Raw genomic sequence first — 144,179 nt, forward strand, 5'->3', positions numbered from 1 at the left:
AAAATGCAGCTATGAGGAAAGATTGGATAGGCTGGGATTGTTCTCCTTGGAACAGAGATGGCTGAGGGGAGATCTGATTGAGATGTGCAAAATTATGAGGGGCTGGGATAGAGTTGATGTGAAAGGCCTATTTACCTTAGCAGAGAGGTCAGTAACTAGGGGTATAGATTTAAAGTGATTTGTAGAAAGATTAGAGGGGAGATGAGGAAAAACATTTTCATCCAGAGGGTGGTGGGGGTCTGGAACTCACTGCCTGAAAGGGTAGTAGAAACAAAAACACTCAACTCACTTAAAAGGTGTCTGGATATGCACCTCAAGTGCCATAACCTGCAGGGCTACGGACCAAATGCTGGAAGGTGGGATTAGACTGGGTGGCTCATTTATCGGCCAGCGCAGACATGATGTGCCAAATGGCCTTTCTCTGTGCCGTAAATTTTCTATGATTCTATGATTCTGTGTAGGGCCGCAGTATTGTGAAACCATTCTCTAAGATCCTGTACATGCTGCTGGTGGACTCCTCCACTCAAGTACACTGTGATATTATCCCAACTCTGCACTAATATTTGGTCTGTGTTTGTTGTTCTTTTATAATCAGGAGCCATGAGATCTAGACTGTTCAGTCAAGAGTGTAATAACTTCCTCCTCTTTTGATCCTGCTCACATTGCTGCATGCAGCCTCCACCCCCGCTGGCTCTCTATGTCCCTAACTTCTTCTAGAGTCAATAGCTATGAATTGGTACTTGAAACAGATAGAGGAAGTGACAGTGTATTTGGTGCAGTGCGGGCAGCAGCAGATGCAGTGGGCCCTGTGCCTTCTTCCTGGAGCACATCTACAGGAGAAAGAGAGGTTAGAATGGTTTCCTGATAAGTGGAGCTTATGTCACTTCAGTAGGAGTGAAATGATGAATTACAGTTAATTTGTGTTACAATGAGAAGCAGAATGTCATTGTGAAGCTCCAGCTGATGCAGCCTCTCCTCTTTCTGCTCTATCCCTGCTATGGCCTCCCTTCCAAGAACAGAAGAAAATCAGGTGGCAAAAGGGAGGGACGAACTTAAAACAATCACTATCACTATAGAAAAAGTAATGGGAATACTAACGGGACTAAAGGTTGACAAGTCCCCTGGACCTGATAGCCTACACCCAAGGGTCTTAAAGAAAGTGGCTGCAGAGATAGTGGGCTAGATTTTGTTCTCCCCCAGGTGTCGAGTTCCGTGGTGGGGGCGGGGGCCTAATGATGACTGCGGATGAGGCCTGCCATGGACCTCGATGATGGGAGGGCCCAGTCCGATCCTCCCGGCGACGGTGAGGCTCCGTGGTGCCACCACCCCCTGCTCCCTCCGCTGGGCGACGGGACCACAACTTAAATATTCAAATGAATGAAATTATTAAATTTAAATACACTTACCTATGACCTTGAGGGTACTCCGCAATCTTTGGTGCAGCAGCCGGCACACCCGAGCCTTCAGATCCCCGTTTGGGGAAATGTGGCGCCAGACTGGTGGCGAGGGGGGAGGAAGTTAGTTTATCAGTGTTGGGGGGGGGGGGGGGTGCGGTGGGGGATGGGGTCAAATATACGTAATAGGTGTAGGGGATGGTGGGAAGGTTGAACCTTAAAGTTTGTGCAGTTTGGGGGGGAAGGTCAGGTGTAAAAGGTAAGTGTTTTGGGGTGTGGAAGGGCAAATAGTTATTGTAATTGTTATTGGAGGTGTGGGAAAGGGGCATTAGAAATGTATTTATTTAATTTTGGGGGGTAGGACTTTAAAAATTTATTTTGGGTGGCAGGGCTGGCTGCCCTTTAAAACTGGTGCCAGCGCCTGCACACAGGCAACTGAAGCCATTGCCGGGGAGGGACAGCCTGCCCCCTCCATGAGATTGGTGGGGAGGGGGTGCCGCCTCGGCTATTTAAATGAGGCTGCCACGCTTGAGATCGTGTTGGCATGCGGGCCGCCAATTTTTGAGATCGCCGCCGATCTCCGGGCTCTTAAAATACAGTCCAGTGGATGCATTCCAAAATTCCCTAGTTTCTGGAAAGGTCCCAGCGGATTGGAAAACCCCAAATGTAACAACTCTATTCAAGAAAGGAGAGAGACAGAACGCAGGAAACTATAGGCCGAATATCTGTTTTTAGAAAATGCTGGAATTCATTATTAAGGAGTTAATAGCAGGACATCTGGAAAATCACAGTACAATTATGCAGAGCCAACATAATTTTGTGAAAGGGAAATAGTGTTTGTTACGACCAGATGAGAAAGATGTCTACGGTTCCCTTTCAGCCTTCACCTGGTCTTATTGTAACAGGGTTTTATTTTTTAACACACAATGTTTTTAGCTCCCCCTTGGTGAATCCTTGTTCACCACTTTCCAATTATAAGGCAAAGAAACCAGGTTTTCTTAGGTTTAAAGAAGAAAGATTGACATTTATTAAACTTAAACTCTAATTCGGTTGACGCCTACGGATACACAATGTGCCCACGCTAGCATGCATACGCGATACACACATGCAGATAGAGACAGAAAATGAGCAGAAGAAAAATAAAGTGGAAAGATTTGAGGCAATATCTGAAGAGTTTTTGTTACGGTTCTTCGAGCTCATTGTAGACTCCTTGATTGTAGGTTGATCTTGCTTTTCATTGGGGCCCAGTATTCTTCTTAAATCTTGTTCACTGTTGGAGACTTTTCTCTCTTGGGGTTCATGTGTCTTCAGTGGGTTTGGAGTTCCATGAGAAAGAGATGGGAGCAGACAGGAGAGGTCTTCTCAGTCCAGGAGCAAACAGACACTCTGTTCAAATTGTTAGTACAATTCAGGAAAAACCCAAGTTGCCAAGCAGGTTAGTCATGTGACTAACTGGTCTGACCACGCCTTGGATTGTATGACCTTAGCAGTCTCTGGAATGCTCCTCTTACACACAATACCTGGTGATCAAGGACCATTGTGGGTTGAATGTGTCAGGGAATGGTCCTTTGTCCTTCCAAGCGCTGTCTGTTAATATGCAAATATCTTTTCCAGCCACAACTTATCTGTTTAACAAGTCCTTTCTTCACTCCAGTAACAGTTTAAAATCAATGTTTACGACTAAATGAATGTGCCTCCACACCTAGCGGAATGAAATGCGATTTGAGAAAGCACATTTCATTAAAAGGGTCAAGAGAAAATATAAGATACAGAAAAAAAACATGCATTTCTCTCATTCATTCACAAATCCTAAAATTTATTAAAATCGCCCCCTTTTTGGCATCTCAATAAACATGTGGTTCTTTTTGGGGGAAATTTCTCTTCCATTTGTCCATTTACATGGCTGCCTAGGGTCTTTGTTCCTGCTAAGGTAATTTTTTTTCAGGGAAGTCAGTAGTGGGCGGGTGTATCCTGAACTCTCTTTCAGTGCCTTGCTGAGTCTTGCAAAAGCTTTTGACCTTGGGGGATGGTGGTTCTCTTTGGTTCTGACTGTCAGGGAGGATTCTTTGTTAATCTCCCCTTTGTTGTCTGGGACACTCCTGGCTGCAGATATCTGTGCAGACTCTACTGCTCTCCCCTGTGGCACTTAGACTAGTGAGGCATCACCCTCATGATTTCTCTGCCCCCTAGAGGTCTTTATTTGTCACAGCAGGTTCCTGTAAATGCTGTTAGCAACTCTGGTGGGGTGCTTCCAGTGTCAGGAGGATGTGGGGTCTAACATTTTACATTTTTCGGTGTTGGCTGACTTGACAGTAAGGGTTTTCATCTGGGATTCCTCCTAGACTTCCTTTAACCTTCCCTCTTGGTCACTTTTTCCACTTCGCTTTCTAAAGTTTTGCCAGCCTTGTACCTGCTTGTCCCCTTTTGTTCTCAGCGGGGGTCCCTTACAGTTCACCAGCCCTCTGCTGGAGGGCCCTCCTAACAGGACTTAGGGGTGCAGGTTGCACTGTAAGTTGGGGTTTCCCTTCAACCTGGCACATGTGGCAACTCCTGCAGTACTCCACCACATCTTTCATATATTGACATGTACAGCCACTGCATTCTCGTGGACCCTTCTTAATATTTCTATCCAGTACCTCTGTGGCACCACTAACTGGTGAACGACTGTCCACACCTTGCTCTCAGGTCTATGAGGAGAACTCCATTTCCTCATCAGTACCCGATTATTTAAATAGTAGCAATCAGGGACTCCCTCTGCTTCACTTTCAGACTGGGCAGCCTGTGCTAATTCTCGCAATACTGGGTTGGCTCACTGAACCTCAGCTAGGGAAAATCCTTTTAATTCATTCCCTGGGTCTCCTAACTTTCCAAAGAAAGTCTCAGACAGACAGACCTTGTCATCTGCCTGCAATGTCAATGCAGTCTCCTTTGGGGTTCTGGTTAGATCATAGCCTGACTCATTACACATTCAGGGTAACTGCAGGGATCTGTCTCCTGCCACGGACCTGTCTCTCTGACCTCCTGCAGTCTTTCTTTCACTACTGGGGGTGGGGGGGGGGGCTACCACCTTTACCTCTGCCAGATCATTACATAGGAGCAGGTCAACCCCATCCACAGGCACACTAGGGACAATCCCTATGGTCACTGGTCCCGAAACTAGGTTGCACTCCAGGTGCACCTAGTGTACAGAGCATGCACTGCTCTCCAATACCATGCACCGCCATTCTGGTGTTCACTGCACTCTCTGGGGGAAAGGTCAGGCCTTTTCACTTTCCCTTCAGACACAAAACTCTGATAACTTTCAGGAATCCTATTAAATTTTCCTGCACTTGCAGCCATAAGCTTCCTAGGTTGCACTCTTACTGCAGTTAAAGCCACAGTTTGTTCCGCTGTGCTTTCCATCAGGTTCGCTTCTTCACTGAGCGGGTGTGCCCTGATTAACCCTACTGGTTTTCCCTTTAGTTTCCAGCAGTCAGCTTTTAAATGCCCTGCTTTATTATAATGGAAGCACACAGGTCTCCAGGTCTCACTCTTGCTCACAGCACCTTTCTTTTTGACTGGAGGAGGGCTCCCTGTGTCTCCTGCTTTTCTTTCTCTCCCACGACTGCTTGGGCTCCTATCACCTTCCCACCCTTTGTCCTTTTTGGATTTGTGGGGGTGACTAAGAAAGGTTCTCCTCTGGGTAACCAACTTATAAATTAAAGCAAATTCATTGGCCAGAACAGCCACTTGACGGGCTTTCTGAACCTCCTGCTCCTCTACATGGGTCTTAATGGAGAGTAGGAGAGAGTTTTTAAATTTTTCTAACAGAATTACTTCTCTGAGGTTCTCATTGCTGAGTTGTACTTCAAGAACCCTCAGTCACTGGTAAAACTTCTTTCAAACTCCAGATAAGTTTGATTAGCTTGCTTCTTGAGGGTTCTAAACTTTTGGCAATAGGCTTTGGGTACTAATTCATATGCCCTGAGAATAGCATTTTTGGTCAGTTCATAATTTGATGAACTCTCATCTGGCACCAAGGTAAAAACCTCATGGGCTTTTTCGGTTAGCTTGCTTTGCAGTAAAAGAGGCCAGGTCTCAGCTGGCCATTTTAGCTGCCTTGCCAGTTTCTCGAAGGACACAAAAAATGTTTCTACATCTTCCTCATTGTATTTTGGAATTAGTTGAGCTAGTTTTAACAATTCTGTATTCAGCCCTGAATTACACTCCTCACATTGGCTGTGTTTTCATTGGGGTTACCCTGTCATCCCCTAGTTACCTCAATCTGCTTCAGCTCTCTTTCTTTGCATTCTTTCTGGAAGTTTTTTTGCTCTCTCTCTGTCCTGTCTCTCTCTTTCTTTCTCCTCTCTTGCTTTCTCTTTCTCCTCTCCCTTTTTCTTCATGTACCTTCTGGAAAGCTCTTTCTTTCTCCCTCTCCTGCCTCTCCCTCTCTCTTTCCTTTTCCTCAAATTCAAGTTTCCTCTGTTCCAATTGTATCTTTGCTAACAATACACTGCCAGAGTCTGCTGCTAACCCTGTTTCTTCTTCTTCAGATTGAAGGGAAAAATGGTTGGCCGCTAGCCTTAGGAGTTCAGACATCCTAGCCTTGTATGATACAGTGATCCCACACTGCTCAGCCATTTTCCTCAAGTCCTTCATAGACAGTGCTTTTAACTTATCCCAAATTACTTCACCCTGGCTTGGGGAGTTACCAGCTTCAGTCGCAGACATGTTAGTGTTCAAGCACACAATCACAAGAAAACCTGTATTGAAATCTTGCACTTTTTTGATTGGGAACAATTTGGCTTCCCACTTTCAATTTCTCTTATTTGTCTGTGGGTAAAATCCAGGACGGTAGCCCAAATTTCTGTTATGACCAGATGAGAAAGGTATCTAGGGTTCCCTCTCAGCCTTCACCTGGTCTTACCATAACAGGGTTTTATTTTTTAACACACCGTGTTTTTAGCTCCTCCTTGGTGAATCCTTGTTCACCACTTTCCAATTATAAGGCAAAGAAACCAGCAGAAACAGGTTTTCTTAGGTTTAAAGAAGAAAGATTGACATTTATTAAATTTAAACTCTAATTCGGCCGACTCCTTTGGATACACAACGCGCCCACACTAGCATGCATCAGTGACACACACATGCAGATAGAGACAGAAAAAGAGCAGAAGAAAAATAAAGTGGAAAGATTTGAGGCAATATCTGAAGAGTTTTTGTTACGGTTCTTCGAGCTCATTGTAGACTCCTTGATTGTAGGTTGATCTTGCTTTTCATTGGGGCCCAGTATTCTTCTTAAATCTTGTTCATTGTTGGAGACTTTTCTCTCTTGGGGTTCATGTGTCTTCAGCGGGTTTTGAAGTTCCGTGAGAAAGAGATGGGAGCAGACAGGAAAGATCTTCTCAGTCCAGGAGCAAACAGACACTCTGTTCAAACTGTTTGTACAATTCAGAAAAAAACCCAAGTTGCCAAGCAGGTTAGTCATATGACTAACTGGTCTGACCACGTCTTGGATTGTATGACCTTAGCAGTCTCTGGAATGCTCCTCTTACACACAATACCTGGTGATCAAGGTCCATTGTGGGTTGAATGTGTCAGGGAATGGTCCTTTGTCCTTCCAAGCGCTGTCTGTTAATATGCAAATATCTTTTCCAGCCACGGCTGATCCTTTCTTCACTCTAGTAACAGTTTAAAATCAATGTTCATGACAAAATTAATGTGCCTCGTTCTTGGCAGGTAGGGGCCTAGCATGACATGTTTGACAAATGTATTAGAGTTCTTTGAGAATGTAACGAACGGATTGAATAAAGGGGAATTGGTAGATGTTGTGTATTTGGATTTTCAAAAGGCATTCGACGTGGTGCCACATAAAAGGTTACTATACAAGATAAGAGCTCACGGTGTTGGGGTGATATATTAGCATTGTTACGAACAGGTGAGGAGCGGTCGAAGGGCTCCCCACTTTTCCCTCTCCTTGTTTGACCGCACCAGGGTTTATTTCTTTTTAGAAGTGAATGTATTTGCCAATCCAGCGAATGTTTCACTATTTACATGCCATGATCATAAAAGAACCAATCAGACAGGTTTTCTTGAGTTTAACAAAGAAAGCGGTTAGCTTTATTGTACCTAAACCGATCTAAGTAAAATAAAATTAACTACGTTCCAACTTTCACACACACAAACACACACGTGAGGTTCACACACAAACACAAATAGGTTACAGAGTGGGGAAGGATAGATTGGTCGGATTAGAGTCGGAGCAGTGAAAAGGCGTATACCGTCTGTGGAGTTTGATGACTTGGTTATCTTCCGGATGAACTCGGTAGTCCTGAGGCTTCTGGTTTGTAGGCTTCTGGTCAGTTTATTGTCCCAAGATTGCCTTTAATTTCTTGTTAATGGGGACTGGCCAGGTGAGGCACTCCAAACTTCTCAAGTCACTGTTTTGGAGGGGACTGGCCAGACAATTCGGCTCCCTCTCAATGCAATGGAATGCAAAGGATTTTGATGCAAATTTCAGCTGCCATTTTAGCTTCCAGCAGTCACCTTTTAAAAAATTTAATTCAGGTTTCCAGCCGCTGTATTAAAATATCATCATTCAACATAGCACGTGTTCGTGACAGCATGGATAGAGGACTGGCTAACTAACAGGAAACAAAGAGTCAGGCTAAATGGGCATTTTCAGGTTGGCAAACTGTAACTAGTGGAGTGCCAGAAGGATCAACTATTTACGAGCTACATTAATGACTTGGATGTAGGCACCAACTGTATTGTCGCCAATTTTGCTGATAATACGAAAGGAAACGAAAGCAAGTGTGAGGAGGATATAAAGAGTCTGCAAAGGGATATAGATAGGTTAAGTGAGTGCACAAAAATTTGGCAGGTGGAGTATAATGCGGAAAAATATAAAGTTGTCCACTTTGGCAGCAAGAGTAGAAAAGCAGAATATTATTTAAATAGAGAGAAACTGTAGAATGCTGCAGTACAGAGGGACCTGGTTATCCTTGTACATGAATCACAAAAAGTCAGTATGCAGGTACAGCAAGTAATTAGGAAGGCAAATGGAATGTTCGCCTTTATTGCAGGGGGATGGAGTATAAAAGTAGGAAGTCTTGCTGCAACTGAACAGAGCATTGGTAAACTGCACCTAGAGTACTGTGTGCAATTTTGGTCACCTTATTTAAGGAGGGACAAACTTGCATTGGAAGCAGTTCAGAGAAGGTTCACTAGACTTATTCCTGGGTTGAGGGTTTTGTTTTATGAGGAAAGGTTGAGTAGGTTGGGCCTATACTCATTGGAATTTAGGAGATTGTGAGGTGATCTTATTGAAACGTGTAAATTCTGAGAGGTCTTGACAGGGTTGATGCTGAGAGGATGTTTCCTCTTGTGGGGGAATCTAGAACCGGGGAATGGGTCCAAATTAAGGGGTCTCACATTTAAGACGGAGATGAGGAGGAATTTCTTCTTTGAAAGGGTCTTTAGTGTTTGAAATTCTCTTTCCCAGTGAGCAGTGGAGTCTGGGTCATTAAATATGTTCAAGGCTGAATTAGACAGATTTTTGATTGAGGGAGTCAAGGGTTATGGGCGGCCGGCAGGAAAGTGGAGTTCAGGCCACGATGAGATCAGCCATGATCTTATTGAATGGTGGAGAAAGCTTGAGGGGCCAAATGGCCTACTCCTGCTCCTACTTCTTATGTTTGCCAGGTTTGGAGCAATTGATGAGCATGAGAGGTTGGAGATTCACTGCTCGGAAACACTCATAGGTCTCTTCTGTTATGGGCTGTCTGTTCCCTGGAAAAGAAAGCAAAAAGAGACAAGTTACCTTTGGTTACCAAGACACGCAATAATGTGCAGCTCCTAACATAGAGCCCATAATGATGATGCGTAAGCAAAGGGGAATTACATATCAGGTTCAGCTTTTAGTGGGATTAGAGCATAAGGATATGAATGATGGAGCATTTGCAGGTGAACGCTGAGGTTGTAAGTCACCATACTAATTCAAGGGAATTAATCACAACTAATTTAAGCACTTTAACACAGTGTGAGGAGATATGCTCAGCACAGTACATTCCTGAAATATGTAGCTGGCATCTCTTACCATCCCTGACCTGCTAGGTTCATTAAACTTCTTTCTGTGCTGAACAGCTGTGTATGGGATGGCTGAGTATGTAATCATTGCACAGACCATCTCCTTTCATTGCCAAATTATATTTCTTATGTGCAGCAAATGATGCCTGCCCCTTTAAGCTGCTGCAGACTTTAAATTGTACAGCAGCACACTATTTCCCAACCCCAGACAGAAGCATTTTCAACAGCTGGAGTTCATGCAGACCATTAAAATGAGGTTGAGTCTGGAAGTATTGTAGAGTCCATGCTCACGACAATGGTTTGAGACTTATGATTGCAAGCAATCAGAAAATCTGGCCTTTCAATTTTAAAACCAGATTTAAGTGATATTAACATTAATGTTTTTCCTTCTCTATTGTGGCCAGATACATGTCAGGAAAGTTTTTTATTTGCTTTCTTCTCCCCAGGTTGACATGTTATGACATATGGCCCCTATATGATTGGTGGCTGTTGGAATGGTGTGAATGGTACACTAGTCGACCTTTCAGTTTTCAATTCCAGCACTGGCCTGAAAGTCAAGTTCCAACTTATATTTTCACAGAAGTCGGCATACTTGTAATAAAAATAGCAACAGTAATACATGGCATGACATACATGGCACATATCCACTCCTGTGACCGCAGTGTCGACCTTTCAAAATAAGGTTTTATAAATAGAAAACCCTAATAGAGGAGGACTAATGTAAAAGAATCTCTGTCCAATTCCTCTTAATAACTAGCTGCCAAAACCATAAAGAAGCAAAGGAATCTGGACTTTTCCTGCTATTGGCTACCTTTGGGCACATTAACCAACAAAAGGAATTTTTGGGACATGTTAGATTCAAATCAGTGCACTAATCAATATGACTTGCCAAAAGGACACCTTCTAGGAAGGTTAAATCCAAGGCAATCAACAGACAGGATTAGTTCAATTCACAATCTCCCTCAAAGCCAAGGAGAGGCCGGGGAAGCAAGGAAGTGCATACAACGCATGAAGTTTTAAACAGATAAAGTGGTACTGTATAAAATAGCTTTTGTAAAGATGCTAAACCAACAAATGTTCCCTATTATGTCACATTCAACTGTTCATTTGATGAATAAAGATGACCACAATAAATTCTAATATAAAAGCAATTAGTCGTCTAGTCGTACAGACCTTGAATATTGCTGAAAATAGAGACATGTTGTTGAAGCTTTTCGTCTTACACTCATCAGGACAATCTGCAAGAATAACCAATGTAAGGGAAAGCAACAACTTATACTGCACAAGAAGAGAGTGTCGATTGGTTGGCAAGTGAACTCTGATTGGTAGAGACATTGCCCTGGAGAATGCACCAGTTTAAGGTGACTTAGGTTTTTGATGTTCATTCCTCAGGACAATGCCTGATCAATCAGAGTCAAGCTTTGTTTGAAATTTAAACTAGGCAGCTTGACTCTGATTGATCAGGGCATTGCCCTGAGGAATGAACAACAAAAAACAAATTTGGGATTTTAACAACATAGTTCGACTTACAGGTAAGTGAAGAATAGGTAAGCGGTCTATCAGATTTCTCCAAGGGTGTATTAAACCTAAGGTTGTGCCAGTTTTCATTTCCAAACATATTGATAATGCTAAAGTGAGGCACAGTCCCATGATTGAGCGAGCATTTATGCGAGATGAGATTGAACAGATTGGTAATAGGGTTACTAATTTATGCCGTGCCCTACGCTTTGCTTGGTCTGATGTGCGCAAATTTCTTTCATTTTTCGATTTGATCCGTTTCTAAATAATCCACAGTGTGCTAAGAATTACTCTGACAACCAATTGATGATTGTCAGTAGGGTTCGCAGTGTGGCGCATTTGCATGTACTGCAAGCTACATATATTAATACACAGGGCCCTGTTTTTTGCAAACAGAAAGAATATGTGCAAACATTATGCCTGTTTCAGCTGAAGCAGTAACAGCCATTCGCTGGTTCATTCCTCAGGGCAATGCCCTGACTAATCAGAGTCAAGCTGCGTGGTTTAAATTTCAAATAAAGCTTGGCAGTTAACTGTCAGTCACCATAAACTGGTGCATTCTCCATGGCAACACCTCTACCAATCAGAGTTCACTTGCCAACCAATCAGCACTCTCTTCTCATGCTGTATTAGTTGTTGTTTTCCCTTACATTGGTTATTCTTGCGGATTGTCCTGATAAGTGCAAGACAAAAAGCATCGACAACATGTCTCTATTTTCAACAATAAAAGCAATTGATAAATCACATTAAATTCATTCTTATCTCTTTAAATTCTATTCAAAAATATTAAATTAAACACTGTGAAGTGGACATCTATTATCTTGTGTTTGTGTATCCGTAAGGAATGTTCCAAAAGAATGAGGCTTGGCTTTTTGTGTGCTTCACTTCAGCACCGCACTGCACCATTAACTTTCACCTCGATTTTAAACACAAAACAGGAATTGGTCCAAAGATAGGAATGAAGAGAACAAGTGGGAGGCAGATTGTGCTAAAGGTCAGGTGCAAGGGCCAGATGGAGCAGATGGGAGACAGAGCAAAATTAAGACTATTACAATTCAGGACACAGTGCTAGGAGTGTACTGTAATAAACCACATGACTGGCCAGCCACTTGAATACAGAAGCAAAATACTGTGGATGCTGGAAATCTGAAATGAAAACAGAAAATGCTGGAAACACGCAGATCAGGCAGCATCTGTGGAGAGAGAAACAGAGTTAAGGTTTCAGGTCAATGACAGCGCTTAAAAACAGTGCAGGAACTCCAGGATCAGCAGAGCACAAGAAGAGAAAGAGAGAGAGAGAGACAGTTTAAAACAGCCTGGGGACTCTGGAACCAGCAGAGCACATCAGGAGAGGGAGAGAGAGAGAGTCTAAAAACAGTACGGGAACTCGAGGTGTGACATCACAGGAAAGTCATTAGTTGATTGGATGGTGAGTATTTTGCTATTTTGCTCATTTATTTTTCAAAACTCAGGTAATTGATAAGTAATTGAAAGCTTTTATTAGTATTAGCAAAGTTTGTAATTAGTAAGTTGATTGGCTGGTAAGTGCTTAGCTTAAGGTACAGTGTGTTAATAGCCAGCTTAGGACACTGGAGTTGGAAAAGAACTATAAATAAAAAGAACTACAACTTTAAAATGAATCCTAAAACACATACCTGTTTTATTAAGAAACGTATAACACTTAGTTGTAGATGGTACTAGCATTTAATAAGCACAGTAAATTGTTATATACATAGGAATTATTCTAAGTTAATTAAGAAAGTAATTAAAGTAAATTAACTAAATAACATAAGTAACAATGGCAGGACATGTATTGTGTTGCAGCTGTGGATGTGGGATCTCCTGCAAATAGAAATAAATAGGTACGATCTGATAGCCATTACAGGGACAAAGCTGCAAGATGATATAGATTGGGACCTAAATATTGAAGGATACATGACATTTAGGAAGGACAGGAAGCTAGGAAAAGGTGGAGGGATGGCTCTGTTAATTAATGATGGCATTAGCGCAATAGAGTGGGATGATCTAAGTTCAGGAAACCAGGATGTAGAAGTGGTTTAGGTAAAGATGAGAAATGACAAAGGCAAGAAGTCACTTGTGGGAGTGGTGTACCGGCCCCCTAACAATAACCACATGGTAGGACAGGTATAAAGGAAGAAATAATGGAACCTTGTCAGAAAGGTACAGAGATACTCATGGGGGATTTTAAGCTACATATAGATTGGAAAAATCAGATGGGCAAAGGTAGTCTAGATGAGGAGTTCATAGAATGTTTTTGGGATAGTTTCTTAGAACAGCATGCTCTGGAGCCAATCAGAGAGTAGGAAATACTAGACCTGGTATTGTGCAACGAGATAGGATTAATTCATGACCTCATAGTGAAGGCACCCCTAGGCAGCAGCGATCATAATATGATTGAATTTTATATTCAGTTTGAAGAAAAGAAGATTGGGTCTAAGACTAGTATTTTAAACATAAGTAAGGGCAATTATGAGGGCATGAAAGTAGAGCTAGCTAAAGTTAACTGGCAAAGTAGGTTAAGGGATAGCTCAACAGAGATGCAGTGGCAGGCATGCAAGGGGATATTTCAGAATACACAAAATAGATACATTCCAACAAGAAAGAAAAATTCCAAAGGGAGGACCCGCCACCATGGTTAACAAGTAACATCCCAGAAATTGCTGTAAATCAGGAAATGGAAGGGAGGGAGGAACTGAAGGAAATTACAGTCACCAGGGAAGTGGTACTGAGCAAATGGTTGGAGCTGCGGGCTGACAAGTCCCCGGGACCTGATGGACTTCATCCTAGGGTATTAAAAGAAATGGTTAGTGAGATAACTGATGCAGTGGTTTTAATTTACTAAAATTCCCTAGAGTTGGGAATTGTTCCATTACTTTGGAAAATAACCAATATAATTCCTTTATTCAAAAGGGGAGGGAGACAGAAAGCAGGAAACTACAGGCCAGTTAGCTTAACATCTGTCACGGGGAAAATGTTAGAAGCTATTATTAAAGGTGTTATAGCAGGGCACTTAGAAAAATTCAAGGTAATCAGGCAGAATCAACATGGTTTTGTGAAAGGGAAATCATGTACAAACAGCTTATTGGAGTTCTTTGAAGAAGTAGCATGTGCTGTGGATAATGGAGAACCAGTAGATGTACTGTACTTAGATTTCCAGAAGGCATTTGATAAGGTGCCACATCAAAGGTTATTGTGGAAACTAAAAGCTCCTGGTGTAGTGGGTAATTTATTGGCATGGATAGAAGATTGGCTAGCTAACAGGAAACAGAGAGTAGGCATAAATGGTTCATTTTCTGGCTCGCAAGATGTATGTTCCGCTGGAGCCTCAACTTTTTACAATTTATATAAATGATGAAGGGACCGAAGGTATGGTTGCTAAATTTGCTGATGACACAAAGATTGGTAGGATGGTAAGTTGTGAAGAGGACATAGGACTGTACAAAGGGATATAGATAGGTTAAGTCAGTGGGCAAAGATCTGGCAAATGAAGTATAATATGGGAAAATGTAAAATTATCCATTTTAGCCAGAAGAATAAAAAAAGAAGCATATTATTTAAATGGTGAGAGATTGCAGAGCTCTGAGATGCAGTGGGATCTGGGTGTCCTCGTGCATGAATCACAAATAGTATGCAGGTACAGCATGTAATTAGGAAAAGTAATAGAATGTTATTGTTTATTGCGAGGGGAATTGAATTCAAAAGTAGGGAGATTATGCTTCAGTTAGACAAGGCATTAGTGAGACCACAACTGGAGTATGGTGTACAGTATTGATTTCCTTATTTAAGGAAGGATGTAAATGCATTGGAAGCAGTTCTGAGAAGGTTTACTAGGCTAATACCTGGAATGGGCGGGTTGTCTTATGAGGAAAGATTGGACAGGCTGGGCTTGTATCCGCTGGAATTTAGAAGAGTAAGAGGCAACTTGATTGAAACATATAAGATCCTGAGGGGTCTTGACAGGGTGGATGTGGAAAGGATGTTTCCCCTTGTGGGAAAATCTAGAACGAAGTGCCACTGTTTAAAAATAAGGGGGTCGCCCATTTAAGACAGAGATGAGGTGAAATTTTTTCTCTCAGAGGGTCATGAGTCTTTGGAACTCTCTGCCTCAAAAGGCAGTGGAAGCAGAGTCTTTGAATATTTTTAAGGCAGAGGTAGATAGATTCTTGATAAGCAAGGGGATGAAAGGTTATCGGGGTAGGCGGGAATGTGGAGTTAAGGTTACAATCAGATCAGCCATGGTCTTATTGAATGGTGGAGCAGGCTTGAGGGGCCGAGTGGCCTACTCCTGCTCCTAATTCATATGTTCGTATGACCTTTTATCAGAACCATCAGCCATTTCAGCATGTCAAGTGCTTGCTAAATCCTTATAAGTGGATATAGGCTTCATTATAAAGCTTCTCGGCTGGTTCAATGTGATGTTGTCATGATCCAAGGGAGTTTTGGGTAACTTTACCACCAAATAGCCATCTCATATCTTTCTCTTAAGTTGAAAGAGAGCAGGGACAGTAGCTAATACAGGATAAAGAAGTTGCAGCATCACCTGAAATGTAGGGGTGAATTTACAGACACTCCCCCCACTTCGGGGATTGTGGCAGGGGTTGGGAGGAGGTAGTGGTGGGAAAATGCCTCCAGGAGAGGCCCGCCACGAACCTCAACGCCTGGAAGGCGTGGTCCGATATTGCCAGCAGCGGGAGCCCAATTTAAATATTTAAACAAATGTAAATGAACGAATTAAATATCTTTGCGCTCCCCCCGTCTGTCCCGGTGCGAAATTGGTACTGGCCGCTGACACTCCCGTTCCTTCGGATCCCTGTCCGGGGATCCAAGGTGGAGCACTGGTGAGGAAGGGGGAAGCAAGTAGGTTTCTTACTGCGGGGAGCGGGGGGTGGGGAACGGCATCAAAGTCATTTCATTGGTGTAGGAGATGGTGGGAAGGGGTAATATTTATGCACTTTGTTGGGGGAATGGTCAGGTGCACAAGTTAAGTGTTTTGTAATATTATGTAATATAAAGGGCTGAATTTTACCAGTCCCCTCGATGCCATGGGTTGTGGCGGGGAGGCCCATAAAATGCTGGAGGGAGCAGCCTGCCACTATCCACAGAGAAGGCCCCGCAGGATATTAGCGGCAGCGACAAGGCCTCGGTGCGGCCCACCCCTCCCACCGCCAAGCGGCGGGGCCTTCATTAAAATATTGAAACTAGCCACATTAACAAGCAAATGAACTTACCTGCTGTTGGCAGCTGTCCCATGCTGATTTTACGGACAGCTGAACTCAAATCGCATGCCTTCGACACGCTGGTGGGGGAGGGGGAGGAATAAAATTGTCAGAGCAGGGGGGTGGGGGACGGAACGGGGAAAATTATTCATTTTGGTCGTAGGGATGGTAGGAAGGGGTTGAGGGTCAAAGATACTGAACTTCGGGGGGGAAAGTTCAGAATTACAAATGGTGTATTTTTGGGGGGGGGGTGGGGGTGGGGGATAGGTCAAGTTATGTGTTTAGGGCTCAGTGTGGGGTGGGATAGGGGTATCAATGTTACAATAAATATTTATTAATTTTTCTAAGCTCACTGGCACCTTTAAATATATCCTGAAGGGCTTGAAGCTCTTTAAAAATGGCGCCAGCACCTGCACAGTGGCGCCAGACGCCGTTGCCGGGGTCGCAGCGGCCACCCCCTCTATGTCATCGGTGGCGTATGCTCCGCTCACTCCATTTAAATCAGCCCCCGCGCGTAATATCACGAGGGCTGTGTGGCGGCACTTCCATGTGGGAAGGCCCCCGCCTTCGCAGTGCGCTGATAAAATTCAACCTTAAGGGTGTATTCCACAACTGCAAATGGCATCTAATGTTCAAAGAGTTAACACAGCTATGCAGTCAAGTTTATGTACCTGTACATTATGTAGCTTTGACGGAGATCTCTTTACGATCAGCAAGAAGTATGGGATAGAAATTGAAGATTTTGCCAAAACAGGGATGTCGCAAATAAGTGCACTACTGTGTGTTCCAAGAATCATGATCATGCTAATACAAGAACAATGTGATCTAATGTTTATTTAAGTAATATAGGGAACAATTACAAAGAGAAATATGGCGTATAAATCCACATCATGGCACAAGCTAATCTCTTGCAAAAAAACTGGATAATTTTGTTCCATCCTGGGAAGTAAAACAAGCTGTAAAGGTCCTTGGGTACATACAAAATGACTTGCCCCTTACACTTTAATAGAAATAATTCTTAATAAGGTTTATGACACATCATGCATTTTTACATTCTGTGAGCTATATAGTTACAATGGATATAAAGAAATACTAATCTACAGGAGATCATAATTATGCAGGTTATGCATCATGAGCTACTTGACTAGTACTAAATATTTGCAGTATTGATGGCTACGATGACTATCACAAGGAATTCATAGAACAAGAACAAAGAACAGTACAGCACAGGAACAGGCCATTCGGCCCTCCAAGCCTGCGCCGATCTTGATGGCTGCCTAAACTAACACCTTCTGCACTTCCGGGGCCCATATCCCTCTATTCCCTTCCTATTCAGGTATTTGTCAAGATGTCTCTTAAACGTCGCTATCGTATCTTAAGAGATAGCATTGATATTCAAAGCAAAAAATGACAGCTTAATACACACACATACGGATTCAAATGAACAGGCAATTTACATAGTAAGAGACCACAATAAGAGATAATAGTTCCTAATGCCATTGCTTTTTTGTTGTTCATTTCATGGTTTAATTTTATACCAGTAGGCTACAGCTTCTTGAGGCTCGTAGAAAGATTTGATTTTCATCAGTTTCAACAGATAGATGTTTGTCAAGAAGTGACATCAAACAGCAATGGTACACAGAACGATGCTTTGTTTAGGCAACATATTTCTAATCTCATATTCATTAAACAAAATGCGTTTCTTAAATGTTTAATTATATTAGAATATATTTGAAGGTAATGGATAATGTATGTTGGGGATCATTTTAACAAGAAATATTCCCTTATCAGCATATCCTGAAAAAGGTGTTGAGGATTCTTACTAACCGGAAGAAATTCCTAGTCCTAATCTTTATTCCTGTACCTTTGGACACCATCAAATACACTGATGTGGAGAGAGAATAAAGCATTTCTAAAATTAGTTATTAAACAGACTACTTGGAAAAAGAGGCTCATCTATTGATAAGTTCAGAAGTCCTTCTTTGTTCATAGGTCGATTGCATCTATAACCACAATTTCTTCAAAAGGTTGAAGAAGATTAAAATACAACACGCTAAAATAGCCCAGATTTTCCCAATAATTTAGATTGCACTCAAAATTGTTCCAAAAAATCATAATTATTGGTGAAATTTATACTGGATTCCATTGGTATGTCAATTTACAATTTTTGTCCCCGAAAAAGGCATCAGCCCATCTTATGTGTAGGAGTTTAATGCTTTTCAAAGTAGCAACTAATGGGGTTGCAGCACATTTAACCAATATTTATAAGGGTACAGTAAAACAACCATATTCAAAAGCACCCAAATAATAATTGGAACTTGGGATCATGCTGAACATTTGTTTCTTTTAAAAAATCAGTCAATAAGAATAAAGAATCCGCTGTACTTCTACAATTTCCATTTTATATACAAAATGCCCTGGTGTCAACTCCTCAGGAGTAATTTTCACCTTCATCAATGACTGGAATCAACTGGATGAAAATTGGCAGGAGTGGGGGCAGTTCTATTACAGAGGGCCCAATCTGCTCTACCAGATTATCACCCAGCCAATGAAGGTGAAAATTATCTCGTCTTCCCCTCCCATCTCACTTTTCTCAGAAAAGTCAATGATGTCTGCGTACTTAACCAAATGAGCAATTAATACATTGAGAATTATCAGAACAACTGATCATTTTGGAGAAATTATTCACAATGTATTTGTTTTTCCCCTCACATACTACACTATTTTTGCAAAGCCTTTGGTAAGACTTTCTTAAGTAAGAAAAACCTGTTGAAAATGAAATCACTTAATGATGTTGGTAAAATACAGAGAAAGATATACAAAATGATAATAGCTTTTCCAGCATAATATCTTGGTTTTGGATTTGTTGAGAGGATAGCATCTGTGATGCTTTCAATCACTGGGCTCAAGTCCTCCTTGGCAGTAGAGATATATTTCAGGAATAGGTCTTTTGTCTCTAGCATATACTCTTCTCCATAGTCCTGTAGCAGTTCTGAAGAAATACTCTTTATGAGATGGTGGACTTGCTGTTCCCAGTATTCAAAATTATATGACGGAGCTGAAAGATAGACATGAGGATGATTAATAAAAAGTGTTCTTTTTTTGTTGGTTCACACTGTTTACAGGAAAAAAAAACACTGCCTTTTGGCAGTGCACAATGAGAAAGATCAGCTCTAGTCTTCCGCATCAATAAATCAGAAAACTACTTTTCATGATGATCACAAGTACCGATAGAAAGATCTAGCCCTGCATCTCCCCAGACTTTCTGCTACTGCGCTGCAGCGACTTGGTCAGAAGGGTGACAGAAATTCAGTTTATACATACAAGTGGGGTCCGGCTGCCCTTCTGATAAAGTACAAGGGATTTCAGGGCCAGAAGCAAGTAATGCAATGTTAGAAATGGACTAAAAAGCCCATGGATAGTTCCACAGCAGGATAGTGATAGCACTTACACAAACTTACATCTCACAAATCTGCTTGATTGGTACCACTGCCACTGGACTCAATATCCACCCCCTCAACCACTGATGCACTGTGTCTGCAGTCTGTCCCATTTGCAAGATGCACTGCATCAACTCACCAAGGAACATCACCTCCCTTCCAATGTTTCCTCTAAATTTTCTTTTCATTGGGCAGGCTACAAACTCCTCCTCAGCACTACTTTCTTGCCCATGAACAGCTTATATTTTAAAAGTTAGTTGATTTGGATCTTTCTGGGCCATTCAGCTCCGGCTCGAGTCCTGGAGCAGAGAGGTGTTGAACTTCCACAAAAGTTATGAGCAGCTTATTTATTTCAATACATCATACATTCCATATTGCTGGGCAGTCACAGCCGCGCATGCGTACACTTTAGACGAAATGTTGCTGTCTTCCCACTGGCCCCATTCTAATCATTTCCCCATCATCCTATTTTACTTCTCCTCACATGGACAATTCCACTTCTCTTTACACATTCCATTTTAACTCAACTCTCACGTTTAACTCTCTGCTCACAGGTTACATTCTTCCTCTCCTCACACACCCTATTCTCCCTCTTCCCATATCCACCCATTCTACTGCTACCCACATAGCCCACACCTGGACTTAGTTCCTCATTCCCAACACAAGAGCTCACACTTTCAGGAGAGTAGATAAAATGTAAAAGGAACAGATAGTATGCACACAACTTGAAAGTCTGGGCTTAGATCATAAACCACCTGAATAATCTATTCACCTCGCCAGATAGTGAAATGAAGCTCTCAACCTGTTCCCGCATTCAGCTAGACAGCTTCAATGGAGACAAAATCCATTGATCAACTTTCATCGCAGATAGTTTGTGCTTAACTAGCCCTGTTGGGTCATGCCCAACAGTTTTGTGATCTTTAGTTGCTTTGGATCTTTCTGGGCCATTCAGCTCCAGCTCCCGAGTCCTGGAGCATTGAGAGGTGTCGAATGGGGAGCACTCCCGAGTCTTGCTCAATTCCAGGGCTGAAAACCAGGCGCTGGCGAGCGCCATCACTTACATCCGGCACAGCCCCTCCCCTTCCTTCACAGGCCGAATGGCTGCTGGGGAATTTGCCCAGAGTATCTCTCTCTCTCTCTCAACTCTTGATTCCGGAGAACTCTCACCCTCTGAAGCTCAGTCTCTCCCAGAACTCTGAGGCCTTGCCTGTCTCCTTGTCTCCCACCCTCCCTTACGTCTGTTGCTCACTTCCTGACACACCTCTCCCAACCACCGCTTGAGCTCGCTGCTCCTCCAATCAAAGATTCCTTCTTTCCCGCGCTCGCTGCTCCTCCAATCACAGATTCCTTCTTTCCCGCGCTCGCTGCTCCTCCAATCACAGATTCCTTCTTTCCCGCGCTCGCTCCAGCCGCTCATGTGTTTGCTGTTGGGGACTGATGCTCAGCCCTGCCTCGTGCTTCCCGCCCCCAATTCCCGCTTGAATTCGCTGTTGTGAGCAGCCTGTTGATTTCAGTGTTATGTACATTCCAGATTGGTGTGAGGGAACATTGCTCCCCATCTTGTGACCTCTAGTACCAAGAAAGACGAGAGGAGAAGTGCTATGGGAACAATTATCACTAAGAAACTTTCATTTATCTCGCACACCATCCTGACTTGAATATATATATAGCTGGCTCCTTCTTCATTGCTGGGTCAGCATTCTGGAATTTCACTACCCAAAACCAAGGATGGAAGTGATCCATTACAGTAACGGCCCACCACCTCCTGAGGCCATCATGAATGGACAATAAATGCAGCCTTCCCATCAGCAACCAGGTCCAGAGAACAAAGTCATAAAAATCTCATTTATATTTCAAATTATAAAATGTGGCACATATTTACAACAGAAAATATTGAGAAATGTTTTCCTTAAAGAGGGCGGTTGGCATTAAGAAATTTAATGTACACTCAGGCATGTTTAGACAAGGATAGCCCATTGCCAAGTATCCTTTTCTTCTGGAGGCGTATGGTCCGAAATTTGATCCATAATAAAACTTCAGTTCTGCAGTCAAACATGGAAAATAAGAAATTAGTCACATTTTATTTGGCAGTTCCAAAAATATAGTAAGAGGGTGGAGCTTGGGTAGAGGGTTCAGATGAAAAGAAACATAACTACTCTCACCACTCAAAAGAGGCCAAGGGGAGCAACATCCAATTCAAATGTTGGAAGTTTTGCTCAATTAGATACAACCACAAATTCAATATAATGCAAACTAACTTTTGCTTTCAACTACGACTGGATTAGGGAATCCTCCACAATACTTTCTCTATTGACACTAGAGAGACATGCTAGTGGATACTGAATAAAAATGGTTTTAAACAACAATGGAACAGCGATGTTAATTATGTCCTATTACTCTCACTTTAGGCAGAACAATTAAAATTTGTTCCCAGTAGTCTGGAAGTACCTCAAAGGAATATTAGAATTGGAAATCAATTGTCATCCTTGTTTGGGCAGGAATGGAGGAGTAGCGTAATGAAAATTGTTGCATTAGGTCCTGTATGCTGCCAACGTATAGAGTCTAGCCAGAGAGGTACTTATACTGTACTATTTAAACAGTAATCTTTATTTCATAACCACTATATACACTCCACACTAGCCTGTGCGATGCCTTCAAAAGCCATGTTGTAACTGTTCCAGTCTCTTCCACATGATCTCTTACATCATGGTGGGCGGTATTCTTTACACTCAATAGATTCAATCTGTCAGGAGGCTTCACAACTCTCCCTGATCTTATCATCAGAGTGGAAGATTGATTGTCTTTCTCTGCTCTGTTGCATCTGGTCTTGGACAGCCTTCGTTAAGGTTTGTAGTAGTCGGTGTTTTTTGAATTTATGGTTCAACATCTGATTCGTCTAAATGTATGATTGACATCTTTTGCTGTAAAGGAATAAGATGCCTTCTATTTTTCCATATAGACCTTCGAGTTCATAGTAGATAAGATCACTGTTGATTCTCCTCTTTCTGGAGAATTCTGTATTTTGGTCTCATACCCATACTCTGACAGCTTTGGTAAGTTTCTGGTACGGTATCTTCCATTACAGTTATGGGTTTGTTTGCTTCGATATGACTGTTCTTTGTCTTGTACTCTCGAATAGTGCTCGTTTTGTAACCCTGTAAGTAATTTCTTGGGTAGAACGGGAAGTTGCATTCCAAGTTTTCTTCCCATTAAGACTTCTGATGGCGCTAATCTGCTCCGTTGTGTCCAACCTTGCTCGCAATTTTGGCAGACATAGATGCATTCTTCATCTTGCCTTTGCGCCTGATGAATTTGTTGGACTGGTTTCTGCTTGAGTTCTCTGTCCATGTAGAACTCCTTTAGGAACTTGTTGCATTTTTCTTTCTCGCTCTGGTAGTCTTTGGGCAGCATGGCGGGCTGTGCTGTGTTGTGTGGATTCTCTGGCAGAGTCCGGATTCTCCAGTGCTCAGATCGGGATGGTGGGGGGGGGCTCTTCCTCGGTCCTGGCTCAGTCTCCTTAGACCTGTGAAGAATTCCTTTGGAAAGAGACTTCTGGATTCTTGTTGCTTCACTTCTACAATGCAAGCTCTTTAACTAGAGAGTGAGAACTCCTGATTTCTTAGAACATAGTGTTTCTAATATCTACTTTCCCTTGTACTGAAGTGTTGCTTGTAACTTCCCCTTTATTTCAAGTTCAACCCCTCCTGGACCATGTAACTGAGTTTCCATTGGTTGCAGAAGGTATGTGGAAAGCCGTACACTAACAAGACTGTTACGCTTGCTCCGGTGTCAAGTTTGAAATTAGCGATATGTCTGTTGACATACGTCTGTGGACCAAAATGCTTTGATTCAGATCATTGATCTCGCCCGGAAAGTGTTTTGATTGGTCTGCTGCGGGAGGTTGTTTAACTTTGTTAACCTCTCTGTTCTTAAATACTTTTCCTTTAGAGCTTGAGGTAGTCAAGATTGTATTTTGGCACATCTTACTGAAATGCCCCATTTTTCTACAATAAAAGCATTCTGTTCTATTGGCGGGACCTTGTGGCACCAGAAGTACCCACAAGCATGAACATCGCGAGCAGAGTTTAATGGCATCTTTCACTTCCTGCCCCCAGTGTACCTTTTTTCCTGGTGTTGCTTTTTCAGCCTTCTGGTGAAGGAACTGAATAGTTGCAGGTGGTTTCCTGAACCAAAGTCTTTCTTCACCTCGTAGGATTGGTCTGTTGTTCTTCCTGTTCTCAGCTTGCCTCACCAGCTGAATAACTTTATCCAGGGTGAGGTTTTCTTAAAATGTCTAATATGGAATCGTCTGCAACACCCACAACAATACGATCTCTTATCAATTCACCTTTAAGGTCTCCATACTCACATCCCTCTGCAAGTTTGTAACGGTCATTGATAAACGAATCAACTATTTCACCCGATTTTTGGACCCTTTTGTTGAATTTTGCTGTTTCAAAAATCTTATTACTCTGTAAATTGAGATAGGAATCACAAGCTTTTAAAACTTCATTGAATTTGACAGATGTTTCATTAAAACTTTTTATTGCGATTACATCAGCTATAGCGCCAATTGAATATAACAGTGTATGCACTTGCTGTTTCAGACTGGATGATCAATTTAGAAGCTATTCTATATCTATGTTCTATATCTGAGAAGCCACGCTGTAACTGTTCGAGTCTCTCCCACATGATTTCTTACATCATGGTGGGCAGTATTCTTTACACTCAAGATTAACCCTTTCAGACCCGAATACTAAAAAAATGGTGCTATACGATCTACTGACCTGTTCCCACTAATGGCCAGACTGCTCCATTTCGCTGGGGTTCCTGAAATGGGCAGCCCAGGCATTTGGTGAACACTGGTGGGCACATCGATGGCCCATGTAAATCGGGGTCCTATGACATCAAATAGGGCCCAAGTGGAATTCTGATACACCAAAAGGGTGCAGTGAAAACTCCTCCTATTGGTACTTTCCTTTGAATGGCCCAAACAGCAACCCTTAAAGAGATCACTGCAGGTCACTCAGAGCAAAGCAAGTTTAAGGTGCAAACCAGACTTCCTGTGGGATCAGGTGGAGAATTACCTGGTGCTGGCCCCACAAAAATTGTGTCCCACAATGTGTGACCCTCAGCGGCCCTCCCTCAGAATCATGTCCCCAACTAGCTTTATCAGCTGGGTTCCAGGATGGAATCACCACTGATTCCATCAGCAATCTCCTCAAATTGAGTGGGTAGCCTACAGATGGATTGGTAATGTGGCCTGACTGTGGAATATTTAACGGACATCTCGCCCCACTGTTTGCTTGATGTCTCTCAAAACTGCCCAAGTTGAATGCTCTATTCCTTCATTATGGTTAATGTCCCAACCAATAAGATCAAGGCAAAGGAATTAGGTAAACCGATTAGGTTGATTCAATCATTGAGCGACTGGATGTTTGAGATTTCTTCATTCATCATATTTACTGACTTTTCTCTGAAATTCCTCAAGAATCGTTAATGGCTCTAATCACAGAACTGAACTGATGCAATTCCTCAAAATATCCGGGAACCTTGCAATTGTCACGGCAACATGCTTTGTGGATTACAGAAATGTAAAAATGAACAGATAAAAAAAAAAAGAGGGCTAGCAGCAGAAGATGGTCATCTAATTTGCAACACTATCCTACATTGTAAGGCCTCCGAGGTGGCAAGAACCAAGACCCAGGATGTTTAAGGGAAGTGTCTGTTCTCTTTAGCAAGAAATACACTGCTAACTACCATGTTTGAATCACTGGGTGGCTGTCATGTGACAACACCACCCCCCCCCACCCCAACCGCCACTATGGTTTTAAGCTGGTGTTTCTCTGCAGCAGATGGAGAAGCATCCAGATTCTGACACATGCAGACCCAAGTGGGAGTCCTTCTCTCCTTTCCAGCTTGCAAGCTTCAAACTCTGCCCGCTAACTGACCACCTCTGCATACTCCTGCGACAATCAGAAACCGCTTTGGAGGAAATCATCTGCATCACTGTCTCCAGGAGACCGACCAAATCAGTCATCTATCTCTCCAAAATAAAAGCCTCCAGACCACCGAATTCAGCTAGAAACCAGCCAAATCACCGAACTCCATTGACTGTATATCCTTTTATTGTATGGACTGTAACTCGACCAATCTACCCTTCCCCACTCTGTAACCTGTGTGAATGCGTGAGTGAGTGAGTGCAAAGGTTGGTTGTAAGATTTTTAGGTTACTAAACGTTACTAACCAGAGTACTAATTGTTAAAATCCAGCTGTTATAAACCAACAACTAACTTATCATAAACTAACATTTAGCTTCATTGTAACCCTTCTTTGTAGCATGGTTAAAGTGGAAAAACTTGGGAAATAAGGCATAGTATAGACAAGATGTCAAGGTAGAGGGATTCTGGGAGATTGTACTTGGTTCAGTTTAAGTACAATAAAGATAACCTCTTTCTTTGTTAAGCTCAAGAAAATCTACCCGATCGATTACTTACTTGCTTGCTATGATCATAAGAACGAAACACCAAATGAATTGGCCAGTATATCCACTTTAAAAAAAGAATTAAACCTGCTGTGGTCAAACAAGGAGAGGGAAAAGTTGGGAGCAAAGGTCTGAAATCACAAGGAGAATTGGTCCTATGACCCTCTATCAGCACACTCTGGTGTGTAGTTATTCTGAGTCAGTGTAACATAGGTTTATTTTCCTTCCCTGATTAGTTTTTTATATGCTTATAAAAACCCTGAAGAGTTAAAGGGTAGGATTGCTCAGGGGTGAAAGAGGGAGCACAAAAGGTATGGCACAGATATCAAAAATATTTTGGAAGATTTTGGAAACTTTACTCCATCATGTGCAGCATGTATCCTAACTTGAAATAAAAAGAAGAAATGCTGGAGATACTCAGCAGGTCTGGCAGCATCTGTGGCGAGAGAAGCAAAGTTGACCTTTCAGGTCAGGTTCAGATGAAAAGGTCACTGACTGAAAGGTCAACTCTGCTTCTCTCTCCACAGATGCTGCCAGACCTGCTGAGTATTTCCAGCATTTTGCTTTTATTTTAGTGTTTAATTCACTGCCACTTCTCTTCCAGGAATGCCTACCTTGAAATACTGCAAATGCTCTTCTCTCCGACAGGATTTTCGTTTGTCTCTTTTACCTTGTTCACCCTCATTGCTTTCTCTTTTACCACACCATTAACACACCCTTTCCCTTGTGTTATCTTTTGCCCCACCCCCGCTTTATTTGCTTAAAACCTATTACATTTCTAACCTTTGCCAGTTCTGAAGAAAAGTCACTGACCTGAAACGTTAACTCTGCTTCTCTCTACACAGATGCTGCCAGACCTGCTAAGTATTTCCAGCACTTCTTGTTTTTATTTCAGATTTCCAGCATCTGCAGTATTTTGTTTTTATTTTAGTCTATCCTAACTTGACCTGATTGTATGATCCCTTGGCTGGGAAAAAAAAAGTCAAAAGGGAGATAAAGACTCTGGCTACAATTCTTCACTCCTCAAGTATGCGCATTGTACCATGGCATTGAGAAGTGGCCAATGTAGAATCCTTTGCCCAAGAATAAACCAGTAACTACAGTCCAGTTAGTCTAATATTGGGGAACCAACATTTAGAATCATAATTATACGTAAAATTAACATTTAGAAATGCATGTATGAATCACATGGGTTTGTTAAAAGCCAGTAGAGTGCGACAAATTTAATAAGTATTTATTTTGCAGAAGTGACCATGGTTGGTTGGTTAAAGGAAATGCCCATGGATTCACAGGTGTTTGATAAAAAAAAGAGGCAGAGTGGATTTTCATCCTCAATGCTTTGGCATTAACCTGGTGAGGCAACTTGCATGCCTTTAACAGAACCTACCTGATTTCTATATATGAACTGGTCTGCCCTTCTGCTCCACCACCAGATGCTAATCTTTCTGCCACCGTCCCCATTAAAGCTCAACACTTCCTCAGCATGATGGTGGTGAACCTGGTCTCTTACTGCAAAACAAACTAAATGAAAAAGCCCATGAGGTCTATTCCTTGCTGCCAGATGAGAGTTCATCAAACTATGAATTGACCACAGGGCATATGAATTAGTACCCAAAGCCTACAGCGAGAAGTTTAGAACCCTCAAAAAGCAAGCCAAATCAAACTTATCTGGAGTTTGAAAGCAAGCAAGCAGCTGGCTTTTGACCAGTGGCTGAGGGCTTCAAAAATACAGCTCAGCTATGAGACTCTGAGAAGTAATCCTGTTAGAGGAATTTAAAAACTCTCTCCCATTCTCAATAAAACTTCACGTCGAGGAGCAGCGGGTTCAGGGAGCCTGACAAGCAGCCGCTCTGGCCGATGAGTTTGCTTTAATTTAGGAGTTGGTTTCCAGGGGAGAACCTTTTCTGATTGCCCCCACAAATCCGAAAAGGACAAAGGGTGGGAAGGTGCTCTCTGCCTAGGCAGTCCTGAAAGAAAAAGGAAAAGGAAAGCAGGAGACACAGGGGGCCCTCCTCCAACCAAAAAAGAAGGTGCTGTGAGCAACAGTGAGACCCGGAGACCTGTGCGCTTCCACTGTAACAAGGTAGGGCATTTAAAAGCTGACTGCTGGAAATTAAAGGGGAAACCAGTAAGGTTAATCAGGGCACACCCGCTTAGTGAAGACAAGGGCCTGATAGAAAACACGGACCGGGCATTGGCTTTAACTGCAGTAAGGGTGCAACACAGGAAGCTTACTACGGCCAGTGCAGGAAAAGTTAATAGGATTCCTGAAGGTTATCAAAGTTTTGTATCTGAAGGGAAATTAACCCCATATCCCTCAAGTGGGTCAAGTAAGCCCATAGGTGATTCTCAGGGAAACCAGATCCTTTTTACTGGGAAAAGGCCTGACCTTTCCCCAGAGAGCGCAGTGAACACCAAAATGATGGTAATGGTATTGGAGGGCAGTGTATGCCTGTACCTGTACACCAGGTGCACCTGGAGTGTGTCTTAGTTTCGGGACCAGTGACTGGAGGGATTGTCCCTAGTTTGCCTGTAGACGGGGTTGATCTCTCCTAAGTAATGATCTGGCGGGGGTGAAGGTGGTAGCCCCCCCCGCCCCCGCAAGTCATGAAAGAAAGACCGCAGGAGGTCAGAGAGACAGGGCAGTGGCAGGAGATGGTCTCCTGCAGAGTCCCTGCATGCGTAGTGGGTCAGGCTATCATCAAGCCAGCTCCCCCAGAGGAGACTGTATTGACACTGCAGGCAAATGACCATGAGGTCTGCCTGGCCGAGACGTTCTTTGGAAAGTTAGGAGACCCAGGAAATGAATTAAATGGATTTTCCCTAAGTGAGGCTCAGCGAACCGACCCAGTATTACGAGAGTTAGCATAGGCTGCCCAATCAGAAAGTGAAGCAGTGGGAGTCCCTGACTGCTACATTTTAAAGAATGAGCTACTGATAAGGAAATAGAGTTCTCCTCACAGACCTGAGGGCCAGGAGTGAACAGTAGTTCACCAGTTAGTGGTGCCACACAGAGGTACCGGGGAGAAATATTAAGAAGGGCCCACGAGACTACAGTGGCTATATGTGTCAGTATACGAAAGACCAAAACCCGCATAAGACAGCAGTTTGACTGGCTAGAGCTCCACAAAGATGTGGTGGAGTACTGCAGCAGGTGCCACATGTGCCAAGTTGAGGGGAAACCCCAACACAGTGAAACCTGCAACCCCAAGTCCTGCACCAGTGTTAGGAGAACCCTCCAGCAGAGGGCTGGTCAACTGTAAGGGATCCCTGCAGAGAGCAAAAGGGGACAGGCAGGCACATGGCTGGCTAAAGTTTAGAAAGAGAAGGGGAAAAAGTGACCCAGAGGGCAAGTTAAAGGAAGTCCAGGAAGAATCCTGGATGAAAACCCCTACCGCCCAGTCAACCAACCCCGAACAATGTGAGAAGTTAGACCCCACATCCTCCTATGTAAATGCAGACTGTAGGAGCACCCCACCAGAGTTACTAGCAGCATTTACAGGAACCTGCAGAGACAAAGAGAGACCTCTAGGGGGCAGAGAAACAGTGAGGGTGATGCCTCACGTAGTCGAAGGGTCACCAGAAAATGCAGTTAAGTCTGCAGAAATACCTGCAAAGGGGAGAGTAACAAAGACCTCTTCCCCACAGTCAGAGGAAAAGGGAGCCACCCATCCCCTGAAGCCAAAAGTTTTTGCATGAATCAGGGAGTTCAGGATGAGAACAACCCCCTACTAACTCTCCTGGAGAAAAAAAAAGGAGGAAATTGAAGCAGCCCTGGCCCCCCCAAAGGAGACCATCTTAAATGAGCTTCAAGAATGGTGAATGAATGGAAATGAATGAGAGAAATGCATGGTTTTCTATCTTTATCTTATATTTCTCTCAAACTCTGTAATGAAATGCACCATTTTCTTCAAATCGCATTTCATTCCCCTGGGTGTGGAGGTGTCAGGCAAACCCCACCTGCCAAGACTGAAGCACACATTATTTTGCCACATGAACATTAAAAACGTAAAAAATTGAAATCTCTGACTGGAAGGACATTTGCATAGTACCAGACAATATGGAAACAAAGGGAGCCATTCCCTGTTCCTCCAATACACAGAAGTGGTCAGACCAGTTTTGGTCATATGACGGTTGCAGAGTTTTTGAACTCCCAAAGGAATTGCCACAGCAGAATGACATGTGATCATGGACTGAGAAGATCTCTGCCTGTCCTGTCTGCTTGCCTTCATCACTTCCCACAGAACTGAATCTTGTGAAAACACGTGAAACTTAAAGAGAGAACAGATTGCCATGTGAACAAAGTTGTAAGATGATTACTGGGCCCAAAAAATCGCAAGACTATATCTTCAATCAAGGACTACAGCGAGCTTGAGAAACAGTAACAAGATATTGCCTCAAACTGTTCTATTTATCTTTTCTTCTGCTGTTTTCTATTCCTATCTGCATGTTTATATCGCATGTGCATGCCAGTGTGAGCGTGTTGTATATCCATAGGCATGAAGCCTATTAGAGTTTAAGGTTTTAATAAATTTCCTCTTTCTGCTTTAAATTTTTAAAAAAACCTGTTTGTGCTCATGTATTTGCCTTATCATTGGAAAGTTGTGAACAAGGATTCACAAAGGGGGAGCTCAAAACAGTGTGTTAAAAATTAAAGCCTGTTACAATAAGACCAGGTAAAGATAGCGAAAGACCCCTAGACATTGCTCAGCTGGTCATAACAGTATGCATAACAAAGCCACAAGCATCTTATACCTGGACAGGTCCAATATGTGCTCAAGGTTTAGGGTTATTCAAATGAAAAGCATTATAAAGTTATGTTTCCCAAGGAATTCCAGTCTGGCAGTTGCTCTGCTAGATGTGAGTCAGTACCAGGACTTCAAGATGCCCATTTTTCCCAATGGTAGTCACTCATTCCAAATCTTAAAAAGATAGGGTAATTTGCAAAAAAGGGGCAGGAATGCAGGCTAATTATAGCCCTATTGAAGCAAACATGTTTGGGGTGATGAGGGGGGGTGGGGTGGGGTGGGGGAGGAGGGAGGAGGGTAGAGGTTACCAGAATTCCAGAGTAGTCTTGGAATGTCATGCAAGAAAAAGGTTCGCTTTAGCTTGATCCTAGAACTATTTGTTGCTTTACTAAGGCAATCAAACAAGAGCTATTCTGAATAAAAGCAAAATACTGCGGATGCTGGAAATCTGAAATAAAAACAAGAAATGCTGGAATCACTCAGCAGGTCTGGCAGCATCTGTGGAAAGAGAAGCAGAGTTAACGTTTCGGGTCAGTGACCCTTCATCGGAACGTTAACTCTGCTTCTCTTTCCACAGATGCTGCCAGACCTGCTGAGTGATTCCAGCATTTCTTGTTTTTATTTAAGAGCTATTCTGAACTCCAGTTATGACTGTTGCTCTTTTTACACCCCTTCCATTGAACATTTCTGGGTGGACCTCATAGGACTTCCAGGCAGCCTGGCTACCCAACAGTCCTACTCCCAAATGTGATATTGCATGGTATGCCGACTTCCCCTGCCACCCTCACCCCCAAATTCTTACCCTCTCACCCAGATTATGCCAATTCCTTGCCAAAATGGGTCCAAATTTCTAGGCTCTTGCACAAAGCTGCGTATGTAATATTTTAACATTGAAAAATGATGTGGTTCAATTTGATTCAGGGAGTTGTAATGGATTGCCAATTTATGTTTCTGGATATGATAGTAAATTACACAGGATCAGGGATCAAATCTTGAACCTAGGAACATTGACTGGCGGAGCAGGCTCAGCCTATTATATCACAGTCAATCCGCACCTCAACTCCATTTAGTCGTCTTGGTTCCATAGTCCTCAATACCCTTAACCAACAAACATCTATCACTCTCGTCTTGAAAGTGGCAATTGTCCCAGAATCCACTACCCTTAGTGACTGAGAAATTTTTAAACAGAGTCAATCAGTCGTGGAGCAAAGCCAGTGTCCACTTTTTTTTTTAAAAAAGAGAAACCAAGCTAAAGGGTCAAGGTGGATAACACGATTGAAAAGAGTAAAAAAGATGCAAAAGAGGAAGTTGCCAAGAGGTGACACCAGACTTCAAAAAGCCTAATAATGTAGGAAGACAGAAAACAGAGGAAGGTAAGGGGTTCCACATTTTTGACATCCTGGGAAAGAATGAATTATAGTAGAAGACTATGTACAATGAATCCTTATAGTATCCTACTGTGATTGTTCTTACAACATGCATAAAACTCAAATCTAGGAGAGTCAGGATCAAATATTGCAGAATATTTTTAAATAAGTATGAGGAAGCATGGAGTAAGAGTTGCATTATATCTATCTAAATGTGCAGTGTGTTATCCAGGTTAATCTGTAACTAAAGGGCGTCCAATAGATTCAGTGAGTTTCTTCAGTATTTGGCTTGAGAAAGAGGACAATTGGCATTCATGCTCACTGGTAAAATATTCAGCTTACTCTGTGGGGCTCAGTGGTCCCTGCAATCCAAGCACGCTCTTCCAATTAATGCTGTATGGCACTGCAAGCTGTCAAGTGATAGGTCACAGATGTGCTTCAGCCTTCTGTTTACTTGCCTGAACAATCACTCTAATGAGCACTGAACATTCCCACAGAATAAATTACAGCAACCATTAACTTCAGTACAATTATTTATACTAGAGTTTTGCTTTGGTTGTTGAATGAAAATCATGCAGCATAGTGCCAAACAAAATAGGAACAACCTACTCCTTCCAAAAGCCCATCTTACATTGTACATTTTGCTTGTGTAAGAGCATTCTGATCCTCAACACTTTGAGCACATTTAGAAGCGTATGATACCAGATTCTAGTAAAACTAACCAACCAGTCAGATGACTCAGTATTTATTTTCACAAAGTCTCATCGCCCCTGGAACAAACTATGATAAATATGGACCCACTTCAGTCCTGTGAAAGGGGACTTGACAATTGCCTGAAGAGGATATTTCCAGTTATTGGGGGTGCATTGCTAGTTAGGTGAGCGTGAGGAATCAAACTGTGATGTTCTGGCACTCACTTGATTGCTTGTGAGGGGAGTCAGAACTTTCCCCAGAGTTTTTCACAAATATGTCACAGCTTTTCTTTTGTTTTCAGAGAAACCTTGTTGGCGGGACTGTTCATAGAATTTTGCAACACAGAAGGAGGACATTCAGGCCATGTTGGCTTTTTGAATGAGCTATTCAATCCCACTCCTCCACATTTTGCACATTATTGCCTCGCAAATATTTCCGTTTCAAGTACACTAACACCCTTTTTAAAAAAAAAAGGGACTATTGAATCTGTTTCCACCTACCTTTCAGGTAGTACATTCCAGATAATAACTTGCTGCGTAAAAAAGTTTATCCTCATCACCCTCCTAGTTCTTTTGCTAATTATATTAAATGGTGTCCTCTGGTTACTGACCTGCCTACCAGTTCGTGCAAAAAAAGGGGGAGGTGTGGTTAGGGGTCGTGCTGTGAAGGGCACATTAATCCAATGCAGTCAAGTGGTTCTGGTGGCTGGCAATTGTCCCTCAGCAGCTTCCTCTCACACAAGTCAAACTGCGACTGACATAATAAGGGTTAAGTTTTTGTATCTTTGCTACCTTTAGTGTAGCATGCTCTACTGTTAAGGGCATAATACCACTAGAAAATACTAATGGTATATTTGTCCATGATTAATAGTGCCCTGAACACTCCTCCAAAAATGGAGTGAGGTTTCTTTCAAAAAGACAATTTTGGCCCTTTGGATTATTAATGGAACTTGAGCAGCAATCCACCGCTGTAGTGAAGTCAAAGGGTGAGCATTGGTATTATCGGAGGACAACAAAGTACAACCCTATGCTGACTTTTGCCTTTATGCAAAATAATACTGACCTGTTTTATAGAATCCAGGAAGTATGGTGCAAACTTTCACTCCCCAGTGACTCAACTCCAGGCGTAAAATATTGGTGAATAAGGTAAGTGCAGCTTTCGAAGCTCCATAAGCTGCTAAATAGGGTAATGGAATCTCTCCTGGAAGGAAATGGATGGTGGAAGACTAGTTACATTTTTATTAAGTTACATGAAATAAAATGCAAAATACTGCACGTGATTCTTGATTCATGACTTAATTCAATGGATTGTGTTATTGAAATGTATTTTTGAACAGACTATGTGAAGTTATTCTACCATTGAAAAATGTCAATGCGCACATCAGTATACATGTCATCATCTTGCATACAGTAGATGGCTCATATATGGTTGTTTTAGCATTTTATATCTAGTACAGTCAGCATAGACAAGTTACGCTTGTAATATTTTTTTGAAAAGTTATCAGGGGCATAGCATGAAACCCTGCACTAACTACTGAGTTGCTGCATAAATTTTAAAATTCTACCACCAAGAAGGGGACAATATATTAAAGATGTATAAACAGTAAAGCAGTACATTGAAGAATTAACACACTGTCTAATGTAGTAGTTTATAGTATGGAGGGGAGTTTCAAAAGAGTTTCTCCTGCTCTGCCACTGTAACTTAGGAAGAAACTCAGTCAACACGTGGGAACAGGATTTCCATGAAAGTTAAAGGGGGCCGAGTGAAGCTCAGAGGATATTCATTCCCTTGGTTTCTGCCTGGATTCGCCACCTGCACGAGAGTTTGAGAACATTCTGGAGCATGCACTATGTGCCACCAAGTTCTCTTGCTGGAGTGTATCCAGCACCCAGACGTTGATCAGACCCAGTATGTAGACAAAAATGGGGGAAAGAAAAATAGAAACACAGGAAACTAAGGCCATTTCACCTAACAAGCCTTCTTTATAATAGTTTTGCTCTGTATCCCTTTGCATCTATTACATCTCTCTCAAATTGTGTTCTTGTATGTACGTTATGCATTATAGCTTACCTACTGGACTGGAAACATTTACAATTCTGCCTTTTGCTTTGCGTATCAGAGGAAGGAAGCCTTTTGTAATAGCTATTGCACCAAAGAAGTTGACTTCCATGCAGCCTCTGTAGTTAGACATGGCAGAGAGTTCAGCATCACTAATGTTGAAGCACATTCCAGCATTGTTGACCAAACCCCATAAACCTGAAAAAGAACAGTACATTACCTCCTTACTAAAGCTGATACATGGGTTCATGGGTGTGTGCAGGTCTGAAAGTAAAAAGGATAGCCACTTGAATATTTTTCACAAACTGGTTTGCAGATGGATGGAAAACCATGGGCTGTGTTCCTAATTTCCTGACATGCACTTCCTGGGATTGCCAGATCTTTGTAAATGGAGCAAAGCTTAACGATACAGGAATGATAAAGTTAACATTAAACCCAGAATGTTTTTGTTTTTGTAAATAAACCATCATTCATATTTTTTCTCTTGAAAATTCAAGGGCTAAAATGGAATCTGGTAAGTTACTGTGGCTACTCAGCCTTATTTTGGAATGTGGTCCTTACTTGTTTCATGAGTGTTGTGGGCGTTAGGGTAATAGTTATAATCCCTTCCATAACCCCATTGTAAGAAAGCAAATCTCCCTTCCGTGTCTTGTAGCAACACACTCACACTCGATCTAGTGTGTAGCACTCATGATAATACGCCGGCAGGGCCACCCCGCCAATCACATGGTGGGGACAGGCTCTGCAACGCTGGCAATTTTTATGGGGCTGCCAGACCTGCTGCTAAATTTGAATATTTAAACCTGTACCCCGCCCCCCTCCCTACAAAGTACACTGCAAATAAAATGTCAGCTCTTCCACCACTCCCCCCAAAAAGTACTTACATTGCTGACTTGACCTCCCTCCCCACAAACTGTACAAAGTGCATAGTTCACTCCTCCCCCCCCCCCCCACCCCACAAATGCAGATTTGACCCCATTCTCCACCCCCACCCCCCCCCCCCCACAACACTACACTAAAAATCTTAAGTTCTCCCCTTCTCCACCTCAGTGGCACCAGCTTTCCCTGGACGGGAAAGTAAAGGTGCGTGAGTGCTAGCTGCCGCACAGAAGATCTCGGGCAGTCAATAAGATCACAGTCGATTTGATTTAAATATATGCATGTACTTTATTTGAATATTTCAGGTCGGGTGCCATCGCCCAGTGGCAGGGGGGCCACCGCAGAGCCTTGCCACTGGGAAGATCAGGCCTAGCACTCCTGTCGTTGGGCTTTGTGGCGGGCCACTGCTGATATGATCATCTGGCTTCTCCACCCCCACCCCCTCCAGCCACGGAGCCCGACATCAGGGGCTCAACAAAATCCAGCCCAACAACTTGCATGCAAGCACGGCTCAGGGTGCTGGAACAACAATTCACTATGCTGCTCGGCTGCCCTGATCCAGCCCAATTACAATATTGTTTTTAGAAATGCTACTAACCATTTGGTCATGGCCACAATTTCAAGCAGTGACTTCTCTGAAGGCCATTATCAACATGCTGCACAGAGTAATGGATCTGCAGTCCCAACACAGTGAGTTCCTGAATTTAAATGTACCAGCACTTGCACTAAATCAAGACACTTCCTACAGGAGTAATAGGATGGGGTGGAGAATTCTGGGGCCAAGAACTCTATTAAAGTTCAAGTTAGATTTATAGGTTGTATATGCTTTGTGAATGTCAGGATAGACTGGACCCTTAACGATATTCCTTTGCATCCTGTTGCTGGACAGCAAGAAGAAATGGACAGAACTGCATCAACTAGGCAAGGCATGAATAGATCTCCAGAAAAACCTGGTTCAGCAGCTCCCTGAAGGTCATAGAAGGTAGTCACAAGTGGTCCATCGTATTCTCAAAACATTATAGTTTACAATTAGGCCATTGGATTACATCTGTCTGAACAAGAGAAAAAAGTAGTGTTATTCCACTACTTACAAAAAAGAGACTCAAAACTTCAGGGACAATGCCATGAATGTCTTATGCTTTTTTTTAAAAAGTCATTTTTCTGGTAAGAATTTGAACAACGCTTACAGATATTAACTATTCTCTCATATTGAAGAACAAACTGCAATTAGTTTTAGTTTTTAGTTTTAGAGATACAGCACTGAAACAGGCCCTTCAGCCCACCGCGTCTGTGCCGACCATCAACCACCCATTTATACTAATCCTACACTAATTCCATATTCCTACCACATCCCCACCTGTCCCTATATTTTCCCGACCACCTACCCATACTAGGGGCAATTTCTAATGGCCAATTTACCTATCAACCTGCAAGTCTTTGGCATGTGGGAGGAAACCGGAGCTAGATCTTTTCATGGGAACTACCAGTGTGGCCTTGGTCGTCTTAATTTCTCTGTTCCCCTCATTCCCTCCAACCTTTCAGCATTCCATTCTCTCATGTCCAAACCTGAGATTATCATTTAACCTGCAGACAAGAGTGGTGTTGTTGTTGTCTGGTATATGGACATCTATATTGCAGAGGCTGAACCCCAACTCTGACACGTTCTTCTAGGCCATGACCTCACACTGAACAGCAAGCCATCATTTCCAAGACTGTCACGGACATTCATCGCCTCTGGAAATCTTCCCTCCATGGCCTCCAACCCTCAGATCCCCAACAGACCACTTCTACCTCCTTCCCAAGATCCACAAACAGACATGCCCCGGCAGACCCATCATTTCAGCCTGCGCTTGCCCCAAAGAATTGATTTCTTCTGGTCTCGACTACTTTTTCTCCCCTTATCCAGTCTCTTACCACCTACATCTGCAACTCTTCTGACACCTTCCACTATTTTAAAAGTTTCCAGTTTACTGGCCCTAGCCATCTCCTTTTCAACATGGACGATTAATCCCTCTTCACCTCCATTTCCCACAGGACAGTCTGAGGGCTCTCTGCTTCTTCCTTGAATGGAGGCCCAACCAATCCTTATCCACCACCCTCCTCCATCTGGCTGAACTCATTCTCACATTGAACAACAACAACTCCTTTGACTCCACTCACTTCCTCCAAATAAAAAGCGTTGTTTTGGGAGACTGCATGGGTCCTAGCTATGCCTGCCTTTTCGTGAGATGTGTGGAATATTCTTTGTTCCAGTCCTACTCAGGGCCCCCTCCCTCACCCTTTTTCCAGTACATTGATGACTATCAGTGCTGTTTCCTATTCTCACCTTGAACTTGTCACGCACAGGTGATCTGAACTTACGAACTATTTAGTAAATCTGAAATGGACACTTTTCTTGTAAACAAAATGGAAGGCGGCGGCACAGTGGCGCAGTGGTTAGCACCGCAGCCTCACCGCTTCAGCGACCCGGGTTCAATTCTGAGTACTGCCTGTGCGGAGTTTGCAAGTTCTCCCTGTGACTGCATGGGTTTCCACCGGGTGCTCCGGTTTCCTCCCACCGCCAAAGACTTGCAGGTTGATAGGTAAATTGGCCATTATAAATTGCCCCTAGTGTAGGTAAGGGAATATAGGGACAGGTGGGGATGTGGTAGGAATATGGGATTAGTGTAGGATTAGTATAAATGGGTGGTTGATGGTCAGCACAGACTTGGTGGGCCGAAGGGCCTGTTTCAGTGCTGTATCTCTAAAAAAATAAAAATAAATAAATAAATTATTTTTAAAAAATTTTAAAAGTCAGGTGACTTTCCTTTCCTTTCCTGCCAATACACATAGAACTGAGAACCCTGATCTAATTTTAATGTCTGGACAAGTCTTGGAGAAGTCATTAAAATAGAAATGACCTTTCTGAACACATCTGAGAGAAATCATTAAAATGCAAAATGACCTTTTCTGTGGAAATGCCTGCTTCCCTCCAACTAATTGGATTAAGAGTTTGGAATCAAAAAGTTTGCAATATCATTGAGTGGGTGTTACATATATTACAGGTGTTATTTAATAAACATTTATCTTATTTATTTTTCTTTGAAACTTACAAGGAAACCTGTCATTTATGGGTCCTTGGTAATTAAAGCACTCCGGGGTTTTAAAAAAAACACGTTATTTTAAAAAAACGTGTCTGTCAGTCGAGAGATGGAAAAGGGGGGGAACCATCCCTCACCTGTCTGTAACGAACTGGAAAATTTCAATCAACTTTGCTTCCAATTTGCCCTCTTCCCTCACCTTCACATGATGCATCTCAGACTCTTCCCTTCCCCAACTTCCATTTATGGGGATCAGCTATTGACCAATATCCACAATAAGTTTGTCTACATTTCCTCCCAGTGCACCTGCAAGATCTCTAGCCCATTCTCCTAGTTTCTCTGTCTCCATTGCATCTGTTCTGAAGATTCCACCTTTCATACTAGTGCTTCCAATAGGTCTTTCTTTTCCCTCAACTATGGATCGACAGGGCCCTCAACCTTATCCATTTGATTTCTCGCACTTCCACTCTCACCCTCTCCCCTCATTCCCAAAATCACAATAGGGTTCTCCTTCTCCATCTTCCACCCCACTAGGCTCCGTATTCAACGGATCATCCCAGTTATTTCCGCCACCTTAAGTGTAATGTTGCCAAACACCTCTTGCCACCCCTACCCTTTCAGCATTCCAAAGGGACCATTCTATTCCCAACACTCTGGTCCACTCCTCGATCACCCCCAACACAGCCTCCCCAACACCGGCCCCCATTCCCTCAGCACCTTTCTGTGCAAGCACAGGAGAAGATGCAAACCTGCCAATTTACCTCCTCCCGCCCCACAGTCCAGGTCTCCTAAACACTTCTTCCGGGTCAAACAGTGATTTACTTGTACAGCTTTCAATTTAGTATACTGTATTTCACTGCTCATGACATGGTCTCCTTTACATTAGGAAGGTGAAACACAAATTGGGTGACTGCATTGTGGAACACCTCCATTCAGTTCACAAGCGTGATCGAGATTCTAGTTGCCTGTTATATTAAATTTTCTACTCCACTCCCACTCTACTTGTAGTTTGTTCTCTGCTGCCCAACCTCAAAGTTTCCACTTTAATCTGAATACCTGTTACCATGGCACTGCAGTCGTGCATAGAGTTGAAAAGTATAAAATGACTAGGATATTATTTAGTTTAATTTATTTTTGTCTAGTTAGATTTTTTTGGCTTAAAAAGGTACAGGGGTTTTACAGAAAAAATATTGGGACCAAAATTCCAAGAATAGTTTTGGAGTAAAAATAAAAAGAAGTGTAGTGCTGGCTGGCTAAGAGAACCAGAATTTTGGGCACAAATGAGATATGCCATATTCAACCCACCTGTTCTAAAATACACAGTAAATCGCAATAGAAAATGATGACGGTATGCCCATCTTTCCCACTCCCCATGGGCTGGATTTTGTTGAAGTCCCAACGTCAGTATCCGTGGCAGGGCTGGCCGGAAGATCATGCTGGCAGTGGCCTGCCACGGAGTCTGACATCAGGAGTGCCAGGACCGATCTTCACAGCAGCAGCAAGATTCCGTGGCACCCCCCTCCCCCACCACCAATCGGCAATGGGACCCAGCTTTACATATGTAAATGAAGCACACGAATAAATTTAAATAAAATTCACACCAATCTCACCTGCTGCCCGGGATCTTCCAAGCAGCGGCTGGCACTCACTCGCCATTATTTTCCCATCCAGGTAATGCTGGCGCCGAGGTGGGGAAGGGGGTACTCAGGATTTTTAGTGCAGTGGAGGTGGGGGGAGGGAGGGAACAGGATCAAATGTGCATTAATAGTGTGTGGGTGGGGAGGGGCAGGGGAAGGTCACATCATCCAGGTAAGTGTTTTGTGGGGGGGAGAAAGAGGCCAACTATCACATCTAAGTGTTATTGAGCATGTTGTATGATGCTTTAAGAGTGATGTCCCTTTAAGAACTCAGTAAGCTAATAAGCTAAGTACCAGGATGTAGTCATGTGACTCGAAGCCATCGTCTCTACTATAACATCCTAGACAAAGGTTCTGTATATAGTTTGCTCTGTACTGTATGCATTGGTTTAGCTGTAAATAAACCTAGAGATCTTCAAGGAACTGGAATCCACATACCTCATTGTATTACTTGAGTTAACACAAAAACTCATGACGGGGGTGGAGGAGGTGGGAGAGGCGGGGGGGTGGGGGTGGTAGGTGGGTATGGCTTTAAAAATGTAAAACAGTGGCAGGACTGGCTGCCCTTTTAAAAATGGCACCAGCGCTTGCCGGCATTGCAGAGCCCGCCCCCACCATGTGATTGGAGGTGGGGGTGGGGAAAGAGTGGCCCGACCGGTGTATTATCTTGAGCCGCCGTGCATGGGCCACCATTTTTTTGGCTGCCTCCGCTCCCAGTGGCAGGAGAATAAAATTCAGCCCCATGCATCATCGCCCTCTCCCAAAGTGGTCCTTGCCTGAAAATGGTAGTGTAATGAAGGCAATACCTGCTGTCCCAGAAATTCTGCCATCTGGAGCAGATTTAAGTTGAGAAGAGCATGTCTCATCAAACCAGGAAGTGGATCAATGCCACAAACTCTGTCTGAAACACCATCTTTGACTGAAGTAATTACAAAAAAGTTTTTCAGCCTTGCAACTAAAAAAAAGTTCTCCAAACTGTTTTTCAGCAAGGAAATCTTTTGCTTCCCAGAATTGCCTCACGGAAACCTTACCTCTGGGCTCACTATGGGCTTTTGCATACATATCCTTGTAAATGGAAGCAGACCAGGAGCAGGACTGAGGCAAAGAGGGAAGGCACATGAGATAAGATGGCCACTTAGTAACCTTCCATCTGAGTCTGCAGACTCTGCCACTCTCTTGATGTCTCAGAAGAGGTTTGCTTAATGAGGCAACAACTCATAACTGACCTCCAAGTATCCTTTCAAAAAGACTGGGTGCAGAACACTGAATGTCACATTATAAAGTAGTTTTACTGTGTGCATGTTTGCAGCATGCTTTATTACCATTGTGCCAACCTTGGTTCCCCTCTGTACTGATCTTACACACTGCATATGGATTTCACCCAGATCATGAGGAATTGCAGTCTGGATTTAGAATATGTACACCTCTGCAAGTTTAAATTAGCTGATCCTACAATATATGGTGAGGTCCCACCCCACTCAAGTTGTGATGGTGCTGCCATGCTGTAGGAATTACAGGTCCAAAGCCTCAAAAATGTCTTTAAATAAAATGGAGGTGTTAGCCAAACCCAAGATATCACTGTCCTTTTGTTGCAACAAAATTTTCCTGTCAATTTATGCATAAGAATATGAAAAACTTTCATGTTTCCAACAATAAACATCAAAATATTCTGGATATCATAAAATCTGGTGTACAAGTCAGTCCCATTTCATATAGTTGCAATTTTGTTAAATAATACTGAACCAGTGTTTCGGTCACTAAACCAGACTGAAGAATCTATAAAGGAGCAGCGCAGAGTCTAAACCAGTTAGAATATTGAATTCAATGTCAAACCAAGTACAGAAAGCAAAATTAGAGGAAAAGATGGCATTGGGAGCAGAGATAGAGACAGAAAAAAAGTAAAAATTACTTTTTTAGAAAAATCTCCAATAATAGAAATCTGGAGGAACGCTACTAGGTGCTTGTAAAAGTTAATTTTTAGTGCCAGAGAGGACATTTGGCAGTAATTAAGATGTAACACGCCATTAGAAATGTACTTACTGGAATGGACAAGTCCCAACTTTTTCTGGGGAGTTTAGTGCAAATATATATGCAAACCAGGTAAGTAACTTCACACTGTTCCATGCACTTGAACAGTGAGTCACTCAGCAAAATACCATTATTGCACAGCTTTTGCAGGAGCAATTTCCTGATTTGTGCATTTAACTGCATGTGCAGTTACTGGAAGTTGTTGGTAGGTTTACACATTAATAACAGTGAGAATTGTTAGCCTCACTGTTATTTCCAGTGCAAAATCCATCCCAAATTAAAGAGAGCAATAGATATTCTATTATTCTTTAAATGTTTTGAAAACCATACCAAAACCAGAATATTTGGATTAATTAAACTTATCTTACCTTTTTCACCGAGCTTCTCCTTTGTGATGTGCAAGGCTCTGTCGATATCCTCGGGTTTAGTGAGATCCATCTGAATTAAGGTAAGTTGTTCTGAGCACATCTGTAGCAGCTCCTTTGCTCCTGGCCCATTTTTATTCAACACTGTAGCAAAAACTTCAAAGCCTAGGGTGTCAAAGTGTTGAGCTATTGTCTTTCCAAAGCCCGAATCACATCCTAGAATTAGCACATTGCAGATGAATTTATTATATTTAAGAACAACAGGCAACTCACTGGTATTATAACAAGTAACCCAACTATTTGAGTAAGCTTTGGTCTCACCTGCTTGGGACAGCAGGAACTAGAATCAGTATGGAGAGAGATAAGAAATAACATGGGGCAGGAAACACTGGTGGGATTAGTTTATATGCCCCACAATGGTAGCTTTACTGTTGGACAGATTCTTTTTTAATCAAGAAATAAGGGGCTTGTTATCTTCACATAGACTGGACCAATCAAATTTGCATAGGTGGTTTGGAAGATGGGTTTGTAGAATGCTTTTGTCGCAGTTTCCTGGAATAACACATTGTGGAACCAACTCGGGATAAAGCTATTCTAGATCTAGTACTGTGCAATGAGGCAGGGTTAATTAGTCATCTCATAGTAAAAGATCCACAGGGAAAAAGTGATCATAATACAATTAAATTCCATGTTAAGCTTGAAAGTGACATACTCCAGTCCCAAACACAAAAATTAAACTGAAACAAAGCCAATTACTTGGGTATTAGGGGAGAGCTGGCTAAGGTTGATTGGGTAAACAGACTAAAAAGGTATGGTGGTAAATAAACAGTGGGAAACATTTAAATAAGCAATTCAAAATGTTCAACAAAAATACATTCCATTGAAAAACAAAAAAAACCTCAATGAACAAGATCCATTCCATGGTTTAATAAAGAAGTTGAGGATAGTATTAGATTAAAAGAAGAGGCTTATAATGTTGCAAAGAACAGTAGTAAGCCTGAGGTTTGGGAGTGTTTTAGAAGCCAGAAAAGGACCACCAAAAGTTGATTTAAAAAAAAGGGGGGGAAAAAATAAAATGAGAGTAAACTAGCCAGGAATATAAAACCAGATTGTGAGAGTTTTTACAAGCATATTGAAAGGAGGAGAGCAGCTAAAGTAAATGTTGGTCCCTTAGAGGCAGAGGCATTGAACAAATATTTTGTGTTTCCCCTCAATAGAAGACACAAATTATATACATAGGGGCTAAGAATGAGGAAATTAAGGTAATTAATATCAGCAGAGAAAAGGTATTGGAGAAACTCAAGGGACTAAAATCTGAAATTCCCAGGACCGGATGGCCTACATCCGAGGGTTCTAAAAGAGATAGCTGCAGAGATAGTGGATGCATTGATTATGGTTTTACAAAATTCCCTAGATTCCAGAACTGTTTCAGTGGATTGGAAGTTTGCAAGTGTAACATCGTTATTCAAGAAAAGGAGGGGAGAGAGAAGACAGGGACCTACAAGTCTGTTAGCCTGGCATCTGTCATTGGGAGAGTGCTGGAATCCATTAAGGAAGTATTAACAATGCACTTTAGAAAAATCATGCTTTGATCTGACAAAGTCAACAAGGTTTTATGAACGGGAAATCATGTTTGACAAATTTATTAGATTTTTGAGGATATAACTAGTAGGGTAGATAAAGGGGAACTAGTAGATGTAGTATACTTAGATATCTAAAAAGCATCCGATAAGGTGTCACACAAAAGGTTAATATCCAAGATAAGGGCTCATGCAGTTGGGGGTAATATACTAGCATGGATAAAGGATTGATTAACAGAGTCGAAGCAAAGAGTAGAGATAAAACGGGGCATTTTCAATTTGCCAGGCTGTAACTAGTGGAGTGCCGCAAGGATCGGTGCTGGTTTACAATTTGAATGAATGACTTAGACAAAGACAAAAGGGCTGAACTTTACCGACCTCCCAATGTCAGGGGTTGTGGCTGGGGGGGGGCCAGAAAATGCCTCCGGGAGAGACCCGCCACAAGCATAGACGCCAGGAAGGCCTGGCCCCACATTGCCAGCGGCAAGGCCTTGTGGCAGCCGCCCCACTGCTTGGCGACGGGAGCCCCATTTAAATAGGTTAATGAATTTATGACTTACCTGGTCCCGATGACGTCCCGCTCTGATATTGCGGTCAGTGACCGTCACTCCCACGCTGTCGGATCTCCGAGCAGTGATATAAGGCAGAACACTGGTGGGGAGGGGGGAGCAGGTAAGTTCCTCAGTGCAGGGAGTGGGGGGGGGGGGGGGGAGGGAGGAAGTGGGGTCAAACTAATTTCATTGGTCTAGGAGGTATTGGGAAGGGGTAAAGATTAAAGTTTGTGAACTTTGAGGGCGGGGGGCAGGAAAGCTGCACAGGTTATGTATTTTGGGGGAGTGGGGGGCAAGAGGACAAGGAAAGAAATGTTTCATTATGTGGGGGTGGGAGAGAGGTTGAAACTTTTATTAATTTAAAAAAAAATAAAGCCCAAGTCTCTGTTTCTTTCAAAAATCAAATTAAAAGGTAAGGGTTTGAAGCCCTTTATAAATGGCATTGGCGCCAGACACTATTGCCAGGGACAGGCCACCCGCCCCCTCCACATCATCAAGGGGGCGGTCTGCCTTGGCCATGTAAATGTGCCTCCGCGTTTAATATTGCAGCGGCTCTGCAGAGAGTGAAGCCCCGTGTGTGGGTCGCCTTTTTTTTTATAGCCGCGGCAACATAAGATCCAGGCCATAGAGTATTGTGTCTAAGTTTACTAACAATACAAAGTTAGGTGGGAATGCAAGTTGCAAGGAAGACACAAATGGGACCACAAAGGGATATATATAGGTTAAGTGAGAGGGCAACAAGGTGGCAAATGGAGTTAAATGTGGGGAAGCATAAGGTTATTTACTTTGGTAAGAATAGAAAAGCAGATTTTTTTTTTAAAAAAGGCATGCAACTTGTAAATGATAGGACTTGGGTGTACTTATACAAGGAACAAAGTTAGCATGCAGGTACAGCAAGGAATTAGGAAGGCAAATGGCAAGCTGGCCGTTATTACAAGGGGATTGGAGTACAAGAATAAATGGCCTTGCTACAATCGTACAGGGCTTTGGTGAGACCACACCTGGGGTACTGTGCACAGTTTTGATCTCCATATTTAAAGGAAGGATATGTTTTCATTGGAAATGGTACAGGAAAGGTTCACTGGATTGGTTCCCGGGATGAGAGGGTTGTCCTCTGATGAGAGGCTGAGTAAACTGGGTATGTATTCTCTGGACTTTAGAAGAATGAGAGATGATCTCATAAAAACATAAGATTCTGAGGGGGCTTGACGGGGTAAACACTGAGAGGTTGTTTTCCATAGCTGGGAATCTAGAACATGGGGCCAATCATTTAGGACTGAGAAGATGAGAAATTTCTTCACAAAATGTTGTGAATCTTTGGAATTCTCTACCCCAGAGGGTTGTGACTGCTCCATCGTTGAATATATTTAAAGGCAAGATGGACAGATTTTTGGTCTCTCAGGGAATCAAGGGATATGGGCAGGAAAGTGGAGTTGAAGCTGAAGATCAACTCTGATCGTATTGAATGGCATAACAGGCTCGCTGGGCCATTGGTCTACTCCTGCTCCTAGTTCTTATGTTTGTAACAAGGCAATGTAATAATCATGGGGGACTTCATTCTTCATATAGATTGGACAAGTCAAATTAGTAAAAGGTATTGGAGGACCAGTTCATGGAATACATTGGAGGCAGTTTCCTAGAACAGTAAGTCATGGAACCAACCAGGGAAGAGGCTGTTTTAGATCTTGTTTAGAGACAGGGTTAATTAATAATCTCATAGTAGAGGATCCCATGGGGAAGAGTGATCATAATCTGATGAATCACTGAGTGGCATACACAAATCCAAAACTAGTGTATTAAACTTAAATAAAGGTAATTAGATATGAGGGGTGAGTGGACAAAGGTAGATTTGGAAATATTAACGGTATGATGGTAGATAAGCTATAAGATATTTAAAGAAATTTTTCATAATTCTCAATGAATATACATTCCATTGAGATATAAAAACCCCACAGGAAAAATGATCCATCCATTGCTAACTGGAGGGTAAGGATAGTATTAGATTAAAAGAAGTTTATCATTTATAATTAAAAGAGTAGTAAGCCTACAGATTGGAAGAGTTTTAGAAACCAGCAAAGTATGACCAAAAACAGAGGGAGAAAATTGAATGAGAGTAAACTAACCATAAATTTAAAAACAAACAGATATGTGAAAAGGAAGCATAGCATAAGTAAATGTGGGTCCCTTACAGGCTAAGACAGGAAAGATAATGGAAAATAAGAAAATGACAGACGTTAAACAAATATTGTGTCTGTCTTCACAAAAGACACAAAGCATACCAGAAATAACAGGGTCTAATAAGACTGAGGAATATAATTAATATTGGTAAAGAAAAGGTACGGGAGAAATTATTGGGACCAAAAGGTCAACAGATCCTAGGATGGCCTACACCCTAGGGTTCAAAAAAAGAGGTAGCTGCAGAGATTTATGGATGCATTGTTTGTGATCCTCCAAAATTCTAGATTCTGGAACTGTCAAAGTGGATTGCAAGGTAGTAAATGTAACACTGCTATGCAAGAAAGGAGGGAGAGAGAAAACTGGTAACTACAGGCCAGGTAGCCTGACATCAGACCTCAGAAAATGCTGGAATCCATTATTAAGGAACAGCACATTTGGAAAGTCATAATTTGCTTAGGCAGAGTCAACATGGTTTTATGAAAATAGATTTGTCAAAATATCATTTCTCCAAGAGATTTTTTAAGAATGCAATCAGCAGGGTATACATAGGGGAACAAGTGAACATAGTGGGCTGAATTTTATTAACGCTGCGCATCGCGGCAACGCACTTTGAACTCTGTGGCCTTCTGTCACGGAAGTGCCGTCACTAAGCCCCCGTGATATTTCGCCCGGGTGATCATTTAAATGGAGGGGCGGAGCGGCCTGTCCGCCCCTGGCAATGGCATCTGGCACCACTGCGCAGGCACTATTTTTAAAGGGCTTCGGGTCCTTCGGCCTCATTAAAAATTTTTAATTCACAATGGTTAAAAATGCAGATATACATTTATTCACATTTTCAATTCCCATTATCCAATTGGCCCTCTCCCCCAGAAAAAGTTTTATTCAGGTTCTGAACTTGTCCCCCTAAACCTAATAACCTTTGACACTCAACCCCTTCCCACCATCCCCACAACCAATAGAAAAGGTTTTCCCTGTTCCCCTCACTGATAATTTCACTCCTCCCCACCAGTGACTCGCCTTGGAACACCGTATGGAGTTCTGAAGGCGCACGAGTTGTGGTCGGTGGCTGTAAAATCAGCACAGGACGGCCACCAGGACCAGGTAAGTTAATTAGCATTTGTTTTTAATTAATTTTAATACTTCGATAAAGGCGGCTGCACAGAGGCCTCACTGCTGCCGGTAAAATGCAGCGGGGCCTTCTCAGCATCGGGGGGTCATGGCGGGCTACTCCCTCAAATATTTTATGGGGCCCCTGTAAAATTCAGCCCAGTATCTTTGGATTTTCAAAAGGTATTTGATAAGATGCCACATGAAAGTTTGTCGCACAAGATAAGGGTTCATGGGGTTGGGGGCAAGATATTAGCATGGATGGAGGATTTGTAAAGGACAGAAAACAGAAGGTAAGAATAAACAGATCATTTTCAGGATGGCAGGACTTTACTAGTGGAATATTGCAAGCTGGGGCCTCAAATATTTACAATTTACGTCAAAGACTTAGATGACGGAACCAAGTGTAATGTATCCAAGTTTACAAAACTAGGTAGGAAAGTAAGTTGTGCGGAGGACAAAGAGTCTGCAAAGTGATATAAATAGGTTAAGTGGGTGAGCAAGAAGATGGCAGATGGAGTATATGGGAAAATGTGTGGTCAATCACTTTGGGGATAAGAATTGAAAAAATATTTTTTAACATGGTGGGAAACTATTAAATGTTAGTGGGATTTGGATGTCCTTGTACAAAATCAAGGATAACACGAAGATACAGCAAGCAATTAGGAAAGCAAATGGTATGTTGGCCTTTACTGCAAGAGGGTTGGAGTATAATAGTAAGGAATTATTGCTGCAATTGTAAAGGGCCATTGTGGGAACACGCCTAAGTACAGTTTCAGTCTCTGTACCCGAGGAAAGAAATACTTGCTGTAGAGGGGTGTAACAATGGTTCACTGGATTGATTCCTGGGATGAAAGAGTTGTCCTATGAGGAGAGACTGAATAGAATGGGCCTATCGTCTCTGGAGTTTAGAAGAATGGAGAAGTGATCTCATTGAACACAAGATTCTGAAAGGGCTTGACAGGACTAAGAGGCTGTTTCCCCTGAGTCTACATCTTGGGGGCATAGTCTCAGAATAAGGAGTCAGCCATTTAGGACTGATCAGGAGAAATTGCTTCACTCAGAGGGTTGTGGATCTTTGAAATTCTCAAGTAGAGAATTCTGTGGATGCTCGGTCATTGAGTATATTAAAGGCAGAGATTGATAGCTTTTTGGAATCTAAGGGAATCAAGAGATATGGGGGAGGTTCAAAAAAAAAGGTGCAATATAACATCATGTAGACGCTTTATTAAAGTATTTGCCAAATAATGAATTCAATATATAAAATTCAAAGAAAAATGCAACAAATGTTGTGTTAGAATGGTAGAGATTCTAACATTGAAAATTCCAAATGCTCTTTCCTGCAAAAAAAAAAGTGATAGACCACAGTCTCCTTAGGTGGCAGCAAAGTGGAACCAACATCCACCAGCACAATGTGAGAGAGAGCGCGAGAGAGCACAAGAATTAAACTGATCTCAAAGCACTGCCGTAAACAAGCTTAAAAATTACATCCAGGACGAGAAAGGTGCTAGTAAAGAAATATTGCTCCAGTTTTTCCACGTCCACCGTCCTCCTTAGTTAGATGGGATTAGGGAAGCTGGCTACACTCAGTTGAATCAGACAGGGAACTAGCTTTCTTTTATACCTTTCACTAACCTTTGTTCTGTCAACTTCCCTCCTGCCTAAAAATGCATCATGTGACTAAGTTTCCTCCTCAGTGCATGTACTTCAAAATGGCTTCTTTCACTGGATCTTGCCCAAAGACAATCTTGTTTGAAATTGCATCTCAGCCTTTTTCCTCTGCAATGGTTTTGCAGCAGACACAGGACATTTGGTCCAATAGGTCAACGCTTCACACGAGCCTCCTCCCACCCTACTCCATTCAACCCTTCAAATCTTTTTTTATATAACACGCCCTTAAATGAATCTATACTATTCGTCTCAATCACTCCCATATGGTAACAGATCCCACATTCTAATCAATCTCTGGTTGAAGAAATATTCCCTGTTGAATTTATTAGTGACTATCTTTCACAAGTGGAAACACTTCCTACAACTACACCATCAAACCCCTTGATAATTTTTAAGACTTGGTTTACCTTTCAGCCTTCTCTTTTCTAAAGAAAAAAGCCCCGCCTGTTCAGTCCTCCTTGATAGTGCCGGTATCATATTTGTACTTTATTTCGGAACCTTCTAATTTGCTTTTAAAATGTTTCCCCCATGCAAGAGACCAGAACTTCTTTGCAAATTTCGCATAATTTCTCAGCTCTGCTTTTCAATTCTATTCCTCTAGAAGTTAGCCCCAATATTTTGCTTTATTTTTTTTAAAAAGTGGCCTTGCATAGCTACTTTCAATAATTTGCAAATCTATACCCCGAGATTTCTTTGCTCCTCTATCCCATTGAGATTCTCATTTCCAAGGTGTATGTGGCCTCCCAATTCCTCCAACCAAAATGCACCGCCCCACTTATATTGAAATTAATTTTCCATTTACGTGCCCATTCTCAAAGCTTATTTTCCCACAATTTGTCAGTCTTCTTCTGTATTCACTATAACTCCCAATTTGGGGAGTATCAGCAAATTTTGAAGCTGCAATTCTAATTCCAGAGTCCAAAAAGTTTAAATAAATGGTGAACGAGAGCGGTTCCAGCACAGATCTCTGTTCCCACCAGTCTGACTAAATACATTTCAGCCTTGAAGGATAAAACTCACTCCTCTACAATCAATTAAATACTTATCACCCAACTTCCCGGGATGGCGGGACTGTTCTATGAAGAGAGATTGGGGAAACTGGACCTGTAATCTCTGGAGTTTTGAAGAATGAGGTGATCAATTGAAACCTACAAAATACTTAAAGGGATAGACAGGGTAGATGCAGGTAAGCTGTTTCCCCTGGTTGGGGAGTCTAGAACCAGGCGACACAATTTCAAAATAAGGGGGAAGCCACTTAGGACAGAGATGAGGAGAAATTTCTTTACTCAGAGGGTTGTGAATCTTTGGAATTCGCTGCCCCAGTGCACTGTGGAAGCTCAGTCAATGAGTATGTTTAAAGCAGAGATTGACCATACCAAATGACAAAGGGATACGGGGATAGTATGGGAAAAAGGCATTGAAGTGGATGATCAGCCATGATCGTACTGAATGGCAGAGCAGGCTCAATGGGCTGAATGGCCTACTCCTGCTCCTATGTTCACTCAAAGTTGAAACTACTGCTGGCTCTGGCTAGTCATCAATCTTATTGTTCCGAACAGGGAATTAGCTACTGTATTTGATCTTGGTGGGGTGCAGAGTGCTTCAGGGTTGCATGGAGAGTTTGCCTCCATTGAGCTAGTTTTCTGCTGCTTTAACTTCCCATGAAAATGTTTCAGCTGAGTGGGGGAAATTGGTCGGAAGACAGTAACATCTTAGATTGCTTAATATGAGGGCCAGTCATGCATTATGAATGCTGATTCAGAAGACATCTGTTGTCCACACTACCTCTCTCTCTGCTGGAGGACATTAAATGCTAAGTTTGGCAGGGTAACAAAATTACATAAAGCAACACTGGTAAGACATACAAGTATGGTGGATGGGGGTGGGAAATAGTTTTTTTAAAAATAGTTTAAGCATGTAACACAGATGGTTATATATGTAGGAGGACTTTTTAAGTAGTTCACTGCTTTTTTCCCCTACCCCAAGAAGTTAATGTTACAACACAGAGAAATGGCAGTATTGCAGTGAGGACAGACTTTTTTGTTCTCATGCAATTAGGCAGAAATCTTACAGTAATTCTCATCTTCACAATGCTTTCAATATTCATAGTTTTTTTTTGACATGAATAAAGAGATTTCCTAGAAATCCACAATTTGCAAGGTTAGCGAAGATAAAGAAAATGAAGGCAGACAAATTCTCCATGAGGAAACAGCCAATTAAATTTTTTTTTGGATTAACGCCACTTAGCTGGAGGTAACTGTAATGAGTAGATACAGTTACCATGTGCAAGAACTTTATGCCTCTCCGGTATTCCTTGCAGCCTACAAGAACATTTGCCAGATCAGTGTGGAAAGAGGTCTTCCAGCGAAAAGAGTTGTCCACAACTGAGTGTTGCAGACTGGCATATTCCAAGGTCCAGGACTATGTGCTGAGGGACGCACGAAAGCTTGGGGCAGCTGCTGCAAAGCCTCAATGGGGAAAGACCACTGTGTAAGGTTCTCCCATTAAAGTGAACGGAGGGGCTGGATCCATGGGAAACCCCTCGAGCTGTATACATCAAATATGGGTTTGCTGTAAAATGTACATGGCATGTAAAATGGAATGGAAGGGTTGTGAGGCAACTCACTCCTGTATTGAAGAAAACTGATTTCCTTTGCACTTTTTGGAATGTCAACTTGGTGCTGTTTTGTAATGTTTTTTTTTTAAAAAAACAGATTTTTATGAATAAAGTATATTTTTGGGGGGAAAAAATGTTTTAAAAAATCCACACAATCTCCCAAGCCATGAATTTCATCATATATGGTAAACAATGATAGGATGATCCCAAAATGTTGCACAAGGGGATGGGGCACCACAGGGTCAATCTGTGGTGCTTTGGCTGCAACCCCTTGCCAGCGATGTGTGCAGCCAATTGATTAATAAAATGCCTTCACCACTGGTTCCGCATTAAGAGACTTTAAAAGAAAACAGTGAAGCTATGCTGTGTGCGTGCACAGGCCTCATTGCATCAATTGGTGTCATCTTGTAGGAGATAGAGTGCTCCCACTGTGGATTCTCCGTATTGTTTTGCAGCACAGTTCTTATTTCATTGAGCACTTAAGAATAAAAAAAGACAGGAGGCTTGCAAGTCGTTCATTGGTGAAATTCACTACGTAAAGCTAGGTCGCCATGTGTGTGTGAATCTTGCATTCGACTACGGTTTTTGACTTGACAAACTGGACTGAGTGGCAGTTCCATAATATCTGCTGTTTTCCTTCAATTGCGCACTCCAATGTTGCTTGCCTCCCACTGTGGGAGAAGCAAGGAGAAGTAATCCTGGCTGCCACACAAGCCAGGTAGATCAGTGTATTGAGGAGTCATTGATATTCACTTAAAAAGCCCTTGATCACCTACATGAGTCGTCAACAATTCTCTCAATCAGTCCTGCCTTCACTACTACCATTACATATTTGCACCCAATATTCATACATCTTCTTTACCTAAAGAATCGGACAAAGAGTACATCTGCTCTGATGATGCAACCTTCCACAACAGCGCCTCGGATATGTCTTTTTTCTTCAACCGAGGATTCCTCCACACTGTGGTTGACGGGCCCTCAACTGTGTCCAACCTATTTCCCGCACTTCTGCCCTCATCCCTTCCCCTCCCTCCCTCCCAGAACTGCGAGTGTTCCCCTTGTCCTCACTTTCCACCCTAACAGCCTCCACATCCAAAGGATCATCCTCCGCCACCTCCAGCATGATGCCACCAAACGTATCTTCCCCTCCCCTCCCATCAGCATTCTGAAGGATCATTCCTTCTGCAATACCCTGGTCCACTCCTCCATTACTCCCAACACCCCGTCCCCTTCCCATGCAATCACAGGAGGTGTAAGACCTGCCCTTTTACCTCTTCTCTCCTCACCATTCAAGGCCCTAAACACCCTCTCAGGTGAGGCACTGATTTACTTGTACTTCCTTCAATTTAGTATACTATATTTGCTGCTCACAATGCAGTCTCCTCTATATTGGGGAGACCAAACACAGGTTGTGTGATCACTTTGCGGAACACCTTCACTCAGTCTGCAAGCATGCATCACCCCTGCTCTCCTGCCCACATCTGTCCTTGGCTTGCTGCAGCGTTCCAGTCAACATCAACGCAAGCTTGAGGAACAGCACCACATTTTCCAATTAGGCACTCTACAGCCTTCCGGACTGAATATAGAGTTCAATAATTTCAGAGCACGACTAGCCATTTTTAAATTACTTTTATTTTATTTTGTTTCATCAATTTTTTTTACTGGGCTTTTAAGTTTGCGCTTTTAATCAGAGCTGTTTGTTATTCGGTTATTAACACTCTCTCTGGATTAATGCTTCGTCTTTCACCACACCATTAGCACTCCCTTTGCCTTGGCTCCATAATGTCCTTGTCAGTTAATCTCTCCTACCCTCTGCCTATCATATACCTTCCCTTTTGTTCTTTCTCCCCCCACAACCCCCAACCCCACCCCCGCGTCACTTGCTTAAAACCTATTACATTTCTAACGTTTGCCAGTTCTGGTGAAAGATCACAGACCTGAGACATTAACTCTGCTTCTCTCTCCACAGATGCTGCCAGACCTGCCTAAATATTTCCAGCACTTTCTGTTTTTATTATATATAAAAAGAGTGCAACCCACTTGCCTTATTTACACATGTCTGTGCATTAGTATTTGCTTCCCTTTGATAGTATCGGGTGTATGCCATCTACTTTCTAATTCCCTGCTTCTTCCAAGTGTCCCCTCAGTGACAGAAGCAAGTGTGGTGGCATGTTACTGCACTGCAATGGGAACTGTTTTTGCCTTTGGTGAATACCTTACATATTCCGAGTCATGATATGGCCCTACCACTCTTTAAAAAAAAAAATGTGTGGATCCCAAAATGTTGTTAAGATACAGCAGTGAAACAGGCCCTTCAGCCCACCGAGTCTGTGCCAACCAACAACCACCCACTTATACTAACCCTGCAGTAATCCCACATCACCTACCTACACTAGGGGCAATTTACAATGGCCAATTTACCTATCAGCCTGCAAGTCTTTGGCTGCGGGAGGAAATCGGAGCACCCGGTGAAAACCCACGCAGTCACAGGGAGAACTTGCAAACTCCGCACAGGCAGTACCCAGAATCGAACCTGGGTTCCTGGAACTGTGAGGCTGCAGTGCTAACCACTGCGCCGCCCCTGTTGGCTGTTTGCCCCTTGCCTCACTGTTGTACAATAGATATTGCTGACTCGTCACAGGTATGGCTACCAGGTTAGCCACATTCACCAATTCTAATAGAAATAGAAAACTCACAATATAGGTATATGCACTTCACATGTATTTTACTGAACAAACATTTACTACCATTCAGTAACAAAGGAAGTAAAGCACTCAAAGCGATCACAAAATACTCACACTGCTTTTCATTTTTACCAAATGCACCAAAAAAGGTTAAAGTACACATGAGCACATTGTGAATGAGTATTAGGGTCAAATCCCCAGCAAATGTGCCCATTACTCAGCTTTCATTTACTCAAAGATGCAATCTGGATTCCCACTTAGCCATGTGGAGCTACTGGAGAATGCATTGGACAACACTGCCCTGCTTTAGCTGCCACTTCTACAGGGTCTAATTGACAGGGGTGGATGGGACCCCACACAGAGAAATCAAATCCTTATGTCATGCTTCAGCTACTGGTTACCCCTTGCTGATGACTGGGTATTTGTGTCTTGACAGACCATTAGCAACTGTTAAAGGTCCACTCAAATTGATTCCTCTGGCCTTTATAGAACAGAGTAAGAACTGCCTGTAAATCAGAGTCCAAGATCTTTGTAGCGCAGGCACAGTGGGTGGAATCTTATCCACTTTGGTCCACGCCAGCAGAGCGGGACCATTTGCAGGTTGGGATTTTCTAATAGGTGGGTTTTGCTGAGGCTCTTTTCTAGAGCCACGGCATTATTGTCCCACCTCAGGGCTCCCCGACTCACCCTCCCCACTCAAGGAGGGTGGGTGGGAGGACACGGCCATTCGAAAGGAAGGATTTCTAATTAAAAAGACAACAGCATGGGTTATGAAGTTTTTAAGAGGCTGCAACAACCACAGGAATGGAGAGGAGACCTGGGAAGGCTGCCCCCTGGAGTCTCACTCTTACTTGGGAGGTCCTGCTGCAGGATCTGAGGAGCTGCAATGGGGTGAGTCTCCCAAGGACGGGAGGAAGAGAACAACCTCTCCAATCAAGCAGGAATGGAAGTGGGTGGTGGTAAAAGTGAATGGTATAACACTGCCAGGTGCCAAGCTCCACTTATTCCTCTCTGCAGAGACCTCACATCCCCATCTGACCAGCCAACACTCAGTCTCACCCTCAGTCTATTGCACTCTTGCAACCATGCCTCACAGTCACCCTCCACAAATGGTGTCCTTCCCTCCTCTCCACACAAGCTATTATGAACACTCACACCTCTCTGCTTTCTCTCCTTGCAGGAGGCAAGCACACTACCCCAGAGAGAGGCAGAAACCCTTGGAAGTGGGGTGGGGAGTGCGGCCCTCCTGTGACAGGCATTTTGATGGCCATTGGCAATTCATGCCCACCTGCTCCACCAGGAAGGAGGTCTCGTTCCAAGAGGCCGCAGATGTCAATGGTGACCTGCCGTGAGAGCCTGAGCTTCCAGAGCACTTGGTGCTCAGACATGTCAAGAGATTCGATTCTTTGCCTGTAGACCCTCTGTTGGTGGGGGTGAGGAGGGGGGGGGGGGGGGTGGGGGTTCTCATCTTCTTCCAGAAGGATCTCATGTCCATCCCCTCTGTCCTGTGGAGGGGCATGCGGCTGAGAACAAGGCAGCTGGTGCCGCTGTAGGTGTTACTCCTGCTGCTGCTAGAGTTGTCAGTGGTGATGTGACTTTTGCTCTTGCCCGTCAGCAGAGGTGCAAGGTGGAGCTGCATAAGCTGCTCCCATGCTGTAGTGAAGGCTGGCAGCATGGAAGTCAGCTGAAGGTGAGTGAGGTGGTAAATAGGTGAATTGCCTTCCAAGAAGTTGGCAATCACCGGTCAAGCAGCGATTGCACTCTCAGAATGAATGCTTTGAGCAGCAGTGTCTCAATAGCCATGGCTGGAGCTCTTCAGTGCAACTTCCCAGTTTGTCAGTTTCACTGAATAAGCTCCTCCCACTGTGCATTCACCTCAATGACCCTGATGCAGATAGCGTGGAAGCCATGCACTGTTGGGGAAGAAGGAATTCATGGTTAAGATGTCTCTTAATTGCCTTTTTAATCACCTCAATTCTTTCCCACCAGACCCAGGGGATTCCCAGCAGAACTCTGAACCTGCCTCAGGGAAAGACAGAAGAGGGCGGGATAACGACGGGATATCGACTCGGTCATCTTCCTGGACTTTTCCACCCTGAATGTAACCTAACCCGTCTCCACCCAGCTGGGAAAAATTCTGCCCAGTGTTGGGAGCAGAGTTGAGTCATCACTTAAGGCCCTCTGTCTCTGGAGGCTGCCCTGCAAGATGCCCTAGAATTGGGGGTCACTCAATCTGAGATGTTCTGAAGGTTCCAGATACCTAAACAGATGTTGGAACACTGTTACATCTTGATGTGACATTTCAGGCAGGAAGCTCTGAAGATTCTCAAAAAAAGGACTGCAAAAAGTGCTTTCACTAATCGGTGGCAGTGCAGCTCGATTTGCAGCTCCTTTCTCATCTGATACCATCATCAATTTCACTTCCTTACTGGATGTTTCTGTGCTGGTGCTGGTGGGGTCTGGAGTGCTTGCCAGTAGCTCGGGGGGATGGGACCAGTTTCCTCCTCCTCCCTGGTGCCAGCATCTTCATCTTGGGAAAGGTCTAGCACAAAGAAAAGGGAACATATTAGCATTGGTTATGTGGCCAATAGCTGTGACCATAGCAACAAGGCCTAGGCATTTACCTGCAGCAGAGGAACACATGTGGCAGCCTCTCGAGCCACTAAATTAATATAAAAAGCTAGCAAGAAGTCGTTGAATTGCAGCCTTACCTTGTTGGACTGGGACACAGCCATACAGCTCTCCTCGGCCCATTCCCTTGATGAAATCCATCCCAATTATTTGGGTGGTCTGCTCTGGCATGGTTTGGTTGGCCCACCAGTGGCAATGGGTATGCAAAGCCTTCTCTTTTGAAAACAGGACAAAGAGATTCTTTGAACATTATTAAGCAACACAAGTGGCGCCCGAATGAGCGGCCTACATTCTACCAGATGTGCAGCAAGCATATAAATTGCTGTCTGAATCAGTGAATTAATGAGATAACATGCCAGAGTTGGGAGTGAAAGAAATTCAGTAGACTGGGTAAGAATGTGGAACATGCTTCACAACATGGAATAGTTGAGGTGATTGGCATAGATGCATTTAAGGGGAAGCAAGGTAAAACACATGAGGGAGAAAGGAATAGAAAGATATGTTGATAGGGTGAAATGAGAGGAGGCTTGGGTAAAACAGAAGCATAGACCTGTTGGGCTGAATGGCCCATTTCTGCACTGTAAAAACAGTACCAATATAATCCCTTCAGCAGCCACCAAGTTGTTGGTGCAGCTTCTGATGCTTAGAAAGTTTAAAACATGACAGCTGAGACTGAAGCTTAGCAGATGTAGCAGTACAGGGGGGAAGCAATGCTTGATGCATATATAGCACAACCATCCTCATACTTATAGTAGGGACCTATTTGCTTGATGACATTTAAAAGTGCAAATTTGCAATGAAAACTTTTGCACAGAAATCTCCATTTTTCTTAAATTTTAATGGACAGCTGCTACGTAAATGCATTGGGAGCAGAGATTCTTGTAGTTAGTGGGTGGAAATTGCAGAGATACTGGCCATAATCTTGCAGTCTTCCTTAGATATGGGATGGTTCAAGAGGATTGAAGAATTGCAAATGTTACACCCAGCAACCAAAGCCCAGACAGTTTAACCTTGGTGGTGCGAAAGCTTTTAGAAATGATAAGGTGGGACAAATTGGATAAGTGTGGATCAAAGAAAGTCATCACAGATTTGATAAAGACAAAATGTGTTTAATTTGTTTGCGTTTTTTGATGAAATAACAGAAGGTTGAGGATAAAATGGTTGATGTGGTGGATACTGACTTTTTATCAAATGCCTTTTGGAAGTACCACTTAATAGGTTTATCAACAAAGTTGATGGAATAAAAAAGGGACAGTAGCAGCTTGGTATGTAGTTTGCTGAGTAACAGGAAATGTAGTAGTGGTGAAACAGGGCTGTGTTCTCGCACCCACACTTTTTAGGATTTTCTTCTCCCTGCTGCTTTCACATGCGTTCAAGTCCTCTGAAGAAGGAATTTTCCTCCACACAAGATCAGGGGGCAGGTTGTTCAACCTTGCCCGTCTAAGAGCGAGGTCCAAAGTACGGAAAGTCCTCATCAGGGAACTCCTCTTTGCTGACGATGCTGCTTTAACATCTCACACTGAAGAGTGCCTGCAGAGTCTCATCGACAGGTTTGCGGCTGCCTGCAATGAATTTGGCCTAACCATCAGCCTCAAGAAAATGAACATCATGGGGCAGGACGTCAGAAATGCTCCATAAATCAATATTGGCGACCACGCTCTGGAAGTGGTTCAAGAGTTCACCTACCTAGGCTCAACTATCACCAGTAACCTGTCTCTAGATGCAGAAATCAACAAGCGCATGGGAAAGGCTTCCACTGCTATGTCCAGACTGGCCAAGAGAGCGTGGGAAAATGACGCACTGACACGGAACACAAAAGTCCGAGTGTATCAGGCCTGTGTCCTCAGTACCTTGCTCTATGTCAGCCAAGAGCGACGTCTCAGTTCATTCCATCTTCGCTGCCTCCGGAGAATACTTGGCATCAGGTGGCAGGGCCGTATCTCCAACACAGAAGTCCTCGAGGTGGCCAACATCCCCAGCTTATACATACTACTGAGTCAGCGGCGCTTGAGATGGCTTGGCCATGTGAGCCGCATGGAAGATGGCAGGATCCCCAAAGACACATTGTACAGTGAGCTCGCCACTGGTATCAGACCCACCGGCCGTCCATGTCTCCGCTTTAAGGACGTCTGCAAACGCGACATGAAATCCTGTGACACTGATCACAAGTCGTGGGAGTCAGTTGCCAGCGTCTGCCAGAGCTGGCGGGCAGCCATAAAGGCGGGGCTAAAGTGTGGCGAGTCGAAGACACTTAGTAGTTGGCAGGAAAAAAGACAGAGGCACAAGGGGAGAGCCAACTGTGTAACAGCCCCGACAAACAAATTTTTCTGCAGCACCTGTGGAAGAGCCTGTCACTCTAGAATTGGCCTTTATAGCCACTCCAGGCGCTGCTTCACAAACCACTGACCACCTCCAGGCGCTTACCCATTGTCTCTTGAGATAAGGAGGCCAAAGAAGAGTAGTGGTGAACAGTTTTTTCAGACTGGAGGATGGTATACAGTGGGGGCCTCTAGGGGGTCAGCAACATGGCCGTGATAAAAGAGTGAGGTCTGTGACTGGTAATTTCAGGAATGAGAAATTTACCATTGACTTCTTTCCAGACAAGTCCAACTTTAAAAGAAGTTCACAACCTAGCAGCAGGAACAGCGGCTTCCAGACTCAAGACAAGTTCAGGGTTTTTGGTGGGCTTTTTAAAAAAAAAGGAACCTGCCAGAAAACCCCGAATTTGCCCCGAGTTCAGAAATCACTATTCTCTGCTCCTAGCACCTGGTCAGCTGTGAATTTATTTTTTAAAACTGACCAATCAGAAAGCTGTTCTGAGGAGAGTTCCTGTTCTTTGCAACTGTCAGAGAGAGGCGGAGGGGAGGGAAGAGAGGTGGAGAGGGAGGGAAGTGGCGTGGGGAGGGGAGGGAAGGGAAGAGAGAGACTGACCGAAGTCATTGAAGGTTGGAGAGCAGGTTGAGACAGTGGCTACAAAAAAAAAAAAATCACAGGATCCTGGACTTTATAAAAATAGAGGCATAGGGTATAAAAGCAATGAAGAAGTCATTGTCAACCTTTATAAAGCACTGGTTCGGCCTCAACTGGAGTAGTGTGTCCAATTCTGTGCACCACGCTTTTGGAAGGGTGTGGAGGCTTAAGAGAGGGTGCAGAAAAAAAAAAGAGTAAATGAGATTGATTCCAGGGATGAGGGACTGCAGTTACAAGAATGGAATGGAGAAGCTGGGATTGTTCTCCTTCAAGACGAGGAGGTTGAGTGGAGATTTGATAGAGGTGTTCAAAATTGTGAGGGATCTAGATGGAGTACAGAGCAACTGTTTCCATTGTTGGAAGGGCCAAGGACCAGGATGGCAATGATTTAAAGAGATTAGCAAAAGAACCAAAAGCGACATGATGAAAAATTTTTTTTTAAAAAGGCAGCAGGTGGTTAGGATCTGGAATGCGCTACCTGAGAGAGTGGTGGAGGTAGATTCTATTGTGGCTTTCAAAAGGGAACTGGATAATTACCTGAAGAGAAAAAAAAAAACATTGCAGGGCTCCCACATGCCAAAGACTTGCAGGTTGATAGGTTAATTGGCCATTATAAATTGCCCCTAGTATAGGTAGGTGGTAGGGAAATATATAGGGACAGGTGGGGATGTGATAGGAATATGGGATTAGTGTAGGATTAGTATAAATGGGTGGTTGATGGTCGGCACAGACTCGGTGGGTCGAAGGGCCTGTTTCAGTGCTGTATCTCTAAACTAAACTAAACTAAACTATGGGGAAAGGGGAAAGGGGATGGGCTGGGACTAGCTGAGTTGCTCTTGCAGAGAGCCAGCATGGACACAACGGGCCAAATGGTCACAGCACAGAAGGAAACCATTCCATGATTTGCAGAATGGGACCAAGCAGAATCAATTATCGAGAATGAGTTGGGAGCCCCAAGGACATGGATGGATGGGTGGACGGACGGACGGACGAAAGGAGACTTATGCTGGAGATGCTGAGTGGTGCTGCACAGTCCAATTCATGTGATCTTATATCATCGCAATGCACATTTAAAACACATTATTAATTTATCTACCAATGAGAGTCTAACTTCCTTCTGGCCATTAAACTTGGTGATTGATTCAGGATGTGCAGAGTTTAGTGAAATGCGTCATACCCACTGGCCTGAGTAGAGATATGCATGTAATCCTGCACATGTATAGCAGCTCAAGAGTTTGAGAAGAAGCCTTGGGGTAGATTTTATGACACACTGTCTGCAGAGCTTCAAAAACACAGGAACACACATCAAGAATTGGGACTCAGATCAAAATGCCTTGAAACCTATAGTGCGACCATCTACAGCCAGTATAACAACTTATATTCATATGGTGCCTTTAATGTAGTAAAGCATCCCAAAGGTGCTTTGCAGGAGTGTAATTAAGCACAATGGCGCAGTGGTTAGCGACCCGGGTTCCGTTCTGGGTACTGCCTGTGCAGAGTTTGCATGTTCTCTCTGTGACCGTGTGGGTTTCCACCGGGTGCTCCGGTTTCCTCCCACAACCAAAGACTTGCACGTTGATAGGTAAATTGGCCATTGTAAATTGCCCCTAGTGTAGGTAGGTGGTAGGAGAATGGTGGGGATGTGGTAGGGAATATGAGATTAATGTAGGATTAGTATAAATGGGTGGTTGTTGGTCGGCACAGACTCAGTGGGCCGAAGGGCCTGTTTCAGTGCTGTATCTCTAAATAAAAAAAATATATAAAAATTGACAAAGGAGACATTATGACCCATGACCAAAATCTTGGTCAAAGAGTTAGGATTTTGCATTGGCATGGCTGCCAATGGTTGGGTGAAGGAAGTGGGAGATGCACAGGAGGCTGGAATTGGAGGGTTGCAGTGCTGGAGGAGATTACAGAGGTAAGGAGGGGCATAACCTGACCAGTGCAAGGATGATGGATGCTATTTGATACATCTCACTGGCAGTAATCCTATAACAAGATTAAAGGAGATCTGTTAGCCCATTTAATTTTATACTCTTCCAATATACCAAACCATGACAGGAACCTTTCTTCATAAAATCCCAACGTCATGGATGCAACCACCATTTCTGGTAACCCATTCCAGTGGCTGATCACTTTCTGGATAAGGAGATGCTGTCTAGCATCTAGCCTAAGCTTGACATTTACACCCATGACCCTACTGTGATGAAAACCACACCTACCAAGAATGAGGCATATTAATATCATATGGAACATTAATTTTAAACACTACTGGGCTGAAAACATGGTTGCACCTGCATTCTAACAGGACAGTGGCTGGAAACATTTGCATTCCAAGATAGTTGCCTGGAGAAGACAATGGAACTGCTCCCTGATTCAATTAACCAAATGGATTTTGATCATAAGACATTGACTGTGAAAGCCAGCATTCAAGCTATCTGAGGATATGTACTAGTATTGAAAGAATCCACAAAATTCGATGGGCAGGTTGTCCTGAAAAAAAAAGCTAGTCACATGACTGGCCTGCTGGCCCAGGTTGGGTTTGAATTGTGTTCACAGAACAGTTTGGGTCAGACGACAATTTGAAGACAAAAAAGAGAAGGAAGATCTCTCCATGTCTCTCTCGCTCTCTTAAAAAAGAGACAGCAACTGGATTTCAAGATGACAGAAAACCATTGAAACAAGTTTGAAAGTGTATTGGGTCCCAAGAGATGGCTAGATCAAACTGCAACCCTGGAAAAGAACATTTTCATCATTGGAGTGAACTTTATGCCAAAGGACTGCCAGTTTGAAAATCCAAATTGACCTGCTGTCGTGCTCCTCGTTGAAAGAACAGTGTGACACCTGCTGCAGCCGAAATACTTTGAATGCCTATCAAAGACTGTTTCATCAAATTCGCCCGGAGACTTAGAGTGGCATCTGATTATTCTACTCTGGGTTACATCAACTGGGAACAAAACCCACCAGGACTTACAACCCAGCTACTTATTTTATTCCTAAGAAACACCATTTTTAAAACCGGTTAACCGGTAGGTTTTTGAATGTATGTGTGTGTGCATGTGAGTTAGGTTAAAAAAGTTAAAGATCTTTAGACATAAGTTTATCTCAATAGTGTTTAAGATTTTATTTATTAATAAATAGTTAATTTATTGTTGTTTACAGATACCTGGTTTGGTGTATTTTATTCTGGGGGGGGGGGGGCTAAGAGTGTTTAATTTGGTTGTTTTCCAATTAGGTGGGAAAACTTTAATATGCTACGACCCGTGGAGTGGTGGGACTGAACTGACAGTGCATTGCTCCCACCTCAGTCATAACACTTTATAGAGACATGTAAAGGTATTGAATGGGATAAAAGGCTAAAGGCTATATCAATTACCAATTAAACTATTTAATCACTTTTGTACTTCATTTAACACTATGGATCTTCAAACAAAATTATGGGAGGAGAATTTCCCCAGGGGTTCTCCTGATCTCCCATTACACTGGTGGAAGAACAGTGTAAATTGGTGAAATGTTGTAAATGGCTATTCCCACTAATCTTCGATTGAAGAAGCTATGGCATGAGGAGATCGAGAGAACTTCTCAGAAATTCTGCACTCCCCCACCCCCACCCCCCACCCCACAAGATTCTGTGATTGAGATACAATGTACTTCTTGTAGTTTTTTTTTTATATATAGTGTCTTATGGATTAGATATTTTCCTTTCAAGTGACAGTTAAATTGGCAGTACAGGCATGCTCCATAACTTCAAATCAGTACAAGAAAGATCTGAATGCAGGCCAAATGCAGAGATGCCAGCTGCCTAGATCATTATTCTAAACAGGAACCATATGCTATCTTAAGCAAAAGATTAAAAAGCAGACAATTATACGTGCAAATAAATCTGATAATGCAGCAGATTAGGCTGTCTACATGGATTACTTTGATCTTTTGCCAGGTTATTTTTAGATTGAAGGGGATTTTATTTTAAGTGAAGGCAAAGTGCATTTTTTGTGCTGTGATTTTAATTTTTAGAAAATGAAGCCCTTTATTGCAAGGATACACTGCTTTTGACATGAGCATTTGATTAACTGCAGTGTAAACTTGAAAGGAACCCAGTTTCCAAGAGTCCCAGTTAAGCATAGTGATTTAATGATTTAACATCCAGATTTAGGAAACAGAATCCAATTTGCTCAGGACACCAAGGAAAGTTAATGATCAGCCCTAATCTTACAACAGGTCCCTTCATTTCTTTGGCTCTCTCTCACCAATGAAGTATTTGATGCAGTTTAATACTCCAGTGTGGTGTTTAACATGAGCTCACACATGATTGATTGCAGACAAGGCAGAGCTCTGTACCTACCTACCAGCACAGGCACAGCATGCCAATAGCTGGCCAACAATCATTCCTACTCATTCATTCAAGGGAGTTCCCTGGGTAATATTTTGTGGTTATCCCATTGATATAACCATCATGGCACAGCAGGTTGCTTAAGCTTTCGAATAATGAAAAAAAAAGTGTAGAAAAGCAGACTAACTGGAATGTAACAGCAGCTAAAGTCCTGATGCCAACAACAGAGTCCATCTCTTCCAGGCAGACTTGTTACTGGTGCCAAATTTTGCAACTGTGCAAGGTCAGCAGTGTTACACTCACTTTAGCACTGGTGCAGCCCGACCAGCTGCAACACTGCAAAACCAAATGTGAAGTGACTTAGAAAATACTACAGTGTTCCCATAATATAGAACATTCCAGAAAGGCTAGAAATAAAGCATTGGTATGTCAGCAAAGTGTAATGTTTGGAACTGGCAATAAATTCACAGGGATACTGAGATAGTGTACAATGGGCGTGCTCTGTGCTTGTGTGAACTATTTAACACCAACATCTCAATTGTCAACTTGAAGTCACCAGAAAATGCACCTGCAAATGACCATTGAAGAATTCACATGTCCACACAACAGAAATTACTGCAAAGTCTCTACTCCCTATGAAGCAGATGCAATAAACTCAACAAACATCAGTGAGATGCAAAACACAAGATTTTAAATGCAGTAAGGATTCACTGTTGTGGGACAACAGCAAATGCACTGTTTTATTACTCTTTTATATAAAAGGGGTGCCTTACAAATTTATAGACTGACCAAATAGGATATGTGCAAGCTGTTTCATTTATAAACAATTTTCTTCAGCTGCAGTACTTCCCCAGTGCCCAGAGGTTACCTTTTATCCTGTGGTCTACGCAATTAATCAGCCATTAACAGTACTCAGTAAAAGCCTCAAAATGTGATTATTACAGTTGGGAAATATATATTTTTTTTTTAAACCTGAAAAACAAGATGTCTCACCAACCTCAGATTTGTGGGTTTCTTTCAATGCTGTACTTTACTTAGCCTTATCTATTCTTTCTTTGGCCTCCTTATCTCGAGAGACAATGGGTAAGCACCTGGAGGTGGTCAGTGGTGTGTGGAGCAGCGCCTGGAGTGGCTATAAAGGCCAATTCTAGAGTAACAGGCTCTTCCACAGGTGCTGCAGAAAAATTTGTTTGTCGGGGCTGTTACACAGTTGGCTCTCCCCTTGCGCTTTTGTCTTTTTTCCTGCCAACTGCTAAGTCTCTTCGACTCGCCACACTTTAGCCCCGCCTTTATGGCTGCCCGCCAGCTCTGGTGAACGCTGGCAACTGACTCCCACGACTTGTGATCAATGTCACAGGACTTCATGTCGCATTTGCAGACATCTTTAAAGCAGAGACATGGACGGCCGGTGGGTCTGATACCAGTGGCGAGCTCGCTGTACAATGTGTCTTTGGGGATCCTGCCATCTTCCATGCAGCTCACATGGCCAAGCCATCTCAAACGCCGCTGACTCAGTAGTGTGTATAAGCTGGGGATGTTGGCCGCCTCGAGGATTTCTGTGTTGGAGATACGGTCCTGCCACCTGATGCCAAGTATTCTCCGGAGGCAGCGAAGATGGAATGAATTGAGACGTCGCTCTTGGCTGACATATGTTGTCCAGGCCTCGCTGCCATAGAGCAAGGTACTGAGGACACAGGCTTGATACACTCGGACTTTTGTGTTCCGTGTCAGTGCGCCATTTTCCCACACTCTCTTGGCCAGTCTGGACATAGCAGTGGAAGCCTTTCCCATGCGCTTGTTGATTTCTGCATCGAGAGACAGGTTACTGGTGATAGCTGAGCCTAGGTAGGTGAACTCTTGAACCACTTCCAGAGCGTGGTCGCCAATATTGATGGATGGAGCATTTCTGACGTCCTGCCCCATGATGTTTGTTTTCTTGAGGCTGATGGTTATCTATTTTATATTCCAAATAACTTGCTCTTTTCTATGAGAAAAGTGTATTTAAGATGTATTCCTATTTAGTTCAAGTAACAGTATTTCGCAGCAAAAATTACTTTAGATAACGGCTTTAAAATAAAAGTCTAGACTCCTGATGATTTTTCTGATGAAATAGGGTGATCAGGTTAGGAGGTAGTGATAGCCTGGAACAGTGTTCGACCTTTTGGATATGCAGATAAAAAAAGGGACCCAACACCCATTTTAGATGTTGAGCCCAATTGTTTTTTAGCCTTCAACATAGTAAGCAACACACTTCCTGCCCATAATGAGTGTGCACTTCTTTCCCAGCATAAAGGACACGTGACGGCTTTTAACATTTGGAAAACGGTCACTGCGTGTTGGAATTTCTAGGTTTGGAACACATTCAACCCTATCCCCCATTATCCAAAAGCCTGATGCTGCTCATTCCCTGGGCTCACATGCCAAGAAGAATTCTCATTTGGAAGGATTCTTGGTGACACAATGACTTGCTCCTGGCCTTTCACCAATTGGAACTAGGTTCAGATGCAGCCCTGATTGAGTGAAAATCTCTTTCTGGTAAGCCTACTTCAAAATAATTTGGGCAGATACTAGATTTGGAAATTTCACTCAGGCCACCCAATGTCTGGAATGGAAACATGTCAGACTGGTCCAGTGAGGATGGGGCCTTCTGCTGTTAGCACTCAGATACATTGTTGAGATAGAATCATAGAATGGTTACAGCACAGAAGGCAGCCATTCAGCCTGTTGTGGCTGTGCCAGCTCTCTACAAAACCAACTCACTTAGTCACACTCCCTGCCTTTTCTCCACAGATAATTATCCAGTTCTCTTTTGAAGGCCTCAATTAAATCTGCCTCCTCCACACTCAGGCAGTGCATTCCAGATCCTAACTACTCACTGCTTTAAAAAAAGTTTTTCCTTATGTTGCCGTTGCTTCTTTTCCCATCACTTTAAATTCAGTGTCCGTTGGTTCTGTATGCTTCTGCCAATGGGAACAGTTTCTCCCCATCTATTCTGTCCAGAACCCTCATGATATTGGCAATTCTATCAAATCTCCTCTTCTCCAAGGGGAGCAGCCCCAGCTTCTCCCATCTATCCACGTAACTGAAGTTCCTCATCCCTGGAACCATTCTAGGAGAATCTTTTCGGCACCCTCTCTAAATGCCTTCACATCTTTCCGAAAGCATTTTGCCCAGAACTGGACACAATACTGCAGTTGAGGCCGAATCAGTATTTGATACAGGTTTATCATAACTCCCTTGTTTTTGTACTCTATGCCCCTATTTATAAAGCCCAAGATTGCAAATGCTTTATTAACTGCTTTCTCAACCTGCCCTGCAACCTTCAATGATCTGTGCATTTATACGCCTAGGTCCCTTGCTCCTGGCACCCCTTTTAGAATTGTACCCTTTGATTTTTATTGCCTCTCCTCATTCTTCCTACCAAAATTAATCACCACACTTTTCTGAATTAAATTTCATCTGCCACTTGTCTGCCCATTCCACCAGCCTATGACCTCTTGAAGTTTACCACCATCTTCCTTACAGTTCACAATACTTACAAGTTTTCTGTCATCCAGATAGGAGTAAACATGCTATACCTGGCTGAGCAGCACCATTATCACTCACCTGGAGCATAAAACCTTACTGCTTTTCAATGTGGGCAGGTGGAGTCCATTAAAGGGATGAATGCTGCACGAGGGAGTGTGATGGGGGGAGATGGGCTCACCTGGTACAACTGTAACCTTACCAGAGGTGGGATCAAACAGATAAGAGATGAACAAGGGCAGCTTATATAAAAATAGCTATAAACATGTATTCTTTTCCTCCAGAAAAACATATTCCTGTAAATAAAAGCATTAGATTAAAGGGCAATTTATTCTGGTGTGGAAAATTATGGATGCATTGGTAAAAGTGACAGAATTTCTGATAATTGTGTTTAACAGCTGTTGTTTTTCAGTTAGAAGATTTTAATTTTATTTTATACTAGACATGAATAAAATAGTTCAAAAACTTGGGTATGAAGAATCAATTTCTCAAACATAGCAGTGAGAAGCTGCCACTAACAAATGACGAATGTTATACACTGTTAATTTTGAGACAAGGCCCAAGAGGGTCTTTAATCGGAACTAAAAATTAAAATGTAATAATGCAGTGCTACATGTCTTTTTATTAAAAAATGATCCAATCTAAGCTTATGTTTTATGCTCTCAGAACAATGTCCTTAAAACATTTTGGAAACCTAAAATGGATATTGGTCAAAGCCGATTTAGAAAAGTTAGATATTTGCTCGCACACAGCCCCCAACCTCATTCGTCAACAGATTCACTGTGGGCCACATGAAAGCTTTCAGTTCCAATCAGCAAGCGTTATTAGCTGGTAGAGACATGGCGGAGATTTTTGCCAAAAATATTAGGCACTAAAGAGGTAGCTAAGACGGGGTCCTAAGCTGAAACGGTGGTTTAGCCTGTGTTTAGCACAAGATGCCATCTTGGTAAAGGAATTGTAGACAGCATTAGGAATTGTATCTGGAGGCTAGTTTAAACAGCTCATAATTAAAATGCCTGCTAGTGCTCAGTAAAGAGGCCCCAGGGCATATTACTGGCTCATGCTTTTACAACAGCGACCAGCTGTCTGGGAATAAACACAGCATTGCTGTCGATTTCAAGCACTATATAAAAAGGGACAAACACAATTTCATAGGCCAGAATTTGTGGGGATATTGATGGCAAATTGTCAACGTTCACAGTCATTACTCCTCTGAATCTGACCATAACTACAGGATTTAGAGCAAGCGCGGATTAGTGCCCATGTTGTGGTCTATCAGTGCACCACCACAGGCTCCACTGTGGACCCAACCCCTCCCCCGCCACTTTTCATTTCTTGGTTCGCTGTCTGAGAATTCTTTCACAGGATTGGCTGTTTGGACAGCTCAATGACAAAATCACTGCAGCTCAACACAAAGAATTCCCATTAAACTATGCTACAATAATTTGTATGTTAAGAAACAAGCCCTTCGGCCCATCATGTCCGTGCCGGCCAACAAGCACCCATCTATTCTAATCCCATTTTCCAGCACTTGGCCCATTGACTTGTATGTTATGGTGTTTCAAGTGCTCATCTAGATACTTCGTAAATGTTGAGGATTCCTGCCTCTACCACCCCTTCAGGCAGTGTGTTCCGTATTCCAACCACCCTCTGGGTGAAAAGGTTTTTCCTCAAATCCCCTCAACCTCCTGCTCCTTACCTTAAATCTATTCCCCCTAGTTATTGACACCTCTGCTAATGGGAAAAAGTTTCTTCCTATCTACCCTATCCATGCCCCTCAATTTTGCTTACCTCAATCAGGTCCCCCCTCAGCCTTCTCTGCTCGAAGGAAAACAACCCTAGCCTATCCAGTCTCTCTTCATAGCTGAAATGCTCCAGCCCAGGCAACATCCTGGTGAATCTCCTCTGCACCCTATCCTGGGCAAAAAAATTTGCCCTGGATCCCATGGGCTCTTACCTTCTTGACCAATCTCCCATGCTGGGCCTTATCAAAAGCATTACTGAAGTCCATGTAGACTACAACAACTGCTTTACCCTCATCTACACATCTAGTTTCCTCCTCAAAACATTCAATTAAATTTGTTAGACATGATCTCCCCCCTGAGAGAGTTAAAGTTCTTACCACAGAGATTGCTAGACTTCAAGGTCAGCAACAAGCAGCCTTGCTTCACCACTGACTGCAAAATCCAGGGCCATGTTCATTGCTGCTGGAAACGTGAAGAGGACCTCTGAAACAGATTTTCCAGGACACTGACAAGCCTTAAAAAAAAATGGTGCTTAAGTGTTGGTTATTAGAAATTCTGAGAACTTCAGCTGAAGAGCAGGAGCTGTGCCACTCTACCTTAGAGTCACCAGGAGAAAAAGGGAATGCTTGGTCATTGGCATCTTCCTAGGGGACCTCGTGATCTGGACGACGAATGGGAGGAGATGAGGCCAGGCAGAGCAGCACCAACTGCTACAAAAAAGGGGGCAGGAGGGCAAGGAGGTGTCCTTCCCCCCTGTGGGGTTAGGACATTGCTCCTGCTCTGGACTTCCTCCACCAGGAAATCCAGTGTGGTAGTGAACCTGTGTGCCCCCTCAATTAATCCTTGAGCCATCCTGCAACATGCCACTCTGCTAGCCAGAGCACTCCACACCTTCAGTGGAAATGGGTGTGAGGAGCCCACATATACTGCTCCCCAAAAGTTGCATCTAATGAACACTTGAGTGCTAAACCTGCAGGTCACAGTTTAGCACCTCCAGGCAAGATCAAATTTTGGTAATTAGGACCAAGATTGCGTGCTAAATCCAGACTTTTAAAACAGTAGTTTCATTAACAAGCAACTATTTAGTGCCTGTTTTCATTCACCCTTTGGCCACAATGGTTTCATTATTACAGGAATGCAGACAAAAATAAAACAAAAAGCAAAAAGAGTAATTTAGGAGGAGGATATTTCTACCACTGGAAAGTTGATGAGTTTTTCATGTGTTGTTTAGAAATTTAAGGCAAGTGTACAAACACCACTCATGTCTTCTTCTTTGGCCTCCTTGTCTCGAGACACAATGGGTAAGCACCTGGAGGTGGTCAGTGGTTTGTGAAGCAGCGCCTGGAGTGGCTATAAAGGCCAATTCTAAAGTGACAGACTCTTCCACAGGTGCTGCAGATAAAATTGGTTGTTGGGGCTGTTACACAGTTGGCTCTCCCCTTGTGCTTCTGTCTTTTTTCCTGCCAACTGCTAAGTCTCTTCGACGCGCCACACTTTAGCCCCGCCTTTATGGCTGCCTGCCAGCTCTGGCGATTGCTGGCAACTGATTCCCACGACTTGTGATCAATGTCACAGGACTTCATGTCGCATTTGCAGACGTCTTTAAAGCAGAGACATGGACGGCTGGTGGGTCTGATACCAGTGGCGATCTGGCTGTACAATGTGTCCTTGAGGATCCTGCCATCTTCCATGCAGCTCACATGGCCAAGCCATCTCAAGTGCCGCTGGCTCAGTAGGGTGTATAAGCTGGGGATGTTGGCCGCCTCAAGGATTTCTGTGTTGGAGATACGGTCCTGCCACCTGATGCCAAGGATTCTCCGGAGGCAGCGAGAATGGAATGAATTGAGAGGTTGCTCTTGGCTGACATACGTTGTCCAGGCCTCGCTGACGTAGAGCAAGGTACTGAGGACACAGGCTTGATACACTCGGACTTTTGTGTTCCGTGTCAGTGCGCCATTTTCCCACTCTCTTGGCCAGTCTGGACATAGCAGTGGAAGCCTTTCCCAAGCACTTGTTGATTTCTGCATCGAGAGACAGGTTACTGGTGATAGTTGAGCCTAGGTAGGTGAACTCTTGAACCACTTCCAGAGCGTTGTTGCAGATATTGATGGATGGAGCATTTCTGACGTCCTGTCCCATGATGTTCGTTTTCTTGAGGCTGATGGTTAGGCCAAATTCGTTGCAGGCAGCCTCAAACCTGTCGATGGGACTCTGCAGACACTCTTCAGTGTGAGATGTTAAAGCAGCATCGTCAGCAAAGAGGAGTTCTCTGATGAGGACTTTCCGTACTTTGGTCTTCACTCTTAGATGGGCAAGGTTGAACAACCTGCCACCTGATCTTGTGTGGAGGAAAATTCCTTCTTCTGAGAACTTGAATGCATGTGAGAGCAGCAGGGAGAAGAATATCCCAAACAGTGTAGGTGCGAGAACACAGCCCTGTTTCACACCAGTGATACTTTTCCCTTCTCCTCACTCAAGATGCTGGAGCCTTTTGGTTATGCATTTCCTGCTGAGATTCACGGAACACAGACTGAAAGCCAAGTATTTTCCAGTATAGCATTATACTAAGAGGCTAAGAAAGATGCTTATGACTCAGTCATAGAAGGACGACTCGGCTGGAGGAGTAGAACTGCCCAGTAAACAGCTGTGTCATATTCCCCCAATGGCTTAGTTGGACTACATAGAGAATAGCTACGCTATAAAGCTTAGAAGGTCATGTGATCAATTCCTTGTGCGTGCTGTTAGCTGACCTTGCTAAACCATCTGTTCATGTAAAAGCCCAAAAAGTGAGTGAGTGTTAGCAGAATCTCAACTGTAGGGAGAGTCACAGCCAAGTCTAATCTTGGACTAAAGTCCACACACATCCACTTCCAAGAAAAGGAAGCCTGGATGATATTCCTCTCTTTTTTTCTAAGAGTGAGGAGACCAAATGTAATGCCCAAGTGTAAACTTGGCTGAGATTAGCAGAGACTAGAGTTGTTTCTGGGATCTTCCCGATCTCAGTGGTTCACTGCTTATAGTCTTTTGTAAAGAACCACATTTGCCAAACTTAAATACTGCAAATGCTGGACAACTACATATAGATGCAATTTACTACTGAATATAATGGAGACCTAGAAGTGATTACAAACCTCAGAGGTCTTAATGAGTTTGCACACATTTAAACACCACCACCAACTTGCATTTATAACATACCTTCAACGTAGTAAAACATTCCGAGACACTTCACAGGAGTGATCAGACAAAATTTGATGCTGAGCCACACAAGGAGATATTAGGACTTGTGACCAAAAGCTTGGTCAAAGAGGTAGGTTTAAAGGAATGTCTTTTTAAAAAAAGCATAGATATGCAGAGAGGTTTAAGGAGGGACTTCTAGTGCTTGGGGCTCGAGAAGTTCTTTTAAACTGCAGCACCTGAGTGGTTGTTGATTGCCTCTTCAAGAAGGCCTGTTCTCGTCCAGGGTGCTCCCCTCCTCCTTCAAGGATCACCCTTTCTTTCAGCCTCATTTGCAATTTGGCCAACAAGGATCAGCTTTTCCAATTGGTCTTTATTCTCTACACCAGGCAGAAAAAATGATTTATGTTACAGACAGCCAATAGCCCCACATTGGCTGTTGACCTACGAGGTACCTCCCAGTGCATCATACATGACACTGAAATAAGTTAACTCCCGCAATCTTGCTTCAAAAGAAAATTTTCCCCATATTAGTTAAAAAGCACCCTGTTAATATGCTTCATAGAAGCTACACCACTGACCACTTAACTGCATCAAAGCAACGATTCTCCCAGTTTGAAGTAGAATCTTTTTCCTGGTCATTAGCAGGCCTGTCAACACAAGCCCACTTTCATAAAGATCCTTCAATAGAATTAATACGGAGAGTGAGAAATACGCCCCTCTAATATAATGATTTATTCATGGAAGTGAAGAATGTTAATATACAAACTTCACCTCCCCTCTTGCAAGCTTAGCTCCAGGGGAAAAAAATTCTTTGCCATCTGATTAGTGCATTTACATTTAGTCAGTGGTTCCTCTCAGTTATGATGCTATTGTTAAACATTAAATTTGTGTCATTTCTAAAGCAGAATGGAGCAACTGCATCGGTTAATTGCTATATTGTGTTAAGGCAACAAACACAAGTGTGAGGCGAGGATTGCAAGACAGTTCTCATAACTGAGTGCAATTTCTAAAAATACTAAATATTTGATAACCAAACACTGAACATACCTGTTGATACAGAAACCAAGGAATGTAACATTATCTTCCTCAGGATAATTCACCGAGGCATCTATTTTGAAATATATCTGAATTTTTGCCAAGTCATTGGTTAGAGTTAGATAGCTTGTCTAAAACATTGTATGATAAGCAAAGGCTTCAGCACCAGCTGTTAGATGACCCACACGTTTTTCAAAACAGAAGATTGCTTTACAGTGTTTAGGACTATAGTGCGACAATTACACACATCACAAGAAAATAAGAGACTAGATGCCTGAGTGGCTGCATTTTTTTTGTCTGACTGGAAGCTCCTTGGAATGTTTCACTATGTTAAAAGGTGCTTTATAAATGCAAGATGTTGCATGTTATTGCTTCAGCTTTTTAAACAGTATGCAGTTTTTTTCTCTTCTTTTTGATACCCTGGCATCAAACGACTAGAATTCCACTAGGGAACAATTTCAACTTCACATTGTCTGGGCAGCAGAGCAGGTCTCCCACCCTTCAAAGAATTTGTCTGCTTTTCATCTCAGGCGATGATGTTGAATTTACCTCTTCACCAAGACCCCCCCACCCACATTGCCCCAGTATCTTTGTTTTCCACATTCCACCTGAATTACACATGAAGGCAAAGGTGAATCGTTAAATGGTCTCAGCATCATGCTGCTAGCACCAGAAGCACAAAAGAATTTTGGCAGACACACCATGCTCCTCCATCCAGCAATTTAAAGAAGTCCATCCTCAGCCCCCAACACTTCTTAATACTCACAGCTGCTTACCAATCCTGCTGGAAGTAGGTGCACAGCGATCCACTCTTGCTGCATTTGTTCCAAGGCAATTTATTTTCACTTTCCAACTGATAGTCTGCAATTTTTGTCTGGACTGGTAAATTAATCTATGGGCTGCACTGCCTCCCTCCCTCAATTGATCAACTGGTTAAAAGGAAAAAAGGAAATTACAGGGGAGCACCTCCCATTCAAAGTAATCCCCTCTCTGAAAATATATATTTTTAAGTAAACACTAGTTTTCAACCAGTATGAACAGATGCAGTCTTGTCTTTCAGAGGAGACATTAAACCGAGGCCCCGTCTGCGCTCAGGTGGACATAAAAGATCTCATGGCACTATTTTTGAAGAGACCAGGGGAGCAATCCCCAGTCTCATCATCAATATTTATTCCTCAATCAACATCACAAAAAAAAACAGATTATCTGGTCATTATCACATTGCTGTTTGTGGGAGTTTGCGGTGTACAAATTAGCTGCCACATTTCCTATCTGACAACAGTGACTAAACTTCAAAGTACTTTATTATTTACAAAGTGCTTTGGGATGTCTGGCGATCGTGAAAGGCGCTACATAAATGAAAGTCTTTCTATGCATCCCTCCATCAAGCTGGTTCAAATGATGTTGACAATAGGAAGGTTGAAAATTATGCACAAAAGCATAATGGGCACTGTGTCTTTAGACCAGTCTGAGTGCCATTCCAGAGCTCAACCAGTGAAATAAAGCTACCAGCTGGAAAGTCTCTCACCTGCCCATAGAGCAGCTTCCCAGAGTCAGTTCTTTCTGGAGCAGCTCTGCAGAAACGGAGGCAACCTAAAAAAAACAACTTTCCAATGCAACTATGAAATATTCCATAGTGAACTTGTGGTTGACATCTACCAGCAATGTTGCTTCAAGATTGGTTGATGTTCTTTACCCTGTTCCAACATATTGTACAAACAAGGATTTTATATGTGCATCAGCACAGAATGCAAATTACACCTCTAACCACTTTACAAACTTGCGAACAGCACTGTTGGTTCTTGTATTCATCAACCTCAAACCTCCCACAAAAGGAATTTTGTCAACATGCATGGTGAAATTGTGTGGTCCAAACCAAGCCTGTAACCTTGTCAAGTTCAACATGTTTCTCTTTCTCTAATTCCTCTAGTAGTTATTGGGCTGTATATAGATATCAGCATGTGTGATCTCCACCAGGAGATTTCCTGTAGGATTTCAATGAAAATTTCAAAAGTTTTTGAATTTCATATGGAATAAATTTTACACTGAGTATTACATCAAGAGAAAAAAAGGGTTTTCCAAAAAGACATGAAGAACCTGTCATTGATTTCCTGCACTACTGGCAGCAAGCAGGACTATAGCTGATGAAGAAATTGAAATCAAATATCTTAATTGTTTTTATGCAATGGAAATGACTTCAAATTCAGAACAAATCCAAGCCATACATCACAGAAACTGCATGTCAAACGATACCACAGGATTCTGCTAGTAATTACTTTGGAGAAATAAGGGCTTTAAAAAAGAATTTAAAAAATAAATTATATTTCCGATCAATCTCACAATGTAAAAAAAAAAAAATTTCTGACAAAGACTCACTGTGAATCCATGCTGGTGACATGTGTTCTGCAGTCATATTATACACCGAGTATTGATCGGTGAATACAAATGAAATCTTTCCAGGCCTGTGCACCAACTGCAGCCAAAAAGAGTTTGCAGCTTTCCTGCACCCAGCCACCAGTAACAACCAGAACTGATCACCAGGAAGGATATGAAGGCAGCTCAGGGATGACAATCCCCCAATTCTTGTCATGATAGCTGGCTAGGAGAAGCAGATATTAAACCAGAGTCCCACCAAGCTCTGGTGTTTTTTATACACAGTTCTTGGACACTAAATAAAACCAAAAAGGTGCTGGAAGTACTCAGCAGGTCTGGCAACATCTGTGGAGAGAGAAGCAAAGTTAACGTTTCAGGTCAGTGACCTTTCATCAGTTCTGATCTAAGAACATCCCAAGAATGAATTTAAAAAGATAGTGGATTGCCATGACAGACTAATGTAAAAAAAATGCTCCTTTGATGACTTAAATTAAATTTTGTGACTGGTGCTGCACAAAGATAACCATTAGATTTAAGAGCTTATCTATCTTACTTTATTTCATGTAATGAAAAAGGTACTGTGTGCTGGGCCATAACCTTCAGTGATATGTCACTGTCTGTTGCACACTTGGCTCAGTCCTATAGTGGAGAAGGTTGGATTCAACGTCTAGTACTCCCATATCAGTCTAATCATCTGAAAGCATTGAAGAGCCCTAGAGATAAATGCAGCAATGGGCCATGACTACTGTTACGACTGACTGCTCCTGTCAAAGCCCCCAATCAAAGTATATGATTTAATTGTGGTGGGATCAACGCACTGTTAATTTGGTTTGGGCCAGGAAGCTGGAAACTGTTAAAAGTGGTGGAGGGGGTCAGAAGAGTCATGGATGCAGATGGGAAGAGACTGGACAAGGGGGGAAAAAAAGTGTAGCGATAGGAAGAAAATCAGTTCTGTGGGGCAAGAGGAGGCTGAAAAGGATGGGTCTTCCAGAGCACTCCTGTTTGAATCTTGAGGAGGTAGAAATGGGCATGGTGGGGTTGAGGGACTATGGAAGGAAGTTCTCCAGAGGAGATGAGGGCAGTGACAGCTTGATGTTTGTTGGTGGGGTCATGGTCCATCTTCTGTTTCTTCACTTGTCCTATTACCATCTTTTGCCTTGCACCATCTCTCCTGCCTTCCAACTTATCAGACATTACCTTTTTATCCCTCTTGCCCTCCCCCATTTCCCTGCTTCTGTACTTGCTTAAAACTTGTTACATAGCTTAACTTTTCCCAAATCTGATGAAAGATCACCGAATTGAAACATGAACTCAGTTCCTTGCTCCACAAATGCTGCCAGACCTGAATATTTCCAGTATTTTCTGTTTTTATTTCATTCCCAGTGCTCCCCACAGATTGAGTAAAACCTCTAAGCACATCATAGAATGGATGGAAGAAGAAGATGGAGAACAAGCTGAAAAGGGGAAATGGAAATTGGAGGGTTGGGGAGGGCGGAAGTAGGCATATGGTCAAAGAGAAGATTTTAAAAGTGGAGAGGACAAACAGAGATCTGGAAAATTTTAGGAAAGCAGTCCTGAGGACTAACTGTGCTGATAATAGAGCAGAGTAGTTGGAGGAAGAAGCCATAGGTGAGAGTGACTGCCCTTGACATCAAGGCAGCATTTGACAGAGTGTGGCATCAAGGAGCCCTAGCAAAATTGTAGTTAATGGGAATCAGGGGGAAAAATCTCCACTGGTTGGAGTCATATCCAACGCAAAAGGAAGATGGTTGTGGTTGTTGGAGGTCAATCATCTCAGCTCCAGGACATCACTGCAGGAGTTCCTCAGGGTAGTGTCCTAGGCCCAACCATCTTCAGCTGCTTCATTAATGACCTTCCTTCAATCATAAGGTCAGAAGTGGGGATGTTCACTGATTGCACAATGTTCAGCACCATTTGCGACTCCTCAGATACTGAAGCAGTCCGTGTAGAAATGCAACAAGACCTGGACAATATCCAGGCTTGGGCTGATAAGTGACAAGTAACATTCACACCACATAAGTGCCGGGCAATGACCATCTCCAAGAGAGAATCTAACCATCTCCCAGTGACATTCAATGGCATTAATCGCTGAATTCCCCACTATCAACATCCTGGGGGTTACCATTGACCAGAAACTGAACTGGAGTAGCCATATAAATACCGTGGCTACAAGAGCAGGTCAGAGGCTAAGAATCCTGTGGCGTGTAACTCACCTCCTGACTCCCCAAAGCCTGTCCACCATCTACAAGGCACAAGTCAGAAGTGTGATGGAATACTCTCCACTTGCCTGGATGGATGCAGTTCCAACAACACTCAAGAAGCTTGACATTATCCAGGAGAAAGCAACCCACAATAGTTTGTGAACGGGCTGTCATTCACTCCCTCCACCACTGGTGCACAGTGGCAGCAGTATGTACCATCTACAAGATGCACTGCAGTAACGCACAAAGGCTCCTTAGGCAGCACCTTCCAAACCTGTGACCTCTACCACCTGGAAGAACAAGGGCAGCAGATGCATGGGAATACCACCACCTGCAATTTTCCCTCCAAGCCACATACCATCCTGACTTGGAACTATATCACCGTTCCTTCACTGTTGCTGGGTCAAAATCCTGGAACTCCCTTCCTCACAGCCCAGTTGGTGTCCCAACCCCACAAGGACTGCAGCGGTTCAAGAAGGCAGCTCACCTCCACTTTCTCAAGGGCAATTAGGGATAGGCAATAAATGCTCACCTAGCCAGCGATGCCCACATCCCATCAAAGAAAAAAAACTGCTGCAGGGGATACATAGCATGCACATGAAGACTGACTGAGACAGGGTGAGAAGAGTTGGAGGAGAGATTTGGACACAAGGATGAGAATCTTGAGTGGAGAAGGAAGAAAGGAAGTAAATAAATAAAAGTATTGGTCAGGACACTGGGGATAACTTCCCTGCTCTTCGAATATAGTGCCAATGGATCTTTTTCCTCCACGAGGGGGCAGACTGGTCCTTGGTTTAATATGTAATCTGAAAGACGGCACCTTTGACAGTGCAGCACACTCAGTACTGCACTGAAATTTCAGCATGGATCGAGTGTGCAAGTCTATGGAGTGGACCTGAATCCACAACCTTCTGAATCAGAGGCAAGAGAGCTACTACTGATCCACAGCTGACAGCCTAAAGAGAAGAGTAGTGCACTGGATCAATTGCTGTCTGTGGAGGGTGGAATGACCAAGAAAGTTAGAGAAGCCAACTCCATTTATTTTATCGCCTTTGGGTCCTAAGTGGAACCTCTAGTTTTTGTTTTCATAAACATTTTCAATGAATTTAGTTCCTACTGAGTTATGGCTTGGCAGTGCTGGAGAATGGAGCATTTCTGCTTTTGAAAGAACAGGTCCACCTAGACCACCCAAAGAAAGCACCAAAACAATACAGCCCTGCTGGAATAATATTGCCATTGCTCGCTCTAGCCATCTTTTGAGGCCTCTTTGAGCATAACTGCCAATTGACTGTCAATTAGTGACAAATTATGGGCAGTTTTGTACTGTGGACTCATGCCCACTCAGAACCAGATTGAGATTGCACAACCTCATTTCACTGAAGGGCCGAGACAGCTGTGAAGAGGGACTATCATCGCTGCATTAGGCTGGGCTGGATTCAAATGTCTCAGGAATGAAAGAAGATTGCTTTTACTAAAAGTATCACACTTTCATGAGCAGCTGCAGCCATAGCCCAAAAATTCCACTGTCTTGTGATATGGTGCAAAGTATGTACCAGATTGCACGCCTCACTTGTTATTGAAAAAAAAAGTTTTGACTTGCCAAACCTGTTCTCAGTTATTCTTATTCAGAAGCTCAGTTTTGGGAAGACAATTGGCCCTATATTTTATTTCACTTACCAGAATTAAACTTCAGCAATGACCTTCTTGAGGATCACTCCCTCAAAATTCTCTTGATCCAACCACCTGTCCCCCAACATTCCAAATTTTTTGAAAATTAACTTTAAAAATGAAATTAATGTTTTAAAAAGTGCTTGCTCAATTAGCATTTAGAAAAAACAATTGAAATGCTATGTATTGAAGGGAGTACAAAACTGGTTTATAGAACTCTTACCATCTCGTGATCTGATTTTAATTTCTTTTGTATAAAACTAATTTGCTTTTTAAAACAAATGCACATATCAATGTTAACCATGACTGCTATGTGCAGTCTGCCCCTTAAAAGACTCTTTTTTTAAATTAAAAATCAAAACTAACAGTTGAAATGAGATTTCCCGAGAAATCACCAGTTCATAATCAGGACACGTGATAACTTTCAAATAATTGTCAAAAACTGCCTTAATGTTCAAAGATGGTATGTGGCATGATGCAGAGCAGAAGCACCTTGTACCCTTGCCCACACTACATTAGCACATCCCAGCCAGGGAGTGACACAAACACTTCGGCTGGCTTCAGCATCCCTGGGCTAAAAACAGGGAAGGATATAAAATGAAGTTCAGGAATGGCTCTTGCTCCCAATTGCTACGCAACATGAACGTGGATGTTGGGCGAGTTCAGCTGTGATCACCATAGATTCTCAGGCCATGATATTCCATGGAAGCAATCTCCTGTCATAGGTGCTGGGAGGCATCTGCCAGGAGTTTTTAAACTGGAGATCATGGTGGACTTTCTAAAGTCTGCAGCAGGGCAGGAGTGGAAAATGGTTGGGGTACAGGCCAAGTTCCAGATCTGTAACTTTTAAAAAAAATACATTCATGGGATGTGGGCATCGCTGGCTAGGCCAGCATTTATTGCCCATCCCTAATTGCCCTCGAGAAGACAGTGGTGAGCTGCCTTCTTGAACCGCTGCAGTCCATGTGAGATAGGTACAACAACAGTGCTTTTAGGAAGGGAGTTCCAGGATTTTGACCGAGCGACAGTGAAGGAACGGTGATATAGTTCCAAGTCAGGATGGTGAGGCTTGGAGGAGAAATTGCAGATGGTGGTTTTCACAAGCATTTGCTGCCCTTGTCCTTCTAGTTGATAGGAGGTCATGGGTTTGGAAGGTGCTGTCTAAGGTGCCTTTGTGCATTGCTGCAGTGCATCTTGTAGATGGTACACACTACTGCCACTGTGCGTCAGTGGTGGAGGGAGTGAATGTTTGTGGATGGGGTGCCACTCAAGCTGGCTGCTTTGTCCTGGATGCTGTCTAGCTTCTTGTTGGAGCTGCACCCATCCAGGCAAGTGGAGAGTATTCCATCACACTCCTGACTTGTGCCTTGTAGATGGTGGACAAGTTTTGGGGAAATCAGGAGATGAGTTACTCACCACAGGATTCTTAGCCTCTGACCTGCTCTTGTAGTCACAGTATTTATATGGCTACTCCAGTTCAGTTTCTGCTCAATGGTAGCCCCTAGGATGTTGATAGTGGGGGATTCAGCGATGTAATGCCATTGAATGTCAAGGAGAGATGGTTAGATTCTCTCTTGTTGGAGATGGTCATTGCCTGGCACTTGTGTGGCACAAATGTTACTTGCCACTTATCAGCCCAAGCCTGGATATTGTCCAGGTCTTGCTGCATTTCTACACGGACTGCTTCAGCATCTGATTCATCACAAATGGTGCTGAACATTGCTCAGTGAACATCCCCACTTCTGACCTTATGATTGAAGGAAGGTCATTGATGAAGCAGCTGAAGATGGTTGGGCCTAGGACACTACCCTGAGGAACTCCTGCAGTGATGTCTTGGAGCTGAGATGATTGACGTCCAACAACCACAACCATCTTCCTTTGTGCTAGGTATGACTACAACCACAGAACTATAGATGGGTTATTACTTCTGCAAGCTGGTAGGTTAATACACCCTCTGCTCACTGGGTGTACCAGTCTGCCAGCAGATTCCCAGGTATCTCCTGGCCTGGGAGTCCACTGGCCATGATCCCACTGATGCAGGCAACATTGTTTGGGACAGACAGAAGTTCCACTCCAAATGAGGCCCCACAGGAACAGAAAGAAAAAAAAAGAGATGGTTCTAGCACTTCCAGCAAGACTGTGCTGGAAGAGCTGAGGCTTTTCAGCCCTTTTGTCATCTAGGTTAATATTTGATTTTATACAAATCCATTTCATGTCAAAGTGTCACAAATTATTTCACAAAAGGAATTGCTTCTTTATTTCTGAACAGCAGTGACATATGTAAAAAGCAAGGACAGTCATTCTGCATCAATACTGACCCACAAAACTCCGAAATTAACAACCGATCTATTTTTAAAACCACATTGGTTAAGGGAGGAATGTAAGCCATGACCCTGGGGAAACTGCCGGTTCCATTTCGAATAGTGCTGTGGAAACTTGAATATCCACCCAAACCACAAGTACATCTGCAGGAGGGCACTCCCCAACAAAGCAGCACTCCCTGTACTGGAGCTTCAGGCTCTATTGTGGGCTCATGTCACAAACCTCAGGCAAGCCTGCGGTCAACTGAGCCAGACTGCCAGCATGAAGGATGACACATGGCCAAGGTATGGTACCCACCACTCATCAGCACCTTCTGATGAAGAGGAGGAGAAAAATTGGAAAGCATTTGTTTCAACACCAACTTTGTGGCATCAATGCTATTCAATCCTGGACATTGATGGCATAACTTTGAACTTTATAGAAAATAATGCTGCTTTGATAGATGTTGAAATAACTCCGGTGTTTTTAAAAACATAATAAAATCTGACAGACGTCCAGTAATTTCTTTGCAACCAAATACACAGCATTGCGATCAGGAACATAAGCTATTTGATTATATCACTGGTCCTCATTGTGCTGTGGACTAATGAGGGATGCAGTGTGATAGATCACTTACAGTAAGCCTGGACGAACAAAAAAGGAAATTTCTTTGAAGTGTCAACCCAATCTTAAATAACTGGGAAGATTTAACTCTTTCACTGCTGGGTTCCACATGAGCAATTTTTCTTTTAATTGTGTGAATATTGTTGAACAATACAACAGTTTGAAGTGTCACAGCAGAGTCACTCCAAAAGGATCCAGGACAAAACACCATTGTTGTATCAGATTTCCAAAATTCTAAGCTTTGGATTTGGAAGAATTCTCCCATTTCCTTATTTCCTATTATTACTTTCTTTCAACCGTCAGAGATTTTTCCTGCGTTATATCTTTTCAGCTTACACAAGTTTCATTATTTTCAGAAAGAATCTTGTCCATTAGGGATCATCCAGCCCAAGAAAAGACAGAAACAACAGAGCTTTGTAAGGGTTGAACTACCACAAGTAAACCGCAACACACTATAGCTGTACAAAAATGATAGCGCATTTGTCTCTGGGCTTCATCATACTAGAACTTCTGACAAAGTGAAGCCAAGTGACACTTGGTGACAGATCTTCACACTATGCTTGTGCCTTCAGTTAATAATTTATGATTAGAATGCAGCACTCTGTCAGCTGTCTGCTCTTCTGTTTACATTACAGAACCACTTCTATTAAAAGCAGTTTCATTTAATAGTGAGGGCTGTAATACATTGAACTTGCTTTGCTTACATTCCACAGAAGAATTTAAACCACTCATAGCAACACAGAAGAAAAAACATACTCCAGTACAAGCCATTATTAGTGGGTTTCTCCGAGCTAGAGACACAAGAACTGCACCAATGGCCTACATGGGTAGGCCAAAAAATTCAATTTGCCCATCATCTTTCATTGCAGCTCAAAGTGTTGACTTCTGAGTTAGTCATTAAAGGCAGGATCTGGACAAGGAGGAAATCAGAGATGGAAACAAAGTTATTAATTTTCATTCTTGAAATTACATAAATGGAGGAACTCTTTATGCTGAAAACATTCCTTTCCTTCCATTCTTATGTTAAATATCCCCTGTAATATTCACACTCATGCCATTGAATATCTGGGACTAAATAAATCTCACTGCCAACATGTTTAAAAGATCCATTCTTTTCATGTCAATGCATGTTGAAAATTGATCCATTGAGTCAACCCCTCCCAGGCCAAAGTCTCAGTCAGAACCAGACAGTTTGCAACCAGCGCACTATTTGACAATGAGCCAGGCTTCTGACCCACTTCCTCATCCATTAATATCAGCCAACTCTGCCCATGCCTTGGTCTATCAGTTGCTGAAACCCTCAGACCTTTTATTACCTCTAGACTCAATTATTCCAATGCACTCCTGGCCAGCCTCTCACCTGCCATTCCCCAGAAATTTGGGTTCATTCAAAACTCTGCTGCCCATATCCCAACACATATTAAGTCCCATTCACACAGCACCCCTGTGCTCACTGACCTATACTGACTTCCTGTCCACAAACACCTGAGTTTTAAAATTCTCATCCTTGTGTTCAATTCCCATCACGGCCTCACCCCTCCCTACCTTTGTAACCTCCTTCAGTCTGACAGCCCACTGAGATCTCAGTTTCTCCAACTCTGCCCTCTTTTACATCCCCCAATTACTTCATCTCATCATAGACCCTGAGCTATGCAATTCCCTATCATTCTCTCTCGTCTCTTAACAGCATTCTGAAAACCCATGCTTTGACCAAGCATGTAGTCACCAGTCCAATATCACATTTGACTTGGTGTCAATTTTTGCCTGATTCTCCTTAACAAGTAATAAAGAAAAAAAATGAATAGGATGGGAATAGAGGGATACGGTCCCCGGAAGTGCAGAAGGTTTTCGTTTAGGCAGGCATCAAGATCGGTGCAGGCTTGGAGGACCGAATGGCCTGTTCCTGTGCTGTACTGTTCTTTATTCTTTGTTTGTTCTTTACACTCCTATGAGGCACCTTAGGATGTTTAACTATGTTAAAATGTGCTTTATAAATGCAGGTGATTGTTTCCCAAGCATTCCATTTACCTATAATTTATGCAGTTTATCCCCAATTATTGTGTAGGCCTTGGGTGGAAGGCTGAATTGTTGTAAAGTTTTTAAAACCAGACAGTGACTCCAGCAACATCTTACCACTCAGATCAACTGCCATCTGCAAATAATGCCCCTCCCCCAGCCACATACCAACATACTTCCAGATTAACTTAATCAGTTTATACAAAGAAGGATGGTGTGCAGAGAAAGTGAGCTGCATATAAGGGAAAGTGACTAATTAAAAGAAAAAGGTAATATACTCAGACAGATATTCTAGGAAGACTCAGGAAATGGAAAAAAGAATGTCACAGGGACAGCATGGACATAGGAGATAAAGCTTAACCCAGGCAAGCAATTTCTAAAGTGACAGAGGAAAATAAAGTAATATAAATTAAATTGGAAAAAAGATTATAAATAAAGCAAAAAAGTCAGTGAACAACAAGAACATGCAGAGAGCAATAAAACTCAAATGTGGAAACACCACATGATAATTGAAGGGTGGCCAAGGGAATCCTTCTTCTGGTCAATACATGTGAACAACCTCAAACAATGATAAGATTTCCACAGATTACTATTTTCAGCAGAAGAGTAAACTCATTCTTAGAGTGCGTTTATGATTTTGTTAATGTACAAGAGGAAATCTCCCAACTATGATTACAATGCTGCTGCCACAAAGAAATCTTCCCTCCAAAACATCAAGTGGATGAGAAATAAAAGCAAAATACCGCAGATGCTGGAAATCTGAAATAAAAACAAGAAATGCTGGAAATGCTTAGCAGGTTTGGCAGCATCTGAGGAGAGAGAAGCAGAGTTAACGTTTCAGGTCAGTGACCCTTCATCATAAGTGAATGAGAAAGATAGTTTAGTTCAAAAACAGCACAGAAAAATAGTGAACTGAACAAAGGATGTCGCGTATGTATGAAAAGGAAAGAGTGTAACTGTCATTTCAGGACCGCTTTAAAATTCATTGCCGCTTTCTTGGTGAGTTGTGCTGCTCAGCAAACTTTAAAAAAAAAATACAGCTGGTGCACAATGCTCATGACAGCTGATGTTCCCATAGCAGACAGAACATCTGTCCTAATCTGACCCCTTCCTCAATAGGTCTTTTAACTGTTGCTGAGGTGATTCCCAGTTGTGTTAGTGGCTATCTGTAAGTATTTCCCCTTACTGTGCCCCTATCACCCCCACAAATATCTTAAACTGTGGCAACAAAACCCACGTAACACACTTCAATCATCAAACACGGTATCATTGAGTAATAAACCATTCCTTGATGATAAATTCAGTCATCAACTTACTGACATGAGATGACCACGTACGGGAGGCTGTATGGGCACAAATGCTTATGGAGTTGACGGTGATCAATAGCAATTTTGAAAAACAAATGGATGTACAGAGGAAACACATTCCCTCCCCTCCTCTCCCCCACCCACACAGGCAGTGAAAATTATGTTACAGTTGTAAAAAAACTCCAGTTAGACCATATTTTGAGTACTGCATTCAGTTCTGGGCACCACACCCTAGGAAGGATATATTAGTCCAAGAGGGGTGGAGCTCAGATTCAGCTGAATTATACTAGGGCTACAAAGGTTAAATTACAAGGACAGGTTTCATAGACAAGGCTTATATTCTTTTGCGTATAGGGTGATCTAATGGAGGTGTTCAGGATATTTTCTCTCTATCTACTCTATTTCCTGTGGTGGAGAGTCCAGAACAAGGGAGCATGATCTTAAAATTAGAGAGTTAGACTTTTCAGGGGTGATATCAGAAAACACCTAACATGAACAGTAGTGGAAATCTGGAATTCTCTCCCCAAAAAAGTTGCTAAGATTAGGTTGAATAAAAATTTCAAACTGAGCTCAGTAGATATTTGTTAAGATGCAGATCAGCCATGACCAAATTCAATGGTGGAACAGGCACAAGGGGCTGAATGGCCTACTCCCTCCACCCCCTAATGATTGGGTGACAAAAACAAAAAAGCTTATAAACTACCACTGATGTATGAATACACAAGATTTACTAAACTCTGGTCATTATAGGCCCATTTTGACTCGCTCATTTAAAATAATGAACAAATGCACTGAGGGGCAAAGTACCCTCTTTTATCAATGGAAAGTGGCATTTATCAAGCCCTGGCCTCAGTGAGTGCATGGTGTTGATGCGTAAACAACCAAATAGGCTGGAGCTAGAACATTTAATGGTTTGAGACATACTTTAAAAAAATGTTAATACCAATAATTGTAGTAGGGGAGTGCCCAATTCAATAGTGTCTGATCTCCATCGATCAATTAAAGCAGTGCCAGTTTTTCCTGCTGACATTGATGGGGATGAATGGAAGAGGGCATTGAGGCAGGGAAAGGGGAAGAGAGAATCAGGTCTGTATCTGGGTGAATAGACGGGTAGGTGTTCAGATTTGATCAGGGGAAGTTCCCAGCCATTTGACTTCATCGTGTAAAACATTCAAATTTTAAAGCCACAAAAAGAATATTCAACTTATTTCAATACTTTCTTTTGAAATAGTAACCACAATATCTTCACTACAGACTGCGACCAGACTAGCTTAATTGGTTTTAGTGTTGACCAAATCAGCAAAATGACTTCCAGGAGATTTTAGATTTTGTTTTTCCAAAAAGGAAAACTTCAACTTTTATGTTTAAAAAAAATTACTTTAAGGAATCATTTAAAAGTAGTTAATTTGAGATGAACCAGTGTTAGGATATGCTCTGCCAGGGTTCCAGCATAGCGAGCACTCTCAAAATATCCCTGCTGTGTTGAGTTTAGCAGGTAATAGCAGCATCAATCTGAGGGAAGTGTCAAGCCAAAGCCAGCACAAATTTTTTTTTTTGCCACTGTGGAACTAAGGCACAGATGTTAAAAGATCGTGCACAAACACACATGTTATCATTTCAGAGCACCAGATGCCTGACTCTGGTCTACTAAAGCATACTTACTAAAACTTCAAATTTGTTCATTCACAATTTGAACTGATAACAAGAGCTTAACAGAACACATTATTTCAACTTAAAAACTGATTTTGCAAATACATTTGCTTTTTTTTAAAAATCCACTCGAAGAAAATCCAATTTGCATTTATTTCGTTTTCGGTTAACAGTAACGGGGTGCCTCTTACCTGTAATGAGCACAGCCTTTCCCTGCACAGATAACTTAGGAGAGGAAAGTGACTGAAAGGCAAGTAAGCATGCAGCAGTAAAAATCAGAACCCCTGACAAGCCTGCCAGATACATGCAGCAGATCCTCTCCAGGGCAATGAGGAGAATTGCACAAATGACCAGGCGATGAGTCAATTGTACTTCAGACATGACCAGTCTCAAAAAAGCAACAGTGCCTAGCACGGTGATAACACACACATAAGCTAAAAAGGAACTGGAATATCCCTCCATTGGTTCTGGCAGAGACACACTTGCAGCTGGTCCAAGACTCGACTGATTCAAATACGGTATTTATATACTGTTCGAAAGGAGCGGGTAGCCCCAAAAGGGGGAGGGACTATGGAAATATGAACTAATTTAAATAATAGTTAAAGAAAAGTTTTTTTTTAAACTCGGAAGTTGGGTATGAAGTTCAGCTAGAGCCAACCCGATTTCAAATCTTCAGCCAAGAGCTGGGAGACGATGCTAATACCTCTGATTAGCTCATTGAGAAGTGCCCCCCGTATGTTGTTTTCAAGTGGCAAAAAGGCAAATTGGGGCTGAAAGAATAGGCTGTCATTTCATGCTGGAAGTCTGCCAAGAGGCTGAACTTGAACCTGAAGAGGTGAACCGAAACTTCTCAGAACACAAGAGCCACTTTAATGAAACATTGAGCAGAATACCGAAATGTGTAACATTCAATATTTCTATCTTAAAGAAAATATTGCATTTCACCACAAATCATGGAGGTCCCTCAATTCCCAATGGAAGGGAAAAAGCGCAGTAGTTGTAAGAACGGATTGGAATCGGGGTACTGTGCATTCTGAAATGAAATGTTACAATACAGCATTTTAGTAACCCAGCAAAACATGGTTAAATTGATTTCCTGTGTAAAATTAAATATAAGCGTCTCCATTCAATTTAAATAACATCCAGAGGCGTCTTTTAAATTTTAAAGAACACACCAAGAGCGGTTTCTCCGTGAATGTATTGTCATTCTAGGCTAAAAGCAACAAGACTGCACCTGACCTCATCCGGAGGATACACAAACTGTCGATTTCTGGGAAACCTTTAGACCATGAAAGCCACAAGCAGAAGCCCCTGTTCTCCACCACCTTCATACCTAATGCTTTTTTCTTTGTGGGAGGACTGGAGTAGCTGAGGTGGGCGATAATGATGACTCCAAGGTCAACATTCAAATACGCTTGAATAGATCACTCAGCTTGTGATCGTAGAATTTACCAGCACACTATCCAAACTGATTGAGGTCATCTGTTCAGTGGCCTCAGCTACTGCCATCGACCCCCCCCCCCCCCCCTCCTTTTCCCCTTGCTGCTGAGTCACCCCTCCCCCATCTGACCCCCAGATATCCCTCCCCAGGCTCATTGGGAGTCAAATTCAACTTCAGCAGGGGGCATAAAGTAGGTGTTTGGGGATTAGCAGCCCCAATACATTCCTCCCCCCTCCCACTCGCTCCACACCAATTTCTTCTTGATTGCTGTAACTGGAAAGGAAAATGCTGCAGGATGTGAAGGGTGGTCGAACCGCTACCACTCGTTTTGTGCCCCAGAGTTTGGATTTTAGCTCCATTTTGTCCATGAGACCCACCTCATGCTCCCTTCACCCCTTTCCCCTAGACTGCTGACCACCCAATTTCCCATCCTGGCCCCTGTGCTAGCTCATATTAAAAATGATTCCCTCTACTCAGAAACTGTCCTCATCACTTTCAAAACTGCCGTCATCACCCACCTCCTCAAAAAAACCATACGCAGTTTCGCTACCCTTGATAACCACCACCCATCTCCAAACTCCCTCTCCAAAGTCCTTGAACACGATGCCTATCAAAGTTGTGCCCATTTTCCCTATAACTCCATGTTTGAATTTCTTTAGTCAGGTTTCGTCCCCTCTACAGCACTACAACAGTCCAATATCAAAGTCACAAATGACATCTGTAATTGTTCTGCTCTATCCCTCCTCTATCTCCTTGACTTATCTGCAGCCTTTGACATGTCAATCATATATCATCCTCCTCAAATGCCTCTCTTCCATTGTCCAGCTCAGTGAGACTGCCCTCACTTGGTTCTTACCTATTCATCTGCAGCAATAGTTACTCTTCCCAATCCCATACACATAACTCTGAGTCCCATAAGAATCTATAATTACCCCTCCTCTTCCTTATCTACATACAGTCCCATGGCAACATCATCTGAAGATATGGGGGTCAAATTGAGTAGCCCAGCTCCTCGTGCTGTTAAGATTCCAAAATGGCGCAAGCGGACACACGCACTCTTCTGACGCAAAGCACGTTGTACGCCATCTTAGTAACGGGATTAGCAGTTATCTTCTGTGGAAATATGCAGAGCAGGCTAATCATCGTGTCAATCAGCATGCAAGGCCTATTTGGAACTCCATTCTCCAGTCAATGCCCTCTCTTAACCCCGCATAGATGGACATGCATTAAGCAACATGAAGGACCCCCACCGGTGCTATTTGAAAGGATCATCAACTACTTACAGGTTAATTATTGTTTTATTTTTTCTGGGTGGTGCTACAATTCTACACATTTTTGGTGCTTTCCAGTTGTTGCAAATTTCAAAAGTCTACAAGAAGTGGTGTGGCAGGCGCTGCAGTACTTTTTGCTGAGCTTAAGGCTTGTGAACAAATCAGTTGCTCCCAGACATGAGTGGACAAATAGGTCTTCCTCTTGGAACCGAGGATGACTGAGAGAGTCATGATCAAAGTCTCACAGAGCAGGACAAGCTGGTAGAAAACAGAGGAGGAGAAGGGAGAGAAGCACTGTCAGCAGGAGGCCATCTTTGCTCAAGGAGTTTGGGGAGAAATTCTCCTACCTGAAGCTCAGTGACAACCAATGTTTGAGATGTCTGCACTTCTCTAAGGAGGTCCTCACTGAAATTTTCCACGTGTTGCAGCCACAACTACAACCTAAGAGCAGGGCAAGAACAGCATTGCCAGTGACTCTGAAGCTGGCTATGGCAATGAACTTTTATGCGTCTGGCCCCTTCCATGCTGGCGCTGGAGATGTTAGCAACTCTTCGCATTTGCAGTGCACTGTTGCATAAGGGTGGTCACTGAGGCTCTCTATTCAAACAGAGACAACTTAGTTTCAATCCCTCTTGCCAGTGAGAAGCAGGCAGAGAGACCACAAAGATTTGCAAGGATTGCAGGCCTCCCCAGGGTGCAGGGTGCCATTGACTGCACACATGCCAACTTTGCCATGTATTGCAACAGAAAGAGGTTCCACTGCCTCAACATCTAGCTGGTGTGTGAGCATAGGCAGTGCATCATGTAGGTCAATGCCCAGTATCCTGGCAGCAGACATGATGGCTTGAGTGTGCGGCAGTCCACTGTGTCATCTGTATTTCAGCCATCAAGACAAAACAAACTGTGTGACAAGGACTAGCCACAACAACAGGGCTCACGACTCCAGTTTACAGCCCATGCGCACACACACATCATGCATACCATGTAAGCCATGCTGAGACAACAAATTTGATAGAGTGTTAAATTCCAGAAAGCTAGTTGTGGAAGGATGATGCTGGAGCCTGTCTTTACTCAGCTTCACATTTATTGTACAGAGTAAAATGATTATAAACAAGTAACTCCTCATTCAAAACTCTCCACAAGTCTCAGTAAGTGTCTGCTTATAAATGCTCAAGAAATACCTCAATTAACACCCTCCACCTGCATATAATTAAACAACTGATACACAATTAACTGATTAACATACACCAGACCATTGGTGTGCTGAAGTAATGATTCTGCAGCTGCGCCACTCTGAAGGAATCCTGCAGTAGTCAGCTGAGCAAGTCTCAAGATTTGTGATGGTATGCTGCATGCCATACAACCTTGTCACCATGAGGGAACAGTCCTTGCCAGCACCTATCAGGCAAAAAACTGAGGAACAAGAGCACAAGGATGAGGAAGAGGAAGAAGAAGAAGAAGAAGAAAAAGAGTGGATGCCTAGACAGCCTCTTTCTGCCTGAGCTGTATGTGAAGAATTAGTTCAAATACAATACCAGTAACCTTCACCCCAATTCTCCACTCACCAACAGTCCCACACTTATTAACTTCCTTCTATCAATGACCATCACAGCGTCCTCTTGGCCCCAATACAAAAATAAAATTCGACACAAAATATACATTCCAAACCAAATTTATCAACTAAACCATGCCATATTGCATACATCTTTGGAACAGAGGAGGCTGAGGGGAGATTTAATTTATGTATATAAAATTATGAGGTGCCAAGATAAGGATAACCTCCCTTAGCAGAGAGATCAATAACCAGGAGGCATAATTGGCAGAGGATTAGATGGGAGTTGAGTAGAATTTTTTTCTCCCGGAGGGTGCTGGTAGAGGCAGAAACCCTCATTGGTTTTAAAAAATACTTGGATATACTTGAGGGTATATGTGCACAAATCATTGAAGGTGACAGGGCAGGCTGAGAAAGTGGTTAATAAAGCACAGAGTACAAAAACAAGGAAGCTATGATAAACCTGTATAAAACATTGGTTCAGCCTCAGCTGGAGTATTGTGTCCAGTTCTGGGCACCATGCTTTAGGAAGAATGTAAAGGCATTAGAGAGGGTGCAGAAGAGATTCATGAGAATGGTTCTAGGGATAAGGAACTTCAGTTACATAGATAGGTTGGAGAAGCTGGGGCTGTTCTCCATGGAGAAGATTAAGAGCAGATTTGTTAGAGGTATTCAAAATCTTGAGGGGTCTGGACAGAAAAGATAGGGAGAAACTGTTCCCATTGGCAGAAGGATCCAGAACCAATGGACACTGATTTAAGGTGATGGGCAAAAAAAGCAACAGTGACATGAGGAAAAACTTTTTTACGCAGTGAGTGGTTAGGATCTGGAATGCACTGCCTGAATGTGTGGTGGAGGCAGATTCAATCAAAAGAGAATTGGATAATTATCTGAAGAGAAAACATTTGTAGGGCTATGGGGAAAAGGCGGGGGTTGTGGGACTAGGTGAGTTGCTCTTGCAGCGAGCCAGCATGGACACGATGGGCTAAATGGCCTCCTTCTGGGCTGTAATCATTCTATGATTCTATGGCTATGCACTTGAATGTGCAATTCCAAATGATGTTAACACCTCCAGCAGCCACAATGCACCTTCTCTTTAAGAGGTGCAGGCTATCTGTAAGCAGTGCTAGCAAGTAACAATTTTGTGCCCACTGCTGATACTTGCATCTAATGAAGAGCGCGGTTTCCCCCGGCTGCTCACTGCAATCATTATAATGAGAAGGCAGCTGAAAGTTGGAGTGCTGGCTGCATTACATTGAACTGGCATGGGGTAATCGTGCATCATGATCCCTGCACCCATTTTCAGGGACCATCCAATTTAGCCATCAATGTGTTAACATACATGCTGATGACACCCAGCTGTACCTCTGCACTAGTTGTCTCAATCCCTCCAATGCCTCTGTGCTGCCAGACTGTTTGTCTATCATCCAGACTTGGATAAATCAAAATTTCCTCTGCTAAACAGTAAGACCAAATGAAGACCAAAGCCATAGTCTACGGCTCCAGCTGTGAACCCTGTACATTTGCTACTGACTTCACCGCCTCCATCTAACACCCTCTCTGAACCTCGCACAGCTGAACATGCATTCAGCAGCAGGAATGACCCTGTAACTGTTCTATTTAAAGGGTCATCAACTACTTGCAGGGTTAGTTGCTGATTGATTTTTTCTGGCTGTTGCTTTGATTCTATATGTGTTTGGTACTTTCCATTGTTGCATAAAGTTGCAAAAGTTTACAGGGAGGGGGGTGGCAGGTGCTGAAGGAGTTTTTGTTGACTTCAAGGTGCCTGCACAAACTAGTTGCTCTCAGACATGGGTGCACTAATAGGCTACCCTTGGAATACAGCATGATAGGGGAAAAAAGCAGAGGCGACACAGAGCAGGACAAGCTGCTAGAAGAGGGAGGAGGATGAGGATGAGAAGGGCTCTTAGTAGGAGGCCATATCTACCCAGGGCATTCAGGGAGAAATTCTCCTACCTGAACCTCAGCGACAACCAATGTTTGAGATATCTGCATTTTGTTAAAGAGGTCATCACAACTGCAACCTCAGAGCAGGGCAAGGATCGCATTGCCAATAAAGGTGACCATGGCAATGAACGTTTATGCAACTGACTCCTTCCGCTCTGGAGCTGGAGATATTTGCAACATCTCATAGTTTTCAATCCACTGTTGCATAAGGGAGGTCACTCAGGCTCTCTACTCAATGACAACCAACTACGTTTCAGTCTCTCTTGCCAGAGAACAAAAGGCAGAGGGAGTGCACGTCTTCACTAGGAGTGTAGGCTCTCCATGGTGCAGGTTGCCAGTCACTGCATGCACATTGCTCTGTGGGCACAGCATGTCAACTTTGCCCTGTACCAGAAGGGGATTATGCTTCCTCAACATCCAGCTGGTGTGTGACCATAGGCAGAGAATCAAGACAGTCAATGTTCGATATCCTGGCAACAGTCATGATGCCTTCATTCTGTGGTGCTCTGCTGTGCCAGTTGCATTTGAGCCACTACAGAAAAACAAAGAGAGGCTACTGGGTGGCAAGGTCCATCCGCTTACCACATGGCTGATGACTCCGGTGAGCAACACACATACACATGCAACATGCATACAACAAAAGCCATGCTGCCACACAACATGAGCTAAAGCAGACCATTGCTATGTGAAACAATGCTTCTGCTGCCTGGATGGTTCTGGAGCCATCCTACAGTACTCGGTTGAACGAGCATCAAGATTTGTGGAGGTTGGCTGCATTCTGCAGATCCTCGCCATCATGAGGGAACAGCCGTTGCCACCAGCTATCAGGTGACCAGCTGAGGAGCAGCAGCATGAGGTGTAGAAGGAGGGGCAGGAGCATGAGAAGGAGGAGCATGAAGAGGAGGAAGGGAGGAGGCAACCTAGACACCTCCTATCTGCCCATGCTGTCTGTGAAGAACTCATCCAAGTGCGATACCAGTAACTGCAACGCCAATTCCCCAGTCACCTCAGTGGGGGAGACTGCAGATGGCCTTGGAGGATGGCCTCGGAGGATGGCCTTGAGCAGCACTGGGCCTAGAAGGTGCATCTGAGCACTGTACCATCTCAGTTGGGGCAGCAGCAGTCTGGGCTAGCTAGCTGACAGCCAACAGGATGACGGCTGGCCATTTAGAACTGAGATGAGGATAAAGTTCTTCACTCAGAGGATAATGAATCTTTGGAATTCTCTACCCTTGAGTGCTGTGGATGCTCAGCCATTGAGTATATTCAAGACTTTGATCGATAAACCTTAGGATTGTAGGGGAACCAAGGGATATGGGGATCGGGTGGGAAAGTGGAGTTGAGGTCAAAGATCAGCCTTGATCTTATTGAACAGCAGAGTAAGCTTAAGGGGCTGTATGGACTGCTCCTACTCCTATTTTTTATGTTATGTTTTCGGATGCAGTTGCCATGGCACAGTGTATGTGGGCTCCGCGCACCCACTTCCATTGAAGGTGTAAAATGCTCTGGCTGACACACAGTGGCACATTGCAGGATGGCTCAGGGACTGAGGGAAAGGGTGCAAAGGTCTTGGATGTGAAAATGGAGTTGCTGGCAGAGGACGTCCAGAGGAGGAGGGATATTCGGTACTCACAGGATATCCTGTTCCACTCCAGAGACTTGAGAACAAAAATCTGGCTGAGAATTCAGTGCAGTACTGAGAGTGCTGCAATGTCGGAGGTGCCGTCTTTCGAATAAGACATTAAACCGAGTCCCTCTCATGTAGATGTAAATGATCCCATGGCACTACTTCGAAGAAAAGGGGAGTTATCCCTGGTGTCCTGATCAATATTTATTCCTCAATCAACATCATTAAAAAAATTATCTCGTTGTTATCGCTTTGCTGTTTGTGGGAGCTTACTCTGTGCAAATTTTTTTTATTCTTTTATGAATGTGGGCATTGCTGTCAAGGCAAGCATTTGTTGCCCCTCCCTAATTGCCCTTGGCAACTGAGTGGCTTGCTAGGCCATTTCAGAGTGCAGTTAAGAGTCAACCACATTGCTGTGGGTCTGGAGTCACATGTAGGCCAGACCAGGCAAGGACGGTAGATTTCCTTCCCTAAGGACATTAGTGAACAAGATGGGTTTTTACAACAATCATTGATAGTTTTATGGTACCATTATTGAGACTAGCTTTCAATTCCAGATTTTTATTAATTAATTGAATTTAAATTCCACCAGTTGCCAGGATTTGAACCTGTGTACCCAGGGCATTAGCCGGGCCTCTGGATTACTAGTTCAGTAGCATTACCATGACACCACCATCTCCCCACATTGCCTCCACAGCTGCCTCCACGTTTCCTACATTACAGCAGTGACTATCCTTCAAAAGTACTTCATTAGTTGTAAAGCACTTTAGGATGTCCTGAAGTTGTGAAAGGCGCTCTATAAATGCAAGTCTTCTAGTTCTCATGTCCCTCATTCTTGTAGCAGCTGGTGCTGCTCATTCTGGCCTCATGGCTTCCTGCCATTCCTCGTCCAGACCAACAAGGATCCCTAGCAAGCTACCAATGACCAAGCATTCCCTTTCTCTAGTGATTCCTACATAGCACTCTTTTAGGTGAAGTCCTCAGAATAAATGTTGCTGGAGTGTTGGTGAAGTCTTGACAAAGTGACCCAGGAAATCTCCTGATGTGGTTCAGAGGTCTTCTTCACAGCTCCAGCAGCAAGTAAACATGAAATGGTGAGTATCCCTTTAACTAGTGCTTGAACTAGACATCAGCTCTTGTTTACTTCCAATCAGCAGGTCGCTGTTGGGAGGCGGCATTAGAACAAGCTGTAGCCACAAAAATGCTGTGCAGCCTCTATACTGAATACTAGCAGGAATTTTAAGTGGCAATCAACTGTTTAATGATCCTCCCGGTCGCTGTTATTAGCACAAGATTCAACTCCTTTCCCAAGGGATGGTGTTGCACTGAGTGCAGACTAAATTGGTATTAAAACCCCCACTTGGCCAACACTGAGGTTCTTTAGTATTTAAAGTATTCAGCGAAAATTGTCCCCAACATTTTGCAGTGAGCTTAACACAGGCCAACCATTCTGCATGGCATAGAGTCATAGAGAGATACAGCACCGAAACAGGCCCTTCGGCCCACAGAGCCTGCGCCGACCATCAACCACCCGTTTATACTAATCCTACATTAATCCCATTTTCCCTCTCACATCCCCACCTTCCCTCAATTCTCCTATCACCTACCTACACTAGGGGCAATTTTTTTCCAATGGCCAATTTACTTATCAACCCGCTAGTCTTTGGCATGTGGGAGGAAACCAGAGCACCCAGAGGAAACCCACGTGAGGGAAGATGTCAGAGACTTTTTTCTGGGTGAGTGGCAGACTTATGAGATTGTGCTGCCAGTGAGGAGAATTGCCCACCAGCACTTCCAGTGGAAATTTGGATGCCCATTTCCCAGCCATTTGTTACCCTGCAGTCCTTTAGCACAATTTCTGTTTCCAAAGCTTTTTAGCAAATTATGGATTGTGTCTCCATTATCTCCTCCTCAGCTGCCTGCCGTATTCTGGGAATATGCCATCTGGGCCTGGGCATTGTTCTGCATTTAATCTCATTAATATTTTCTGTTGATTAAAGCTTTTTCTTGAACATTTACTTTCAGTAGTGGAACTTCATATCCTCTTCAGATACTTCTGTAGTGCCACTTTCATCTTCCCCTGTAAAAACTGAGCAGAAATACTTGGTCTGCATCTCTGTCATTCCCTCACTTTGAAGTATTAGATAGCCCCTTCATCTTGTAATTGGTTCCACCACTTCTTTGACTTTCCTATTACTTATATGCTTATAAAAACTCGTATTATTTCCTTTCCATCAACCACCAACCTTTTTCAAAATCCCTCTTATCTTCATTATCTCCCTTTCTGACTTCTTTCCATAAATTTTATTTTCCTCATTTTTCTTCTGTATATTTATTATATGCCTCTTTTTTTAAAAAAAACTAATTTTACCTCTAGCTATTTATCCCATCCTTTCACACACCCACTTTAATCATAGTTGGAATGTATTTAGCCTATAACCTGTCTACCTCATGTTTAAATATCTCCCTCTGCTAGTTTACCATTTATGTAACTAATATGTTTGGGCTATATCCCCTTTCACCACACTGGAATAAGCTCATTTTCAATCCAACATATTTACCTTATTTGACACAACACTTAAATTGTTGCGCTTTGGTACTAGGCTTTTAATGAGATGCACACATTACCTGATGGTCGGTCTGGCAACAATTCAAATGACTGCAATTGAATGCTGTTGTAATTGGCAGATCATTCAAATTCCACACATATCTCAATGTCAAATAAAAATATAAAAATATCTGGGATGGCACTATACAAAGCCAAGTGAGGAGAGATAGACTGCAATATATAAACTTTCACAGCTACTGCAGTCTCTATGCAGTTGTACTAAAAATACTCAACACGCAATGGGTTCCATTTGGAGCCAGAATTCCTGTCAAAGCTTTATGCTGCAGTTTCCTTTCAATAATCTATTTTGTCAGATTCTGAGGTTAGTATTGGATGTGACTGTTGGCATACTGCATGTGCTTAAAACTCATTTTGACACCCATTGGCTATGAAGTGGTGGAAAATCTGAAGTCTCTTGTGCAGTGGGATTGTACTACCCATCACTTTGATGGGCAGGCTCTGCTGGCATTGCAGGGAGCTCATACTGCTATTGCACAAGGGCCTTAGTTTGAAGATGATGGGACTGACAATATAGTCCTAACACTGTGGCAGTGGCAAAGCTGCTTTTGAGCATTCTGTGTGCTTGTAGTGCTCTGAACTGACCTCAGACTGAAATACAAAGTCAACTCGTTGATGTAACACCACAGAACTCCCAGCACATAGCACTCGTAAAGGGAAACTAGTACTTAAGAGTAGAAACAGCTACAGCAAGAGTGGCAGAAATGTCACCTGGCTGGAGGTAGCAGAAAGAGTGAATGCTGTCTCACCTTAGACCAGATCCTGGCACCAAGTGAGGAAGGTGTTTGCTGACCTCCAAAAGATTGCCAAGGTACGTGTGCTCATGCTTTGGTTAACTTTACAATCTTGTCTTTCAATGCATCTTAACAACACTTCGTGGTAAGCTTGGTGGAGCATCACAGAGAAAAAAATGCACAGAAACTAGGTGATCTTGACAACTGGTCACCTATTTTCCAACTGCAGTGACACGCCATGTTTTAGCACCGTGCTCTGTGTTGTTGACAGGTCAATGCATTTGTCACGTGGCTCAGGGTCCTTGTAGCAGCAAGGTTGCTGCAGTTGTGGGTGTCCAGAAATGGAGCACTGAATTGAAGAGAAACTTGCAGCAAGTAAAAGGAAAACCAATGTGCCAGCTCTAAAACACGACATCCAGTTTGACAAACCAACAAAAAACAGCAGTCAAAGTGTAGGTTCCCAAAAACATTACAGCATAAGTATGGGGTTTGGAATCCAATAGCTTAAAGGTGACCCAATGCCCATTTTATATGACTGATAGGTGAATTAGGAGCTATGCTGCAGAAGATCACAGGGAATCTATTGTAGGACCAATTTACATTCATTTAAGTCATTTTGGGAGGTTTAAGAAGGCGCATACAATACACTAACAAATTAAAGTAAATGAAACAAGCCAATGGCCATCATCAAAATGATGGATGTTGGTGCTGCAGAATTAAATACTTTCCAATTTATATTATTTGCATTGCACAGTCTCCCTTCAGGTCTACAACAGGCCAGATGCAGAATAAAACCCTCTGTACTCTAGTCCAACAGTATGTCTTAACAATAATCTTGCTGCAGCATTTTCATTTCCCACAACAACTTTCCTCAAGGTTTCTCCAAGTCAAGTTATTAATATGGTTCCAACTTACATCGAGTTTCTGGGCAGTTTTATGTTGTCATGTGTACCAACAGGAAACTGATTTGACTGCATGTGATCAAAAAAGCCAGTGCTTAGCCCAGGAGCGGAAATTATGGTGGTTAAGGAGGGGAAGGGATGGTGGAGTAGTGATGAAAGAGTTTTGTGAAATTGGTAGATGTGGGGAGGATGAACACTGCTGAATCCTGTGTCCCTCTCTGGGGTAAGTTATCACACAACAATTATGCTCATTCAGGTTCTAAATAAAAAGCTCCCTTCTCTGAATCCATCTGATCACCAATTTCTGTTCGGGTGTCTTTTACTAAAGCACCATTGACAATCCATTATGGCTGCACAGCAGCTTACTATTGTTTTCATAGCATTGTCTTCCACTTATATCACTTTCTGTTTATTGCTTTTGCTTTCCATGTTACTGTGTTTTATATGAGTTTGGTTGCCTGAGATTCTCTGTGTTATTTATTCTCAGCTCATTTATTTGCCTGTCAGTGCCAACAAAAAGGCTTCATTTGCCAAAATAATGCTACAATTGCTAAGTCATTGATGTAGTGTTTGTTATTAAAGTCGGTTGGTAGCAAACCGGAGAAGATTTAGGGGCTTAAAAACATGTGTTCTTTACTGCTCAGCCATTTTAACTAGCTACATACAACTGTGATTCATACAAGCACTTCAAGGTCAGTGGGAAGTTGAGCAACATTTCCTGCTTGACTATAGATGCAAAGTTAAACCAACATCCATGCAATATGGGAACAGAGCTTCAGTGTACTGGTCATCGAGAGTAGAGCCTGTGTAATGATACTAAAAGATCCAGTGATTATTTTGGAGAAAGGATGAAAATAGGTTTTAAATTGGTGCAGTGCTAACAACACATGCCTGTTTGAAGGTTTTGTTTTAGCACACAATTTTGGTCCTAATTGCTGATTACCATAACTTGAACTTTCCTGGAGTTACCAAAACAAAGACATCTGCAGGTTTAGCACACAAGTGCTGATTAAATGCAATTTTCGTGGAGTTGCATATGTGGGCTCCACGCATCCATTTCCAATGAAGGTGTAGGGTGGGCTGACTGATGCACAACAGCACGTTTCAGGATAGCTTCAGGACTGAATGAGAGGGTGCACAGGTGCTCGGTGACAACACTGGTGGTCATGGCGAAGGAGGCCCAGAGGAGGAGGGATGTCCTATAGCTGCAGGGGGGGAAGGTATTCACCTCACCCTCCTGCCCCTCTCTACTGCAGGTGCTGGAGCTGCTTTGCCTGGCCTTATCTCCTCCTTCCATTCCTCCTGCAGACCAAGGTGGACCTAGCAAGATGTTAATGACCTCTTTTTAGGTGAAGTCCTTGGAGAATTTCCAGAATAAACATTGATCGAGTGTTGGTGAAGTCTTGACGTGTCTGAGAAAGTCACTCAATGTGTTTTAAAAATCCTCTTCAAACCCCTAGCAACAAGTGAACAGTAAAGTATGATATACCTTTAAGTAGCACTCAAAATCCTCAGTAACACCTTGTTTACTACTTGGTCGATGTTAGAGGGCGTTAGGTCAAGTGTTGTCCACCAAAGTACCATGCAGTCTCTTTAATGAGCACTAGCAGGCAATTTTAGTGGCAATCAGCTGCTTAACAATCCTCCAGGCAGCCATTCCTAGTGCAAACCTACAACTCCTTTACCAAGATGGCATCTTGTGCTAAAAGCCAACTAAAGCAGTCTTTCAGTTGACGATACCACCTTGGCCACCTCAGAGACTCTTTAGCACCTAATGTATCTGGGGAAAATTGCACTGCCCCAATTTATTTACTGAAGAAGTTGAATGAACATAATAACCTGACAGTCACATTTGAGTCAAGGTTGGCATTTATGTTCCTCTCTTGAACAGGAAATCTAAGCTGACGCTCTAATGTAGTACTGAGGAAGTGCTGCACTGACAGAGGTGCCACCTTTCAGATGAGATGTTACATCAAGGTCCTGTCTGCCCTCTCAGTTGGACACAAAAAAAAATCACATGGTACAATTTTGAAGAAGAGCAATGGCGTTCGCCCCTATGTCCTCACCAATATTTATCCCAAAACCAGCATTGACTAAAAAAACAGGTTATCTGGTTATTGTCTCATTGCTGGGACCTTGCTTTGAATAGTGCAGCAATCCCTCAGTATTGCCTAGATACTGACCTGGAGTTTGCAGCCAGTGGCGACAAATGTCACAGCCTTTCATCGCAGTTAAACTTGGCCACAGACTTTTTATGAGCTTTTACCCACTGCAACTTGTGGTAATCAGAAATCCATTTCAGCACAGTGTCCTCCACAGGGAACCTGGGACCTGAGTGAACAGGGCAAGCAACTGTATATCTCCTTAGCCAATCACATTGAAGAATCTTTACTGAGAAATGGGCTGGAATTTTATCAGTGCGGCAGGAGCCCTGATAACGGGCCCAAAGCCGGGGACAACCCCGCCTCGACCGTTCATGGGACCCCAGCTGTATTTTTCAGCCATCTGGCAAATAATTAGTTGCTGTTGGAACTCCCATCCCTTTAAAGGACAGGCGCCTGTCTCTAGGAATTGTCAGCCCATCGGAGGGCCAGCAACTCAATGGTGGCCACTGGTGGGACTTCCTGGAAGAGAAGACGACATGGGAGCAGGCTGCCCTCCCAACAGTTAAGTGGGGCCTGTGGGCACCGGGACTAATCAGGCAGGCCCCGGTGAGGTTGTGGGGTATGTTTTGTTGGTGAGGGTGCTTGCTGTGGGAGCGACCATCGCCACCATGGGGCCCCTCTGTGGGCCATAGGGTGCCCAAATAGAAGGGCCTCCAAGCCCGCTGGGAGGCCGCCAGGGTTCATCAGGCAGTCTCCCCATGCGGCGGATTGCCTACCTGCCACTGATAAAATGCCAGTGGCGGCAGGGAAAGGCCCTTAATTGGCCAGTCAAGTGGCTCAATTGGCCTCTGGGCAGGAGGACCATCCTCCACCTTCCGTGCTGCTAGTAAAATGGCATGGCAGTGGGAAGACGAAGGGCACTCCACGCCTGCCTTCCCTCACCATTTTATGGCTCCACCCCGCCTCCCAGCCTCTTCCCAGAGGATTGGTAAAATCCAGCAGTGGGGGAGCCCAGTAACTTGTGGGGAACCTTAAATTTTCAGCAGCGCGCTTGTCAGTGGCTTTTTAACCCCGCCACTGCATTAGCATCTGACTTCGGGGTTTCCCAGAAGAGTGAGCAGGTGTGGTGATGACCTGCACAAGTCTACTTCAGCTGAACTATTTTAAAGGGACAGTGCGAAGGATTGTCCAGGTATTTGAACACAGCAAGAAAATGCAACAATGGATGTTCAACGTGACAAGGCTGTACCTCACTTCACTGATTCCTCCCTAGAACTGATATTGCAGTCTGTAAGGACCCACAGGGACATCCTCTTCTGCACTGACAGGAGAAAGAAGCCAGCCTCAGAGAATAAGAAGGCATTGCTGGAGACTGCAGTGGAGATTAGCAGCAAGAGTGTGGTGCCATGCTGCTAGATACAGTGCCGGAAGAAGTTTAATTAATAATCAGGTCAGGAAAGGTGAGTACAGAGGCATATTCACGTGCATCCTGATCTGATTTTCACCTCAACTTCCCCCCCCCCCCAGCCCCACTCTTCTTTCCCAAGTCTACTCCTGCACACCATTCCTCATACCAACTTACCTTGCAGGTGTAGCCATCCCTCTCCGTCTATGACCTTCCTCACATCCCCATCTGATCGTCCACCACTGACACTCACCGTCATCTGCAATGACACACCTCTCCCTCACAATAACCCTCAACAAATGTTTTCCATCCATTCACTCAACATATTCCAATACGGTCACGCATAGGCCTCACCTTTCCCTCCTTGCAGGAGAAGAGAGCCCAGAACACCAGGGAGAGATGGAGAACCAGAGGAGGCCCTCTAGTAATCTCCTTACTGACAGCTGCAGAGGAGGAGAAGCTGGAGATAAGCCGCGTCTGAGCATGCCTGGCCATTGGGAATGGGGAGATGGGGGCCTCCCAGCTACCTGGTGACAGAATTAAATATCACATAGCCACATGGCGAATAACACTCACCCATGTTGACTTGCTGTCCGCAGTTGGTGAACTATGATGATTTGCACAATGTTGACTTAACACCTTCTTAACTTGGCAGTTCTAATTCATGTCTTAACTCCCCACAGGCCCATCAAGTGCCCCATAGGAGGTGGTGCAAGAGGAGGACGAAGACTCCTCAGAGGAATTCATTCACTCCTGATTTCTGCATTTAACTGAGCACGTGTGGATCCTGGAAGTTGCTGTCTGATTTATTCTGAATAACAGTGAGTGCAGATAGCCACACTATTACTCTTGCCACAAAATCCAGGCCTATGTGTTGGGGTAGTATGTCTCTGGATTATTTTACCATAGGATTATGTACCCCAGGCTCATGACACTCAGCTGGCGGCACAGTGGCGTAGTGGGGCGGCACAGTGGCGCAGTGGTTAGCGCCGCAGCCTCACAGCTCCAGCGACCCGGGTTCAATTCGGGGTACTGCCTGTGTGGAGTTTGCAAGTTCTCCCTGTGTCTGTGTGGGTTTCCTCCGGTTTCCTCCCACATGCCAAAGACTTGCAGGTTGATAGGTAAATTGGCCATTAACAATTGCCCCTAGTATAGGTAGGTGGTAGGGAAATATAGGGACAGGTGGGGATGTGGTAGGAATATGGAATTAGTGTAGGATTAGTATAAAATGGGTGGTTGATGGTCGGCACAAACTCGGTGGGCCGAAGGGCCTGTTTCAGTGCTGTATCCCTAAACTAAACTAAATATCACACTGTTGATCCATTGCAATCAAACTAACAGTTAAAATTACTTATGAAGAAGGCAGTTCGACAGTTGAATAAGAATGGAACAGATGACCAAGAGTAAATTACATTACTACATGATACATAAACAGATGCGAAAAACAAGGTGGAATCTTAGAGTTCTTCTCAGTAACTTCTTTCGTAGTTACTGATGAAACATTTTGGGTGGCGAGGTGGTGGGGGCAGAGAGTGGTGATAACTTCATCAAGACCCATTTTGCCACTTCATGTGGATTAGGCAGTGCATCACAATGAGCAAGAATTTACTGAAGTAAGATTAAAATATTAAGGGGGATAAATTAGATAGCCCCAAAAACAGGCACAGGGATCGCGATGCACAATTAACCTATGGCTATTGATTGAAATGCAGGCAGCATGCCAACTTCATGCTGCCTGCTCATTAGCATGATTTCTGCATGTAGCCAGTGCTAACCACACTGTTCATTGGCTGCACACATCAGCAGGGGGCCCAAAATGGTAACATCCTAGTTCTTCTTAAAGCTAGCCTGCACCTCTTAAAGGGGAGGTGCATTCTGGCTGGAGCACATGCTGGCGGTTGTGCAGGAAGTGAATCTGACCAGGGGAACAGTGAAGAATGGCACAACTTGAGAGAGAATGGGACCCAAGGATTTTGGAATCTGCACTGGAGATCTTAGTGGAGGAGGTTCAAAGGGGAAGAAAAGTCCTGTATCTGCAGGAGGCCCTCAAGACACACAATCAAAAGGCAGGTAGCAGATAGCCAATGGAGGTCAATGGAGGTTTAGCTCTGAGGACGTGGATGCAGTGCCGGAAGAAGCTAAATGACCTGGCACGAGTGGTCAAGGTCAGTGAATTCATCTTCAAATGCCATATCCCACCAACTGCACCACTAGCTTCAATCATTGCTTAATTCACCACACCCCAAACACTCGCCACCAACAATCTCTATCAATCAAGACTCAGACCTCACATTCATATGCTCCACCGCACCCTCACCCACTCAGCACTACTGCAAATCTCACAGCTACATCCCACAGACTGCACACACTGCCAGTCATTCAACCATGACAGCCACATCTCACAAATAGGTTGCACCACACTCACTGACACACTTCCCTCTCTCTTGCAGGACAAGGTGGTGCATAACCGGAGGCAGCAGAAATTAACCAGAGGGGCACAAGTGAATCCTAACCTCCTTGGAGGAGATGGTGGTCGCCACTATTGGAATGGCCATGGCAGAGGCTGCGGCAAACAGCAGGGCTGAATCCGCCGAAGATTCCGGTGTCCTCACACCTAATCCCCCTTCTCACATCCCACCTCCCCTTCATCACAAAATTTATTTTGACTTACAAGCTGCAGATGGTGTAAGCATGCACCTTTTACCTTCTCGCCCTCTCTTCACAACAACTTTACCCTTGTGCCTTTTACCTTTCAGAAACTCAAGAACGGCAACCTGACCAGATGCACTGGTGGGAGATCAACATGAAAATGATAATGCAGACACACACTCACTTGATCTTACACTCACAGCCACCAACTCAGATACTGACACTCTGCATACCTTAAAAAAATAGCATAGAGGTAGGATCTGCATGCGGTGAGATAACAGCCAGAAGTGCACTGCAACCAGGGCAGGGGCAAAGATAGGACTGGAGTCAGCTCAGCAGATAGCGAGGGTGCACGGGACTCAGGTGAGGACTTTGTTGGGGCAGGCTACAAAAGAAGGCTAATGGGTATGCATACTAAATGCTTGGTGCATTGGGAAGCCTGTCAGAAATCCCAGCATTCAATGTCAAAGAGCATAGAGGAATCTGGTACCAACTTGGCACAGGGCTTTGCGCAGAGCTTGGAGCTCATCCTTTACAGCATACTTATGGACCCAATCATGATGCAATGTCTGATGGCCTGTGTCATAGCTTCTAATTCAGCACAAGCAGCATTCACCAACATCTGAGTGCCACAGTGGAAGCTCAGACTGCTGCCATCATGGCTCCGGATACCAATGCGCTCAGGGCATCAGAGCACTCCTGCAATCAGTTCTCCAACAGTTATGCTCCTTAAAGACTGTCATAAGATCATAAGAAATGAGAGGAGTTGACCTACGAACCTACTCCACCATTAAATAAGATCATGGCAGATGAGATTGTGGCCTTAACTCCACTTTCTTGCCAGCCCCTCATAACCCTTGACTCCCTTGAATACATTCAATAACCCAGCCTCCACTGCTGTCTGGGGAAGTGAATTCCAAAGATTAACAACCCTCTGAGAGAAGAAATTCCTCTTCATCTCAGTCTTAAGTGGGAGACCCCTTATTTTTGAACTGTGTCCCCTAGTTCTAGATTTTCCCACAAGAGGAAACATCCTATTAGCATCTACCCTGTCAAAACCCCTCAAAATTGTATATGTTTCGGTAAGATCACCTCTCATTCTTCTAAACTCCAATGAGTATAGGCCCAACCTGCTCAACCTTTCCCCACAGTGCACAGTGGCGCAGTGGGGGCGACACAGTGGCGCAGTGATTAGCACCGCAGCCTCACAGCTCCAGCGACCCGGGTTCAATTCTGGGTACTGCCTGTGCGGAGTTTGCAAGTTCTCCCTGTGACCGCATGGGTTTTCGCCGGGTGCTCCAGTTTCCTCCCACCGCCAAAGACTTGCAGGTGATAGGTAAATTGGCCATTGTAAATTTCACCTAGTGTAGGTAGGTGGTAGGGAATATGGGATTACTGTAGGGTTAGTATAAATGGGTGGTTCTTGTTCGGCACAGACTCGGTGGGCCGAAGGGCCTGTTTCAGTGCTGTATCTCTAAATAAATAAAAAATAAATAACCTCTTCATCCCAGGAAATAGCCAAGTAAACCTTTTCTAAACTGCTTTCAATGCAAGTATATCCCTCCTTAAATGAGGAGACCAAAACTACACAGTACTCTAGGTGCGATCTTACCAACGCCCTGTACAGTTCAGCAAGATTTCCCTACTTTTATACTCCATCCCCCTGCAATAAAGGCCAACATTTCATTTGCCTTCCTAAATACCTGCTTTATACCTGCATGCAAACATTTTGTGATTCATGTAAAAGGACACCCAGATCCCTCTGTAAAACAGCATTCTGCAGTCTCTCTCCATTTAAAAAATATTTTGCTTTTCTATTCTTCCCACCAAAGTGGACAACCTCACACTTTCCCACATTATACTCCATCTGTCAAATTTTTGCCCACACTTAACCTATCTATATCCTTTTGCAGACTCTTTGTGTCCTCCTCATAATTTGCTTTCCCACCTATCTTTGTATCATCAGCAAATTTGGCTACAATACGCTCAGTCCCTTCATCCAAGTCAATAATATAGATTGTAAATATTTGAGGCCCCCAGCACTGATTCCTGTGGCACCCAACTAGTTACAGTATGCCAACCTGAAAATGACCCATTTACCTCGACTCTCTGTTTCCTGTTACTTAGCCAATCCTCTATCCATCTTATTACCTCCAACACCATTAGCTCTTATCTTGTGTAGTAACCTTTTATGTGGCACCTTATCGAATGCCTTGTGGAAATCCAAATACACTACATCCACTGGTTTCTCTTTATCCACCCTGCTTGTTACATCCTCAAGGAACTCTAATAAATTTGTCAAACACTATGCCCCTTTCATAAAACCAGCTTGAGTCTGCCTGCTTGTATTATGATTTTCTAAATATTCCTTAATAATGGATTCTAGCATTTTCTCAATGACAGATGTCAGGCTAACTGGCCTATATTTTCCTGCTTTTTGTCTGCCTCCTTTCTTGAAAAGAGGTGTTACATGTGCAGTTTTCCAATCCACTGGGACCTTTCCAGAATCCAGGAAATTTTGCAAGATTACAACCAATGCATCCACTATTTCTGCAGCCACTTCTTTTAAGACATTAGGATGCAGGCCATCAGGTTCAGGGAACTTGTCCGCTTTTAGTCCCATTAGTTTTCCTAGTACTTTTTCTCTAGTGATAATGATTGTTTTAATTCCTCCCTCCCTTTTGCCTCCTGATTTTCTACTATTCTTGGGATGCTTTTTGTGTTTTCTACTGTGAAGACAATACAAAATACTTGTTCAAAGCCTCTGCCATTTCCTTTTTTCCCATGATTAATTCCCCAGTCTCATCCTCTAAGGGACCAATGCTCACTTTAGCTACTCTTTTCCTTTTATATACTTGTAGAAGCTTTTACTGTCGTTTTATATATCTTGCTAGTTTACTCTCATACTCTGATTTCTCCCTTTTTTAGCCATCCTTTGCTGGTTTCTAAAATTTTCCTAATCTTCTGGCCTACCACTAATCTTTGCAGCATAGCACCCTTTATCTTTCCATTTGATACCATCCTTAACTTCCTTAGTTAGCCATGGATGGTACATCCTTCCCATAGAGTCTTTCTTTCTCAATGGAAATTATCTTTGTTAAGAGTTATGAAATATCTCCTTAAATGTCTGCCACTGCTTCTCTACCATTGTACCTTTTAACTTATTTTCCCAGTCCACTTTAGCCAACTCTGTCTTCATACCCTTGTAATTGCCTTTACTTAAGTTTCAAGCCCAAACTTCTCATCCTCAAACTGAATGTGAAATTCTATCACTCTTGCCTAAAGGATCCTTTGCCATGAGGTCATTAATTAATCCTGTCTCATTACATATAACCAGATCTAAAATAACCTGCTCCCTGATTGGTTCCAGAATGTATTGTTCTAAGAAACTGTCCCGAATACACTCTATGAACTCATCCTCCAGGCTACCTTTGCCAATTTGATTCGTCTAATCAATATGAAGATTAAAATCACCCTTTCTCCAGATATAGCCTCCTGCTGAGAGCCTTTCTTCCCCTTCTGCTCCTTGCTCTTCTAGCAGCTTGTCCTGATCTGCGTGGCCTCTGCTCATTCTTCCAGTAATGCTCAATGCTAAGAGGAAGCCCTACTAGGTCACTCCTGTCAGGGAGCAACTGGTTTGTGCTGAAGCCTTGGAGTCAGGAGTCCTTCAGCATTTGCCACACCACCTCTTATATACTTTTGTAACTTTAAACAACTATGAAAAGCACTAAATGATTGTAGAATTTTAGCAACAGCCAGAAGAAACCAATCAGCAACTAACCTATAAGTAGTTGATGATCCCTTTAAATAGCGTTGGTTTGGGGGGGGAGCGGTCCTTCATGCTTTGTAACACATGTTCATCTGTGTTAAGTCAAGAGAGGGCATTGGATGAAATGTGGAGCTCCAAATTGGCATCGCTGGTTGATGTCATAATCTGCCTTCGCTGCATGCTTCTGTCAGACGTCGACTACGCCTGCGCCAACACCTTCACCAATGTGGCATCTGGTGTAATTCACAGTGGAAGTATGCATGTGCTCAGCAGATGCCATGTTGGTTCCCAAATGATCCCCATAGCACCCAAACAATAGGCACTACCGAGCCTAATTTCGTGCCCCTTCTATCTAAAGTTCTATAAAAATTATATAATCTGGAGTTCTCCTGTTATGAGGTATATTGGGGCTCTATTTGGTTCACATTTATAAAATGTAAAGTGTAAAGACGATATCAAATATTGCATTAGTTTAGAACTTTTAACTATTGAAGCCAGATTTACTGAAAGTCACGTCTACTGAACGGGTGACTTTGATAATAAAAACAGAAAATGCTGAAAATATTTAGCAGTTCTGATGAAGGGTCATTGACCTGAAACATTAACTCTGTTTCAGTCTCCACAGATGCTGCCAGACCTGCTGAGTATTTTCAGCATTTTCTGTTTTTATTTCAGATTTCCACCATCTGCAGTATTTTGCTTTTGTACTTGGCTTTAATAGAGCCTATCTGAACATAAATTAGTCAGAACCTGTCTTTGTGTAGGTGATTCATAAAAATCAAAGTCACCAGGCTCCATGAATGTTAGCTTTGTTCAGACAATCTGTTATCAGAAGAGGAAACACTTATATTAACTTAGCATGCCAAGCAAAATAAACTGCACTATGTCCTTATTTACTCTGCATGTGAACTGAACTTGTAGAAGGAACTGGCAATCAGTCAAGGCACTGAAAGCCATAATATCAGGGAGTGCCGTTGATCCCATCTTAATGCTTGCAGGCCAGAGGTCAATCCGAGTTGAAGGGAACTCCTTCAATAAACCTGAATCCATAAAGATTAATGAGGGGGAACTGTGCCATTTCATTTCCTTTGCTTGATCCACTTCTAGATGATAGCCGAAGTTTTTATGATGATTAAATAAGTCTTCAGATCAGGAGAAGGAATGCACTTTTTTTGTTTTGATCAATTAAAATTTATCATGCGGACTATCTCCATCATCATATTTTTAAATGCTTTACAAATACAGATCACAATTAGCATACTGGACTGAAATTTTCTGTAACAATAAATTTTGTGTAGTCCTCTTCTCTCAGGAGATTGGGGTAATAAGGACAAAGTGCAGTTTTCTAAGAAAACTTGGCATGGTAAGTAAAACATAATGTTCTTCCATGATCATTGCTTGCCTGCCAAAACCACATTCCTGCCTGCCCATCTGGCATCCAACTTTACTTAGAATGAGACTATCATAGGTGGATATATTTCTGAAAATCTGATGTAATTCATTATCGCAGACATCATTATTTGTGGAAGGCATAAAATGAACAGCATCAATGAATTTTCCTATCAACTATTTTGGCAAGTTATTAGGCCCCAGAAATCTATGGGTCATGATCCCAGTAATACCTTCCATGTTGACGCCACTGAATTTTGAGAGGTCAGTGAGAAGGCACCTAATTAGCATGGGACCACTGTCGCTCACCCCACCTCAAATGCATCTTTGCCCAATGCTGCCATGAAATCTGGTGCCTGGCTGCCATCAGGGGAGAGGTGCCCAGATCAGCCCTGAGGATCCCATACAGTCCCAGCATAAGGGGGACCATCCAAAATATTATCATATCTTCAGGGATCCAGGCCACTTCCCTAGTATAGATCCTCTTTTTGGGGACCATTTGCACCTTTTGGAAGTCTGACATGCCTCATATTTCTGAATGGCAGCCTCTTGTCTTATGCCACTTCCTAACTGGGACAGGGAACTCCCAACGTAGAGGGTCCCTGCTCATTGCTTTATAAGGTGGAAGGCAGAGGTTCTCCCCCTTTCAAAGCCAACCTGGAACTCACAGAGTTGGTGGGGACATAGCACATCTGAATCCCTGCCTATTTCCATAATTTCCACTGAACTCCCGGCAGAGTTATGAGATGACTTGGGGTTCTAATCTGATCGGTCCTGTTATTGCTGAACTTTACTCATCTGGAACCTGTATCATGTAAATAAAACTACTTGTTGATTCAGAGTCTGAGCCTCAGTTTGGTAGGAATGTATATTCAGTCTGCTGTTTGAAGAGAGGAGAATCACGTGCTGACTACTAACAATGCCTGAGTCTTGATATTGTTTACATAAAGATTGGGGAAAATAATGTTATAGTGTTCTAATTTCTGTTTGCATGTGCTCAGCCAACTTGAAAATTTCTGGGAAGCAAACAATGGTTGTCTCGGTTTTTCTGGCGTTCTCTATTTAACTAGAGTCTCAACAGCATAAAGAATTCATGACCAAAACTGCAGTAGGATTATTTCTCCAGCAAAATGCAGTGAATAGAGGATAGTTAAGTAATACAAATTATGTGCATAAAGTCAATTCCAGGCATGATTGACAGGGGAATTACCCAATTATCTCCGTGATGGCTAGGACTATTTGTAGCCTTAATTGAAGGTCTGACCTGAGTTTGATTTATATACAATGACTGTATCCTTCATGTTATGAGTTGGAAACAGTTGCCTAGATAAACTAAATTAGATTCACTCCCAATAATTGATTTAAATGGTGCTTTGATATCACTGGTTTAAAGATATGTCTCTTAATCCCGTATAAGAAACAAATCAACTGTAATTAGTATTACACCATAGCATTCTTGCACCTGGTCACACATCATACATAATATTGTAGCAGCATTATAACTCCCCACCCCTGAATATTATCAACCACAATAAAGGTCACAATATACAATTAATAAATTCATTTCTATGGATTGATCCTTCTAGATCTCAATGATATAACCTGGATTGGAAAACATGATGAAGGTAATAACTGCTCATAGACTCCCCATTGTGAATAATCATTTTTGATCAGGGCTTTTATGTTTCGAGTTTTCTTTTACTTCACAGAAAGGATTTGGGGGATAAAAGGATTACCTTTTAAATGTTTTTTTAAAAAAAACAATGTGTATTCACACAAGTTAAATAAAAGGCATGGAGATAATAGTTGATTGAAATACTACTAAACTAAGCTTTGATATTGCTTCCCTTTTGACTGTATATGAATAAGCAATTCAGTGAGCCATTTTAGCAAGTGAAATACAGTTTACAGCCATTGTGCCTGGAAGTCTTTGTCCCTTTCTGGCTGTAAACAGAGAGTGATAGACATAAGTAGCTAGTCAGGTCTTCAAACAGAAAGCTTTTGCTCAGATGTTTCCCATGAAGGAGGGTGATTGTTTGGGGCCTAACTTCCAGGTGTAATTTCAATGGCACACAACAATGACAATAGAGAGGCATTAGAATAAATCAGATGAGCTGCAGGTGCCAATGAGGCACCCCATCCCAACTCGCCTGTTGGGGCTTTATGAGTTTCGGCCCACACAGGAGCCCAGGTCTGAGCTGGGAAGGTGATCAGGAGAGGAGGTGGGTCAGCAGCAGCCCACATTATTTTCCAAAGGTAGGAGAATTCCTGCTCCTTCTGATTCCACAAAAATATGGGAAAAAATTGTTTTTTTGAGCTGCCTCTGTGGTCTTTTTAAGAACTGCTGAATATGCTGCACAAGACCCGAAATGCCAATTGGAGCTTTCGCACTATAACTCTGACTGGGTCAAATACATTTAGGCATTAGGGTGTGAAATGAGCACAAGAGCCTCATGTCATTATTGTTGATCACCTAAAAAAAAAAGCCTTGACCAATTTAGCAGTGGCCCAAAGTGCCCCTGCAGCTTGATGTAGGTTTCTGTGCTACTAAATTGGTTATTGTTGTACCTATTTTAGGGCCATAAATTGGGCACTTCAATTTAAACCTCAATTTGTTTAAGTGAAATAAGACAATCCAGTAACGTGAGGAAGTATAATTTGTTATTTTGTATCATCAAAGACAAATTGTATTGATTGAACAATGTGAATCTGATCATAACATTTTATTTGTATTTCTCACTATGAGGCAAAAGTAATTTAACAATTTATTTCTATCTCCAGTTTACCAAATGCTTTTTCTCTGTCTTTGAAAGGTTTGTACAGGAAACTTTGAAAAACATGCATACATAGTTCAGATCACAAAGTGCATTATTGTTACACCCTGGGTTACATTATTGGGCTAGATTTTGTGGTCAGTGATGAAGCAACAGCACTTGCCATTGACTTCAAAGAAAGTTGCTCACAAAGATCTAACGATCTCAGTGGAGTGGACTTCCCCTTTCCCACTGGCAGTTTAAATCTGATGCCAAGTCAAGGGGATCTCCAGGGGGGCAGCAGTAATGATGTCAGCAAGGAGGATAAGCAGCCAATCACATTGAAGTATTCTCACAGACAGCCAGCCAGGAAGTTAAAAGTATTTTATCCTTCACTTTTAATTTAAATTTTCAGATAGCAAAACAAATAGTTATGATTGGATTTAGATAGAACCTAAAACATAAACAAATTTTCAAAAAGAAGTATTATTTTAAAAATATGTGGAATTCTTTTCATCATAACGGAGAAATTTGACATTCCACCAGTATAAAATTAACTTTTAAGGGCTAGTGAGGATATTTAGCAGTAATTATGAAGTCAGTACACTGTTGAAAACCCATTTACACCTCTTCCAACAAGGTGTAACTTTTTCAAGAGTTTTTACAGTGAGAATAACTGCATGCAAGTGGAAGTTTTCATCAACTCACTGATTGCTTAGGGATTGCACTCTGGAGGGGACATCAACAACACATCCTCTGGAGGAGCATAGATTCACCGACAGCAGCTTCTGGATTTCCACATTTATCTCCAGATGTATGGACTCCCGAAATTGCTGTCAATTTCAGTGGCATAATGATGGCCAATGCGGACAGTTTCACCATCCTTACTACTGCAAAATCTGGACCATTATATAGTTAGATATTGAGAAGAATGGGCACACCCCTCAATATAAGATGCTCATATTGCTTACAGAAGTGATTATCACTGTACCTAAGAGAATATCTAAGGCAGGACACCAAATTTTTAACAGCAATATTGAATTTTACCTTCACTTTGAAGCTTCAAATGTGATCCAATTCTAATTTGGAACCAGGAAATGTTGGCCTTGCCTGGGGTTAATGTGGTTTATTGTTCCCGGATGCATTGATCACTGATTCCCCATATAAAGTGTGAAATATCCTCAAACATCTTCATTTTATTGAAAGGAAACATTTCAGGCTATATGCTGGGCCCTGCTAAGTTCAAGACCTACTGCTCCATGAATCAATCCAATTTGTTCTTTAAATAAAAATATAATAATATAAAATATAAATAAATATAAAAATAAAAATTAAGAATATTTGAGCTCTCAAACTGAACGTTTTCCATTACTTCAAAACTGTTGGAAAAATTGAAGATCTTATCCTGCAGCACATTCTTCAAATTATCCGACACAACATTGCCAGCTACTGGGAGGTTATGGATCTGCAGATGCCAGCGAGAGAGTATTTATTTAACTCATCCTCAGGGTGTGGGCATCATTGTCAAGGCTGGCACTAATTGCCTATCCCTAGTTGTGCTCAAAATGTGATCATGGGCCTTCTTGAACTGCTACATGTAGCTGTTTGATACAATGGAGTGGGCAGTGAAGACTTAACTACATTGGGTAAGGTTGGCAAGTTTCCTTGTCTAAAGGACAATCGTGAACCAGTGGATTTTTATGACAATCATGATTAGCTTCTTGTTTCTAGATTTTTTTAACTGAAATCGTGGTGGGATTTGAATTTATGTTCTGATTGGATTATTGGCCCAGGCCCAGTAACATAACCACTACACCACCATACTCCTCTGTGCAGTTATTGCATACAAAGGTCCATCTTTTGGATGAAATGTTAAACCAAGTTCCAATCCATCATCTCAGGTAGACATAAAAGGCATACCGCTACATTAAGAAGAGCATGGGAGTTCACCAAATGCCCTGGCTAATATTTGACCCTCAAGAAACAGATTACCTGGTCATCCAGCTCACTGTTTGTGGGACCTTACTGTATAAAATTAGCTGCCGCAGTTCCTGATATAACAATAATGACTACACTTCAAAGAAGTACTTCATTGTCTGTGAAATACTTGCAGGCATCCTGAGGTCATGAGAGACTCAGAATTCTTTCTTTCAAGTTTTTTCTTTCTTTAACCTAAATTATAGAATGGCTTTATTTCCCTTCCTCATCCATTAATTGAAGAGGCACTGACATCACTGTAAATAAGTTTTAAAAAATGATGGCATTAATGCTGTAATTGAGTGGGATGTCACGGTGAGTACTGCACTGTTACCCCTTCTCAAATAAATTCAACAGTTTCCCTTTTAAAGGCTGGCTACTAGGAATGGGGACAGGGAGTCCAGTCCTGTACAAGATAAAATAAATACAGACCACGAGTCTTATGTCAGTAGCTGTTAAAATTATAGAACCAATTATCAGGAGCAAATTTAAGGATTACCTGCATGATAATAATCTAGTAACTAGCAGCCAACGTAGCTTCCAAAGATGAAAATCCTGCCTGACCAACCTCTTCGGCATATTTTGGGAAAGTGACATCCCAAGCAAACTGTGAAAATCCATATGACAATTTAGATTTCCAGAAACCTTTCATAATGAACTTCACATAAATCCTGCTACAGATGGTGAAAGCAACGGTAATTAAATTGAAACTAAGGAAGTTGATAAGAACAGATTGAAGGAAAGGAATCAGTTTGGATTTGTTAAGGAGTATTGTCAGACAGGGAGAGAGGGAGGTGGGAATAATGAGTAGCATGTCCCAGCATTTGGCACTGGGACCCCTAATTTTCGAATCTACATCAATGACTTGGATTCTAAATTATGGTAAAATTTGTAGATGATATGAAACTGGGTCAACAGAGTCTGAGAAAGCTACTCGGGCCATACAGAAGCAGTTAAATAAAATCTCTAAATGGAATAATGAATTGCAGACAGGTGCTAAAGTTCTGCACATGGGCAGAATGAACATATGCAAAGAAAGATGTAGAAATAATAGAAGGCAATGTTGAAAGGGATCAGGAGAGGAGGTGATGGTAGACTTAACATCAGAGAAGAGCAGTAATAACAAATTTTAAAAAACCTTGAACTATATTGCTACAAGAGTAGACTATAAACAGAGGAGGCCATGCTGAAGCTGGATAGTGCGTTAACCAGATTGCACCCTAAGCACTGAGTCCAGCCTATGCTACCAAGACACAGGGAAGAATTCAAGTCATAGGCAATAAATACAAGATTCTTTCTTTTGGGCCTCCTTATCTCGAGAGACAATGGATACGCGCCTGGAGGTGGTCAATACAAGATAGTTACTAATAAATCCAATAGGGAAACAAAGAGTAATTTCTTTACTCAGAAGTGGTTAGACTGTGAAACTCACTACCACAGGAAGTGGTTGAGGCGAAGGGCTAAGATGCTTTCAAAAGGAAATGAGTTGAGTATGTGGGAGAAAAGGGAATAGAATAACCTGCTGCAAGGCTAAGATGAGGTAGGTGGAATCAGAGGAAATTCATGTGGAGTATAAACACCAGCACAGACTAGTTGGGCTGAATGGCCTGTTTCTGTGTTATTTATTCTATGTAATTCTATAGTAAAGAGAAGAGCCATGAGGCTGATCTCCATCATCAGAGGATTGGGTTATGAGGAAAGATTTGAGAATCTTGGATTCTTTAGCCTTCAAAGGTGTCTGTCTTGGCTCCCTGTTATCACTCTCTCCTGAGTCAGAAGGTGATGGGTACATGTCTCACCCCAGAGAGCACATAATACTGAGCTAACACTTCAGTGAAGTACTGAGGGAGTGGTTGAGGCGAAGAGCTAAGATGCTTTCAAAAGGAAATGAGTTGAGTATGTGAGAGAAAAGGGAATAGAATAACCTGCTGAAAGGCTAAGATGAGGTAGGTGGAATCAGAGGAAACTCATGTGGAGTATAAACACCAGCACAGACTAGTTGGGCTGAATGGCTGTTGGAGGTGCCATCTTTTGGATGAGATGTTAAATGTTGGGACAGACGCCAAAGAGTCTTCACACAAAGAGTGTTCAATATTCGAAATGGTCTTCTGGGTAGGGTAGTGATAGAGAAAACAGAATCATTCAATATCCGGTTAAACAACAGATTGATGGAAATGAAACAAGCTAAGATGGGTCAAATGGCTTCCATTAGCAATTTTGTCCTGTGAGTTTGTGAGTCGTATGTTGAGGAATTCACTTAACCTCTTAGATTGCACATGGAATGGAGCCACAATCTTTCCTCTGTTTCCCCTGTGTAATGGTTACACTTTGTGTAGCATTCAATATTCTTAGTAGACAAAGTGATTCAGAAAGACTGTCCCTGTATGCCAGTATTTAGATACTGTAAAATATCAGTGCATCACATTGTTAACCAACTACAAATAAAAGCAACTTCAGCAACACGTTCAGAACTAGAATTATTCTATTTTTAATCGCCGTCCATGCAAAGAACTTTTATTTCTTCTGATAATTGACATGAAGTTCTCAATTTCTAGATATTTAACTTCTGAAATATCTGAGTTAGCAGTGCAAGATTCTAATCTACATGAGTAAGCACTTCAAATTAAAGTGACTTTCACTATTCAAAAATCACAAGCAAATTCCACTTGGAACAGACACTAAATTACGCATTGTAACTGCGGAGGTAAGGCCCAATCTGACTCTAGAGAGTCTTATTCCACTTCACTCCCAGTGATGGTCCGATTTAGACTGCTTTAAGACTACTTGCAGCACCGGCATCGACACTACAATTTTAGTACAAGTACATTCTTAGAACTATTAGTAACTGTATCATAGTAAATCAAAATCCTGATTTAGAAGCCTGTTCAGAGTGGCAAGATGTAAAAACTGATGCAAAAATAGGCTATTATTTTATTGCTATGTTTGGATTGCCAAGAATTGTTACCATTTTGACACATTTGAAGATGTGCCCTGGCAATAGTTAAGCTGAACAGTACACAAAGCACCAGTGTTGGAATTTCCATTTAGTCAGGGTACGGGAAACTATGACTTTAATTAAATTGACTGATGTGCAATTTAACCTTGGTCTTCTGCCTCATAGCTTTATTCCCTCGAAAGAATTTTGCTTGATTGAGTAAACAGAAGAATCATTGTCACACAGACTCCTGAAATGCAAGTGAATATCATAACCCATAAGAGATTACATTTTTAAATGATCTACAACAGTCAAAGGACAGACTATTAAACGAAAAAAGAATGAACTTGCATTTATATAGCACACTTCTTAATCTCACGATGTTCCAAAGCACTTCACAACCAATAAAGTATTTTTGAAGTATAGTCAATGTTGTAATGTTGTAATTATCTGCAGCCAATTTGTGTCCAGCAAGGTCCTATACTCAGCAATGTGGTAATGACTGGACAATTTGTTATTAGTGACGTTGGTTGAGTAAACACAGAGATAAGGCTGAATTTCCGCCGGACGTGGGAAACAGGAGTTGGGGTTGTTTGCGTGTCAGAAACCCACCTCCGGGGGAATCTGATTAAAGTTAAGATTTTCTCGTGGGTGAGCCCTTATTTGACATGGAGATGAGTTTCCTGTCCAATTGAGGGTGGTGGGTGGGCTCTCAAAGTTGGAGGGCCAATCATAGGCCTTCCAGCTTCAGAGATGCACCCTGCTACAGTACAAGATGAGTAACTGGTAGGGCTCCTCAACAAGAAGGTTCTGGTCACCACACTTCGGGAAGGATGTGAGGGTCCTTGAGAAGGTACAGAGGAGATTTATCTGAATGGCTCCAGGCATAGAGGATTTTAGTTACAAGGTTGGGTTGGCAAAGCTTAGAACAAAGGAGATTGAGGGGAGATTTAATAGAAGTGTACAAGATTATGACAGGCTTAGATAAGTTAGACAAGGAAAAACTGTTCCCATTAACAAATGGTACAAGGACTAGGGACACAGATTGAAAGTTTTGGGCAAAAGATACAGGCGGAATATGAGGAAGCACTTTTTTGCACGGCAGGTGGTAATGACCAGGAACTCTCTGCCCACAAGGGTGGTGGAAGTGAAGACAATCAATGACTTCAAGAGGAAGTTGTATGGCCACCTGAGTAAAATAGTCTTGCAGGGCTATGGGGATTGGGCCAGGGAATGGGACTGACTGCATTGCTTTGTGGAGAGCCAGCATGGACTCTAAGGGCTGAATGGCCTCCTTCTGTGCCATAAATGACTCTATGACTCTCAGTAACTCTCTAAAATCTTTAACAAAAAAACTGAAAAAGCAGCCAGGCCACCAATGTGGGGTGGGGAATCCCTCTACAGGGTGGTCTTTGGCTGTACCCAACCCAGGCAGACAGGGAGGACCTATAGGCCCACCAGGAGTGCTGGCACACTGGCCTGCCGATGGGTGCCCACCTCCAGGTTGTTGATCTGCACCCCACACCCCACCACCACCACCACCCCCCAACCACTGTCATGTCGGGAAACAGGAAGCTGAGTGGACAATCTCAGTTGGCCTCCTAATCTTACCTTTAACAAGGCTTTTAATGAGCCTAGTTGCTTGCATGCCTCATAGGGGAGAGCAGTCTACCCGGGCCCCGAACTGGTCTCCACCAAAATGGCAGTCGCTGGGAACGGCATCCCAAGACTGACACGCTAGCCGAACTTGGTACTTTCGGGACCCCACTACCTCTGTTGCTGACTTTGGGTGGTGGCGGGGGGCAAAAATTCAGCCCAATATGTTGTATGACAATATGTCAAAAGTTAAATACAGTAGGGTAAATTTTTCATCACTGTTCTCGCTACACAGCTTCACACTACTGTCTTCACTGAGGAAGATAGAAAAAATCTCCCAGAATCAGAGATCCAAAGGACTAGGGAGAATGAGGAATTGAAGGAAATTAGTATTAGGAAGATGGTTGTGTTGGAGAAATTAATGGGGCTGAAGGTTGATAAGTCCCCAGGACCTCTTATTCTACATCCTAGAGTGTGGAAAGAGGTAGCTATGGAGATTGTGGATGCATTGGTGATCATCTTCCAAAATTCTAATAGATTCTGGAACAGTTCCTGCAGATTGGAAGGTTGCAAATGCCACCCCACTATTTAAGAAGGGAGGGAGAGAGAAAACAAAGAATTCCAGACCTGTTAGCCTTACATCAGTTGTTGGGAAAATGCTAGAATCTATTCTAAAGGACGTGATAAATGGACACTTGGATAATAATGATCTGATTGGGCATAGTCAACATGGATTTATGAATGGGAAATCATGTTTGACGAACCTGTTAGAGTTTTTTGAGGATATTACTAACAGAATTGATAAAGGGGAGTTGGTGGACGTGGTATACTTGGATTTTCAGAAGACTTTTGATAAAGCCCCCCACAGGAGGTTGGTTAGTAAAATTAAAGCACATGAGATAGGAGGTAATATACCAGCATGGATTAAAGATTGGTTAACAGTCAGAAAGCAGAGAGTAGGAATAAACGGGTCATTCTCGCATTGGCAGGCTGTGACTAGTGGGGTACCGCAGGGATCAGTGCTTGGGCCCCAGCTGTTCACATTATAAATCAATGATTTGGATGTGGGGACAAAATGTAATATTTCCAAGTTCGTGGATGACAAAACTAGGTGGGAATGTGTGTTGTGAGGAAGATGCAAAGCCGCTTCAAGGGGATCTGGACAGACTTAGTGAGTGGGCAAGAACATGGCAGATGGAATATAATGTGTAAAAATGTGAGGTTATCCATTTTGGTAGGAGGAACAGATGTGCAGAGTATTTCTTAAATGGTAAGAGATTAGAAAGTGTAGATGTACAAAGGGACCTGGGTGTCCTTGTCAATAAGCACTGAAGGGTAATATGCAGGTGCAGCAAGAAATTAAGAAGAATAATGGTATGTTAGCCTTTATCGTAAGAGGATTTGAGTACAGGAGTAGAGAAGTCTTGCTTCAATTATGTAGATAAAAGCAAAATACTGCGGATGCTGGAAATCTGAAACAAAAAGAAGAAATGCTGGAATCACTCAGCAGGTCTGGCAGCATCTGTGGAAAGAGAAGCAGAGTTAACGTTTCGGGTCAGTGACCCTTCTTCGGAACTTCAATTATATAGAACCTTGGTTGGACTGCACCTGGAGTACTGTGTGCAGCTTTGGTTCCCTTACCTTAGGAAGGATATTATTACCATAGAGGGAGAACAATAAAGGTTCACCAGACTTGTTCCCGGGAATGGTTGGACTGTACTATGAAGAATGATTGGGGAAACTGGGCCTGTTCTCTAGAGTTTCGAAGAATGAGAGGTGATCTCATTGAAACCTACAAAATACTTAAAGGGATAGACAGAGTAGATGCAGATAAGATGCTTCCCCGGTTGGGAGTCTAGAACCAGGGGACACAATTTCAAAATAGGGGGGAAGCCACTTAGGAAGAGATGAGGAGAAATTTCTTTACTCAGAGGGTTGTGAATCTTTGGAATTCTCTACCCCAGAGGGCTGTGGAAGCTCAGTCATTGAGTATGTTTAAAGCAGAGAATGAAAGATTTCTAAATACCAATGACATAAGGGGATATGAGGATAATGTAGGAAAAAGGCATTGAAGTGGAAGATCAGCCATGATCGTATTGAATAGCAGGGCAAGCTCAGTGGGCTGAATGGTCTACTCCTGTTCCTATGTTCCTACGGAAGGGCATGCGAGGAAATCAGTGGTGTGCCCCATTTGCAGCCTTTTCAATCTTCCACTCATTAATTTTAGTAGTCAGCTGTGTGCCAGAGCTCTTGAAATGCTCTCCTCTCCGTACTAACTTCAAAAAAACTTCCCCTCAGGATATTGTGTGAAATTACATCTGAAGTAGCTGCAGTTATAAACAATAAACTGAGCAATAACTACAGCTAACAATCTGGAGAGGGCCCAACGCAGACAGTTTCCCCTTTGCAACTAAAGTTAACCAGAGGCCATGTCACTAGCACAAGCTGGTACAGTCAGTTGTTTATAGACAATTAAACGTATGATCAAAAGTTATTTCTAACGCAAGGTCATTGACCTGAAACAATAACTCTGTTTCTCTCTCCATAGATGTTGCCAGACATGCTGAGTGTTTCCAGCATTTTCTGTTTTAATTTCAGATTTCCAGTATCTGCAGTATTTTGCTTTCATCAAAAGTTATTTCCCAGATTACATCTGGTGATGAAACTTGAGGTTTTCATCTTGTGTCAAATAGGAACAAATTCTATCAGATGTATTTAGTTAGGTTAACATTTGTCTTTTTGCCAGGGAAGCAGACAAAACTGCTCAGCTATATCAATTTTCATGGGAAATAACCAGCCTTTGTTGTTAATGTCATTGTCTGTACTCAAACTGTTTGGATCAAACCTTGCTTGGTGTCTGAGCAGTGCTTCTTTTAAGTGCCAAAGTGAGTGAATCCGAATAATGGGGCAAATGGGCAAATTTATTCGGCTGCAGATACTGTGACCACAAATCCTACAGTGGAGATGATTAGGTAATACCCCCATCAATCACTGATTTAAGTAACTGGGATAGATTTTGTGCACATGATTTGTAGTGTGTAACTATCCTCCACTCACTGAATTTTCCTGGAGAAATAATCCTGATGCCCTACTTGCTGTAGTTTCAGTCATGAATTCAGAGATTCTCACGATCCACTTCATCGCCACCTCACTGGATGACACAGTGGTGTCACTAGTTACTCCAAATTTATTATCGCCAATGGCTGATTATTGTTCACAAATTAAAAATAGTTAATCTCTCAATTGACTGATCATTAACACTTGTCTGATCAAACGAGTGCATTTAACATCACAGTAAAAATAAACATAAGACTAAGGAGCAGTTCTGAGGCTAAGAAGAACTTTAGTTGAGTCATCTCCCATATAATACCCATCAAAGTTTCTGAGATTACATGGAAGATGATACCGAGAAGAACACAAGAAGTTTTCAAACGGTTTATATGTGTGTAAATCAAGTATTCTATTAATAGCTTCTTGCTGTGACTTTCAGCTTCTGTGTAAATATCTTACCCGTAAACAAATGTAATTCGAGCATGGATGTAATGATCAGATGGTGTGACATTTATGGCATTTGAAAGAGAACATGGTAGGCATTTCCCATGGTTATCATTGCATTATATCAAGGTGTAACTCTGGTCCCTTGGCTTACTATACTCACTAAACTATGTGCATAAAGTGACTGGTGTTCATTCAAAAGAAACTTGGTATTCTTAAGCATTTTTGCTCCATACAGAAGTTAAAACATGTTGGAAGAAAGCCCAAACTATACCATTTTTAGATAAAGAATGATGTGCCAAACATTTATTAAGATCTTTAAAGGAACTGGAACATTGTGGACTATGTTCTATAATCCATAATGCATTTTTGGGGAGTATTAACCCCATGACTGTTCTATAAATTGGGGACTGCTTTGTGAGGCCTATTGGAAGAGTTAACTGCCAATATTTTATAATCTTTCTCAAACACATAAATTGACCCATGGAACAATTTCTCAGTGACTTGCTTTTTTTCAACACAACAAAATACTGGCAGAGCATAAAGTGGAAAGAAGGGATGATTGGGATGGAGCAAGTTAATTTTAAATAGCAGGCAAATGTTTTTCTCCTGCTCAATCCCCTTTTTCCTGGCTCTGTACGTTCTTAAAAGCTGTTCATCTCTAACACCTTCCAGTTCTGATGAAACTTTGGCCTGTAGGAGTGGTATTTTCCCAGGTTGTCGGAAGTGCGATAGGGAGCAGCCGAGTTGGGAAAATTCCGCAAAATGATGTTGGATTGACATCCCAATGTGATCCCTCCCCCTTTCGGCTTTTCCAGGGGTGGTTTGCAAGTGCAGTGGGGAACTCCTATTGCACTTGGCAGGAAGCTATTTGAGGCACTTAAAAAGGCAATTAAAAGTCACTTTATGCTTGCAATGCCTCTTTCCCAACAGCACCCAGGTCACGCATTGGGCAGAATTTAATCGGCCCCTGTGAGACGGACTAGAAGGTGGGGGGGCCCATAGAATAGTGACAGAAGAAGGTGGGCAGAGGGCCCGTCGCCTTCCCGTCACCCTGCAATTAAGTCGGGGGCAGGGAAGGCCTTTCCACCCTGAGGCCAATTGAGGCCCTTAAGTGACCAATTAATAGCCACTTAAGGGCCTCCATGCCTCCGCTTGAATTACACCATCAGTAAAACAGGAAGGTCTCCCTGCGTGGTTTGGGAGGGGCCACCTCCTCCATGGGCAATCTGTGGCCCACAGAGGGTCCCGACAGCAAAGGCCACCCTCTGCTAACACCTCTGCTCTCAATAACCACCCTCCCCAATCTCAACGGAACCTGGCCCAGTGACGCCGCCACACTTATCTGGGGTCTGGGGCTCCAGCGACGGGCCTGGTCCTAAGTCTATTGTAATACCGGCGATGGCCACAACTCCCAGTGATGCTGCCAATAGTACTGAGCTGCTGGCTCCGTGATTAGCCAGCAGCGCTAGGAGGTGGGATCCCCGTCCTTCATTGCCATTGAATTGCGTGAAGGGGCTCCATTGGACCGAGGCAGGGTCCCCCTCACCTTTTCAGCCCGGCATTGGGACCCACACAGGCTCTACTAACTTGGTGCCAAAATGTTTAATTGCCTTGGACACTACTGAGGGGCACGTTCCTTATTGCCTGTGAGATTGCACAGTGCTATGGGGTCCACATATTTGGAAGTAGGGTGAACCACTGATGGGGATGCGCAACTCTCTCCAGTTCAGCATCCACTGCGGCAGGGGCAGCAACTCCAGCAACAACAGCAGTAGCGGCAGCATTCTACACAACCACATGCAGATAGCTGGGGTGGCCACAGGGCAGCACCTAGAAGAAAGCAATACCCTGAGCACAGTGTCTATAGGCCAAGGGTCAGCTTCCTTGACCTCCCTGAACAGCAGTGTCTCATAAGGCTGTAGCTCTCACGGCAGATGGTCACAGAGCTTTGTACCCTCTTGAAAGAAGACTTAAGGCCAATAAGCGAACGTGACCATCCACTGTCCATGACAGTTAAGGTGACCACAGATCTCAATTTCAATGCATCAGTTAATTCCAGGGATCAGCTGGTGATGTATGTAGGATCTCACAATCTGCAGCCCACATCTGCATCAGCTAGGTTACCGATGCCTTGTTAGCGAAGGCTTCCAATTACATCAATTTTGAGATGGATGAGGCTAGTCAAATAAACCCAGGGGCTGTCGGCTTTTCTTCCCTTGCAGGATTTCCACAAGTCCAGGGGGTTGTAGACTACACTCATGTGGCAGTCAAGGCGCCATCAGACCAGCCAGGCGCATTTGTTAATTGGAAGGGCTTCCACTCCTTTTATGTGGAGCTGGTATGTGACCACCACAAGAAGATAATGCAAGTCTGTGCCAGGTATCCAGCGAGCTGCCATGATGCATTTATCCTTCGGTAGTCTCAAGTTCCGCAGGTCTTTTCTCCACCAGACCACCTCAGCAGTTGGCTCCTGCGGGACAAGGGATACCCACTCAATACCTGGCTGATGACCCCATGAGGAACCCTACCACAGAAGCACAATAGAGCAAACCATTGGCTTGCTCAAAATGAGGTTCTGCTGCCTTGACTGATCTGGAGGTGCCCTTCAATGTGACCAGCAAGGGTATCCAGGATTGTTGTGGTCTTCTGTGCTCTGTACAACTTGGCATTTCAGAGAGGACTGGAGTTGGCGCCAGAGGATGGTGGAGAGTACCTGGAATCTTCAGAGGAGGAGGAAGAGGATGAGGAGGGGGAAGAGGCATTGGAACATCATTGGTGCCTACAGCCATAGACCTGCATGCCCGCGAAGTCTGTGACACCCTCATCCAGGCACCCTTCAGCTGAGTACTGTGTGTGCAGTATTACATTCATCCCATCACGGCCCTGCGGAAGCTAGCATCCTCCACCACACCCCCAATAACAAACCTGCTCGATACAAGCAGGCGTCCACCCATTACATTCCTTCTCAGCCTTATACCCACATCTATGAGTCCCAGGACATTCACTGGCATTTACCTGCCCCAGCTCAATGTGGTATGGAGCACAAAAGGCACCATGACAATTATCAGGTCACATGTAATCATACTTTCATTGAAAGAAACATAATCCATGTGACAGTAACACCTGCACTTCCCTGCTAACCAAGTAACGGGAGAGGACTTGGCTGCATGTGAGTTTGATGTTTAGCCACCAAGCTGATTTTTGGTCAATGTTGTATGAACTGGCAGCCAGAGTGCCCAAGCCATTGGTGTGGATCATCATGCATTCAGTAGCCTGCTGTGTATAACTATCCATTTGGTTGCCCACTCTTTTAATGGAGGTGGTCATCAGTGCAAATGCCTGAGACAATTTGGCACTCATGCTAGAGATGGACGCCTCCAGTTTCTGTGCAAGGATGTGCACTGTCCCTGGAAATTCTAACAGCACCACACACATTTCCCGTTGCTGCTCCACAAGTTACCGTTTAGTGTATGACCCCCAAGACTCAGCATCTGTGTCCAGCTGAGCAGAGCTTGAGGTGTCCTCAGCCCTCTAATGGGGACTCTCCACTGCTATCCCTGTCTGCAGCACTAGACCCTGCTCATATGTGATGTGCTTCACACCATGCACCACCCCAACTATCTATGATGAAGGACCTACCGAGGTGTGTGTATCTGTGCTCGTGGAGGGTGCACTTGAGGCTTGTGACTGTGCTTCCTCAAAGTGATGCTCCTATTCTGTGGACTCCTCAGGCTCCTCTCTCATCTCCTGGTGCGCCTCCAGCAATGCGCCTGCGAGAGACGAAAAACAGGTGTTACTGTGGAACCTAGGTGAAATAGGTTTCCAAGTTAGCACAGTGCAGATTATGACTTTTAATGTACAGGTGAGATTAATTCAACATGAGTGACATTTAAGTGCCAAGTGGCAGTGTAATATCTAACACTGTTACCAGGTCTCTGGGCCACCCCCATCTCTCCATCACCAATGGCCTGAACTGCTGCCACCTGCTGATCTCCAGATCTTCCTCCTCCATCACAGTCAGGGTGGGCATGGCTGCAGCTCCACACCCAGTTTATTGCCTCTCCCTGGAGTTGTGGGCTCTCCTCCTGCAATGAGAAAAGACAGAAAGTTAGGAGTTAACTGATTGCTAAGGAAGGAGGGAAGACATTTGGAGGGGTGACTGTGGGATGGGGAGCGAGAGGGCACCAGGTTACGGATGAGTGTTAGTGCTGTCTATGAGATGGAAACTTCAGGAGAAGCCTGGAGAGGAATGAATGTGTGTGGCAGCAGAGTGTGTGGCTCAGATAATAGCTGTGTGGAAGACTGCTAGGGAGGTGAGAGAGTGATGGCTGCAAACAAAGAGTTACAGGGCACTCACCTTGCCAGATCTTTGGAGGTCATTGAAATGTTTACAGTACTGGATCCACGTCCTCAACACCACTAGCTTCTCACCTCCTCTGTAACCTCAAGCCAAGCCTGCTTGGTGAAGCTGGCTGGCCTCCTCCTCCTGTCCTCTAGAAAGAGGACTTCTCTCTGTGCCCTGATTGCTTTCAGCATTACCTCCAGGAACATGTTTGTGAACAGGGGGCAGCCTTTCCACGCCATCCATCCATATTCCACCTCTCTTCTGCCTCACACTGAGTCAATCACACTACAAAGTGCTGCCACTGTGGATGCTGCTGGGTCAGGATCCTTCATTGCTGTTTTCAGTACGTCATCCCACCCACTCTCCCTCAGTGGACAGCAAATCCAGAGACAGGCCTGTCAATCGGTTTGCTCTGTGAAAGAGCAACTGGAAGACTCGCTAATCAGTTTGTGATCTGGAAATGGGCCCACCATTCCTCCAGAAACTAGGGCTATAGGATTCCACCCATTAACTCGGTTTCTCCCCACCGATGATGCCAGACCTGCTGAGTATTGCCAGCATTTTTTGTTTTTATTTCAGATTTCCAGCATTCACAGCATTTTACTTTTGTAATAATGATCGTACCACTTTTGCTTTGAGAGTATTAGCAAGGTAAGCACTTCTATCTGTTTTCAACTCACATTTTACACTTTGCCAGCCCCCTCATCCTCTTCAGTCAAATAACAGTGATGGAGGGGGTCGCCAACAGTGCTATCAAGCAGCACTTGCTCAGCAATAACCTGATCACTGACACTCAGTTTGGGTTCCTCCAGGGCCACTCGGCTACTGACCTCATTACAGCCTTGGTCCAAACATGGACAAAAGAGATGAACCCAGAGGTGAGGTGAGAGTGACTGTCCTTGACATCAAGGCAACATTTGACTGAGTATGGCATCAAGGAGCCCTTGGAAAACTGGAGTCAATGGGAATTGGGGGGAAATTCTCCGCTGGTTGGAATCATACCTAGCACAAAGGAAGATGGTTGTGGTTGTTGAAGGTCAATCATCTCAGTCCCAGGATATCACTGGAGGAGTTCCTCAGGGGAGTGTCCTAGGCCCAACCATCTTCAGCTGCTTCATCAATGACCTTCCTTCAATCATAAAGTCAGAAGTGGGAATGTTCGCTGATGATTGCACAATGTTCAGCCCCATTTGCGAATCCTCACATACTGAAGCAGCCCGTGTCCAGATGCAGCAAGACCTGGACAACATCCAGGCTTGGGCTAATAAGTGGCAAGTAATATTCACGCCACATAAGTGCCAGGCAAAGACCATCTCAAACAAGAGAATAACCAAAATAAAAGCAAAATACAGCAGATGCTGGAAATATGAAATAAAAACAAGAAATTCTGGAAATACTCGGCAGGTCTGGCAGCATCTGTGGAGAGAGAAGCAGAGTTAATGTTTCAGGTCAGTAACCCTTCATCAGAATCTAACCATCTCCACTTGATGTTTGATGGCATTACCATCGCTGAATCCCCCACTATCAACATCCTGAGGGTTACCATTGACCAGAAACTGAACTGGACCAGCCACATAAATACTGTGGCTACAAGAGCAGATCAGAGGCTGGGAATTCTGCTGTAAGTAACTCACCTCCTGACTCCCCAAAGCCTGTCCACCATCTACATAGCACAAGTCAGGAGTGTGATAGAATACGCTCCACTTGCCTGGATGGGTGCAGCTCCAACAATACTCATGAAGCTCAACACCATCCAGGACAAAGCAGTCTACTTGATTGGCACCCCATCCAACACCTTCAACATTCATTCACTTCACTACTGACGCACAGTGGCAGCAGTGTGTACCATCTACAAGATGTACTGCAGCAACTCACCAAGGGTCCTTTGACAGCACCTTCCAAACCCGCGACCTCTGCCACCTAGAGGGTCAAGGGCAGCAGATGCATGGGAATACCACCACATGCAGGTTTGCCTCCAAGTCATACACCATCCTGACTCGGAACTATATCGCCGTTCCTTCACTGTCGCTGGGTCAAAATCCTGGAACTCCCTTCCTAACAGCACTGTTGGTGTACCTACTCCACATGGACTGCAGCGGTTCAAGAAGGCAGATCACTACCACCTTCTCAAGGGCAATTAGGGATGGGCAATAAATGCTGGCCTGGCCAGCAATGCCCACATCCCATGAATGAATTTTAAAAAAGCAACAGTGCTGCAACTGCAAGCCTATAACCCCCTTTTGAAAATGTAACGATATGTCCTCTAGGGAAGATCCCTTCCTTCAGGTAGGAGTAATAGCCACCCTTATGGCTGCTTGAGTTTCACAGTACTGCCTTCTGCCATCTGCTTTCACAAGGCTGCAGAGGATAAGCTTGGTCTGCTTGGAGTCATCCTTCCCAAACTGGCTTCTCCTTCAAATAAACCTGGCTTGGAGGACAACCTTGCAAAAAAGAATTGCAGTTGCTGCCTGGGATACAGACACTATCCTGCTTGATCCTGTGTTGATGGTCACTGATCTCTCAGGCAGGAATGGAATGAAAGTCCTTGTGGCTCCTGAATACCATGTCACAGTGTCTAGGTACTTTGGATGGCTATATGGATATAATCATTTGGATTTGGGGCATTCTAGGACATGAAAGAGTTGCAGTGAACTTCCATCTTGTTGTTGTCTTTGAAATTGAAGTAGGGATATGCCCTGGTCAACAAATCATTAGTGCCTTGTTTAATGCATCTATGCATTACAAAACTGATTTATTTTGCAGATTGGGTAATTGGAGGGATACAAATCTATTGCCAGTGACAGTGCTGTCATGGAATTATAGAATGGTTAAAGCACAGAAGGAGAGCATTCGGCCCATTGAGCCCATGCCTGCACTCTGCAAGAGCAATTTGGCTAGTCTCACTCCTCTGCCTGTTCCCTGTAGCCCTGCAAATTTTTCTCTTTAAGTGCTTATCCAAGTTCCTTTTGAAAGTCATGATTGAATCTATCTCCACCATCCTTTCAGACTGTGTATTTCAGATTGTAACCACTCAGTATGTAAAAAGTTTTTCCTCATGAGAACAACCCCAGCTTCTCCAATCTATCCACATAGCTGAAGTCCCTCATCCCTGGAACCATTCTCGTAAATTTTTTCTGTGCCCTCCCTAAAGCCTTCACATCCTTTCTAAAGTGCGGTGCCCTGAATTGAACACCATAGTCCAGTTGAGGCCGAACCAATGTTTTATAAAGGTTCAATATAAGTTCCTTGCTTTTTTACCCTATGTCTCTATTTGTAAAGTCAGTCGTTGAGGTTGTCTGCAAGTCATAATGCAGTGGATGGTATAATTGCCTCTCGGGTGAATCTGAGTTCACAAAGTCAGTTCTGTTTGAACGTTTCAAATGGTTTCTGATGCAATGATGGGTACAGCCAGTCCATATCCTCTGCTAGTGAATCTCCAACACATCTCCCCTCACATCCCTTCTTTCATTATCTTCTTCTGTCTTCAAAATAAAAACTCAAGGTAAGAGAAGCATTCAATAAAATACATATTTTTTTCTCATTTAGATTGCTGGAACCAAACCTATAGCTCAACTGTGAGGAAGACAAGATTGCAATTGGCTTTTAACACCCATTACACATGACATTACTACTCAATTACTGCACATGAGGTAATTCTATTTACATAAAATTGAGCATTTAATTTTAGCTCTTGCAAATTCTGTGGAAGAACTACTTATGCTGGTAATCAACTGAGTACAGGAAACAATGTGTTCGCCTGGGAAATCAGTGAGGAGCTGGCAAATTTTACAAACAAGTCATTCCTTGGCCCTCTCACACCTATTTTGCAATGGAGGCACAGATGGAAGATTCCTGCTTGTAGGCCATTTTGACCTAATAATGGAGAGTCTTTGAATTCATGTGTAACAAAGAATCCTTCCTTCTCTGTAGATTTTCAGCCTTGAAGTTAGCTGGAGAGATTAATTACTTTCATTTCCTAATGATATTTTAAACAACTAAGTCACAAGTAAAACATCTGTGGGTAGAAATTCGTCTCAGGCCATGGTGAGAGACAGGCAATATCGAATCAGCCGCCTGTTATACACAGCGCCTGATATTCAATTCTATTGCAGTTAATGGAATTAAATATCAGGCGCTGTTTATAACCGGCAGCCGATCCAATACTGTCCGTTTTACGTCAGCCACCTGAGTTGAGCTTCCCTATAGTTCACCTTTACAGACGGTGACAAAAAAACTACTTTATCCCTGTTAAAAGTTTTTGGTTTGGATTCTTAAAGCTGAAGTCAGAATGTGGGGAATTAAAATCTAGCAGGCATGGGGGAAGGAGGGCAAATTTCTCCAGATACTTTAGGCGCGAAAGAGCCCCTGAAGTGGCCCAGAGGATGCTCGCTGCCATTTAATTGAAGGAAACCGCTTTTGGGTTGGGAGCACTGTTGCCACATGCCATCCCTTCTACGACTGAGGATCCATCAAGAAGTCCACCGTCTGCACTCAATCTTTTCCCCATGAAGAACACAATTATAAAGACCATTAATTCCACCACTATCCGATTACCATAATTATTCTTTATCTGTATCAAAACTAAACGATGAAAACACTACAACAACCAACAGCATTTACAAATGTTAAACTATTCATGCTGGTGCCTATACATGCGTCATTTTTTTCATTAAAAGTGCTGTAGTTGTTGTTGCTTTCCTATAAGTGCTCTTGGCTACTCTGGTGATTCAACCAAGTGCATCTTGAGTGCCAGCAGTAGATGAAGTGGATGTCTGCTGAAAAACTGAAGAGGGTAGCTCAGATGTCCTCCTGGGATAGATTTGTGAGGCTATGGGCCGTAATGGTCCCGCCTCAGACTACATCATCTAAGCATGGGCTTCAGCAGGCTGGAAAGCCTGGCTGACAGGCAACTGCAAGCGCAATGGTGGAGTGGAGGGCTAGGGAGCTGCGATGCTGATATCTTGAGAGAAGCCAGTAGGTGCCTGCTCCATGATTCCCATGCCACTATCTCGGGGCATCTGTTCAGGCAGCCTGCTGATCTGCTGGAGAGCAGATCTATTGGCAGCTCAGAAACTCTGCAAACTCTTTCAACTGAGGATCCCAGAGCCACCATGTCAGCTGCCTGAGCTTCCGTTGCAGTACTTTGTCATTCCATGGAAGCTGTTATGACTGCCATGGAAAGTGCAACCTCAGTCATCAGATGCTGTATGACATTGGCTCCACAGGTCACTGGATAGAATTGGCCAGCCTCTCCACACTGGAGAGGATGGATTCCAGGCTTTGTGTCAAGCTGTGGGTCAAGCTAGAAGTGGACTCTTTCACATTCCCTAGCCACGATCCATAAACTTTCAGGTTGATTGTCCATTGTACCAAGCATTTGGTTTGTCAAATAGGCAATTCCTCTTGGGAAACCCATTGGTACCAGTAGTACCCTGATGTTCACAAGAACCTAAAAGGTGCCAAGAGGAATTTTACTTTTTAATGTGGAAATACGGTTTAAAACAAGGTTATACTGCACCTACTTTTATAGTGCTATGTCGTTACCATAACCTCCTGGACATTTATCATTGCTTAACAACTCTGGATGTCCAAAAATTCAAACGGGCACCAACATCAGGTACCTGCATGCCAAAATTGTGGTGTGCACATCTGATGGACCCCAAAATGCACAGTAAAATGAGCAGCATGTCAATTTGAGGAAAATCATCCCTGAGATGTCTTTTGTTAATCAGTTTCTAGTTCAGCTGGGAAGGCACTTTTTTTGCCCTACATAGATGCCAATCTGGATTCTGGCAAATCCATCTTCTGTTTACAACATTCATCACGCCTTTTTCCATTTTAGCCGTCTTCCATTTGTCATCTGTTCAACTCCAAAGCATTTCCAGAGGTGTATGCTGCTTTTGGGAAGAATTCAAATGGTTGCATGCCATTATACAGAGGAATACAACATGACATACATCTCAAGACTGTTTTGTAAATAACTGCATGATAAAGGATTACGTTGAATGATGAATGCAAATTCCCAAAGGAAAGAATCAAGTTTCTAGATCAAGTAATTTAGGGGAGGTGGTGGTGTAGTGATAATGTCACTGGGCTAGTAATCCAGAGGCCTAGGCTAAAGCTCTGCGGACATGGGTTTGAATCCCACCACGGCAGATGGTGAAATTTGAATTCAATTAATAAATCTGCCATTAAAAGCAAGTCAGTTTCGCTGCTTACGCCAGGAACAGCTGTTTCCCAACTTCGGACAGATTTGTTTTTTTTAAAAAGCCTACCGGATAACCCCGAATCTGTGTATAGTTTTGACTGTCTCCTTACCTAAGGAAGGCTTCACTTGCCCTAGAAAGGGTGCAACAAAGGTTCACGAGATTGATTCCTGGGATGAGAGGGTTGTCCTATGGTGAGAGGTTAAGTCGAATATCATAGAGTCATAGAGTGTTAGAGTCAGGGCAGCACAGTGGCGCAGTGGTTAGCACCGCAGCCTCACAGCTCCAGTGACCTGGGTTCAATTCTGGGTATTGCCTGTGTGGAGTTTGCAAGTTCTCCCTGTGCGTGGGTTTTCTCCGGGTGCTTCGGTTTCCTCCCACCACCAAATACTTGCAGGTTGATAGGTAAATTGGTCATTATAAATTGCCCCTAGTATAGGTAGGTGGTAGGGGAATATAGGAACAGGTGGGGATGTGGTAGGAATATGGGATTAGTGTAGGATTAGTATAAATGGGTGGTTAATAGTCAGCACAGACTCGGTGGGCTGAAGGGCCTGTTTCAGTGCTGTATTTCTAAATATAAATAAATAAAATAATTATACTCTATGGAGTTTAGAAGAATGAGAGGTATCGCATTTAAATGTATAAAACTCTTAGAGGACTTGACAGGGCAGATGCTGTTTTCCCGGTTCAGAAGTCTAGAACTGGGGGCATAGTCTCAGGAGAAGGGGTCGATCATTTAGGACTGAGATGAGAAATTACTTCACTCAGAGGGATGTGAATCTTTGCAATTCCCTACTCCATAGAGGTATGGATGCTTAGTTGATGAGTATATTCAAGACTAAGAGTGATAGATTTTTGGGCACCAAGGGAATCAACAGATATGGGGATAGGGTGGGAAAGTGCAGTTCATGTAAAAGTTCAGCCACGTTCTTACTGAATGATGGATCATGCTCGAGAGGCTATATGGCCTCTCCTGCACCCACTCCTTATGTTCTTAGGTCGACAATCCTTCATTAGAACTGGAAGAATTTTAGAGATTTAACAATTTATAAATAAGTAAAGAACTAGGGAAAGAGGGGTGGGGGCATGGTTGGAGGGAGGAAAGAATAAAGGGAAGGTCTGTGATAGGGTGGAATGCAGAAGTTGCTAAATTACAAAAGGGATAAAGGTGCGAGGCAAAAGATGGGTCTAGAAGAGCTGCAAATAGCAACAGTAGAACAAATACCAGCACCTGGTGTGCAAAAAATAGGAACAGTGGTTATGATCTGTAATTGTTGAACTCAACGTTGAGTCCGGAAAGTTGTAAAGTGTTTAATCATAAGATGAGGTCCTATTCCTTAAGCTTCTGTTAAGCTTAATTGGAACAGTGTAGGAGGCCCAGGACAAACAGGTCAGAGTGGAAGTGGGACAGAGTAAAGCAATTACCTGTGCTGCATTTAGTCGCCCCAAAGTAGAGGAGACGGCATAGTGAGCAGCGAATACAGTATACTACATTGAAATAAGTAATAGTAAATCATGGTTTTACCTGGGGCCCTGGATGGGAGGATGTGAAAGGGCAGGTGCTGCATCTCCTGCTCTTGCACAGCAAGATGCCTTGGGATTGGGAGGGTTGTTGGGAGTGATTGAAGAGTGGAAAAAGTGTTACAGAAGAAACGGTCCTTCAGAAGGCTGAAAAGGGTGGGGAAGATGTGTTTGGTGGTGGCATCGTACTGCTGGTGGCAGGAATGGCGGAGGATGCTCCGTTGAATGTGGAGGCTGGTGGAGTGGAAGGTGAGGACAAAGGGGCCCTTATTGTGGTTCATGGAGGGGGAGGGGTGAGGGTAGAAGTGCAGGAAATGGGCCTTGTCAACCACAGTGGAGGGGAATCCTTGGTTGAGGAAAAGGGAAGACATATTGAAAGTACTGGTGTGGAAGGTGGCATTGTCAGAACAAATGCAACAGATTAACTGGGGGAATGGAATAGAGTCCTTACAGGAAGTGGGACGGGAGGAAGTGTAATCAAGGTACCTAGTGGAGTTGGTGGGCTTATAGTAGACTTAGAAGGACAGTCTATGCTCAGAATTGGAGATGGAGAAGTAGTGGAAGGGAAGGGAAGAGTCAGAGATGGATTATGTTAATGCGAGGGAGGCATGGAAATTAGAAGCAAATCGGGATAAAAGTTGGAGCTGAAGCTAGAGTTTATCCAGAGACCACTAGGAATTCTGAGGTACAGAATAATATTAGGAGACTATCTAGACTTCCAAAAAAGACTGGATTTATAACTGCAATTCTTTAAGGCAGGACACTTGCCTTAATGTTATTTGAAAGAGTGGTATTTTGTTTAGAAAGCATCAGTTAGACGCGCTTTTTTAAATTCTTTCATGCGATGTGGGCTTCACTGGCAAGGCTAGCATTTGTTGCCCATTCCCTTAACGACTAAATGGCTTGTTAGGCATTTCAGATGGCAGTTATGAGTCAACCATATTGCTGTGGGTCTGGAGTCACACATAGGCTAAACCAGGTAAGGACAGCAGATTTCCTTCGCTAAAGACAGGTTTTTATGACAATCAATGATAGTTTCATGGCACCATTACTGAGTCCAGCTTTCAATTTCAGATTTTTTTAATGAGTCGAATTTAAATTCCACCAGCTACCATTGTAGGATTTGAACTCATGTGCCCAGGGCATTAGCCTGGACCTCTGGATTATTAGCCTAGCAACATTACCACTACACCATCATTTCCCCACTAAACAAAAACAGCCAGAAAGGGGAGAGTTAAATTGATATAAAAAGGGGATGGCAGAGTAGATGGGGGTGAAGTGGGAGAAAGAGGGAGAGCTGGTTATGAGGATAACACATCAGCCTTGGGAGACAAGTGAAAACCAGTTGTATCCTTTGAATGAAGCTATTCAGAAAGCATCCTACCACAACAATGACTAGGATCTAAAAGTGCATCTTCCTGTCAAGAGTACAGTAAAAGTTGCATTATGACTTTTTTCTATAACTCCCATAATTGGATTGTTAAATTATTAACTAGAGTTTGGACTGTGTTGAAGACACCTAATATAGTTTCAAAACACAATTCCAGCAACAGCATTTTCCTGCTGGTTTACAGTCCAGAAATGCATTTGGATCCAACACATTACTGTTAGTGTTACTGTACATACCATCCAAGTTGTCGGAGGAGGAAGTTTGTTTCTTGGTGATACAGTAGGCATTAGTTGGCAGAACCGAACCAGACACATTTAGAAAGATTTATTAATGAAGGGTCCCATGCATGCAATGTAAATGTCTCTGGGCTTTTTATTGGCCAAACTTACCAAATAGTGAATACCTCAGGACAATTTTCTAGGTTTCAATTTGGCAATTATAATGTGGCAATGGTAAAAATTAAAAATGATAAGGGGGCTCAATGGGTCATTCCAACTAGAGCCTCAACTTGATCTAATTATGGCACTTAACCTGCAAATTTGCATTTTTATTCCTATAGGTGTCATTCTTGAGAGGAAAAGTTACACTTAATTGTATGATTATCTTAAAAATTAAACACTCTCTTTGGGTTATCTCCCATGCTGACACTATTTCCTGACTTACTGGAGCAGTTGCTGAGCTCTGTAAATAAATGTTAGAAGGCACACAAAGAACAATAGAGGATTACTGCTCAATGGTTTCCCTTTCCTGCTGTAGGGAAGAACTGCCCAAGGCCCTGTACCTCCCCCTATTGACACTGTGGACAGCAAGGTACAGACACATGGTCTGCCAACCTGGAGTGCAACAGCATGTTGGTGCTACCAGTGCATCTACTAATACAGTTCAATTTACTAGAAAAATGTTTTTCCAGACGATTCTTGGAGCATGAATTAGAGATTCTGGCAGCGACAAGCTGCCCGAGTGCCAGGTTCTACTATTTCTTCAGTGTGGCGCCAGTAAAATTAAATCAAACACTATATCCCTTTGCAGCAAGTCAATCTACTAGATTGGCGGCTATAACCTTCAGATAGTAAAAATGTCTTAGGTACAGTAACCAAGCTCTAAATTGTAAGAATTATCCGCTTTTTCCCATAGAGGTTGAGTAAGCCTGTGTAAAATGGATCCAAATATACAGAACAAGGACAGCAACATTGGTCAGCCAGCAGATTACTTTGGATTGTTTACAAGGTATCTGTAAGCCATATTGAAAATTATTACAACTGATTTTCACATGGCATTAACCTGTACATTGAAGCATGAAAGGCAACCCTGGTTGATGAGACTCACTGGGGTCCCTGCTGGTGCCAAAACAAATGCTCTTTGTTCAACTGTTTCAGCTCGCTGACAGAAACTCAAGAGTTTAACAGCAAAGGTCCTTACCAGAGACAATCAGTCATGTGCAACAGTTAAACATTTAAAAATGCCTTGGCACTGTCCTGGGATCGCAAACAGAGCAGATCAAGGATTCTGTGCCTGTAATGAAGCCAAGTTAGGAAGGCCAAAGAACATTCAGTTCTCTACTAAACCAGAATGTATTATCAAGGGAGGTAACAATTAATAAACTGAAGAGAGACTCTAGCTTACAAATCCTACACTCTTTTTTTGCAACTACTTAAATATTGTTTAATATAAAAATACATTTTTATTCCTTGAATATGGAAAATGTATATTGTATTGTACTTCCATACAGGTCAACCTACAAAATTAAACTTGCATAGTGGCGAATTTCCACATACTTATTGGAACCAGCAACATATTTTCATCTTAGGAGGCCAGCTGGCCCTTTAAGCTACAGGTGTCAGATTGCCATGTCCCATCCTCCCTCTAACCAACCCTCCCAAGTGGTAAGCATCAAAGTGGTAGTGACAATACCGCTAGGAACCCATGAAAAATATGGCAATGGACCCGACCCTGGAGAATTTGCCAGGGTTAATGCAGATTAATCCAGGCAGGTGGGAAGCCCAGCCACCAAACATCTATCAGTGATGACACTAGTGAGGAAAATCCTGACCAACGGCTGTCAGGATGCAGGAGGTCAGAGTACGGCCTTTTTCTTAGACATATCCATTGAAATTCTCATGAAGGAAGTGAGGTACAGGAAGTGGGTCTTCTTGGGCACCGAGTGCCACAGGGCCCTAAGAGCAGCAGCACCAGCCCACGGAGAATCAGAGGTGGCGGCGACTAGTGAATGCATGTATTTGACACCAAATATAGTTAGAATGTAATCCATTTATTGTGTTCGCCCAAGTTTTTGACACATGCAATGTCTCTAAGCAGTAGACACATATAGAAATAAACACCATTACCCCTGTTTTCCTCTGGCTAGAGACATAACTTTATCAATTCTTTCAATCCTGACTCCACAAATTGTGAAGGAAAGCTTCGGATCTTTATTGGCTTGTAGTCACCCACACTGCCCTAGATGATTCAATACATTCGGATAATACTTATTGTGAACAAGGCCCCTAGAATGAGGTACCTCCCACAAAATACCAAGCGCCAACTTGTTTATCATCTTGGCTTCCTATCGCTAACTTGGGCCCATTGCATTGACAAAAGGAAATCAACAGGCACTTTCAGCAGAAGCCAAATGGCTCAGTCAGCTAAACTGTACCCTGGTATATTAAACCCCAAAGTATCCTGAGAATGAATAACTTTAACCATTTCATTATTTCTAACTGCAGTGCAAATCCACAAGTCATTTATAAGTTAAAAAAAGCAAAAACCTTAATCATATGAGATCAAACCAAATCCTAATCCTGTACACATGCCTAGGGTATCTGACTTCCTTCACCATATAGTGCACCAACAAGCAAATCCAGAGGAGCTTTAGTGATCTCACCAGGTCAGCCAAGATAGGAAAACCTTCCACTTATGCAATGTACCAAGTATAATTACTTCTGCTTTGCACTATCTTAAAATACTTTCAAAACTTAACATGAATAGTGATTATGCAACAGGATGCACTTTGCACCCCCAGCCTTCACCTGGAAGTGTTCCTTTGCACACATTCTCATGTGGCATTCATGCCAAAAGAATCCTCCCATCCAACAAAGCTTAATATTGCATTTACATGTCATCAAACCCAATGTGGGCTGCACTCTGACACTTGAGTAATACTGCAATTAATTTTGGCAATTGGAACTTCTCATCCCTACTCTGGTTGCAGGCAAAGATAATCCATAACAACCAGAGGGGAACTCTCACAGAATGTCAACCCCTAAGCTCATTGAAGGACGAACACTGCAAAGGGAGAACATTGATGATTTTGGAGATGGAGCAATTGGAGGGCTATTGTCAGCTTAGATTTCATGCTAAGCACCCACTGCTCTTCATTGTTATCCTATTCTCTTATTCACCTACTGGCAATAAAGAATATATTGAATCGCTCCTACTATTGCACATAAAACACCATTATTTTCCTCGATTTCTGGATGAGTGCCACGGGAGGCTGAGGCAGTCAAGCACTGTACCCAGGCACAGCAGTACTTCACAGCACGCACTCCATCCGTCCCTACTATCAGCGCAAATACATCCACTCCAGGGAACTGGACAGTGGCCTAGTGGGCAGATGCAGGAGGAACCTACTGTCCAGGGGGTCAGCTTGCATCCCACCCTGGTTAATAAACCTAGGGATCTTGACTTCATGGAACCTATTTTAAAAAATAAAGATGCTTTCTTCTGTGCTGGATGTCATTTCAAACGTGATTTTGACATGGGGAACACTCAATAATGGCAAAACATGGGAGAGAGTGCGCTGCAAGGTTTTCTGATGTCTTGGCCTTGGTGCAGGAGGTGGAGAGGATGAGAGATGTGATCTATCCAGAGGGGGCAAGAGGGCGTTCAGACATACTTCGTGAAGGCAATGGGACCATGTAGCTCTGGCGGTCAAGGCCAGGGGTCTAGCCCCAAGGACCTGGATGCAGTTTCAACTAAAATTCAATGAACTCACACAAGTAGTCAAGGTCAGTGGATTGATATTTAAATGCCATATCCTACCAACAACACCACTAGCCTCGCACACTGCTCAATGCACCACACCTCCAACACTCACTTACCAACAATCTCTACCACTCACAACTCATACCTAACATTCATAGCTTTACCTCACCCTCACACACTTAGCACTGCTGCAAGCCTCACACCCACATCTCACAGCTTGCACACACTGCCAGCTATTCAACCATGACAGCCACATCAGATTGCACCACATTTACTGATGCACTTCCCTCTTTCTTGCAGGATAAGGTCACGCACAACCAGAGGTAGGAGGGCTTAACCTGCAGGGGACAGGCATGACTGCTTGTCCTTGTCCCCATGGAGGAGACGGTGGTCACCATGATTTGAGCTGCCACGGCTGAGGTAGTAGCCGGCAGCAGGGCTGACTCAAGGAAGATGAGAGCATCTGCATACCTAATCCTTCTTCTCACATCTCACTACCCCCTCATTCCACAATCTCTTCTGATTTACAAGCTGCAGATTGTATAAGCATGCACCTCTTCCTTTCCAGCCCTCCCCTCACCACAATCATAACCTTGTGCCTTTCCCCTTTCAGATATTCAAGAACTGCAACCTGACCAGGCAGTGTTGGAAGAGCGAGAGGTAGAAGAGCAGGAAGACAGTGATGAAGAAGAAACACTGTCAATTGCTCTCACACTCACAGCCACCAGCTCAGAAACTGACACTGCACGTGTTTTAAGGGATAGTTCAGAGGCGGGATCTTGATATTGTGAGACACCGGGCACGAATGGCCAATAACCAGGTCAAAGGACAAGGGAAGCACAGGTGCCAGCTCGGCAGAGGGCGAGGTCATACTTGAGTTCTGTTGCAGAGACTCCAATGAGCACTTTGATGGGGGTGGCCAAAAGAAGAAAGCTGATGGGCATGCACAGTAAAATGCATGGTGCATTGGCAGGCCTGCCAGAAAACCTGCAGCCACTGTCAAGGAACATGGAGGAGTCTAGCACCAACTTGGCACAGGGCTTTGTGCAGAGCTTGGACACCATCTTTGCCAGCATGGAAGTGGTGGCCAACTCCATTAGCACTCATCCATGATGCAGCGTCTGATGGCTGTGTCTCAGATTTCAGTGCAGCACATGCAGAAGCCACGCAATGTCTGAGTGCTGCAGTGGAAGCTCAGACTGAAGTCATGCAAGGTCAGCTTGCCATCATGCAAGCCCAGACTGCTGTCATCATGGCTGCGATTACCAATGCTCAAAGGGGTTTGCAGGGTCTCACAACAATCTAGCAAGTTGTCCTCCAACAGATTACTATGATCGCTGAGCTGCCACCCCGAGGGTCTGCCAGTGGCTATGTGGAGCACGAACCTGCTGTCCTCTCTCAGGACTCTCTCAGGGTTCATCCTCCCACTACTACTGCCACTCCACCAGTGCCCTTGCTGATGCCTGTCAGCCAGCCAACCCGGACTGCTGCCACCCATGACATTCTAGGACCAGAGATGCTCAAGGTCATCCTGCAAGACCATCTGCAGTTTCCCCCACTGAAAGTCAGGAGCCTTCCACCA

At 43.2% G+C, this 144,179-nt stretch overlaps 1 protein-coding gene across 1 annotated transcript; it reads right to left on the bottom strand.

The window, feature by feature from the left end:
* Positions 1-17,029: 17,029 nt before the first annotated feature.
* Positions 17,030-89,478, bottom strand: hsd11b2 (hydroxysteroid (11-beta) dehydrogenase 2). Its single transcript, XM_068049550.1, has 5 exons — positions 89,146-89,478; positions 42,996-43,208; positions 35,016-35,201; positions 34,008-34,145; positions 17,030-19,271 (listed from the first exon to the last, which is right to left on the bottom strand). Exons 1-5 carry the CDS (start codon positions 89,414-89,416, stop codon positions 18,934-18,936), a joined length of 1,146 nt encoding a protein of 381 aa, XP_067905651.1. The 5' UTR covers positions 89,417-89,478; the 3' UTR covers positions 17,030-18,933.
* Positions 89,479-144,179: the final 54,701 nt, after the last annotated feature.

Source organism: Heterodontus francisci, chromosome 17 (genome assembly GCF_036365525.1).
Source record: "Heterodontus francisci isolate sHetFra1 chromosome 17, sHetFra1.hap1, whole genome shotgun sequence".
Taxonomy (NCBI): Eukaryota; Metazoa; Chordata; class Chondrichthyes; order Heterodontiformes; family Heterodontidae; genus Heterodontus; species Heterodontus francisci.

Excerpts from the sequence above, each read along its gene's own strand:
- hsd11b2 (XM_068049550.1), bottom strand. The coding sequence starts at position 89,416 with ATGGAGGGATATTCCAGTTCCTTTTTAGCTTATGTGTGTGTTATCACC. Across the intron at positions 34,146-35,015 it reads AAATGTTTCCAGTCCAGTAG|GAGAGATTCCATTACCCTAT; the intron begins GTAAGCTATAAT and ends ATTTCCTTCCAG. Across the intron at positions 19,272-34,007 it reads TCCTGGATTCTATAAAACAG|CTCCGTCATATAATTTTGAA; the intron begins GTCAGTATTATT and ends TCTATCTTTCAG.